Below are 144,179 nucleotides of genomic sequence, written 5' to 3'. Positions count from 1 at the left end.
GATCGGACTTTTTGGGGTTTACGCCGTTGCTTCTCGCACATTTAGACAGCTTGCTGAACGCCACCTAAACGAGGTCCGTAATTGTAGAAAGGAAACGGGCACTCACCATGATGACGGTGTTATCCGCGTAGGCAAAATTGTTTGTTTCTCTTTCGAGACGAGTTCAATGATCGGAGATTTTCTTTGCAAATGGAAAGGAAAGCTAGAGATCGCAACACACCAACCACTATGAGACGCGTTTCGTCTTCGGTTTAAAGGCTTTTGAACCATATTAGGTGCGATGGCTTCAAGGGTCGTGCGTTGGTATGTTGTATTTGAATCGTATTTATTGCGAAAACGCCTCTATGATACAAATACCACATTAATCACGCTCGACAACCCTGACTATTAGCTATACTTTTCTCTATGCATGAGTTTTCGTGTAATGACAGATTTTTTTCTGCGACAATTACACATCTTTCATGGTACACATGATTCTGCGCATCTGTTGGAAGTTGGATTGATGGCCTCGAACGCTAGACAACGGCAATGACTCTCGTCACAACAAATTATCAAATTATTGTTTAAAATGAGTTTAATAAATATTTTCTCGATTTTATAGACTGCAAAAATATTTGGAACAGTAAACAAATCAAAGCTGTTTAACTTTGTCCGTCAGATGTATGCTAGCCTTTGTGATGTAACTCCCACAATAAGAGTGTACTGGAATTCTTTTGCGTGCTTTATTTGCCAGTAGAAGAGACCTAGAAAGTGCTCTGACGAACAAAAAGTTGAGAGTTTGGTAATTAAGAACTTGTAAATTTCTTCTCTAGGTTTTTACCCCTGCAGCAATTTGTAGCATCGAATAAATGTTTTTTGAAAACCAGATGTTTTATTCAAATAAATAGCTTAAGTGATTAAAAGCTGTTCTCCCTGGCCAAAATACGTCATAAGGTCCTGTTGACCCGTTCAAACCAATTCACCGGCCAGACTATCATCTTCCCCTCCGTTATTATATTCTCGACCTCAGGCAATGACTCGGCACTTTCTTGTTAGAGATGGCAAACTATCGATAATCGCAACATTCGATATTTTAAATAATAATTATCGAGAGTATCGATACATAATTAATCACCGGGCCGAATCTTATGTACCATGGATTGCATTTGTCAAGTTCTTTGCCCGGTATCTCTTTATAGGCAAACAAAAGATAATGGTTAAGAATTTATATGCTATTCGGGCCATACTTGGCATGGATGTTAAAGACAATAGCAGATCCCATTGTGCAAAATTTTAAAGGATAAGAATTGCGCCCTAGAGGCACTTCAGCTGTAAAATGGGGAGATTGGTTTGCATGGGAGCTATATCAGGTTATGGACCGATTCAGACCACATTTGGCACGTATATTAAAGGGCATAGAAGAAGTCACTGTGCAAAATTTCGGCTTAGTCAGATTACACCCTCTAGAGAATCAAGAAGTAAAATCGGAAGATAAGTTTATATGGCAGCTATATCAGGTTATAAACCGATTCAGACCATATTTGGCACGTTTAGTAGAGATCACAGATACAGTGACTGTGCCAAATTTCTGCAAAAAATCGGGAAATCGGTTTATATGGGAGCTTCATCTATTAATTGTTATAGAAGACATCACAGTACAGAATTTTAGTCAAAACCGATAAGAATTGCGCCCTCTAGAGGTTCAAGAACTCAAATCGGGAGGTTGGTTTATATGGGAGATATATAAGGTTTAGGGCCGACTTGAACCATACTTGGCACGAAAGTCGGAGGACATTGGAGAAGTCATTGTGCCAGATTTCAAAATCGGATAACAATTGCGCCCTCTGGAGGTTCAAGATGTATAATCTAGTGATGGGTTTATATGGGACCTATCTCTAAATATGGACCGATTTGACTCACTTACAATCCCAACCGACCTACAGTAATATTGGGTTGTCCAGAAAGTAATTGCGGATTTTTCATATAGTCGGCGTTGACAAATTTTTTCACAGCTTGTGACTCTGTAATTGCATTCTTTCTTCTGTCAGTTATCGGCTGTTACTTTTAGCTTGCTTTAGAAAAAAAGTGAAAAAAAAGTATATTTGATTAAAGTTCATTCTAAGTTTTATTAAAAATGCATTTACTTTCTTTTAAAAAATCCGCAATTACTTTTTGGGCAACCCAAAAGAAAGTATTTTTACAAAATTTCATGTACCTGGCTTTACTCCTCCGAAAGTTAGCGTGCTTTTCACAGACAGACGGACGGAAATGGCTAGATCGATTTAAAATGTTAAGACGATAAAGGATAAGATTAATATTTTGAGGTGTTACAAACGGAATAGCGAAGTTAATATACCTCCATTCTGTGGTGTAGGGTATAAAAATCATGAGATCGATTTATATAAATAGAATGAATATCAATGCACAAACCGAATGCAAAAGTCATGAGAGAAATTATTGTACAAAATTTTAGCCTAACCGGATCAAAATAGCGCCCTGTATTTGCCGATAGTATCGAAAGGGAAAATATCAATCGATACTAAGACAAAAAATAAAATATCGATAGTGTCATCGATATTTTGCCAACTCTATGTGTTGTATCAGTGAGATATCGATACCATCCGAGTATATCAGCCAGCCGGCAACGTTCGAGCATCTAGACTAGCGGGTTGCTTCTGGGAACTCGAGTGTCTCAGAGCCAATCTGCTTAAGGGATCCGTAGAATGTTCCCAAGGGAATCTTAGAGAGTACCCGGCGGAACCTTGAGGACTCATTCACTCCCTCTATAAAGTCGCATAAACTGACCCATGAGGCCCTTGAGGTCCTCTTGGATGATTTCGCCTTGCTCCTGTACTTGTTTAGGCATCCCTATCCGCACGCATCTCCCAGTAGTATCATCCAGTCCCCTTTCCAACAAGCAGTCAGCAATTTCTTACCAGGGGAGTTCAGCAATTTCTTACCAGGGGAGTTCTGTTTTGACCTTTACTACAAAACATCATCCGCATAGTGAAATTCTTGCGTAAATGGATACCTATTACGAGGTGTAGATGTCCCCTCTACAACGGTTCAACAAGTGAGTATTTAAGTAAGTAAGTAATTAGGTGAGTTAGTAGGTTGGTAAATAGGTAAGTTAGCAGACCATATGCTAAGGAACAGGTGGATGAATTGTGTGTCCCATAGCATAAACATAGGGAGAAAGTGGCGCAAGTCACGCCACAGGGGGCATTCTATCGACACTCCTATGGGTGACCACCATAAATGACCTATTACGGATGCTGACTAAGGAGGGATTTGAACCCGTCGATTTGAACCCGTCGTTATATTCTTCCTAAGGGGTAAGCATCCGAACGAGCTATGCAGAAGGGCCGACAGAGTCTTCCATATGGCATATGACTGGGCTAGAACCAGAGGTCTCAATGTTAACCCAGAGAAGATTGAAATATGCCTGTTCACGAGGAAGACGAAGATGGGCCAATTTAACGCACCACGTTTCCTCAATAAGACGATTTCGATATCTCAAATACTTAGGTGTTATCTTGGACAGGAAACTGAATTGAAAGTGTCACATTCAGGAGCGTACTGAGAAGGCTCACAGATGTTGGATACTATGTAGACGGGCCGTAGGCTCGAAATGGGACCTGAATCCGAGGATAGTCCACTGGCTCTACAGGAGTATGATTAAACCAATATTTACTTACGCCTCAGTAGTTTGGTGGACTGCTATGGAGAAAAAGTGCAACGTAAGGACCATACAACAAGTTCAAATAACATGTTGTCTTAGCATAGGAGACTATTCTAGGTATCCGACCCATTGACAGACAGATTAAGTGTGAGTCAACCACTGCGGATATGAGACCTAAGGCGATCGAAGAATGGATTGAAGATGGGAGCAGCTCATACCATCGCGGTAACCCAAAGCTTTTTGGTTCGACGCAGTCCAAGTTAAGGGAGTGGGCGACGAATGCGCATGAAACATTGTGGAACAGCGAAACGGTCGGTAGGATGGCGAAAATCCTATGGGAGGATCCAGTTCGTGAGAAGACAAGGCTATTACTGAAAGAAAGTAAGAAGGAGGTCAGTTTAGCTATTGGTATCTTGACGGGATACATAGGACTACGAGCTCACTTATGTAAAATCGGTGCAGCAAGTGATAGCATATGTAGGCTTTCGCGTCTAACAGATACCGGCACTTAGGTTGAGATACAATACCAAACTTGATCCAACTTAGGGGAGTGGTATTGAAAACAATTAAAGATTTTCTAAGTAGCACGAAATCCCTAACTTCCAATTTTCTTTTTAAATCAAACCTCAGAACTTGATTGTTAAGCAGATGTATATGTGGCCCATCAATTGGTTGACCAACTTTTTCCTTATTCACCTCATGTATTAATTTGAGGCTGGGATAGGAAGTTCGAAAAGGAGGTACGTACACCTTTTGTACTCTCTTGCACGTGATTTCATACAATTTCTGACTACTGATTTCCTATCTATTAATAAATATATTTCTTATAATTACCAAATAAAGGCAAAAAATTGGGTTATTCCCATCTTAAATAACCGCAGATGTTTTGTAATTTAATTACCTTGCCGAACAACAACAACTGGATTACTTATTAATTTATACGCAGCTACTTGGAGGCAAAAGTTTCCACGGCCATGCAATGACCGTAATGGGCATTGAAAATGTAGTGAAAGTTCACAAAATTGAGTTAATTCGATTGACATCCTTTCTGCCACACTTCACTTAGGACGTGCACAAATGAGTGCTTAAACACTGCTTATCTGTTTATGTGTTTGTTTGTGTGTGTGTGAGTGTGTTTAAGTACAAAATATGATGCGCTATGCATATGTACGTGCCCCCAGTCAATCGGCCATAATGAAGTTGCGAACAGGTATTTAACGCTTACAGCTACAAATCAACAACATCATCGTCCTCATCATAGTGAGGCTCATCAAAACAATCATATCCGTGGCAACGGCACTATTGGCTGCCTTCGAAAATATATGCCCATACCACTTAACCCCATGCCACCCATCATTTTTGCTTGTGAAAAGCGAAAAGCATTGTCATTATCAAAATCCTAAAATATCTTGTGCGAACATGTACGTTCAAAGTTCCAATCCAAATTCTAGCTCACATATGCTAAATTGAGTTGACCAATTAGTTCACATGAATAAATGTTATGAGTAGCTCCACCTTATGCCATACACTCAACAATTTTTGAAATTTATCAAAATCCACATAAAAGATAATCGAAGGGATCTTTTGCAGGGAAAAGGTGAGAAGCTCATAAGATGATTCAGCCAAATTGGATTATTTCCCCACACAACAAATTGGAAAATATTTTTTTATACCCTGCACCATAGGATGGAGGTATACTAATTTCGTCATTCTGTTTGTAACACCTCGAAATATACGTCTGAGACCCAATAAAGTATATATATTCTTGATCGTCATGTCATTTTAAGTCCATTTAGCCATGTCCGTCCGTCCGTCTGTCTGTCGAAAGAACGCTAATATTCGAAAGAGTAAAGCAAGCCGCTTGAAATTTTGCCCAAATACTGTTTATAAGTGTAGGTCGGTTGGTATTGAAAATGGGCCAAATCGGTCCATGTTTTGGTATAGCTGCCATATAAACCGATCTTGGATCTCGACTTCTTCAGCGTGTAGAGGGCGCAATTCTCATCCGATTTGACTGAAATTTTGCACGTGGTGTTTTGGTATCACTTCCAACAACTGTGCTTAGTATGGTTCAAATCGGTTCATAATCTGGTATAGCTGTCATATAAACCGATCTTGGATCTTGACTTTTTCAGCTTTTAGAGGGCGCAATTCTTAGCCGATTTGGCTGAAATTTTGCATAAGGTGTTTTGTTAAGACTTCCAACGACTTTGCTTAGTATTGCGCGAATCAGTACACAACCTGATATAGCTGCTATATAAATCAATCTAGGATCTTGACTTCTTGAGACGTTGGAGGGCGCAATTCTCAACCGATTTGGCTGAAATTTTGTATGAGGTGTTTTATTATGACTTTCAATGACTTTGCTTAGTATTGCGCAAATCGGTTCATAACCTGCAATATAAACCGATCTGGGCTCTTGACTTCTTGAGCCTTTAGAGGGCGCAATTCTCATGAGATTGGGTAGACATTTTGTACAACGACTTCTCCTATGACCTTCCACATACTTGTCCAATACGGTCTGAATCGATCTATAGCTTGATACAGCTCCCATATAAACCGATCTCCCGATTTTGCTTCTTGAGCCCCTACAAGGCGCAATTCTTAAGCGAATGAACTGAAATATTACATAATGACTTCTACAAAGTTCAACATTCAATTCATTTATGATCCGAATCAGACTATAACTTGATATAGCTCCAATAGCATAACAGTTCTTATGCATTATTCTTTGTTTGCCTAGAAAGAGATACCGCGCAAAGAACTCGACAAATGCTATCCATGTGGAGGGTATATAAGATTCGGCCCGGCCGAACTTAGCACGCTCTTACTTGTTAGTTTTTAGAGCTCACTGCAAGCCAATTACTGGCTTAAGTGTATGTCCATGTGGTATGGGGCGGATTAATATCAGGACCTCTCTTTTCAACCTTACCTAAAATATCATGTACCACAGTAGGGGTGTAGGGTTTGACTAGAATGAAATTTTGACAGAGGCTAGAAGTTTGACGGCCAAGTGCGAATTTGCGCCATCATCCCCTCACGGTTATATCGTTGATTTTTATTTTTTTCTGGGCAAGTGATTAAGGATGATTAGCATCCTTAATCGCTTTAGAACTTATAGAAGGATCATTTTAAATCAAATTTCTTCAAAACGCACCCTACTTCAGTTTCTAAGGATTCTTATAAGATACTTCTATTGTAGATTTTCTCGGGTGTAACCATTATCGCGTATATTGCCGGCTGAGACATGTGTGACCCTTGCAATATGTATAATTGATTTTAATTAATGACAATTGGGCAAGTTGATGCACTTTGCATTTTCAAACCATAGTTTAAGATACTCGAAGTCACATGCATGTGTATATGTTAATCCGCACGAAAATCACAAGAGTATCAAGGCTACTTAAAAGCCAATTATATTGCGGCCTGGTTGGAGTTGTGTCCATCATCGACAACATCATCACTATCATCGCCATTTGGACGCATTAGCATAACAATAACTATATTCGTAGTAATTTCGCCCTTCCAAGGATTGCTTATAATTGCCTTGCTCCATGACATTCTTTAGGGATACATATGCAGATTGGCAAGTATTCGCTGCATTTTCATTCGCTCTTATATGCGTTCATATTGAATTTTTTACCAAATTTATAGACAAAAATGTGAAAATACATGGACTTATATCACTGAAGACGAAGGTTAACTTAGAAGATTGGCTACAATTAAACGTAGTTTTACTTATTAGAAAATCCCAATCTCTTACAAAATAAAAGTAGTCATTAGGTATCATATCAGGTCCTTACAGCATATGACCCATCAATTCGACATCTTGAGTACTCGAATAAGCCATTGTTTCAGCTGATGCGTAAGAGGTCAGAATTTCCTACCCCCAGATTTAATGTTGTTCAGCGTTTTCATTATTTCAACTAGGGTCTTTCTGGAAAACGTGTGTCAGCTAGCATTATTCAGCAAAATCGTATCAACTTTATGGGGATACCAAACATAGGAATGGCATAAAATACCTTTAACTGTGAAGGGCTGTTGAAACAGCCTTATATCTGACGAAAGTATGCTAATTGTCCATGTTTCTCACTTTAGTCTTATCAAAGATTAGCTAATTTGGAATATTTGGTCTATGGTGGATTTACAAGGTCAAAAGCTGCATAGTTTGCTCGTAGTATGCGATGCGAATGAGGTTTATTTCTCTGAAGTTAGCACATACGGCAGAGAACTGCCGTCAACAGACTTGGTTAACCCGAAGCCTTTCGGGTCAACGCAGTCCGAGTTAATAGCGTGGGCTACGAACGCGCATGTAACACTGTGGAATAGTGAAACGGTAGTTAGGACAGCGAAAATCCTATAGGGAGAACCGGATCGTGAGAAGACGAGGCTATTACTGAGAGGAAGAGAGCAGGCGATCAGTAAATTTTTCGGTATCATAACAGGACACATAGGACTACGAGCTACGAGTGATAGCATGTGTAGGTCATACGGGGAAGATGATTAAACGTTGGAGCATTTCCTATGTCATTGCCCGGCTTTCGCGGCTAACAGACACCGGCACTAAGGTGGGGACACAATGCCAGACATAAACCTACTAGGGGGCATGGTATGAAAAAGAGTTAGGGATTTTGTAAGTAGCACGGTATTCCTGACTTAAATTCTTTATCGAGGTTATTTTTTAGTTTTTGGAGCGCACAATAAGCCGATTACTGGCTTAGGTGTATGTCCATAGTGGCATGGGGCGGATTTATATCCCCACCCTCTTTTCAATCAACATACGGGACAAACGAGGGCTACTATATAAGTTACTAGCGCAAACAACACCAAGTGTTGCCTGGTGAAATTTAACATTTCCATTGTAAAGTTTGACATTTTCTAGCATTATCGTACACAGAATGTTTTGACATATGACCATGATTTGTGTTGTTTACAGTGATTTGAACAAAAATTAATTTGACAACAAGTAAAAGCGTGCTAAGTTCGGCCGGGCCGAATCTTGGGAACCCACCATCAAGAATTCTGTTATACAAAATAAATTTAGTTTATTTAGTTTATCATCTCACGATCCGGATCACCCCATAGGGTTTTCGCCGTCCTACCGACTGTTTCGCTGTTCGACAGTGTTACAAAACTCCATACTGGAGCCCAACCCGTGGAGCGTTACCTACTACGGATAAAGATGCCAATAAACACATTCTATCACAACATGAACAACGAAGACTACAGCTGGTCATGATCAGAACTTGACTTTCGTTGGAATCCCAACGGTCCTGACGTTTGCAGCCCAGACTTAGTATGCGGCAAAGATAATGGCGCACAACTTCCAGGCAGACACAAGCTGATGGTGGAGCCTAGCAATAGCACTATTTTATAGAGAAGGTTTGGGGTAAATCCCTATAGACCAGGTGCAGGGCTAAGGCACCGCTTTCGGTACAGAGGACGGCTGCTTTAAGAGTTATGTCATCTTACCGAACAGTGTCTGAAACTGCAGTTGTCAGCATTGCCGGAATGATGCTAATAGACCGTGCCTTGGAGCGAATAAAAATATATAACGCCAAACTGAATCCCAACAAGAGTCCATATTGGCAAATATTCGATAAGACACTCTGCGTATTTAGCGGTCGAGTTGCAATAATGACACGCGAGGCGGATGGATCTTCAAGCTCATCCCTGACATAGAGAGAGCTTGGCATATGGCGGGTGACGACGGTCATCTTTAAATGCGTTATGCATTTTGCCCACTTTTGCAAAAAAACAGTAAAAGCGTGCTAAGTCTGGCCGGGCCGAATCTTGGAAACCCACCATCATGGATTCTGCAAAAAAATTGATACATAATAAATATAGTCGAAGGGCCTAATTTTATTCTACATACCAAACTTCTATCAAACTAGCAAAAAATAAAGTTTCTAGGATCGAACAAGGATGAACGAGAGACCGGTTTACATGGGAGCTATATCAGATTATAGACTGATTTTGGCCCTATTTCGCACAGTTGTTGGAAGTCATAAGAAAACACAACATGCAAAATTCCAGGCAAATCGGACAAAAATTGTGGCTTGTAAGGGCTCAAGAAGTCTAATCGGGAGATCGGTTTATATGGAAGCTATATCAGGTTGTAGACCGATTCGAAGCGTACTTGGCATAGTTATTGAAAGTCTTAACAGAACACCACATGCTATATTTCAGCCAAATCGGACAAAAATTGCGGCTCATAATAACTCAAGATGTCAAATTGGGAGATCGGTTTATATTGGAGCTATATCTTAATCTGAACCGATATGGCCCAATTCCAATCCCCAACGACATACTGTAGTAGTAAGTATTTGTACAAAATTTCAAGCGGCTAGCTTTACGCGTTCGACCTCTATCGCGATTTCGACAGACTGACGGATGGACGGACATAGCTAGATGGACTCAGAACGACGAGACGATCATATATACTTTATGGGGTCTTACGCTTGCAGTGGCTCTTGCAGTGACAATCGGGCGATATATATATGACAGCTATATCTAAATCAGGTATTGTAATAGTTGTCGAGGAAAGCGTTGTGCAAAATTTTGATTGGGCAATAAATGCGCTTGCAGTGGCTCTTGGAGTGAAAATCTGTCGAGTGCTATGAAATTCACCATTAATGTCAACAAAAAGTTATAAGAAACAAGTAAGAGCGTGCTAAGTTCGGCCGGGCCGATTCTTATATACCCTCCACCATGGATCGCATTTGTCGAGTTCTATGCGCGGTATCTCTTGTTAGGCAAACAAAGAATATTGAATATGAACTGTTATGCTATTGGAGCTATATCAAGTTATAGTCCGATTCGGACCATAAATGAATGCTGAACATTGTAGAAGTCATTGTGTAATATTTCAGTTCATTCGGATAAGAGCCCCTTATAGGGGCTCAAGAAGCAAAATCGGGAGATAGGTTTATGTAGGAGCTGTATCAAGCTATTGATCGATTCAGACTATATTAGACACGTATGTTGAAAGTCATGAGAGAAGCCGTTGTACAAAATTTCTGCCAAGTAGGATGAGAATTGCGCCCTCTAGAGGCTCAAGAAGTCAAGATCCCAGATCGGTTTATATGGCAGCTATATCAGGTTATGTACCTATTTGCGCCATACTTTGTACAGTTATTGGAAGTCATAACAAAACATCTCGTGCAAAATTTCAGCCAAATCGGATGAGAATTGCGTGGTCTATTAGCTCAAGAAGTAAAGATCCAATATCGGTTTATATGACAGCTATACCAGATTATGAACCGATTTGAATCATGCCTAACACAGTTGGTGGAAGTAATACCAAAACACTATGTGCAAAATTTCAGGCAAGTCGGACGAAAATTGAGCTCTTTAGAGGCTCCAGAAGCCAAGACCCAAGACCGGTTTATATGGCAGCTATATCAAAACATGGACCTATTTGAACCATACTTAGCGCAGTTGTTGAAAGTGATACCAAAACACCACGTGCAAAGTTTCAGTCAAATCGGATAAGAATTGCGCCCTCTAGAGGCTCAAGAAACCGAGACCCAAGATCGGTTTATATGACAGCTATACCACACTATGAACCGATTTGAATCATGCCTAACACAGTTTGTGGAAGTGATACCAAAACACTACGTGCAAAATTTCAGCCAAAGTGGATGAGAATTACGCCCTCTAGAGGATCAAGAAGCCAAGACCCAAGATCGGTTTATATGACAGCTATGTCAAAACATGAACTTATTTCAACCATACTTAGCACAGTTGTTGGAAGTGATACCAAAACACTGCGTGCAAAATTTTAGTCAAATCGGACGAGAAGTGCGCCCTCTAGAGTCTCAAGAAGCCAAGACCCAAGATCGGTTTAACTGGCAGCTATAATAGGTTACGAACCCATATGATCCATACTTTACACAGTTGTTGGAAATGATACCAAAACACTACGTGCAAAATTTCAGTCAAATCGGACGAGAAGTGCGCCCTCTAGGGGCTGAAGAAGTCAGGAACCAAGACCGGTTTATATGGCAGCTATATCAAAACATGGACCTATTTAAACCATACTTAGCGCAGTTGTTAAAAGTGATACCAAAACACCACGTGCAAAATTTCAGCCAAATCGGATGAGAATTACGCCCTCTAGAGGCTCATGAAGTAAAGATCCAAGATGGGTTTATATGACAGCTATACCAGATTATGAACCGATTTGAATCATGCCTAACACAGTTGGTGGAAGTGATACCAAAACACTACGTGCAAAGTTTCAGTCAAATCGGATAAGAATTGCGCCCTCTGACCAACACAAACAAGAAGTATTTGTGCAAAAATTTCAAGCACCTAGCTTTTCTCCGTCGAAAGTTAGCGTGCTTTCGACAGAGAGACGGACGGACGGACAGACAGACGGCCGGACATAGCTAGATCGACTTAAAATCTCATGACGATCAAGAATATATATACTTTATGGGGTCTTAGACGCATATTTCGAGGTGTTAGAAACAGAATGACGAAATTAATATACCCCCATCCTATGGTGGAGGGTTTAAAACGGATGATTATTATATCCTTGGTGGTGGGTATCAAAAGTTCAGCACGGCCGAACTTAACACTTTTTTAATTGTTTTTTTTTTTAATAAACTTTCCTATTGCTCTTAACAACTCACCCTTTACTGTACGAGGTCTTAGTCCAATATTTTGATGCTTTACAAACGGAATGACAAAGTTGGGAAACCCACCATCTTATGGTAGAGGATATAAAAACATGGATTTCTCGGGACATGTTGACTACCTGCCTTTAGCGGGTGTTAAAAAGAGCTACCCCGGGTGGTACCAAGTGAAGGTCATGGTCTTTTTCATGTTAAACCCAATCAAAACCTTTACTTCGTATTAAATATCCCCTGCGTCAACCCTTACCACTTTCCTTGCCATGAAAGTTCAACCCACAAATGTATATCTGACTATAATCCCAACATTTCGCTGTCAATTTCATAATGATTTTGAGGTTAATCCTGGACCAAATCGAAATCGTCTATTAAACGTTGATAACAATTTGTTGCTCATTCAATTCCAATTTAACGCCAAACTATGATGTTGTAAGTACAAAATCCCATAAAATTAGCTCACTTCAAAATGTGTCTTGCACTAAATAAACTATTGTCAGGGTGACTAATCCGAAGAGGGGCATCTTCTAACGGACCCAAATCGTACCGAAGAAATAAAACATGCCACAAAACAACAAGAACAACAACAATAAGAAGAAGAAGAATAAGAACAACAGTAACATCAGAATGTTAAAGTAACAATAAATTATCCAAGGGCAATTTATCAGACAGATTATTCCTTGGCAATTACAACTAAATAAGAGCAACAAAGTCGGTCTTTTACACTTAGAGAAATTATTGCCCACCATGTTAAGAATGCGAGACAAAATAATAAGTGAAAATTTTTGAATATATTTTAAATTTGTTCCTTAAAGAAAGGAGATTATATACCAAGTATCTTGGTGATGTGATGTTCCGGTGGCATCCAAATCAGACATCACCTAAGCTACCATCCTAATACCCTGCCAGCTTTTCTTTAAGTGTGCAGGATATCAGCCTACATTACTGTGATAATCAATGGCCACAGCAACACGTTTTTCCTACCAATTCCAATTGAGGCATTATGCCACTCCTCCTCCTTATGTTGAGAGTTAGGGGAAGGGGGGGGCCGTATTGTAAATGCCGGGGCTAGCTAGCAAAAGGCACAAAGAAATGCCAACATCGCAAATCATGGTCAAACTGATACATTATTTATGGATGACATCTGTGGGTGGGACGAGCAACATTGTTATTCCTTCGCTACAAAAGGACGACATCACACAGCCAATGGTAGACAAATACATATGTACATAAATAAATAAATAATTGTCCATGTATAGAACAGTCACAGTCACAGGAAGTGGAAATTGTTTATTCGCATTTAAATTATGGTGGAAATGTTTTCATTGAAAAACCTCAAACGAAAAGATCGACAGCATCACTGAATGGGTGATGGGTGATAGGCAAGAGGTGGGCCGGAATGCTTTGTCTTGGCCACAAAAATAAATATGGAACGAACTTCCATAAATTGTGTTTTTATAACACACATACACACACACACACACACTAACGCAAAAAGAAGACAACCTTTGATTTTTATAGCTTTAAATCGAAAAAAGAAGGAAAATGGAAAAAAAATGAAATCCGGATATAAATTTAAGAAGTCAATTGCCACTAAAATGACAATTTTTGTATATCCAACGTCATTGATATGCAAACCTTAGGTTAATGGCAAATATGAAGAAGGATTTATATAAAAATAAGAAGAAAAATAGAGAGATCGATTTATATGGGAGCTGTATCGGGCCATAGACCGATTCAGACCATAATAAATACGTATGTTGATGGTCGTGGGAGGATCCGTCTCACAAAATTTCAGGCAAATCAGATAATATTAGGTTGCCCAAAAAGTAATTGTGGATTTTTCATATAGTCGGCGTTGACAAATTTTTTCAGAGCTTGTGACTCTGTAATTGCATTCTTTCTTCTGTCAGTTATCATCTGTTCCTTTTAGCTTGCTTTAGAAAAAATGTGTAAAAAAAGTATATTTGATTAAAGTTCATTCTAAGTTTTATTAAAAATGGATTTACTTTCTTTTAAAAAATCCGCAATTACTTTTTGGGCAACCAATAATTGCGACCTCTAGAGGCTCAAGAAGTCAAGATCACAGATCGGTTTATATGGCAGCTATATCAGGTTATGAACCGATTTGAACCTTATTTGACACAGTTGTTGAAAAAAAATTTCAGCCAAATCGGATAGGAATTGCGCCCTCTAGAAGCTCAAGAAGTAAAGACTCCAGATCTGTTTATATGACAGCTATATCAGGTTATGAACCGATTTGAACCATACTTGGCACAGTTGTTGGATATCATAATAAAATACTTCGTGCAAAAATTCATTCAAATCGGATAAGAATTGCGCACTCTAGAGTCTCAAGAAGTCAAGACCCAAGATCGGTTTATATGACAGCTATATCAGGTTATGGACCGATTTAAACCATGCTTGGCACAGTTGTTAGATATCATAACAAAGCATGTCGTGCAAAATTTCAGTCCAATCCGATAAGAATTGCGCCCTCTAGAAGCTCAAGAAGTCAAGACCCAAGATCGGTTTATATGACAGCTATATCAGGTTATGGACCGATTTTAATCATACTCTACACATTTGTTGAATATTATAACAAAACACGTCGTGCAAAATTTCATTCCAATCGGATAAGAATTGCGCACTGTAGAGGCTCAATAAGTCAAGACCCAAGATCGGTTTATATGGCAGCTATATCAAAACATGAACCGATATAGCCCATTTACAATACCAACCGACCTACACTTATAAGAAGTATTTGTGCAAAATTTCAAGCGGCTAGCTTTACTCCTTCGGAAGTTAGCTTGCTTTCGACAGACAGACGGACGGACGGACAGACGGACGGACATGGCTAGATCGCGATCAAGAATATATATACTTTATGGGGTCTCAGACGAATATTTCGAGTAGTTACAAACAGAATGACGAAATTAGTATACCCCCCATCCTATGGTGGAGGGTATAATCAAATGGAAAATCTTTTTGGGTTCTATGTCGAAAAGTATACCCCAATATGCTATTCCTAACAAGTAAAAGCGTGCTTAGTTTTGCCGGGCCGAATCTTGGAAACCCACGAATTGAACAACATTTATCCAAACTGAACTTTGGCTTATAAGGACTCAAGAAGTCAAATCGGGAGATCGGTTTATATAGGAGCTACTAGCTGATCCGGGCCCGCTCCGTGCACCTTCTTTTACTTTATATGGAACAAAAGTTTTCTTGGAATATTTATTTTCGACAATAAAAGATCTTTTAGTATAATACCATGCTACGAAAATAGTATATCGCTTGACTAACAGTTTAACAATATAAGTGCCTTTATGTAAATCCCATATGATCTTAATTGGTCTACGAATTTAAGTTTGGATGTAAGGTGATGTCTGATTTAGAGGTGTTTTCGGGAGAGAGGTGGTCCCCCAGATACTTGGCCCTGAAAATATATCAGCATCGTGCTCTTGTCTCAAATACCATTTATTTAAACCCCATATTGCCATTGGCTGAAGAGGAGTTTACAGGATGAGGCTTCTCCAAACACATGGCCCCAAAATAGGTTATCAAATTCGTTTTCTAATCTCAAATACCTTTCATTTGAGCCACATATTGGCATGGTCGAAAAAATATTTCCCTTTGGGGGTGTTTTGGGAAAGGGGTGATGCCCTAAATATTGGGTTGCCCAAAAAGTAATTGCGGATTTTTCATATAGTTGGCGTTGACAAATTTTTTCACAGCTTGTGACTCTGTAATTGCATTCTTTCTTCTGTCAGTTATCAGCTGTTACTTTTAGCTTGCTTTAGAAAAAAAGTGTAAAAAAAGTATATCTGATTAAAGTTCTTTCTAAGTTTTATTAAAAATGCATTTACTTTCTTTTAAAAGATCCGCAATTACTTTTTGGGCATCCCAATACATGGTCCTACATTTGGATATCAAATTCGTATTCTACTTCCAAATACCTTTATTTGAGCCCCATATTGCGACGGTCAGTAAAAAATTGCTGATTGTGGGGTATTTTGGGAAAGGGGTAGACCCACAGAAAATTGGTCCCGAAAGTGGGTATAAATTCTTGCCTTCCATTTAAGCCCCACATTGTCATGGCCGGTAAATACACCCAATTTAGGGTTTGGGGTGGTCCCCCAAACACTAAGCCCTGAAAATATATCAGCAACGTGCTCTATTCTCTACATCTATATATCATTTATTAGAACCCTATATTGCCATTGCCCTCAAAATTGGATATCAAATTCGTTTTCTAATCTCATTTAAACTCCTTATTGCAAAAGTCAGCAAATATGTCCGGTTTGGGGTATTGGCCCTAAAAAGTATGAATATTTAGTTCCACTCTCTTTAAGACCCAAATTGTCTTGGTGAGCAAGTACGTCCTATGTGGGGGTGTTTATGGTGGTGGGACGTCCGCTAGACAGTTGACACCTAATGTTGGTTTCAGATACGTTGGCTACGCCCACGTACCTTTAATTTGTGCCCCATATTTCCATAGACGGTAAACATGACCGGCTTGGGGGGTGTTTCCAGGGATAGGCGGCCACTCAGTGAGTTGGCCTGGCAAATTTATATCGAATTCGTGTTCTACTCTAAAAACCCTCTTATTTGAGCCTCATATTGCAATAGTCAGCAAATACTTCCCAGTTGCGTGGTGTTGGGGGGGGTGTGGTGGCCCCATAAACACTTTTCCCGAAAATTGATATCAGATTCGTGCTTTACTTCCAAAGACCTTTCATTTGAGCCCCACATTGCTATGGTCGTAAATTTGTCCCCATTGGGGGAGGTTTTTGGGGAGAACCCCCCCCCCCCCCCAAACACTTGGTCCCATATTTGGATATCAGATTCGAATTCTACACTGAAATACCTTTTATGTAAGCCCCATATTACCATGGTCAGTAAATAAGTCCTGTTTGGGGGTGTTTTGGAGAAGGGGTGGACCCCTAGAAACGTGGTCCCACATTTGGATATCAGATTCGTATTCTACTCGTTAATACCTTCAATTTAAGTCCCATATTGCTATGATCGGTAAATACGTCCGATTTAGGGGTGTTTTGGGGTGGTCCCCCTAGCACCAGATACGTTGTCTTATCCTAAATACCATTTATTTGAGTCTCATATTGTCGTGATTGGTGGAAATATATGTTTGGAAGGTTTTAGGGTGGGGCGGCCCCCCTAGGTACCCCATCCGAAATTTGGATACCAAATTTTTATTTTTAGGGTACTACATGAGGGTACAAAATTTCGCTTAAATCGCACCATCCATCTCCGAGATCTGGCATTTCTGAAAATTAGGATTAGGGGGAGTGTCCGCCCCCCTTCAGATATCAAAAAATGTAGTACCCTATTTTCACCACGGGGTTAATATGTACCATCTGTGAACATTTCAAGAAAATCGGTTCAGCCGTTTCTGAGTCTATAAGGAACACACAAACATACAAACAAACAAATCTACAAACAAACACAAATTGATTTTTATATATAAGAAGATATCCAAATTTGAACCGATATGACCCATTTGCAATCCCCTACGACCTACCTCAATATTCAGTATCTGATTTCGACAGACGGACGGGCATGACTAGATCGAATCAGAATGTCGAGAGGATCCAGAATATATATTGTATTTCGAGTTGTTACAAACGGAATGACCAGATTAGCATACCCCGATCCTATGGTGGTGGCTATAAAAATAATCTATATGGAAAAGTGAGACTGTGCATGTGACTTGGCAAGCACCTTTCGGGTGCTCTATTCGTTCCGGTGAATAGAACTGATCGCTGAGAGTACAGATGTAAACAAGGCTAATGTAGCTCACCATTTTTATACCCTCCCCCATAGGATGGGTATATACTAATATTGTCATTCCATTTGTAACACCTGGAAATATGCATTATGGGTTGCCCAAAAAGTAATTGCGGATTTTTTAAAAGAAAGTAAATGCATTTTTAATAAAACTTAGAATGAACTTTAATCAAATATACTTTTTTTACACTTTTTTTCTAAAGCAAGCTAAAAGTAGCAGCTGATAACTGACAGAAGAAAGAATGCAATTACAGAGTCACAAGCTGTGAAAAAATTTGTCAACGCCGACTATATGAAAAATCCGCAATTACTTTTTGGGCAACCAATAAGACCCCATAAAGTATTCACAATCTGGATCGTCATAAGATTTTAAGTCGATCTACCCATATCCGTCCGACTGTCCTTTCGAAGGAGTAAAGCAAGGCGCTTGAAAATTTGCCCAAATACTTCTTGTTAGTACAGATAGATTGAGATTGCAAATGCTGTCGTATAAGCCGATATCGAATCTTGACTTCTTGAGCCTTTAGAGTGGGCAACTAGTAAAAAGGCGTTAAGTTCGGCCGGACCGAGCTTTGGATACCCACCACCTAGGGTATATATGTAAACCAGCTTTCATTAAAATCAGGTGATAATTGCATACCTTATATCCCATTGCAGTTATATCGAAATAAGTTCCGATTTGTGCCAAATACTAACAAAATATTGCTCTTTTTAGTAGCTATATCAGTAACACGGTGGGTGCCACCGTGGTGCATAGGTTAGCATGCCCGCCTATAGTGCCAAACGGCCGGGTGCAAATCCTGCCGGCGAGAACACCTTAAAAAATTTTTCAGCGGTGGTTGAAGCCCTCACCAAATGCTGGCGACATTTGTGAGTATTTCAGCCATGTACAACTTCTCAACCAAGAGGTGCCACTTTTCAGTGACACGCCGTTCGGACTCGGCATAAAACAGGAGGTCCCCTTATCATTGAGCTTACATTTGAAACGGGTAGCACTCAATTGATATTGTGAGAAGTTAATTTCCTCCTAATTTGTTCCGCAATGGGATGTTTGGGAAACACTAAACGTATATCTAAAAATAAACCGATCTAACCACATACGACGCGGATGTCGAAAAGCCTAACATAAGTCACTGTGTCAAATTTCAGTGAAATCGGATTATAAATGCGCCTTTTCTGGGGCCAAGACTTTAAATCGAGATATCGGTCTATATGGCAGCGATATGCAAATCTTGATCGATCTAGACCAAATTGCAGAAATATGTGGAGGGACATAACTTACCTCTCTGTCTTAAATTTCGGCAACATCGGACAATAAATACGCCTTTTATGGGCCCAAAACTTTAAATCGAGAGATCGGTCTATATGGCAACTATAACCAAATTGCAGAAGTATGTCGAGAGGCTTAACTCAACTCACTGTCCTAAATTTCGGCGATATCGGTCAATAAATGCGCTTTTTATTGGCCCAAAACCTTAAATCGAGAGATCGGTCTATATGGCAGCTATATCCAAATCTGGACCGATCTGGGCCAAATTGAAGACAGATGTCGAAGGGGCTAACACAACTCACTATCCAACATTTCAGCAAAATCGGATAATAAGTGTGGCTTTTATAGGCCTAAGGCCCTAAATCGTCGGATCGGTCTATATGGCAGCTATATCCAAATCTGGACCGATCTATGCCATATTGCAGAAGTATGTCGAGAGGCTTAACTCAACTGACTGTCCCAAATTTCGCCGATATCGGTCAATAAATGCGCCTTTTATTGGCCCAAAACCTTAAATCGAGAGATCGGTCTATATGGCAGCTATATCCAAATCTCGACCGATCTCAGCCAAATTGAAGAAGGATGTCGAAGGGGCTAACACAACTCACTGTCCCAAATATCACCAAATTCGGATAATAAATGTGTCTTTTATTGCCCTAAGACCCTAAATCGGCGGATCGGTCTATATGGCAGCTACATCCAAACCTGGACCGATCTTTGCCATATTGCAGAAGTATATCGAGGGGCTTAATTCAACTCACTGTCCCAAATTCCGTCGATATCGGTCAATAAATGCGTTTTTTATTGGCCCAAAATCTTAAATCGAAAGATCGGTCTATATGGCAGCTATATCCAAATCTGGACCGATCTGGGCCAAATTGAAGAAAGATGTCGAAGGGGCTAACACAACTCACTGTCCCAAATATCACCAAATTCGGATAATAAATGTGGCTTTTATTGCTCTAGCTCCCTAAATTCGCGGATCGGTCTATATGGCAACTATATCCAAATCTGCACCGATCTATGCCATATTGCAGAAGTATGTCGAGAGGCTTTACACAACTCACTGTCCTAAATTTCGGCGATATCGGTCAATAAATGCGCCTTTTATTGGCCCAAAACCTTAAATCGAGAGATCGGTCTATATGGCAGCTATATCCAAATCTGGACCGATCTGGGCCAAATTGAAGAAACATGTCGAAGGGGCTAACACAACTCACTGTCCCAAATATCACCAAATTCGGATAATAAATGTGGCTTTTATTGCTCTAGGACCCTAAATCGGCGGATCGGTCTATATGGCAACTATATCCAAATCTGGACCGATCTATGCCATATTGCAGAAGTATGTCGAGGGGCTTAACTTAACTCACTGTCCCAAATTTTAGCGATATCGGATAATAAATGCGCCCAAAATATGGACCCAAAACCTTAAATCGAGAGATCGGTCTATATGGCAGCTATATCGAAATCTGGACCGATCTGGGACAAATTGAAGAAAGATGTCGAAGGGCCTAACACAACTCACTGTCCCAAATATCGGCAAAATCGGATAATAAATGTGTCTTTTATTGCCCTAAGACCCTAAATCGGCGGATCGGTCTATATAGCAGCTATATCCATATTGCAGAAATATGTCGAGAGGCTTAACTCACCTCACTGTCCCAAATTTCGCCGATTTCGGTCAATAAATGCGCCTTTTATTGGCCCAAAACCTTAAATCGAGAGATCGGTCTATATGGCAGCTATATCCAAATCTGGACCGATCTGGGACAAATTGAAGAAAGATGTCGAAGGGCCTAACACGACTCACTGTCCCAAATATCGGCAAAATCGGATAATAAATCTGTCTTTTATTGCCCTAAGACCCTAAATCGGCGGATCGGTCTATATGGCAGCTACATCCAAACCTGGACCGATCTTTGCCATATTGCAGAAGTATATCGAGGGGCTTAATTCAACTCACTGTCCCAAATTCCGTCGATATCGGTCAATAAATGCGTTTTTTATTGGCCCAAAATCTTAAATCGAAAGATCGGTCTATATGGCAGCTATATCCAAATCTGGACCGATCTGGGCCAAATTGAAGAAGGATGTCGAAGGGGCTAACACAACTCACTGTCCCAAATATCACCAAATTCGGATAATAAATGTGGCTTTTATTGCTCTAGCTCCCTAAATTCGCGGATCGGTCTATATGGCAACTATATCCAAATCTGCACCGATCTATGCCATATTGCAGAAGTATGTCGAGAGGCTTTACACAACTCACTGTCCTAAATTTCGGCGATATCGGTCAATAAATGCGCCTTTTATTGGCCCAAAACCTTAAATCGAGAGATCGGTCTATATGGCAGCTATATCCAAATCTGGACCGATCTGGGCCAAATTGAAGAAACATGTCGAAGGGGCTAACACAACTCACTGTCCCAAATATCACCAAATTCGGATAATAAATGTGGCTTTTATTGCTCTAGGACCCTAAATCGGCGGATCGGTCTATATGGCAACTATATCCAAATCTGGACCGATCTATGCCATATTGCAGAAGTATGTCGAGGGGCTTAACTTAACTCACTGTCCCAAATTTTAGCGATATCGGATAATAAATGCGCCCAAAATATGGACCCAAAACCTTAAATCGAGAGATCGGTCTATATGGCAGCTATATCCAAATCTGGACCGATCTGGGACAAATTGAAGAAAGATGTCGAAGGGCCTAACACAACTCACTGTCCCAAATATCGGCAAAATCGGATAATAAATCTGTCTTTTATTGCCCTAAGACCCTAAATCGGCGGATCGGTCTATATAGCAGCTATATCCATATTGCAGAAATATGTCGAGAGGCTTAACTCACCTCACTGTCCCAAATTTCGCCGATTTCGGTCAATAAATGCGCCTTTTATTGGCCCAAAACCTTAAATCGAGAGATCGGTCTATATGGCAGCTATATCCAAATCTGGACCGATCTGGGACAAATTGAAGAAATATGTCGAAGGGCCTAACACGACTCACTGTCCCAAATATCGGCAAAATCGGATAATAAATGTGTCTTTTATTGCCCTAAGACCCTAAATCGGCGGATCGGTCTATATAGCAGCTATATCCATATTGCAGAAATATGTCGAGAGGCTTAACTCACCTCACTGTCCCAAATTTCGCCGATATCGGTCAATAAATGCGTCTTTTATTGGCCCAAAACCTTAAATCGAGAGATCGGTCTATATGGCAGCTATATCCAAATCTGGACCGATCTGGGCCAAATTGAAGAAGGATGTCGAAGGGCCTAACACAACTCACTGTCCCAAATATCGGCAAAATCGGATAATAAATGTGGCTTTTATTGCCCTAAGACCCTAAATCGGCGGATCGGTCTATATGGCAGCTATATCCAAATCTGGACCGATCTATGCCATATTGCAGAAGTATGTCGAGAGGCTTAACTTAATTCACTGTCCCGAATTTTAGCGATATCGGATAATAAATGCGCCTTTTATGGGCCCAAAACCTTAAATCGAGAGATCGGTCTATATGCCAGCTATATCCAAATCTCGACCGTTCTCGGCCAAAACTCACTGTCCCAAATTTTAGCATAATCGGATAATAAATGTGGCTTTTATGGGCCTAAGACCCTAAATCGGAGGATCGGTCTATATGGCAGCTATATAAAAATCTGGACTGATCTGAGTCAAATTAACGAAGTATGTCGAAGGGCCAAACACAACTCACTGTCCCAAATTTCAGCAAAATCTGATAATAAATGTGGCTTTTATGGGCCTAAGACCCTAAATCGTCGGATCGGTCTATATGGGGGGCTATATTAAGATATATTCCTATATAGCCCATCTTCGAACTTAACCTGCCTTTGGACAAAAAAAGAATCTGTGCAAAGTTTCAGCTAAATTTCTCTATTTTTAAAGACCGTAGCGTGATTTCAACAGACAGACGGACGGACATGACTAGATCGTCTTAGATTTTTACGCTGATCAAGCATTATAGGGTCGGAAATGGATATTTCGATGTGTTACAAACGAAATGACAAAATGAATTTACCCCCATCCTTCGATGGTTTTAAAAATGTTGGCATATTTCGACAACGACCATTATTTGATGTTTTTCCTTAAAATTAATTTTCGTGCAAATGTGTGTCCTTGTATGAAAGTGAGTATGAGTGTGTGAACGCTTGTTGCGTTCACCAATCTCTCGATTTGACTTCTAAAGCCCCTAGAAACCGCAATTTTTGGCAAAGGACCTGATATAGCTTCCATATAAACCGACCTCTCCATTAAACTTCCTCAACCCTTACAAGCCACAGCTTTTCTCCGATTTGGCTGAAATTTTGAATGTAGTGTTCTGTTATGACTTCCAACAATTGTGCTAAGTACGATCTGAATCGGCCTATAACCTGATATAGCTCCCATATAAACCAATTGAAATGGGTCAAAGACCTGATATAGCTCCCATATAAACCGATCTCCCGACTTGACTTGAGTTTTACAAGCCGCAATTTTTTTTCAATGGCTGAAATTTTGCATGCGGTGTTCAGTTACGACTACCAACCACTGTGCCAAAAACGGTCCAAATCAGTCTATAACCTGATAAAGCTCCCATGTACCGATCTCTCGATCATCGATGTTCGCTTCCTAGAAGCTTTAATTTCTGCTGGTTTGACAGAAGTTTGGTATGTAGAATGAAATTATGCCCTTTAACTAAATTTATTTTGTATAAATTTTTAGCAGAATCCATGTTGGTGGGTTCCCATGATTCGGCCCGGCCGAACTTGGCACGTTTTTACTTGTTTTTATGCATTTTATGCACCTGAGTTGGGAAAAAAACAAAGGGATGGTTAGGTTGAAAAGAGGGTGCCAATATTAATCAGTCCATGCCACTATGGACATACACCTAAGCCAGTAAACGGCTTGTTGTGCTCTCTAAATACTAAAAAAGTAACCGCGAAAAAGAAAATCTAAGTTAGGAATTCGGTGCTGCTTACAAAATCCTTTATTGTTCTCCATGCCACGCCCCTAAGTTGGTTGATGTCTGGTATTGTGTCCCCACCTAAGGACCGGTGTCTTTTAGACGCGAAAGCCGGGCAAAGACATAGGAAAAGTTCCAACGTATCATCATCTTCCCCATATGCCCTACACATGCTAGCACCTCCAGCATTGATTTTGCATAAGTGAGATCGTAGTCCTATGTGTCCCGTTATGATACCAAAAGCTATACTCGCCTCCTTCTTACTTCCTTTCAGTAATAGCCTCTTCCTGTCACGACCCGGATTACCCCATAGGATTTTCTCCGTCCTACCGACTATTTCGCAGTTCCACAGTATTGTATGCGTGTTCGATGCCCACACCCTTAACTCGGACTGTGTTGACACGATAGGCCTCTGGTTAACCAAGTTTACTGACGGCAGTGCTCTGTCCTTCACCGCCAAATCGCCTGACCATTCCTTCACCCTTACTCCGTTATGGCCCGGCTCCCAAGCGATGCGGATTGTGCCATCTTCAGAGAAGGCGTTAATCTCCTTCTTACATTCCAAGATTGTTCGTGATCTTAACGTCTTGGTTGCTATTGCCCTTAAGGCCAAATTACTGCCCGTAAAGAAGCTCATACTCGACGTCCTCGCGCTGGCACCACACCACCTCAATTATTTCATGATCGCCCGAATCTCCGCCTGCTGGACCGTATTATGATCAGGCAGTCTAAAACAGATCTCAGTTCCTGGTTTCTCAATGTAGACCCCCAGGCCCTTTCTGTCCTATAGCTTTGATCCATACGTGTAACATGATCTTCCAGATGGCAATACTAGGGTTCCGTCAATCCAAGACTGTGCCGATGGCAGCAGTGCCTCGCACTCGACTTCAAGGTTCATCTCAGGTATCCGATTCTCTTCCCTTCCTTCCAGGTTTCCTATCGTCGCCTCGATTATACTCAATGTAGATCCCCAGGCCCATTCTGTCCTCTGGCTTTGATCCATGCGTGTAACATGATCTTCCAGATGGCAATACTAGGGTTCCGTCAATCCAAGACTGTGCCGATGGCAGCAGTGCCTCGCACTCGACTTCAAGGTTCAACTCAGGTATCCGATCCTCTTCTCTTCCTTCCAGGTTTCCTATCGTTGCCTCGATTATACTGCCATGGTATGAGCTGCTCTCATCCTCAATCCATTCTCCCATCGCCTTAAGTCTCATAGCCGCAGTGGCTGTCTAACACTTAATCTGATGCACTAGGGGCGTGGTCCTCATCGCTCTGCCTATGCCAAGGCAACATGTTCCTTGAACCTGTTGTATGGTCCTTATGTTGCACTTTTTTCTCTATAGCAGTCCACCAAACTACTGAGGCGTAAGTAAGTATTGGTCTAATCATGCTCCTGTAGAGCCAGTGGACTATCCTAGGATTCAGGCCCCATTTCGAGCCCGTCTACATAGTGCCCAACATCTGTGAGCCTTCTCAGTAAGCTCCTTAATGTTACACTTCCAATTAAGTTGCCTGTCCAAGATCACACCTAAGTATTTGACCTTGTCAGAAATCGAAATCGTCTTAATGAGGAAACGTGGTGCGCTAAATTGGCCCACCTTCGTCTTCCTCGTGAACAGATATATTTCAGTCCTCTCGTCGGGTTAACATTGAGACCTCTGGGTCTAGCCCTGTCATATGCCATATGCAATACCCTTTCGGCACTTCTGCATAGCTCGTTCGGATCCTTACCCCTTAGAAGTATTATAACATCGTCTGCGTACCAGAAGGGTTCAAATCCCTCCCCAGTCAGCATCCGTAATAGGTCATTTATGGTGGTCACCCATATGAGTGGCAATAAAATGCCCCCTTGTGGCGTGCCCTGTGCCACTTTTTCCCATATATTTACGCCATGGGACACACAATTTATCCACCTGTTCCTTAGCATATGGTTTGTCCAGTCTCTAAGGACCGGGTCCACCCTGTATTGGTCTAAGGATTGGATCAGTGTGTCGCTCCGCAAGTGTGTACGTTTTGACATCGAAGAATTCTTCTGTTTAATGCACAACCTCGTGCAGGGCAGTCTCCACCGATCTTCCCTTGGCATAGGCATGCTGTTTGTGTTTGAGCAATTCGCTGGATGTCATACTCTTTATCATGGTGTCCACAATACGTTTCATGGTTTTGAGTAGAAAGGATGTAAGGCTTGTGGGTCTGTAGGCCTTTGGTGTCGCATAACTTGCCTTGCCGGGCTAGAGTATAATCACCACCCTTGCCTCCTGCCAGGCAAGGCACGCTGTGAAAATTTTGGCCAGACTAGGCGCCAGATAGTATGCCTCTTTCTGCAGTAACGCCAGAAAATTCCATCAGGTTCGGGTGACTTAAATGGTTTTAAGCTCCTCAAGGCTTCCTTGACCATAAATTCCGTTATGATAAACCTTCGATGAACATCATTATTCCAAGATTCCGGTGTCTCCCTGAGTCTCGTCGTATGCTATGGAAAATGGGTTTTCATCAAAAGCCTCAACATGTCGTCCGTTGTCTCTACTCTCACCGCCATGTCGTCTACTAATGTCGTAGTTAGGATATGGGTTTTTGAGAGAAACTTTTTCATCTTGGCGGCGTCAGTAACGTCATCGACCTGTTCGCAGAAAAGATACCAGGAGGCACATTTTCCCGTGTGTAGTACACATCCCATTAAATTTCTTCATTTTTACTACGAGCTTTGCTATAAATTCTGGGGACCTCTTTCCCAATGTTGCGAATCTTCCCGGTCATCCAGGGTTAGGCTGATTTCATTTCTCGGAGAGGACAACAAAGAGAAAGTAAACACTTTTATCACCTCGGCGCCGCCATAACGAAACGAATGAAACCAGGTACAAAAATAATTGATTTTGGGTATACGAACAGATTAGAAAACACATATCGGATTCTAATGTGAAAAATTTAGAGCACCTAAATAATAGACGACCTCTTGCGGGGGCAAAAGCAATTTACAGATACTATAATCTTTTGGTTGAAGTCGGCGATGATAAGTTCTTGAGGCGACGCCTGTTGCCCACATCTTGCGTTTTACCATAATTGAATATAGCTACGCCAACAACCATCATTGACCATCAACCAATCTTACATATATCAAAGAATGCAGGGTACGGATTTAACATCAACTGAGTTCTTGAAAGTGCTGACATCATAACTAGACCAGAGACAAAGGATATAGACTACGGAAGTCAAAATTTCAAAAATCATAACTCAAAAGTTCTTCGACTTATGTCGCTGCGGTACTTGAACACTCAGATCATAGACAAAGAAAATGAATAGAATATATTATATAGCCCTAACGGGTGGTGGAGATGTCGAATTCTCATTTATTTATATATGTGTGCGCAAAGAACCCAGGCGACATGGAACGGAAAACAGTTGAGTTTAAAAGACTATGCTCACATATAAACGGCTGAAATTTTGAAATTTCTTCCATCTGTTAGAGCTTTTTTAAACAACTTTTAAGGAGTCGATACATTTCTATCAACCGTATTCACAAAAAGTTATGAAAGCATTATAGACTTTTTATACAAAGCATAAAAAGCCTATTAAAGGCCGAAACAGAATGAGCGCGTTAGGCTTTGTTTATGAGCGTCGCGTAGCAAAAAATGCAACTCTGCACACAAATTCCACAAAATCAAAGCAAGAAAGTTAAAAAATTTTCAACTTTGGCGCTTGAAAGCGAGCCTTATTCTGTGCTGCCACACGTGAAGTAATGTTTTTATTCGTCAAAGTTAAAAATAGTTTAGATTTGCTTTTTGACATTTGTTTGCGCAGTTGACATTTGTTTTCAACGCGACGCTCCTCAATGCGCTCATTCTGTCTAGGCCTTAATGGTGGAGTTACATACCATGCGCCCGCATTAAAAATGCAACTCTTCAAACAAAAGTTAAACAATTTTTACCTTTTCGATAAAAATCTTTTAGAAAAACAATACGAGTTTTTGCGAAACTTTAGAAAATAGTCTAGTTACGGTATCTAGATAAATATATTTAATATTAAGGCTGCGTGTCGAATGGTAGCAAAGATGTAGGGTTAGTAAAAATATGACATTAAGTGTAGTGAATAATTTTTGAGTAGGCCAGGGGCTAGTAATATTTTTGACAGCACAGCAAATTTTGACGTTTCATTAAGCCCAAGTCCAATGTCAGTAATTGTAAATTCATTTACGTTTCGGAAACCAACGCGCGGCATAACTTAGCGGCCTACATTGTGTACAGACTTCAGTAAATTTAAACGACCTTTTTGGCACAAAATAAGAAAAATTATTGTTTATTATCATTGGCAACGGGATTCTTAAATTTAACAATAATGGGCAAAAATACAGTTTGGTTTATGTAGTTTATTGAAATGATGGCGCCGCCGTTTCGTTCATAATTTTTATATAAACATCTCCATGTCCATATCTCCATATTGCAACGTTCGCAATTGCAGTATTACTGGTAGCAGTAATGGAAAATATTTTTGAAAAAATATTCATTACGCAAATAATTATAATGTACTGGATTTTTTCCTGTATTATTATGTGGCGCTTTTGATTTTTGACAAACGTCAAAATTTGTCAGTGTTAGAAAACTGGTCGATTGGCACAGTAAAATGAAATTTTTTTCTCACCAGTGTAAAAAACAACCCCCTACGTCGTTTTTACATCTCACCATAGGAGATTCCTATCATTCGACACACGCTCTTACAAAAAAAAAAAAAAAAAAACAAGTAAAAAGGCATTAAGTTCGGCCGGGCTCAACTTTGGATACCCACCTCCTCGGGTATATATGTAAATCACCTTTTGTCATAATCCGGTGAAAAATTCATAATTTATGCCCCCATAGCAGCTTCATCGAAATATGGTCCGATTTGGATCAAATTCGACACTGATATTGAGAGGTCTAATAAGTACAAGTCACTGTTTAATTTTGTAGAACAAAATATTGGTCGTTTTGGTAGCCATATCCTAATATAGACCGATCTGAACCATCTACGACACGGATGTCTAAAAGCCTAACATAGGTCACTGTGTCAAATTTGAGCGAAAACGGATTATAAATGTGCCTTTTATGGGCCAAAAACCTTATATCGAAAGATTGGTCTATATCCAAATCTGAAATAGACCAATCAGAAAGTTGTCAAAGAGCCTAACGCAACTTACTGGCAAAAATTTCGGCGAAAGCGGACAATAAATGCGCCTTTTATGGGCCCAAAACCTCATATCGAGAGATCGATTTATATGGCAGCTATATCCAAATCTGCACCGATCTACGCCAAATTGAAAAAGGACGTCGAAGGGCCTAACATAACTCATGGTCTCAAATTTCGGCGAGATCGGATAATAAATGCGTCTTTTATGGATCTAAAACCTTACATCAAGAGATCGGTCTATATGGCAGCTATATTCAAATCTGGATCGATCTAGGCCAAATTAAAAAACGATGTCGAAGAGACTAACGCAAGTCGCTGGCCCAAATTTCAGCGAAAGCGGGCAATAAATGCGCCTTTTATGGGCCAAAAACCTTATGTCGAGAGATCGGTCCATATGGCAGCTATATCCAAATCTGGATCGATCTGGGCCAAATTTAAGAGGGATATCGAAGGACCTAACATAACCCACTGTCCCAAAATTCGGCGAAATAGACCAATAAATGCACCTTTTATGGGCCCAAAACCTTAAATTGAGAGATCGGTCTATATAGCAGCTATATTCAAATCTGGATCGATCTAGGCCAAATTAAAGAAAGTTGTCAAAGAGCCTAACGCAACTCACTGGCCCAAATTTCGGCGTAAGCGGACAATAAATGCGGCTTTTATGGGTCAAAATCCTTATATCGGGAGATCGGTCTATATGGCAGCTACATCCAAATCCGGACCGATCTGGGTCAAATTGAAGGGAGATGTCGAAGGGCATAACACAACTTACTGTCCCAATTTTTTGTAAAATCGGACAATAAGTGCGCCTTTTATGGGCGCAAGACCTGAAATAGAGATATCGGTCTATATGGCAGCTATATCCAAATCTGGACCGATCTGAGCAAAATTGAAGGAGGATGTCGGAGGGCCTAACGCAACTCACTGTCCCAAATTTTGGCAAAATCGGACTATAAATACGCCTTTTGTTGGCCCAAGACCTTAAAACGGCGGATCGGACTATATGACTGCTATATCTAAATCTGGAACGATCTGGGCCAAATTAAAAATGACATCGACTGGCCTAACGCAACTCACTGTCCCAAATTTCAGTAAAATCGGATAATAAATGTGGCTTTTATGTGCCTTAGCCCCTAAATCGGCGGATCGGTCTATATGGGGGTTATTTCAAAATGTAATAAATAGTCCATCTTCTAACTTAACCTGCTTATGGTCAAAAAAAATCTGTGCAAAGTTTCAGCTCAATATCTCCATTTTTAAAGACTGTAGCGTGATTTCACCAGACAGACGGACGGACATGGCTAGATCGCCTTAGAATTTTAAGCTGATCAAGAATATATATACTTTATAGGGTCGGAAATGGATATTTCGATATGTTGCAAACAGAATGACAAAATAAATATACCCCCATCCTTCCGTGGTGGCTATATAAAAAACATTTTATTGTCTACGACCATGGCGAAAAAAATAAAGGTGATCTCATTTGTACAACAACCACAAATCATATAGTGCAATCCTCCACCTTGCCATCAAGCTGATCGTCGTTCTGCCAACACAAGCAAGCAAATGTGTGTGCGTGTGTACACATGTGGATGCATGAGTGGAGAATATGTGTGAAAGAAGATAACAGCAAAGAGAATGCAAACAAAAATCTGACATCTTAATACCGTCAAACCCTGCCGGCTGTTAACAGCTGTTCGCGAGAGACCACCTTTTTAAATTTTTATGCCAAATTGTTTGTTTAGATTTTAAAGTTTTTTCAATATTTTGTTTATTTTCTCATATTTTTTATGTTTTAATTTATACGTTTGTAACCACAAATCTTTAAATTTTTTTGGCTGCTGCACGTGACAATGCAAAGAAAGAAACTCAATTTGACCGTGTACAGAAGTTTGACGGATGAGTTGGACTTTTACCCTCATCCCCACAGGGTTGTATAGTCGATTTCGTTGTTGTTGGTCTAGTGTCCCTATCTTCTGTAGATCAGAAGATAGGGACACTAGCGGTCCCCTATGACCTCATCGCATATATATAACAACCAAAATGTTCATGTATCGAAATATTTAAAAAAAAAAATTTTGATTAAAACTACCCATGACATAATTACCAGGTAGTGTACTGTAAACAGCTGAGTATAATTTTTTCTCGCGAAGTCCAATATCTGTCAACAAGTTTTATTTGTGTGTGTGTGTATTATAGTTAGGTACCATAACTCACGCAAGCAACGAAAAATGGCGCAAACTAGTAACACACTCAAAATCGAGTTGCACTAATCGCTGATTTTGACAGATAGTGCACTCAATATTTTATTGTTGGGCAACTGCCACTGCCTGTAAATCTTCTACTTTAATCTTCTTTTATTTGAAGAAAACTAAAATTAAAATATTTTAAATATTTTTATTTTCATTTTATTTTGTATTTCTTACATAAATATTCATTTTATTTATTTCATCTTTAAACTTTTAAATCTAAAGCCATAAGTATTTTATTAAAAAAAAAGAAAAGAAAAAACAAATCAAATTATTTCATAAATATTTCGTATATTTTTATATTCGTGTGTTTTTTTTTTTTTGGTTATTTATTCTCATATGTTTGTAAGTTTTTATGGCCTGCTGCATCATGTGTTTAATTAAAAATGCTACAAATATATTTTAGTTAATTTTTTTGTATGTTGTGTTTTTATTTTTGTATAAAAAGAGAATAGTAAATGAAAGTCTTTTTGAAACATTTTTTTTTTAATTTTTTCCTTTCTTTTAGAAAACTCTTCGGGGTGAAATTCTTTCTTTTAATTTGTATTTATTGTGTGAGAAGACAGTACATATCACTCTGATAAAAACATGTCCCAACTATGTAATGCCAACTCTCAGAAACAGTGTTTGTTGAATATTATTCGCGAGTGTTTTTAATTTTTTCACATTTTTTGTTTTTTTTTTGTTTTTCTTTTTATTTTTGTCGAACCTTTAAAATAGTTGCATAAATTCTTTTGTTTATCCATGAATGTAAAGAATATTTTTTGAATTTTTTTCTAAATATTTTATCATTGAATGTAATTGCAAATTTGTCTTTTAAAACTCCATTAAGGAACAGGGGGCAACTGAACATGGCATGCTTAAAAATTCGAAGACAAATTAAAACAAAATGTCTGTACCAATAAAAATCCACATAAACTTATAAACAAAATAATGAACATACCTCTTTACTTTGCAAAATAAAAATTTAGACCTTCCTCCTCCTCAACATTCCTGCATTCACTAAATAAAGTTTTTTTTTCACGCGAACAGCTGTTAACAGCCGACCAAGTTTGACGGTATTGTGATGTCAGATTTTTGTATGCATTCTCTTTGTTGTCATCTTCTTTCTCGCATACTCTCTGCTCATGTAAGCACACACGCACACAAATTTCTTCATGTGTGTTGGCAAACCGTCGATCAGCTTGATGGCAAAACAGCGGATTGCACCATATGATTTGTGGTTGTTGTATAAATTAGACCACCTTTAATTGCTTTGTCATTAGGAGTTACGAAATGTATTCAATATATTGGCCTGTTTATAAGAGAAACAACAGAGAGGATTATCGTAGACGTAGATTATCGGCAAGTCACATCTACATTAGATAATGCCACAGCGGACTTTCAGAGCGATTTTCCAAGGTAGCCTGTTCTATGCCCCGGATTGACCCGATGGAAACCTCATCGACCAGGGGCTGCCGTATTGTGGAAGAAGCACATCCCGGCCTAGTCCATACCTTACCGCGATTGAAGAGAACTTCGGACTCTGGTTCTGTTATTTGCCGGATAGGGTTCCGGCGGATCGGTAAGGTGTAATCAGTGCCTGAAGTGGTTGCATTTCCACACATGCTCTAGCTGGATGAGCATTTGGCAGAGTAGTCATACTGAATACTTTGCTGAATCAACGTAGTCAGTGAAGTCCCAAGCGCAGACAGTATATATCTCCCCTACGATTTCTCCCGTACATACAACAGGTAGCAACATTCTCCGAATATTGCCATACCAGTACAGTACATCATCACCCTTTTAATGTAGTTGCTACGATCTGCGAGGAGAAGGAGGATGCCCCATTACAATTATGGGTAATTGCAGCAGTTCATCAGACATCTCCATTACATCACCAGGAGTTCTAAATGACGTATACTGGCAACCCGTTATTTGGTTGCGATTAAACCACCTCCCTATAAATCTATCCAGTGACTGACCATCCGACTTTATAACCTGCAATCCCACCCGGCACGGAATAACTATGAGCACCGCATGGGCAGGAAACTTGCGCTCCTCGTGTTATCACGAGAAGCTTAGCTGGTAGTTGATGGACGTCCACAGGTTGCAGATAGTGGAATGCTTTATATGGAGTAGCTACAACTGCAGTCGCGGATAATCAGTTCCAGTGAGAGAACGGATGGCACCAGTTCTTGCTTAAATACTGAGTGCCTATGATGCTCGATACGACAAGGCGAGTTATTGGCGCCTTTAAATAAAGATCCCGCTGAGATAGGTCCCATGGACCGGAACGAGCTTGCTCATCTTTGCGATTTTGACGAAGATCACTACCTCCACATGCAAATAAGGCTACAACAACAACATGTAATCCCATGGCAGCCTATTGTACGTACCGGATTGACCCGATGGAGTCTTTCATTGGCAAGGGGTGCCGCAACAACAACAACACCACCTCCGCATGTTGCTGACAAGAAATTTCGAGTCACCATTAACGCAACAGCCGCTCGCTTTATACCAACCAGTCGAATACCGCAGGTAAGGCCCCATTTTCCGACGCAGTACACTCTTATAGTTCCATATTCATATGTATGGAAAATGTGCAACTTGATGCGTTTAATGAAGCCAGCAAAAGGATTTAAGCATAAGAGTATAGTACAGACCTATTTCCCTTCTCCCGCGAATAGCTAAGACGTTCGAGGCACTACTCCTCCTGAGCCAAGTTGAAAAATGTCCATGTGCTGAGCCTCAACATCATTTCGTAAATAGCATAGCATGACGACTACTTTGCAAGCCATCACTGCACACATTAGCCGAAGTATTAACCAGATCCAGATATGCCATCGTGGATCTTGACGTGCAGCCATGTCATGCTTTTTAGGAGATCGCCAACACGTCCCTACAGATAGGCCTAAAATATATCACCGGCGCGGTTTAATCTCTACCATTCCTCTATTTCACTTCCCCGGCATCGAGATCGTATCTTATGCAGACGATTGTATGATCATGACCCGCGCCCCTCTAATTTAAACGTCTACCTCACCGATCTTGCCACTTATTTCGTTGTAAGAAAGTTGAAGAGTGCGTCACCATATCTTTAGCCACTTTGTTCTGTATGACGTTGAGTTTTTGTAGTAGCAGTGTGTTGTACACTGAGGCGGCAGCCCTTGCCGATGACGGACTTCATCGGGTCAATCCGGTACGTACAACCAGCTGTCTTGGGTTTGGGATAATAGTGTTCATACAGGCTGAGGACAGTTGTAAGCTGCTCAGCTCCAGGCAGATCCAGATTCTTCAGCATCAGTGTAGTGATTCCGTCTGGGACCAGCACCTTTGTGATGGCTGTCCAGCTGCACAGAGATCACGGATATGACATATGGATCTTCTAGCCTTGTCTAAGGGAAATACCTCACAAGCATCGCCAGCATGTTTTATTTAAAACAACCTATAGTACGATTCGGACCATAAATGAATGCTGAACATTGTGGAAGTCATTGTGTAATATTTCAGTTCATTCGGATAAAAATTGCGCCTTTAGGGGCTCAATAAGCAAAATCGGGAGATAGGTTTATATGGGGGCTGTATCAAGCTATAGATCGATTCAGACCATATGAAACACGTATGTTGAAGGTCATGAGAGAAGCCGTTGAACAAAATTTCTGCCAAATCGGGTGACAAGGCTCAAGAAGTCAAGATCCCAAATCGGTTTATATGGCAGCTATATCAGGTTATGTACCGATTTGCTCCATACTTAGCACAGTTATTGGAAGTCATAACAAAACACCTCACGCAAAATTTCAGCCAAATCGGATGAGAATTGCGCGCTTTATCGACTAAAGAAATCAAGATCCAAGATCGGTTTATAAGACAGCTAAACCAGATTATGAACCGATTTGAAGCATACCTAACACGGTTGTTGGAAGTGATACCAAAACACTACGTGCAAAATTTCAGTTAAATCGGACGAGAATTGCGCCCTCTAGAGGCTCAAGAAATCAAGATCCAAGATCGGTTTATATGACAGCTATATCAGGTTATGGACCGATTTGAACCATACTTATCGCTGTTTTTGGAAGTAATACCAAAAAGACCACGTGCAAAATTTCAGTAAAATGGGATGAGAATTGCGCCCTCTAGAGGCTCAAGAAGCCAAGACCCAAGATCGGTTTATATGGCAGCTATTTCAAAACATTGACCGGTTTGGCATATTTACACTCCCAACTGACCTACACTAATGAAAAGTATTTGTGCAAAATTTCAAGCGGCAGCTTTACTCCTTCGAAAGTTAGCGTGCTTTCAACAAACGAACGGACGGACATGGCTAGATCGACTTAAAATAACATAAAGATCAAGAATATATATGCTTTATGGGACGTATATTTCGAGGTGTTACAAACAGAATGACGAAATTAGTATACCCCCAATTAAAAAACCAACCAAAACAAAGATCAGCTGTTTTTCTGCAAATTTTCACTGGAAGTCGTTCGCGTATTTTTGCTTGCACATTTTTTAAAGAGAGTAAAGTAGCTCTTACTCTCCTGCAAAATTTTACTAGAAAAGTACGCGAACAGACCTAATGTCGAACATGTTGAACAGCTGTTTAATTCAAATAAATAGTAAATAGAGAGTAACTAACGACTGCTCTTACTCTCCTGCAAATTCTTACTGGAAAAGTACGCGAACAGACCTGTATTAAACGACTTGCATACGTTTCATCAATGAAACGAATTATTGAGTAGTCATCATAACTGGACATGAGTTCAAACTGAAATTTTCCGTATAATGTAAAGAAAGGTTGAAAGTCCAAGAAAGATCAAGAAATAGGTTACAACAATATAAAATTGCTAGCGAATGCTATAAATTCATTATAGGAAAGGAAAGCCATAACAAAACGTAAGAAAAACAAAACATTAAACAATAAAAAAAAAACTGATAACGGCATGTTGTCTGGTTTTTAAATCGGAATGAACATTGTTCCGATAATTGATAGTTTTTATTATATAATATATATTTTTTTTTTGTTTGTTTATTTTTATTTTTTTTTTTTTAAGTTATAACTTAATGCACTAATAATAATAACAAAAATTCAAATAAACTTCAAATGGTTCTTAGTATTTTTTTGTATGATTTTCATTTTTCTTCTTTTTTTTTGTTTAGTTTAAAATAAAGTTACGTTTTCTCTTAGTTTCATTTCATAATGATTTTCATTTGAAAAAATATATGTAAGGGGTGTGTTTTTTTTTAACTAAAAATAAAGTATTTACAAAAAAATTCATTAGAAAAGAAAAAAAATATTCTTTACATTCGGTTCAGGATTTGTTTAGTATTATTATTTCTTCTGTCACTTTGTCTCTTGTCAAGAAAATTATATTCGTCTATCGAAGCTTGGCACTGGGGCAGCAATTTTATTCATTTTTTTTCAAATTATTTTTGTTTCGTTTTGTTTTTTATGAATGGTTAAGAATTTGTGTGTTTTGGGGGGGGGGGGGGCTATTTTCTTCTTCATCTCATGTTTAAGTCTATATATAGTTCATATTTTTCTTATTTGTATTAATGTTATACATATTTATAGTGTACCATATAGAGTAGTAGGTAGTGTTGTTAGTGTACTATTTTTTGTAATTTTCTTTTTTTTTTGTGTTTATTTTTTGTTTTGCAAAAACCTCTTTTCCTCAGATTTTATTTTCTTTTATTCATATATGACCATAGTATTTTTTTGTGGTATTTTGTTTGCTTAAACTTGTGGTTTCTTTCTCTTCAATTATAGCGTATATATATTTTTTAAAACAATATTTTAATTGCTATAGTTAATTAAAAAAAAAAACAATAATATAAATTTTTATATAATAATAAAAAATAATAGGAAATTTGATAAACAAAAAACAAATACAACGCTTTTCAGGCAACCCACTAAGGGACTAATTTTTGTAATAGCATAACAGCAAAGTTCTTTTAAAACATTTTTAATTATTTAAGCAGTTGCTTCGGCCCAAAGTCCTTAATTTACTTTATTTAATCTCATGACATATTTCGACTGGCATCGCCAACCATCTTCAGAAGATATTAAAAAATATTGAACTTATGAACATAATACGTTTTTCTACTGAAAACTGTTTGGTCTACTATTTCTCTGTTAAAGAGCTTTAACAAGTTTTAACAATTCGACTTTTTCAAAATTTGTTAGTTTCTCCTGAGGATGATTAACGATGTCAATTGAAACTTTAAAAAATTAATTGACTTTCTTTTGTAAACCCTCTTTGTCTACTAACAGAGAAAGAAAAGAAAAAGGGCATAAACAAGAATAAGGCTATTTTTTTTATTCGTTTCGATTGACATCGTCAATCATCCTCATGACCATTAAAAAAAAATTTAAATTATGAAAATAAGTCCGTTTCTGGAAAAAGCTCTTGGTCTTTAAAAGTAGACAAGAAAGTTTTTTTCAGAAAATTGTCCTATTTTCATAAGTTCCATATTTTTTAATATCTCATGATGATGGTTGGCAATGTTAATCGAAATAATGATAATTGTTATTATGAAAGAGTTTATATTTTCACTACTAGCAGACTAAGAGTCTGTAAAAAGAAATGTCGTTAGGTTTATTATTTTCAATTAGCATCGTCGTTTATCCTCAGGAGTTATATAAAAACGTTGAACTTATGAAATAATAAGTGGACCTTTTCTTGTATAGAATCTTTGTCTACTAGAAGTGAAAGTGTATGCAACGAAATTTTACAAGTGAAATTCGTCTTACTGCCTTAAATTCCAAATTTTTCAAATTTCCCCTGAGGAGAATTGAATATGTCAATCGAAATATCGAAAAATAATTCATAAAATTCAAATTGAAAGCATTTTGTGTCTCAAGCCAAACCAACTGGAAATTAAAATTTTAAGGTCAATAGACCACATAATTATATTTATTTTATTTTTTTTATTATTATAACTCTCTCAAAAGATTTTCTTGCTATTTTTCAAAACTTTCTCAAAACGAGATCAACGTTTGTTGGGTTGTTGTTGTTGTAGCAGTGTGTTATACACTGAGGCGGCAGCCGTTGCCGATGAAGAACTCCATTGGGTCATTCCGCTAAGTACAACCGGCTACCATGGGCTGAATGTTGGGTTCTTCAGCTTAGTAAAACCACTCTACCGAGTTGAACGGGGTGTACAAGAGCGACACCTCTTGGTAGAGAAGTTTTACAAACCTAAAACCTATAAAAATTGCTTGCATTTAGTCTTTGGTCGACCTTATTAGCTGCAGCAGCTTTGATAATTTTCTCTATCAAAAGATGTCGCTCTGGTACACACTGTCCCATTCGGCTATAACAAGGCATACGATGTGATGCCGCTATTGATTAATGGAATATTTGTGGGAAAATTTGTGTTTGGCAATGTCACTACAGTTGGCAAAGATTTATAAAAAAAAAGGAAAGAGTAGTAGAGAGTGGTTTTTTTGGGCCATCAGTTGCATGAAGTGTCTACTTAGTTCATAAGAGTAGATAGCAAATAAATTTGGCTTTAAATCGAATATATGAACTTTTTGGCTTTTTAAACATTACAAATTAAGCGACCTATTCTAGGGTACTTTTCATAAACTTTACTTTTTTTATATAAAAAAAATACAAAGAATTAAAAAAACAACTTTTTTCTAAAAATTTTATAATTTCTAATATTTTAGGCTTTGATTTGCTTATTTGTTTGATTCAAGTTCCCAGATAGCCAAAACTCCAGCATATGGGCATCAAAGAGTTATATAAGTTGCGTTGCCAATTTACAACTTCTAATCATATATATTATTCAAATTTTTTTTCTTTTAAGGCTTTTAAAGTAGTTTAGTTGCATTGCCAATTTTTACTATTAGATTTAGGTTTGTTTATTACCAAGATTTTTCATGTTAAGCCTTTATTTGTTGTTTGGTTGCGTTGCCAACCGAAACTTGGTTGCCCTACCATAATCTAGACATTATTTTTCCTTTGCGATTTGGTTGTTTCTTTTCATTTTTAACCTTTATTTGTTGTTTGGTTGCGTTGCCAACCGAAACTTGGTTGCCCTACCATAATCTAGACATTATTTTTCCTTTGTGTGTTTTTTGTTTCTTTTCATTTTTAATCTTTATTTGTTGTTTGGTTGCGTTGCCAACTGAAATTTGGTTGCACTACCATAATCTAGACATTATTTTTCCTTTGTGTTTTTTTTTTGTTTCTTTTCGGTCCCTGGGGTTGCCACCATGACGCCGTATAATTTTATTTATATTAAATAATTAAAATTTATACAAAAATTATTTAATTATATGTATATATAAAAAAAATATATTTTAGCAAATATGTTTTATGAAAAAAAAAAACAAAAATATTTTTAGAAAATCTTTTAAGGTTTTTGTGTTTTTTTTTTCAAGAAATAGTTTCCATAACATCATCAATCAAATACAAGAGGGGAAAGTTATTTTAAAAATATAAAGGAAAAAAATCAACAATTTATTTTTTTAATGATCTGTTTTTGAGCATTTCAAATTTTCATTTGGGGGGGGACTATAGCATTATATTTTTAAGAAAGAAAAAAAAAATAAAACAACAAAATAAATAATAATAGAAAAGGACTCAAATATACGAAAAGTAAAAAGATTTGGGGTTTTTTCCACAAAAAAAAAAAAAATACAAAAATTTCGTTAGTCGTTAAAGCAAAACTTCGTTTTATAATTTTTTAGGATTCTTCTTGTTTTTGTTTTCAATGATTCTATAGAGCAATACAAGCCTAAGTCTAATAAAAATTATTCATTATGTTTATAGTTTATCTTTTTTTTTGCAAAATTTTTAATTTTTGTTTAATTTTTTTTTTGTTTGATTTTTTCTTCGTTTCTCTTCGGATAACCCAAATTAGAAAAAAAATAACTTTGTGTAATGTTGTATATATGAAGAAGAAAATGTAAAAAGAGAAAAAACATAATATTTAAGAGTATATAAACACTAAGTTATAGAAAATAGCACTTAAATTTATATGTATATAAAGGAAAAAAATTAAAAGAAAAAAAAATAAAAATAAAAAATAATAATAGAAAAGCAGAAGTAAACAAATGAATTTTATTTTTCCGCCGCTACTACAGACGCTGTCGTTGTTGTGTTTGATTTTTTATTATTACATTGTTGCTGTTCCAAGGATGATGTTGTCTGTTGTTTGTTATTGGTACTATCCTTTGTTTGATTTTGGTTCTGTTGTTGTTGTTGTTGCTGTTGCTGTTTGTTTTGTTTATGCTGCTGCTGATACTGTTGCTGCTGTTGTTGACGTTGCTGATTACGATTTAGGCCAGTATTACTGCCACTGCCACCACCACTGCGTCTCAGTTCATTCGGTGAACCATAGTGATAATTACGATTGGCCACTTGAGGCTTATTGCCCAGTGAGCCGCTGCGCACACGTACTGTACTGCTACCAAATGATCCGGTACGTCTACGATTGTTTCCTTGGTATTGTTGCTGTTGTTGATGATATTGTTGCTGCTGTTGTTGTTGTTGTTGCTGTTGTTGTACTCGATTGCCCACATAATCACTACGATTGGTGATTGTGGTATTTGGTCTGCGATTATTAGCACCCGCTATAATAACTTTGGTACCATCACTCTCCGAGACACTGCGGTGACGTTGGAAATTGCGCCCACGATTGAGACTACCAACACCCTGTAGCATTTCATTGATTTCCGGTTCAACAACACGAAAATCTTCAATAGTTTTAAAGTCTTTCAAGTAATTCTTCAATTTTGGTTGAACTTCAAGTTTTTCGCCATTTTTGTAATATTTGAGGAAAGCCCAGAATTTCTCGAGACCATAAAGTTGACCTGGAAAAATGAAAAAAAAAAAAACAAAAAAAAATTAATAAGTACCACAAACATGCCACAAAAAAAACATTAAAAATTGCAAAACAGGTAAATAATGGGAGCTTAAACGAATGTCTTGTCCCCACCCACGTTGCGTTCAAATTTAGAAGGGGAGAAGGAGGGAAGTGGCCTCAGGGCTCTGAGAGTAAGCAGGGGATAATCCAACAACGCATGACTTTGTAAAAATTTACAAGAGAAAAGAAGTGAAGGAGAGGAGAAGCACCAGGGCTCTAAGTGGATAATCATCCAAGCCAACAACGCATGATTTTGTAAACGAGACTATTTGAATCCTCGAAATTTGCTCTAGACAGAAAGTTATTTTTGGTGCATGGACTCTATCGCTGGAAGAATGCCTATTTTGTCATATGCGTTGGCTGTCCCTATTCGGCGCTATTCACTCCCCGTAATATGGTGGATCTATATCTGCATTATTTGCCTTCCTTATTATTTTCCTATCTCTTCTAGGGCTAACACGATCTCAAGGCAACCGGTTATACGTACCGGATTGGCCCGATGAAGTCCTTCATCTATGATCTTAAGTCGAGTCGAATGTCCAAAATTAATAGCTTTTCTACCTGGTCCTTGTGACATGCAACTGCCCACTAGACCCCAATTTCATTACCCATTCTTCTCTATATAAAATTTACAACAAAAAATGCTCAATTTGTTTCCAACTTACCACTTTCGTAATCTTTCATTGTCTCTTCTTGGAAATCATCATAGATGTGTGGACGGAATTTCTTTTCCAAACCATAGGAGAAGAAACGGAATAGACATTCCAATCCATAACGGAAACCATTGCTAGCATCTTCCAGGGCCAATGTTCGGAATTCATTGTACATGGTCTTGTTGAAGTTCTCACGCAAAAAGAATGACCAGAAACGATACAAGGTATTCATTTCCTGGGATTGACCAAAGCCCAGACGACGTCTCTCTTTAAGGCAACGCGAATGATACTTGTGATATGCTTGCTGTGTGAAATTATTCTCCTTTAAGAGCGCATGCGATGGATGTTGGAAGACGGGCAACGATTGAGGTACTGATGAGCCATATGAGGAGGTGGTGGGCGATGTGCCAGCCGAGGAACCCATAGATGTCGTACGTGGTCGGTGTTCAACCGTGTCGAGCAGCCAACCCACGTGGGCTTCGACGGGAGGATTGGATGAATGGCGGGTTTTGCGTTTACGCGGTGTACGCAGGTCAAGGGTGTGATTATTGGGGGCAGCATAGAAACGGGCTCTTCGAGATTTAATGGTGGAATTCAGTGTGGAGTTCATGGTGGCATTTAGTGTGGAGTCTTCATCATCATAGGCGGGTGGAGGTGGTGGAGGCGGTTGTTGATTGCGTTGAGATGCCGATTGTGGTCTAGCATTGCCGGCCAGTTTCACGAAATCTTCCTGGGAAATCACATTCACGGTACGATAATCGTTAGCCGTATTTGAGGTAATCCAGAGATCTTCTTCGTAGTTAACCAAGCCATCGTTGATGACATTCTCCAAGTCCTGAGTAATTTTTGTTCGTGAAGTGTAGTCGGCAGTGCGATCATAGCCCTCGTGTTTCGGTGCCCTATGCACTTGGGAGACAATCAACAGTTTGTTTATATCACGATCGGCAAATTCATAATCGGATTCATCATCATCGGAATAGTGTTCGGTGAAGTTATTGACGCGTCCAGAGGCAGGTATAGGATCCATAAGCTCTTCATCAAATTGGAAGTCTAGTTCTTCCTTCTCGACGACTGGCTGGTGGTGGCCGGCGGTGGTTGTTGAGAACACAGCTGTTTTGGAGGAGGCAGAGGAGGATTTGATGGTCGTGGTGGTGGTGGTGGTGGAGGGATTGGTGGGTGTGTTGTTGTTTTTGACATTTTCGGAAGAGGAAGCATTGGATGGGGTGGCATTTATGGCATTGGATGATTTATTGTTGGGGATCATGGAGGTTGTAGGAGTGGCAGAGGTGTTGGTTGTGGTAGAGGTCAAGGTGGTGGAGGATTGATTGGACAAAGATGTGGATGCAGAAGAGGTGTTGGCGAGTGGCAATTGTGATGATGACATTTGTGTCGAATTTGTAGCTGATTTAGTATCTTTATAAGCATTTGATTTTGAGCGTCTCTTTACCTCTTTCCACATGCCGTCGGCAGGTTCAGCGGTCGTTGAGTCTGCGCTATCCGAAGTCGCAACAGCTTTGCCATCTCTCGTGCTATGCAAGGCAGTTTTCTTTTCGGGCGTCGATGTCGAGTTTGGTTTTGCCACCGCTGTTGTTACGCTCTCAGCCAATCCACTCAAATGATCCGCCAACTGAGCCACCGCTCCACCCGTTGTCTGTTGTTCTGCCGCAGCGGCAGCTTCCACCTTCTTAGTGAGAGCACTAATGGCATTCAATGCAGGGGCAGGTGTCTGTCTCTCTTGTTGCAACAGCATGGTGGGCAGCAAGTTTTGCGAATTACGTGGCACCGGTGGTGGTGGTATACAACTTAGGGGTTTTGTAGCCATGGGAGAGGTTAAAATCGGTGGCAGAGGCACTTCGGGTACATAAATCAAGTTGGGTGAGGTGTTGTTGTTGCTGACGACATTAGCGGAAGCTGTAACAGCTCCTTCTGTCGCCGTTGCCGCTGCCGCAACTTCAGTTGCAGCTGCAGCTGCTTTAGAAGCAGGAGTTTCATTGGCAATAGTAGCATCTTTGCTCTGTACAACATTTTGAGTAGGAGTAGTGGTCGTATTTGCTGTGGCTGTAGCTGTGCTAACAGTACCATTTTCTAAGGGATTGGGTTTTGTTGCTGCAGCAGCAGCAGCAGTCGTACTGCTGCCGGTTGCTGCGCTGGTGCCAGCTGCTGCGCTGGTGCCAGCTGCTATCGAAGACAGGGGGTTACCAGCTGTATCCACAACTTCTTTAATGGGCCAAATTGTTGGGTTCGTCTTTGTGCGCACCTTATAGCCTTCGAGCAGTTCAATTTTATCCGATTCCTTTATGGCTGTTATGATTAAAGCCACATCTGTGGATAAAGCTAGAACCCGATGGAACGAAGCGATCAATGTGACAGGGATGCAACCTTCGTCATCCATTTTACGGCGTAAAAAGAAATCGCCGGTAAGGTTCTCTTCGCTAAAATAATATTCACTGAAAACAAAAGGGGAGCAACAAATAAAACGTTAGTCATACCAATAAAACTTAGACATCCTTAAACAACCACACAAAAACACACACACATAACGTTTATCGAGGACAATGCGTGATACTTACACTTGTTTTTTAATAGCTTCTTTGACGCTTTGTGCATCCATTTCAATATATGCAGCAGGCATGGGACCATAATAATGGGTACCCATAAGAACAAATGAGGGATCTGCACCGGCGGCATCCGCCGATAAGTAATTTGCGTACTCGCCATTGGCTAACAGATGGCGTGGTATGCGATTTGACGTACGACCTGGTCCCGGTCTTGAGAATCCGCCACCGCCGCGCCCTTGCCGCCCGCCCCTGTAGGACGTGCGGAAGCGCCGTTGGGTGCGGGCTGGTCGTTCGTATTCCCGATCGTGGCGATCGGTGCCGCTGCCGCTACGCCAGGAATCAATGCGTTCACCAACATTGCCAGATTTTGTTTTGTTGTTGACAACATTTTGGCGCTCACCGCCGCGTGGTTGACCCTCAGCAATGCTGGCGCCGCTGCTGCTGGCAGCATTGGTGTTGCTGTTGATTGCACGTCTTTCATTGTTAGACTCGCCGCCACGATTGTTGCTGTTGCGGTCGTGATAGCGTGACTGTGAGCCAATACCTCGTCTTGTGGGACGACCAATTGATTTGGAACGACTAGATTTGGCCAAATCGATTTGCAATGGTCTCCACTTTTGTTTGGGTATTTTCTTATTGATTCCATTGCCACTTGCATTTGAGGGATTATTTCCGTTGCCGCTAGTAGATGCTTCATTGATATTTTGTCCGACGGCTGTTTGACTTCCAGCAGCTGTATTTGTTGCTTTAGGATCTTGATTTTCCTTGGCAGCGCTAGACGATGTGGTCGAAGACGATGAAGATGTGGGTGCAGCAACACTGGTCGATGAAGAAACCTTTTCGTTGGTTGATTCTTGAGTGCTGTTTACGTTTGTAACTTCTTCAGCGTTTGAGTTTTTAACCGTGGTGCGGTTATCTTCTTTTTGAGCGTTCGAGCGATGTTTTCTTGATGATCGTTTTGTTTCAGTGCCGCCAAATTTACCACCAATTAGCATTGGCCAATCACCAACGTTGCTAAAATCACTTGCCTGTGTTTAAGCGAATGGGAAGGTAAAATGGTTGTTTTTTTTTAGTGTTTAAATAAAATAAAGATTCTAAGGTCGCTTGAGAGAGGGAAGGGAGGGGGGAGACACTTACCTTTTGGTTGACTTTCTTTTTGTCCTTTACCACAGCTGCATTTGCTTCACTTTTGGAGACGACTGAAATGAGAAAAGGCGAGAAAAGGTTAGATGACATTTTAATTAAAGGGGCCTTTACATTAACAGATTACAAAATGTTGCACATTTTGTGAAGTTAAGACGCATAATAGCTTAATCACTGATTATTATCGTGGGTTTCCACAAAATGATACCCCCATAATCAATTAGCAATCAAAAAGTAGATTGATAGCTTCCCTTATTTCAAAAGTATCCTTCTCTGAACACGCAGTTTTATTTTTTGTTCATTAGACTTTCCCAACCCTGCTTAACGGGACCTTAATATCCTCCGGTTATTAAGACAAATTTGTTGAAATATTAAAGTAAAATGAATTAGAGTGGGTAAAATTTGCTTAAATTGTTAAAAACCTTATATCTTTACGATGCCGAGTACATTAATGATACAGTTTTCGACCTAGACAATAATAAAAATATACGTCTTTCCAGTGTCCCCTCTGACATCTCACTCTCTCTCTGCCTTATAGTAATAATAATCTCCCATTTAGTTGACATAAATTACAGTGTTGCCATTTTAAGCACATGGATTGTTGATATGGGTTCGTTGCCATTTACAAAATTATCAACTTTTCCTAACAAGAGATTACAGAGCATGAGCATGTTTATAGATAGAAGCAATTATTTAACATTCAAGTTGGAGGGGGATTGAAAAAAAAAACAATTGCAAAAATGAAATCTTTGTGAATTCAATTTCGTCTTCTTTATTTTTTTAGCTACAAAACTACAATAGATAGTAGCTTCACATAGGCTTGCTTATCGGCGGATGTAGCTCTCTGTGTTGTTCAAACATACAATACGGTTGTGTTGGCACTTAGTAGGTGATCTTTTGTTACTACAATCTACATTCACGCATATCAAAAAAGATCAGGCCATACATTCATCCATCTATCCACTCATTTTTTACTTTAATTATCACATAATAAACAAAACAGAAATGTTTATTTTTGAAATGCCTCTACGATACATATTTGTATGCATACATACAAATTTATGGCATACTCCAGGCGGCACGCGGCTCATGTGTGATTCTTTCTTCGCTGTGTGAAAACAAAATCATGTCAGTAAAATTAAATATGTAGCCTTCAACAGCTACAAAAAGCAATAATGGCTGACTGGAGAAATAAACACCTGTATTGGATTTTATATAGATTCTGGAATTTCTTAGTTTTGTTTTTTATTTTCTACAAAATAAAAAAGCCATTTCACACACCTTGGCGAATTTCATAAACTACGCAGTTTGAAATTTTAAATCCATAGGCGGCATGAGGTTGATGGAACAGTCAAACAGAATAACCGCAAAAATATTGAGTGAGATATGGCAAAAGCTGAACAAAGTCAGTCGTTGTATGGCATTAAAAAATTTAAAGGCAACATAAAAAACGACATCAACATTGTGATTCCTTCTCTCTCAACAAAGAAAAAAGAGATTACTTTGTACAATGAGAAACTCCAACAAAAAGTCCGCATTGTTATTCTCACTATTCTCCTGGCACAATGCCTTTCCCAAAAAAAAAGGTTTTTAGCTCTGGTTCTCTTGCTCACCAAACACACACATAACACATAGCTACTTTTCATTAAATGTACATACATACATAAATTATCTGCATATATGTAGGTACATGTGGTATGTATGTATTATAGTAAGAAAAGCATGTATGCTCTTTGTAAAAGAAAAGATTCTACATTTTACGATATTTTACTCAAAGGCAAGGAATATTATTGGTTTTATTTTGTTGTTATATATGTGTGTGCCGTTGTGTATATTTACCTACGGTTGTGGACTCTACTTTATTTGGGGCGGTGGTTTGTGTCTTATTTTGATTCTGTGCGTTTGTATTGGAGTTGCTGTTGTTCCCGCCGCTGCTGATATCAGTTGCCGGTTGCTTTTCGCTTTGATTCTGTGCTGGGAGCTGGGATTTTTGTTGTTGTTGCTGCTGCTTGGGTTGTTTGGGCTGCAAGACACGTTTATCCAATGGCGACGAACTTGCTTTGGGACTTGAAGCTTGTTGTTTAGAAATCTGTAAAAACGAAAAAAAAACATTTGAAATTTTTATTATGATCACACTTTTGTGTTTATTTATTACAATATATAGGTAGGTAGGTATGTAATTATGGTATTTTCATTATTTTTAGCTGAAAACAAGCAAGTACTTAAGTCTCAATTGTATTGAAGCCAATACTACAGAACTTGACTACTTGAAAACTGCCAAAATACAAGTCACGTTTGAGAGAAAATGTTCTAAAGCGCAAATATTGTTTTCAAACATTTAAACTTATTGGCCATGGCAAATAACATTTGTGAAACTTATCGAATATAAGCAATTTGGCAATGGAAATATTTTTAAAGTTAAACCGGTTAAAGATAGAAATACTAACGATTATTTAAAAAAAAACTTGCTAAACGATTCATTAAGGCAAATGTTAAATTGATCCTTTACATTAAGAGATTGTATTGGCATTTAAAAAAAAAGATATATAATTTGTGATGGAAAAGAATTTTTTGAAAAAGGCCGGATTCATTATTTTAATTAGCACATTTTGCTTTTGACTGACCCATCTTTTATGAAACCCAAGAAATTTTTTTTGCCTGTTACGGCGAAGATTATAAAATTGTACAATTTTTGTTTGTTCAATGATCGAAGATTTTCTTTGCAAATGGAAAAGGAAAGCCAGAGATAGCAACACACACCCACCACTATGGGACGCGTTTCGTCTTTGGTTAGAAGACTTTTCAACCATATTAGGTGCGATGGCTTCAAGGGCCGTGTGTTGGTATATTGTATTTGAAAAATTACTATAATTTTAAATTATCCTAATACCTATTCGTTTCATTGAGTATCATTTTACAATAAGGTCACTGCAAATTATACCTATATCCACCTTTAAATTTCATCAGAATTTTAAGCTTTCCAAATGAGTCATGGGAAAAGTCACGCATACTACATTTGTATATACTGCGTGTCGAAGCGTGTTATAGTATAAATGCCTATAGGTATATTTTTGTAACCATACGCACGCAAATCTCTTGCTCTCCAATGAGCAAGTCCCTTGTCCTGGATTTTTGTACCCTTTCCATCGTCAAATTCAATGCATGGAAATTTTTATTGGCCAAAAGAAAATCATAACAAACGCAATATGCAACAAACAATGACCTTCAGTCAAAACAAAGAGAAATACTCTCCTGTTATGTTTTTTAACGGGAGTTTTCTCTCTCACCCTCTCTCTCTCTCTCTAGCACTTGCTCTCTATTCAACTTTGATATAACTCTCCAAGTTTAGGGCGAAGGACATGTCAAACAAGACAAAAGAAAAACAAATTGAAGAATACAATAAAATTTACTAATCCAACCGAAAGGAATTTATATTACAAAATAAATAAACTTTTAATATACATGAATGTTATTAATACATATATAACCATATATAAGAAAAATAAAATAAAAAACAACAATAAAACTATTATATGAAAGCAAAAAAAATAATGTTTCTATATATTTATAATAAAATAAATATAAAAATAAAAATACAAAAACAATAATAAATATAAAGCTAAAAATATAAAAATTTACACAACAGAAAAATATTATAAAAAATAAAAAAGCTAATATAAAAAAATAAAAAAAACTAATATAAAAAAAAATAAAAAAAACTAATATAAAAAAATAAAAAAAACTAATATAAAAAAATAAAAAAAAAACTAATATAAAAAAATAAAAAAAATCCTAATAAAAAAAAACTAATATAAAAAAATAAAAAAAATTACTAATAAAAAACTAATATAAACAATGGCAATCTAATATAAACAAAATAAAAAAACTAATATAAAAACACTAATATAAAAAAATAAAAAGCTAATATAAAGTCTTTTACAAATATTATAAAAAAAATTGTCATCAAATCATAAATATATCATATAAAACATAAGCCTATAGTAACGGAAACTATATAAACAAATAAAATAATTATCGGAAAAATATAAATAAATATAGAAAAAATTATATAACAAAATACGATATTATTAAAACTATAAAGAAATAAAATTATAGCAAACTAAATTGTAAAAAAATTAAATTGTAAAAAAGAAATATACAAACAAAAAAAACATTTATAAAAAAATAAAATTAAAAAAAAAAATAATATAAAAAATCAAATGAAAAAATATAAAATAAAAATCTTTAAAACATATTAAAAAAAACAAGAAGAATTATCATCAAATAATAAATATGTGGACAAAATAAAAATATTTGTATACATATAAAAAACATATACAAAATAAAACAATATAAGAAATAAAAAAAATATAAAAACAAAACAAAAAAAAATATTGCTATAAAAAAATTAAACAAAATTAAAATTATAAAAAATTAACTAGAAAAACTTGAATTGAAGAAAATTAATTATCAAAAACAAAATTGTAAAATTGTTTTTTTTCTGTTTTTACCTACAAATGATCGTGCTAGACAAGACAGTTGAAGGAACAAAAATTTTTTATGGTATGATCTGATTAGGGCGCCCCGGTAGCCGAGTTGGTAGCGTGTTTGAATTACTAGAGCAGGGGTCGTGGGGTCGATTTCCGCAATAGGCCCTGGTCTGTCGCTACTGTGGTACCACAATGGACTCAAAATTGTCTAAGTGAGTCTGTAAAGGACTGCCACTCTTACCCAACCTATGGTCTGATTAAAGAAATTATAGTAGGCAAGTAAAATGGATCCATTTTCTATAAACCTCCACCCAACCAAAATTTTACTCATTTCCACTGTTTAACAAAATGTTTCCATGTGTTCCATGTTTTTCTTCTTTGGCACATGTTTAATGATAAATCCATAAAATCTATGTTAGTTAAAACAAAAAAAAATCGATTTTAAATAGAAACAGAAATTTGTATTCTTTATCTGCAGCTAAAATGTTTGTCCAAGAACTAGAAGCCCTATAAGAAACGGGGCAACATTTGGATGTGGTCTAAAGTCCATGTGTTTTTTTTATATTCAATTTGGATACACTTTGTGGAATTCACGAAATCACCTCATGCTCCTCACACTATTTTACATCTCTATAGATATAAAAAAAACATAGATTTAGAACAACAACATTGCTGGGGGTCGTACAATATGGTTGACGTGCATGTCCAAAGTACCCACATACATATATACCACAACGCATGGAAGAGAAGAGTGTTGAGAGGCAAATGACATGTTTTTGTCATTGGACGAGACATAAGGCAAAAGAAAATAAAGAGCCTCTAGAAATATAGGATTAATCATCCTTTGTTACTTTTGGCAAATTGAAGGACATTTATTATAAATTATAATACCATATATACAATAATTATATGTATGTACCTTTTCTTCTTAAAAAGCTGAAGTATGGATCATTGAGGATTTAATGGCTGTCTGGAATGGTGGTGCTGATTCAGGCTTTTGCTTTTGATCTCGGTTATTGTTTTTCTTATCACAAAGCAAATAAAATAAAATGTTCAACCAAAGTTTAAAATAACTCAAAAGTAATTAAAGAAAAAAATTATATATTTCTTTATATTTTAATCTTAAAAAACACATTGATGGTGTTTTTTTTTTTTTTGGTTTTCTTTTGAGCGCTTCACTTAAATTTGCTGCTTTTTAAACTAAATCGTGTCCAAATATTGTCTTATCTTCACTTTATGAAACTTGGTATTGTTGTACTTGTAGTAGATATCTGATTTGTTAATCTTATCATTTAATGAAATGATAATGTTTTTATATTTCATTTATACACAGTAGTTCTTTTTTAAGTAAAAAAAAGATCTTTTTGTGAAGTCAGAAAATGTGTACACACACTCAATCGCTTAATGATTTTAAAAGCGACCTATTTTTTTTTTCTTTTGGTTTGTATTGTTCACAGATTATACTGAGTTATAGATTTTTCTTTTCTTCTTCACTTTTAGAATAGAATACTTCTTTGGGGGTAAGCGTTTCGCCGTTGCTTTTGTAAAACTTGCGACCGTCTTGTATGACCGTTCAAGATATTCTGATTTCATGTGGCTTCGCGCAGTGCATGAAAACGACTTTTTACAATGCTGTCGCCGGTTGCTGCTTAAATAAAGAGGCATGAAAGTGAGAGAGCAGAAGAAATGTATACGTGACATGGGCATACTACGCGGATGTGTAGTAGCTGAGTGATAGATAGATAGAGAAAGACAGGGAGAAAGAGGGAGAGAGAGCAAATGCATGAGTGAGAGCCCAGCGAATACTACCAGTAGTGGTTATTGCTGGTGATAAAATATACACCAACACTCACGTATGCTTGTTGTTTGAGCCACCCCACAAGGTAATAACAACAATGTCGATATTTATCAGTTCAATGAATAAAAACAAAAAACGCCAAAACGCAGTATGTAGTACAATATGTGTTTGCTTGAGACATCCAACAATAGTAGGTACCTATGTACCTGTCGTTTATTTTCTCACCATGGGAATATAAAGATAATGCTTTGGAGATAATCAATCCTTTTATTTACGCATAAGATATACATATATGGGCTACTTTAAATTAAAGGGATACTCTAATTGCACCTAAATTACATTGTTATCAAGTTTCATAGAGATTTTTTGAGAAACAAAACTAATTAATTCTTCACAAGTCATAAAATGAAATATCTCACATTGGGGAAAACTTTCTAAAGCGGAGAAAACATAAGAAAATGTTGCAACAAGCAATAAAAAATATCAATTGCCAAAAAAAGTTTAAGGTTTGCACAAAAACTTCAGTGTTTAACTTTAAATCACTTCGATGGCCAAATTGGCATAGGTTTAGTTCTGGTACAATGAAAATATTTTCGGTTGACTAAGAAAAAGTTTTAGTATTATTCAAACTATATATATATTGCACGAGAATTTTGGGAACTGCAAATTTTGGCCATGAACATTCGACTAAGGAACTGGGGCAAACTTCACACAAATCAAAGAGTGCTGTCCGATTCAATTTTAAGCTCAATGATACTATTTATAGCCGAATCTGAACGGCGTGCCGCAGAGTGACATCTTTTTGGGTAGAAGTTCCTCCCAAATGTCGCCAGCATTAGGTGGGGATAACCACAGGTGAATAATTTTCTGATGTTCCTGCTAGGATTCGAACCCATGCGTTCAGCGCCATAGGCGGACATGCTAACCTCTGCGCTACGGTGGGCTATGTTGAACTAAAATTCCAAATGCCTTTGAGTAGATCATTTAGGAATAAATTTCAGAAGTGGTATCGTCGACGAGAATATACCTTTACCCATGCTTGGTAAAGTGCTTGCTTATTCCAAAGAAATACGTTTAAGTAAAATTATTAACACCACCCGAGTTTTTAAATATTTCACCCTTACTCATGAAAAGTTAGTTTTGTTTGTACAAAGTTAATTTTCTAACCCCTTACGAATTTTTAATTAATTTAAATTAAACGTGAGTAAAGATCATGAACTAACACGTATTATTTTACCTTTCAGTTTCAATGCTCGTTAGTTCATATTTAACCAGTGGGAAGTAAAAAGTGAATTAATAGTATAAAAAACCATTTCTTAACTGTTATGAAATTATTGAACTCGTAGCGAGTACATAATTCTTAAGCGCCATAGGAAGTTCAATATTTCCCAAAGTTAGTTCATTTTAACTAGTATTGAGTTTCAATATTTTTGAAGTGTATGTATGCATATACCTAATCTATTTTAGTACTATATAGTTCAGCGCAACGAAAATTGTATGGAAATGACATTTATCCAGTACAACGAAGTTGTGGATAAATTACCAGTTCAGGCTTATGTAGAACATATGTCTAGAGGATTGCAATATGTTTTTCACCAATAAGTTTGACCTCTATTATGAATGGCAAAATTAAACCGCTACAAACATACATTTTTATTGGATTTCTATGCTCGCATATTTTGCAAATTTTATTTATAAATTTTACAAATAGATATTTTTAATTCCTCGTCTTTTTTTTCATGTTGCCGGTTGGTATTACAGTCTTATCTGAAACAAAGAGATATACACTGCATACATGTTTGCCTCTTTTGTCCCTCGCGGCTTATGTATCCAGTATTAAAATAAAACACCTCAATTATGAATCCAAAATACGTCCGTTGTGGTTCAGAGTATTAAAGCCAACTATGTGTTAAAGCAGCCGGAGACAGTTGATAAGATATAGGAGAGTACTTGGGCCGAATTGCTTCCAGAATTTCTTTAAACTTTAATGTTATTAAGGTATTGCGCTATGATTACTTATTTTGAACGAATATTTATTTATTTTTCTTACTCTTTTATTTTGTTTGAAGTTCGATGCGCCATAACACTTTCAATTAGCATTATAGAGTTTTTTAAACGCTAAAATGGCCACATTCAATGTAAAAGCAGCTAGTCGTCGCCAACAAATACAAAACAATCCCCAAAACAAGTGAGAGCAAACAACAAACATGCATATCTCAGAGAATGCAAAATTTCAACTGCGCTTAATTTATTTATTTGGTTACAAAAACCAAAACAATGATGGCCGAATAAAAGTATATTTAGTGACGCATACATGCAGCTACCACCTACGTATGTAAATAACACAAACAAATCAAAACAAAAAAAATTAGTTTTAAAGCGTCGGTCGCCATAACCTTCTATATAGTATAGCTAGCTATATACCTACTACGTCTCTCACTATTACTCATTAAACTATTTTCTACGCATACCCCCTGCTGCATCGTATGTTACGGTGAGGCTCATTAATCAATTGACATTAATACCCTTTTGCGAGACATGCATTAATTTGGTTTATTTTTCGTCACTTCTCACAAAATTAGTTGCTGTGAAAATACGACATAATTGGAATATGGTATATATTGGGTTGCCCAAAAAGTAATTGCGGATTTTTTAAAAGAAAGTAAATACATTTTAAATAAAACTTAGAATGAACTTTAATCAAATATATTTTTTTTACACTTTTTTTCTAAAGCAAGCTAAAAGTAACAGCTGATACAGAAGAAAGAATGCAACTACAGAGTCACAAGCTGTGAAAAAACTTGTCAACGCCGACTATATGAAAAATCCACAATTACTTTTTGGGCAACCCAATAATACATGCATCCACATGAAAGATATAAATTAATGTATCTCAATTGAATAAAAGGTTTGTGTCATTTAGAAACTCTCTCACGCAACTGTGTCATGTGGCCAGACTGCCGTAATATTCGTAAATGTTTATACTCTTTAAAAAGGTTATTGTAAAACTTTATAAAACGTATCATGTGTTTTAAATTTATCTGCCTATAATAGCTCATCAGTTCGTCTACATAACTTCCAATACTATTCATACTATCCTTCGAACGAATCTTGACAAAATGAAGAATGTAGCGCCTCTTGATGAAAAGGAAAGGTGGACAGGTGCCAATGCAATTTTTTCTTGTCTAAATATCAGGATTCACTGAATAAGGCTAAGCCAAGCGATCAGCCGGCATAAAATTTTTTTAGTTTTTGGCAGTACTTGGCATTGTTCTCTTTTACAATCATTCTTTGTTTACATTTTCTTCTATTTGGTGACATTTTCAATCGCCAGATTTGACATCCTTAATGATATTTATGGGGCCTATCCACTTTATGTTTTCGCAAGTGACCTAACCTTCTGTTAGTGAATTCTGTCTAAATAAGTGTTAGCTCCAATTTTTTGTTGGACTTACTCTCAAATATTCTTTGAAATTTCCCATTTAATATTGTAAATTTGTTTTTTTTTGAGCTGGAATGAAATCCAGTGTCAAAAAAAAAAAACTCATCTCCTTCAACCAGAATAACAGAAAAACAAATGGAAAAAACAAATTTACAAAAAATTTGTGAGTCATTCGATCGCTTTCCGCTACCTTAGCTATTTCTGAACATTTTGCACGTGTAGTTCACATACGCCATTCATTCCAGACTCTAGCTTTTAAAAATCTTTATGGAATAAAAATGCTTAAACATTGATTCTGCCTTTATGATTGAAGTTCGTTCTCATCACACTTTGCTAGAGTATATTTTATGGCAAATTGAAAACCTACAATTTTTGTTTCCCAAGGACCCATTGTTTTATTTATCTGCAAAAATAAATCAAATTTAAACAATAACAAGGTCATTATTCAGTCGTAGTACCTTTATGACACACTTTTATTTATCAAAATACTGCAAATTTCAACCGCCAATTAATCAGCAAAGCAATATGTCATTTATATGGGCTTTGTCAAGAAGCATTGAGGAAAGAAGCATTATTTCTTAATTAATCATTTGTATCATTTTACTTATTTTCTTTACAATTGTATTATATTCTTTGGAAAATAATGCTTTAAAACCTCCCATTAGCACTAGAAAGACCAACCAGTCATTTTAACCGGATTTTGAAATTCATTCAAAATTTTGTTGGAAGAAAAATTTTTTTGTTCGAAAATTTATGTAGCATTTTTTTCAATTAGTGTACATTTTACGTTTAAAACCTAGTATTGACTTCGATTGTGCGGAAAATTTTGCCAAACATCAATTAAATTTTATGAAACCTCACAATGTTGCTCATTGTTTAATTGTAATTAAACTTTTTTATTTGGCGTGTAAAGCGTTGTTTTTGTTAGAAAACATTTTTATGTTCACATCATTGTTATCAAATGACTGTCAACCAAGCTAAAAACAATTTTTTTTCTACAAACTGGTAGTTTTAAGTACAAAGCCATTCGTGTAGAAGTCTATGCTACTTTTATTACCAGGGATATTGTAGTTCCAATAGATTCTATCAGGAATATAATAGAGTACTTTTTTTCAATAAGCGGCAGTGTGCAATCCATAATGCCTGGGAAATCGGGCTTTGTATCAAGAATAACACAGTGTCCGTAGGCGCTGCATAACACAGGGAAACCTACCTTAGCTTTACAGAAGAGGTTGCAGCAATTTGTCTAGCCACGATGTCCAAAGGCATTAAAGCGTCCAACAGACCATAACACCATATAACATTACAGGTCTGACAACTGCAGTATATACTCAGTGCATGACACGCGGTTTAAACCCTCAATTTTTGCCAATAGCCCTCTTGCAGGTGTATAGGGCAAGAGTTGACTTTCTTGCCTTTTCCAAAATGTTGGATTTGAAGTTAAATTTCCTGTCTAGCTAAACACTCAGGTATTTTGAGCTTTCAGTAAATGGAACACTCCCTCCTCCCAAGGAAAAAGATGACAATGTAAGTAACTTGTATGTCCTTCTGAAAAGACCCACATCTGTCTTGTACGGATTTACGCCTACACCACTTTTGATAGCCGATTTCGCTGTCCCACGTAGAGCTTCCTGAAGTATATCTCTAAGAGTACTGGGATACTTCCCCTAATTTTGCGTGGCGATTTTATAGTAGAGGGGAGGGTCCGCTCCCCTTTCGATATGAAACAATTATATAGCTTATTTCTCCTTCTGGACCAACCTACACAATCTGCGAAAATTTTAAGAAAATCTGTTCCGTTTTTGAGTCTACGAAACAAACAAATTTATAAACCCACAAACAAACACAAATTCATTTTTATGTATAGCAAATCTTTATATTTTTCTGTGAATATATACGTTCATATTTTTTTATCCGAAATATATTTAGTTTTGATAAAGGTGCATAATTAAAAAAAATGTGTTCCAATCTTGAAATTTTCCAGCTAAAAATCAACCCGGTCATTTGTAACTAGGTTTGCTAACTATTTATGTAAGAAATCTTGGCCTTTCTAGTCTTAACAGGATTCACTGAATAAGGTTAAGCCAAGCGATCAGCCGACATAAAACTTTTTTAAATGTTTAACAGTACTTGGCATTGAGGGTGTCAACTTGATCTCTTTTTACATTCATTCTTGCTTACGTTTTCTCCCATTTGATGACATTTTCAATCGACCGATTTGACATACCTAATGATGTTCATGGGGCCTATCCACTTTGTTTTAGTGTGTGTTTTTTGTGAATCCTGTAGTGTTAAATTACTAATTAATTTGCTGTTACTTTATCACATCAATTTTATATACTACCAACTACTTTGTGCTTTATTGCTGCATATGACAGTACCGACAACGAATCGTGGTTTAGTTGATAAAGACTACAGAGCAGTTGTCTCTAAGTGATTTATTGCCAATCTAACCGTGAATATACCCTTTAACATTTAGAGCGAAAGATCTTCTCTAACAATGGTACTCAAACTTTCTCATAATGCCGTTAGCCAAACTCTCTGAATATTAAAATAAAGTACTGTCTATCATTTGACAGACAAAGTGTTATCGGGTCTAATTGACTGATTATGTATTAAAAAAAAAAAAACAAAAGTCCGAGAAAAAGTGAGGAGAGTAAGTTAAATAAAAAAAACTACAAATAGTTAAGCAAGTGTATAAAGTTTGCATTTGAAAGGTATTTGGTTTTCTTAAAAAATGTTTTCGTCAAAACAAATATCAAAAGTTAATTGACATCGAAAATTTAGTTGAAGTGAGTTTGCTGCGAAGGCCCGTTTGGCTCATTTTGGTACTCTAGCGCAGTGATGAGCAACTACGCACACACTATTGCATATTTGTATGTATATACATGTACAAGAACATAAGCCAATGGGCTTAGAAGTTATATGCTTACAAGCACATGCGCTTATCAGTGATCTAGCGAGAAAAGAAGTGTAGGTGGGAAAGTAAAGAAAAAGTGTGAGTCCCTAGATAAGATCGCACCTAGAAACTAGAAAGGGGGACTTCTAGATATATGGAGAAATTAGGAAGCAAGCACCTTCAATCACAGGCCCATTGACCATTTTTTGTAGCTCATCTCTACAGTCTCCTTCAGCGATATTTCCATGATCACGCTGACCATCGACTGAAACTTGCCTCGGATTGGTAGCACGACCAAGGCCAGAAACAGTTTGGTACGAATCTTCTTCTCAATGGCTGTGTACATCCAGGAAATTATTTTCGGTTAACTTTCCTCCTTTTATTGAACATTCCCCTGGAAGAATACAGTACTTTTTGGACTTTTTTTCTTCCGTACTCCTTTTTTAGAACAAGTGTCGAATGGAGAACTAGGCCTAGGAATATCGTCTCCTTCAACAAAAGCATTGCAGAGTGGTCTCGTTCAAAGACGGGAATCTTTAATCCGGTTACTCATATCTCCGAGTGTAGAGTACCAGCTCTATGGCCCCTGGACCATTTTTTGTAGCTCATCTCTACAGTCCCCTTCCGCGATATTTTCATGACCGCGCTGATCATCGACTGAAACTTCACTCGGATTGCTTGGTACGAGTTTTCTTTTCAAGCAGAAACTGCTTGGAACGAGTCTTCTTCTTACTGGCGGTGTACATCCAGGAAACTATTTTCGGTTAACTTTCCTCTTTTTATCGAAGATTCCCCTGCAGGAGTACAGTGCTTTTTGAGCATTGTTTCTTCCGTATTCCCTTTTTGGAGCAAGTCTCGAATGGAGAACTAGGCCTAGCCATATCGTCTCCTTCAACAAAAGCATTGCAGAGTGATCTCGTTCAAAGACGGGAGTCTTTAATACTGCAACTCATATCTCCTAGTACTGAGTACCAGCTCTGTGGTCCTCGGACCATTTTTTGTAGCTCATCTCTACAGCTATCTCTAGCGATGTTTCTATGATTGCGCTGATCATCGACAGAAACTTGTCTCGGATTGGTAGCACAACATCATCCGCATATGCGATTAATTTCTTGGCTTCCCTGTTGAGATCCAATAAGACTTCATTTATCACGAGGGTCTAGAGAATCTGCGATAACACTATGTCTCTCTTGAGGCGTACCCTCAATAGAAAATTACGTTGAAATTTGATTTCTATTTTTTTAAATTTTCATAAAAATTTCGCCAAAATTTTATAAAATACACATTTAAATGTATTCAAACGCGTAATGCCTACATACAAATACAAACATTAGCAACATGACATCAAACCTGCTGTGCCGGCGTTGAGATGAAAAGTTGTTTTTCTTGTTTATGGATTTTTATATCAGAATTGTATCTCAAATGCGAGTTTAGAAACTGCGCCACAAATAAAGTTATGTGCATCCACCAATGCAACATGATAAACATGGTTGATAAGATGTAAAAATAAGAACATAAGTTTGTTTGGAACAAACTTATTTTATGCATAGATACATGTCTATCTACATATTTACATATGGTACTGTGAAGAAAATGTATTTCAATAAAAACAGCTACAGATATATATTGTATGTACATATATGCTTTTGTATATCGACGAGTACACACACATACCAACACAATCAAAATAAATATTAAAACCAAAACAGAAATCAGACAAAAACAAAGTACAAAACTCACGACGAAAACAAAATACCAAAAACAATGAAATAAAACAGCAGTCAGTCTTACAGTTGTTATTGGAGCAGCATAACGTCATTATGACCATCTGGTACACCTTAATTATCATCATCAACTTCACCTCACCCTACCGTTATAACAACATCATAGTGCTCAGTACATACTACATAATTACAATGTAAAAAAGGAGAGAGTACAGCGAGAGATATAGAGAGAGAAAAAGAGAGTTGGTGGGTGATGGTAACAAAACCCAAACAAACATGTCCAATGGCACGTAGGCCAGGCCATCTGAGCAGCATATGATTTGATTAATCCCCTTTATTATTGGTTGTTTTTGTTGCTCAAGGGAAATTCATGTAGCAGAGTACGGAAAATTTACGCACAGACGCAATTTTAAATTTTGGGGAGAATATAAAATAAAAGAAAATGTGTACATTTTTTAATATGTTTTCAACCCACCTAATGTGTATTTTATCTCTCTTGTATCTCTCTTTGTAATGTGTATAAATGTTTTTACTGTTTTTTTTTTGATATTATTGCAGAACCTTGTTTTAGTCTAGACGTTCTACAGGTACAAACATTGATGTACATATATATGTTTGCATGTATTGTTGAGCAACAATGGAGTCATTATTTGAAATGTTGTAGCAAGACCCTGAAATTTTTAGCAACTGCGTAATTTGTGCAATAAGAGAATGTTCTCTGCATATTTATTTTTTAAACTCCCACCTATCTGCTCAATTTTTTGTATACAGCATTGTTAAAACACATTGCGGCGAAGTATCAATATGTTTGTGGTGTGGTACTATAATTATGAGAAAAAAAGTGCAACGAAAACGGGCATGAAAAAAGAATATGAAAATTGGCCTGCAAGGCAAACTTTCTGCTGGATGACAATTAAACGGCGGCATAAATTACTCCTATGATGGGTATGTCTATTGGGAGCAATTAAGTGTTATGAATTACAGTTACTCCAGCTGACAAATTTTAAAATTGTCCCCACTTTTCATAATGTGCGTGCGTGAACTCAACCAACAAATATTAACATTCAATTTTATTTTATTGTTATTAATCGATTGAGGCCTACAAAATTGTAATCTTATCAATATATAGTTTCATTGCGATTATTTGTGGAAAAATTGTTTTAATGTTTTCGAGAAACTTCCAAGTAGACGGCTGGCCTTGTAAAAACGGTCAAACATATAAATTTAATTTTATTTACAACAAACCAACCACACGAATGACCGAACACATACATACGTTTTGTGTAATACAAAATGTTTGTACATGTGTTTGAATGTTTTTCGAGCGTTACTTTATTAATGAAATGCAAAAGCATAGGCTAAAAATAACTACAACTTAAATAATAATCGTTTTGATGTTGATAGTGAGATTTACAACAAGTAAACACATGTAGATAATGTTAAATACACAAAGAGGTGTTTTTGATTAGCTGAATATACAAGTACGATATAAGATTTTGACTGACTTTTGACCCGGACTTAAATTATAAATAGGATTTTTATTTCGGTACGCGGGAATATCTCTCCAGCTCCTATAAGATATTTATGTTTATTTAACATGGATAGTTTACAACCACTCGGGTTACTTGCTTAGAGGCAAGCTTTTTGTAATCCGGCTGAGAAACAATAAGGCAGCAGGAGCTGATGGGTTGCCGACTGAACTGTTAAAGACCGGAGGCGGCACGCTGATAAGGCGCATGCATCAGGACGTTTGCTAGACGAACGCATAGCCGATGACTAGAAGAATGCATACCCGATGATTGGAACCTCAGCATACTATGTCCCATAGGGGACAAGCACTATGTGAAAACTACAGAGGAACCATTGTATGCAATATACTATCGAGCTTACTGTGTGTGTTAAAATCTTAAGTCAATTAAATGATTGGGCCCTATCAGTGTGGCTTTAGCCCTGGTAAATCCACCATATACCAGATATGGTATATGGTGCGCCAAATCCTGGCAGAGATCCGAGAAGGACAAATCACCACCTACCTCCTTTTCGTCCTATACGTTCAAAGGTATTTCAAGCCCTATCTGAGTTTGGTATCCCTGCAAAACTGATACGGCTTTGCAGGATGACGCTTGCTAATGCACGATCCTTAGTTAAAATAGGAAAAAACCTCTCCCAACTGTTCAATACCAAGCCAGGTTTCAGACGAGGAGACAACCTATCGGGTGATCTCTTTATAATTCTGATGGAGAACATTAGCTTCTCGCCTATGCCGACGACATAGATATTATGGTTCGGTCACCGGGAGAAGTAATTGCAGCCTTGGAAAATATCGAAAGAGAATCAATGAAAATGGGTTTGGCAGTAAATGGAGATAAGACAACTCCCACAAACCCCTGTAAACTCAAGCAGAAAAAGAAAATGGAAAAAGTTTGGAACTACAAATTTGAGATAGACAGCAACTTTATCTACAGCTGAAAGAAGGCATTTGGCAAAAGTTTGAGATTAAACTAAAAAGTTTTTAATCCGAGCCCTTTCGAGGTCACGTCCTGCCGTTCAGCAGGACATGTATTGGGTTGCCTAAAAAGTAATTGTGGATTTTTTAAAAGAAAGTAAATGCATTTTTAATAAAACTTAGGATGAACTTTAATCAAATATATAATTGCCATTTTGTTCGATAACGATTTGCCATCTTCCTGGCAAATTTAGTATTCCACGCTCATAGAACTTCTGGCCTTTATCTGCAAAACACTGAACCAAGTGCGATTTTATAGCCTCATTATTGCCGAAAGTTTTACCATTTAAGGAGTTCTGCAAAGATCGAAATAAATGGTAGTCTGATGGTGCAAGGTCAGGGCTATATGGTGGATGCATCAAAAGTTCCCAGCCAAGCTCACTCAGTTTTTGGCGAGTGACCAAAGATGTGTGCGGTCTAGCGTTGTCCTGGTGGAATATCACACCTTTACGATTGACCAATTCTGGTCGCTTCTCCTTGATGGCTGTATTTAATTTGTCCAATTGTTGACAGTAAACATCCGAATTAATCGTTTGGTTCCTTGGAAGCAGCTCAAAATATACCACACCCTTCCAATCCCACCAAACAGACAGCATAACCTTCTTTTGGTGGATATCAGCCTTTGAAGTGGTTTGAGCTGGTTCACCATGCTTGTTTTCGACTAACATTGTTGTAAACAATCCATTTTTCATCTCCAGTTATGATTCGTTTTAAAAACGGATCGAATTCATTGCGTTTAAGGTGCATATCACAAGCGTTGATTCGGTTTGTTAAATGAATTTCTTTCAATACATGTGGTACCCATATTAAAATTGACACCAAACAAACAAATATAAACAAAATTTCGCGCGCTTTTTTTCTAAAGCAAGCTAAAAGTAACAGCTGATAACTGACAGAAGAAAGAATGCAATTACAGAGTCACAAGCCGTTGAAAAAATTTGTCAACGCCGACTATATTACCGACAATTACTTTTTGGGCAACCCAATATATAGCGACAATAAAGGGCTCAAATAAATTGTCTTTTGGGTCAAACTGTCATTTAGGACGACCAAGAATATATTGTACTCAAATGAAAGGATGTGTCAGAGTGCAATCCCCCTCGACCTATCCCACCCAAAAAAAAGAGGAATTGAAAATAATATATGAAGGCCGATCAGGATAGAATAGGAAAGCAATAAAAGGTCTTTAGTAGTAGAGTACACTTTTTACCCTCAACTTGGGATAGACCTATGGATCTTCAAAAATGTGGTATTCCAAGTGGTAACTTTGAAATATGATTTTGAACGTAGATAACTAAAACTAAAAAAAATAATTAATTAGTGTGTATCTGAACAAGATCCGTTGCCCTGAACATATTGATAGTCACTTTCAAAATGCTTGACATTATAAAGCCAAATAAAATTGTGCTCTTGCATGGTGCCGATATTATTTCAGGGTCCCTCCCTTCACCCCGGCCATGTTTTTCTACTATGGCAATTAATAATAGGTGTTTGATAGTAGAAAACGAATTTTCTATCCAATTTTGAGGCCAAGAGTTTGGGGGTCGTCTCACCCCATAAACTTTCCCAAAATCAATGGCTATTGGGGGTCAAATAAAATAAATTTGAGAGTAGAGCACGATGCCGATATTTTTTCAGGGCTAAGTGCGTGGGTGGCCTTCACACCCTACATATCTCTTAAAGTGGACATATTTACGGAAAATGACAATAAGGGGCTCAAACTCAACTAAACTCCCACAAAACAACACACATATACCGACTGTAGCAATATTTAGCTCAAGTGTGATTTTTGGGAGTAGAGTATGAATTTGATATCCACTTCCGGGGCAAAGGGTTTGGTTACTTCAATCCACCAACAAACCCAAGACAATAAAGTAGATCTAACATCCAAACTATAAAGGGCGGACTCCCCCCTTACCTTATTTTCAAAAACTCCGAGGTGAGTGGGTCAATTTAAAATTTAGTTTGGTTATAATAACTCAAAAAAACAGAAATTTGATATACTCATTTAGGTTGAGATACCTAGGGGGGCCGCACCACATCCAAAGCCCGCTTAATGGAAATACAAACAAATAATCAATCCCATGGCAGCCGGTTGTATGTACCGGATTGACCCGATGAATTCCTTCATCGGCAAGGGCTGCCGCCTCAGTGTACCACACACTGCTACTACAACAACAACAACAAACCAATAATGACAATATGGGACTCAAAATAAAGGTATGTGAGACTAGTGAACGAATCTGAGATATGACGATCCACCTCACCCCTAAATATAGGGGTGAGGTCTTATTTACCAATCATAGCAATATAAGGCTCAAATGAAGGGTATTTGGGAGTAGAGCACCAATATGATATCCACATTGGGGCGAAATATGTGAAAGGCCGTGCCAATACCCCCAAACCCCCAATCAGATAAAATAAGAGAGTGAGAGAAGGCGCAGCCCGCTCCCCGTCCAGCTGGTAATTTAATAAAGTATTCACTAAAGGTCATTTTCTTTTTAGAAAACATAAAAATTCAATAAATATATGCGCAAAAAGACTTTCGAAAGTTTTTAACTTTTTTTCATTTCTACTGCTCAGAAACCCACACATAAATAGATACATAAATCTATCAAAAAAAATATTCACCACAAACAGCATACAAACGAAAACATTCAAAACAAATGCCACAACAAAAAAAACAACATTGGAAAAAGAAAATAAAAAACATCGAAATTAACATTTGTTTTGGTGGTGCTACTGGCAGAGGTTTTGTAACATAAAAACGAGACTATTACACAAATGTCACGTAGCCACCAGAGCGGCCAGTCAGTCAGGAGGTTTGTACACGAGATTATTATTGTTCAAAAATGTACCTGAACGCTAAAAGTTCTCATTGCCACCACCAAACTGCGTTGTGCGGCAAAACATCAGAATGTTCTTGTGATTAACAATTACAACATTTGCAGACATTACGAAAACATACAAAAACAAACAAATACATATGTATGTGTGTATGCCAGCAAATTGTCTTTCTATACATCTATACTCCATTCTAACTATCATGAAGATAACTTGGTAAGCTGCTTGCATAAGATAGTAGAGCAATATGTTCTCTTCTATAAAACATTTAAATGTAGGCAGATAGGGCAAGCGTTTTATATCACCGACGCGTCTAAATGTGACATTCTCTAAGGTCATTGCGAAATTTCAATGGCTAAAGGATGTTTGAAGGTTTAATACTAAATAATGTTGAAATCATTTGAAATGGAGGCTTATACCTATTAAAAAAATGTATTAAGTTAATGACAATTCAGATTTACTTAAAAAGGGTCACAAGTGATGACGAATCGTGGTGCATAGTTAAAAAAGTAGGTTAAAAAATTAAAACTAAATAAAAACAATAAAAGAATTTTACAAATATATAGGAGCTATATCAAGTAATAGACCCCACCTTTATATTGGGTTGCCTAAAAAGTAATTGCGGATTTTTTCAAAGAAAGTAAATGCATTTTTAATAAAACTTAGAATGAACTTTAATCCAATATATATAAGTGCCATTTTGTTCGATAACCTTTTGCCATCTTCCTGGCAAATTTAGTATTCCACGCTCATAGAACTTCTGGCCTTTATCTGCAAAAAACTGAACCAAGTGCGATTTTATAGTCTCATCATTGCCGAAAGTTTTACCATTTAAGGAGTTCTGCAAAGATCAAAATAAATGGTAGTCTGATGGTGGATGCATCAAAAGTTCCCAGCCAAGCTCACTCAGTTTTTGGCGAGTGACCAAAGATGTGTGCGGTCTAGCGTTGTCCTTTTGGAATATGACACCTTTACGATTGACCAATTCTGTTTGCTTCGCTCCTTGATGGCTGTATTCAATTCGTCCAATTGTTGACAGTAAACATCCGAATTAATCGTTTGGTTCCTTGGAAGCAGCTCAAAATATACCACACCCTTCCAATCCCACCAAACAGACAGCATAACCTTCTTTTGGTGGATATCAGCCTTTGAAGTGGTTTGAGCTGGTTCACCATGCTTGGACCATGATCGTTTTCGACTAACGTTGTTGTAAACAATCCATTTTTCATTTCCAGTTATGATTCGTTTTAAAAACGGATCGAATTCATTGCGTTTAAGGTGCATATCACAAGCGTTGATTCGGTTTGTTTCTTTCAATACATGTGGTACCCAAATATCAAGCTTTTTCACCAGTACAAGACTTTTTATGTGATAATGAACGGTTGATTTTGGTATATTTAACTTCTCTCCTATGTCACGCTCAGTAACATGGCGATCCAATTCGATTAATGCTTAAAATTTGCTTAAAATTTGTCAACGCCGACTATATTAGGCAACCCAATAATTTCAGCCAAATCGCATAACAATTGCGCCCTCTAGAGGTCAAGAAAGCAAATCCGGCGATCAGTTTATGTTGAAGATATTGGCCGATTTGAACCATATTTGGCACGGCCGTAATATGCGTTATTGTACAGTAATATAAGTCACTGTTCAATTTTGTAGAACAAAATATAAACCGATCTGAAACATATTAAGGTCGGATATCGGGAGGTCCAAAACAACTCACTGTTTCAAATTTCGAAATCGGGTAATAAATAAAGCTTTAATGGACTTCAGACCCCTTATTGCCAGATCGGTCTAAAAGGCAGCTATATCTAAATATAGTCCGATCAGAACCAGATTTAGGTCGGATGTTGGGAGGCCTCAACCTACTCACTGTTTCTACTCACGAAATCGGATAAAAGTAAAGTTTTTATGGTCTTCAGACCCTTTAACGGAAGATCGGTCTATCTGATAGTCCGATCTAATCCATATTGAGGTCAGATGTCGGCAGGCTTAAAATAATCCACTGTTTCAAATTTCAGCGAAATCGGGTAGTCCGATCAGAACCATATTTAGGTCGGATGTTGGGAGGCCTTAACTTCCTCACTGTTTCTGATAACCTACTCAAGAAATCGGATAAAAGTAAAGCTTTTATGGGGTTCAGAACCTTTAACGGAAGATCGGTCTATCTGATAGTCCGATCTAATCCATATTTAGGTCAGATGTCGGCAGGCTTAAAATAATCCACTGTTTCAAATTTCACCGAAATCGGGTATTAAATAAAGCTTTTATGGGCTTCAGACCTTTATCGCAAGATCGGTCTATAGGACAGCTATATCTAAATACAGTCGGATTTGAACCATATTTGGGTCTATATTGGGAGTCTTCAAACTACTCACTGTTTCAAATTTCGTAAAAAATCAGGTATTAAATAAAGCTTTCATGGCCTTCAGACCCTTTTATTGGCATATAGGTCTATATGGCAGCTATATCTAAATATAGTTCGATCTGAACCATATTTGGGTCTATATTGAGAGGGCTAAAACTACTAACTATTTCAAATTTCAGCGAAATAAGGTATTAAATAAAGCTTTTATGGGCTTCAGACCCTTTAATCGGGAAATCGGTCTATATGGCAGCTATATCTAAATATTGTCCGATCTGAACCATATTTAAGTCAGATATCGGGAGGCTTAAAATAACCCACTGTTTCAAATTTCAGCGAAATCGGGTATTAAATTAAGCTTTTATGGGCTTCAGACCTTTTATCGGCAGATCGGTCTATATGACAGCTATCTCTAAATACAGTGGGATCTGATCCATATTTGGGTCTATATTGGGAGGCTTCAAACTACTCACTGTATCAAACTTCATAGAAATCAGGTATTAAATAAAGCTTTCATGGCCTTCAGACCCTTTAACGGGAGATCGGTCTATATGGCAGTTATATCTAAATATAGTTCGATCTGAACCATATTTGGGTCTACATTGAGAGGGCTAAAACTACTAACTATTTAAAATTTCAGCGAAATAGGCTATTAAATAAAGCTTTTATGGACTTCAGGCCCTTTAATCGGGAAATCGGTCTATATGGCAGCTATATCTAAATATTGTCCGATCTGAACCATATTTAAGTCAGATATCGGGAGGCTTAAAATAACCCACTGTTTCAAATTTCAGCGAAATCGAGTATTAGATAAAGCTTTTATGGGCTTCAGATATTTATCGGCAGACCGGTCTATATGACAGCTATATCTAAATACAATCCGATCTGAACCATATTTGGGTTTATATTAAGAGCCCTTAAACATCCCACTGCTTCAAATTTCATCGAAATCAAGTATTAAATAAAGCTTTTATGGGTTTCAGACCCTTTAACGGGAGATCGGTCTATATGGTAGCTATATCTAAATATAGACCGATCTAATCAATATTTAGGTCAGATGTCGGGAGGTTTAAAATAACCCACTGATTCAAGTTTCAGCGAAATCGGTTAAAAAATAAAGCTTTTGTGGGTTTCAGACCCTTTATCGGCAGATCGGTCTATATGGCAGCTATATATAAATATGGTCTCATTTGGCCCGTTCAAGAACTTAACCAGCGTGCATCAAAAAGACATATCTGTGGCAATTTTCAGCTCAATATCTCAATTTTTGAAGGCTGTAGTGTGTGATTACAACAGACGGACGGACAGACACACGGACATCGTTAACTTTTCTTAGAATTTTACGACGATCCGAAATATATATGCTTTGTAGGGTCGGAAATTGATATTTCAATGTGTTGCAAACGGAATGACTAAATGAATATACCCCCTATCCTTCGGTGATGGGTATAACAAAAAAGAGTGTGGTAGGTTCGGCCTGGCCGAATCTTATACACACTCCACCATGGATCGCATTTGTCGAGTTCTTTGCGTTGTATCTTTTTCTAGGCAAACAATGAATAAGAATTGTTATGCTATTGAAACTATATCAAGTTGAAGTTCGATTCGGACCATAAATGAATTGAATGCTGATCGTTGTAGAAGTCGTTGTGTAATATTTCAGTTCATTCGGATAAGAATTGCGCCTTGTAGGGACTCAAGAAGCAAAATCGGGAGATCGGTTTATATGGGAGCTGTATCAAGCTATAGATCGATTGAGACCATATTGGACGCGAATGTTGAAGATCATAAGAGAAACCATTGCACAAAATTTCTGTCAAATCGGATGAGAATTGCACCAGGTTATGTACCGATTTGCGCCATACTTAGCACAGTTGTTGGAAGTCATAACAAAACACCTCATGCGAAATTTCAGCCAAATCGGATGAGAATTGCGCCCTCCACCGGCTCAAGAAGTCAAGATCCAAGACCGGTTTATATGGCAGCTATACCAGGTTATGAACCGATTTGAATCATACTTAGCACAATTGTTGGAAGTGATACCGAAACACCACGTGCAAAATTTCAATCAAATAGGACGAGAATTGCGCCCTCCAGAGGCTCAAAAAGTCAAGATACCAGATCGGTCTATATGGCAGCTATATCAGGTTATGAACCGATTTGAACCATACTCAGCACAGTTGTTGGAAGTGGTACCAAAACATCATGTGCAAAATTTCAGTCAAATAGGACGAGAATTGCGCCCTCTAGGGGCTCAAGAAGTCAAGACCCAAGATCGGTTTATATGGCAGCTATATCAAAACATGAACCCATTCGGTTCATTTACAATCCCAACCGACCTACACTAATAAAAAGGATTTGTGCAAAATTTCAAGCGCCTAGCTTTACTCCTTCGAAAGTCAGACAGACGGACGGACATGGCTAGATCGACTTAAAATGTCATGACGATCAAGAATAAATATACGCATATTTCGAGGTGTTACAAACAGAATGACGAAATTAGTATACCCCCATCTTATGGTGGATATAAAAAAGGGTATAAAAAACACAAACAAAATAACAAAAAACTAAAGTATAAAAAGTAGAACAATCACTAATGTAATAAAAATTTTATAAATAAAAAACAATTTTAAGATATTTAAAATTCATATAATCGGACATTGCCCGGCTGCAGACCTAACCCTACGGTCTGTTTCTATTACAAATAGAAGAACGAAAATCCCTTTTTAAAGTTAAGAAATTTGTTTTTGCTTTGTAATAGCATTTGACTGATTTCCTAGATCGCGATTTCGTTTGGTACCACCAAACTCATCAGTAGGATTTGTCAAAAAGATATGTCTTTTATATTGCAGCGCTAAATAAGAGCATAGTTTCAATCTATAAACATTTTTGGAGTTTTAGAACAACTTTAATTTTTTTTTTTACTGAAATCAATGCATTCACTTCTAGAGCTACCATTAGGCATTCATTTATTTTGATTTTTTTTAATGAACAGGCGGTCAAACAGGAAGTGTCTGCAGCTCGACAGGTAGTGATTCCTAGCGAATCAGGGGCTAAACAATGAGACTTATCTTTCTTGGCGTTGCAAACGGATGCATAAAATTATAAAATTCTGTACCACAGTCGTGGTGAAGGCTATAAAAATTACAGGAAAAATTTCCATCTTAATATCAAAATCCACATTCAATAAACTAGCAACTAAACTTTTATTATGCTTAGACACGAACGTTGACTTCTAAAAATTAACCATGCAATCAGGAAGAATTCACTTCCCTAGCAAATTATAGCTCTCCGTAAGAGTAATTAATTATAACACAGTTATTAGATTACAATTTAGTTTCTTGACATTTTTACAGCGTATAAAACAGGAACCTGCTTTTGATTATGTAGAAAAAGTGCAACAACGAATATGAACATCAATAAAAAAATATATAAAAGTTCATATCAGACTATTTTTAGCTTAGTAAGCAAATATTACCTTATCATTAGACAGAAAAACCTTGCAAACTGTAATTGTATTGAGCAAGCAGTAGCAAATGTAAATCGTCAAAAAAAAAGCTTTTTATAGAATGGTGCTATCAATGGAAGATAGTGAAATATAAGACGCAAATAGCACTTCCATCATTCTACATAACTGCTCGTAAAGTACGTCAAGAAGGCATTTACAAAATGTTCTTAAAAGAAAATCATTCAATTATCGATCGAATAATGAAAGACCGGCCGGCCACTTAAAAATTGTGGTAAAAGGCAAATCCAATTGAAAAAAATTGCAATGTACTTCATTCGTTTGAAGCGAATAGCTACACCGGAAAAAAATTAAAGGCATTCTTCGAGTGTGTTAGATATACATACCGTATGTACGATCGGTTTGAGAAGCGAACACCGATACAGAAATTTATCTTGTGTACTAGCGCAACGGTTGGTAGGACGACAAAAATCTTATTGAAAGATACTTTCGGTATCATAACAAGACACATGGCTTACTTATGCAAAAACAATGCGGCTTTCGCGGCCAACAGACTCCATCACTTAGGTGGGGACACAATACTAGACATCAACCAACTTAGGAGCGTGCGTTCTTCATATTGCATTGGACACGAAGCCCCAGGGGCGACTAAATCACCAAACACAGACTACTTCTTTGGGCGGGATTTGAAGAGCAATTAATACAAATTTTGCAAATTTGCAAATTTTGCCCATGAACATTGCACTAAGGAACAGGGGCAAACTTCTCACATACCAATGAGTACAGTCCGATTCAAGTTTAAGGTCAATGATAAGGGGCTCCTTTTTATAGCCGAGTCCAAAAAGCGAGCCGCAGTGTCTGTGGACCTCTTTACTTTACCTTAATTGGCTATGACAGAATATTTGTTCCACTAGCCGAATGTAGAATAGCGTTCCAAGCGCCTCGATCTTCTGCGCTCATTCTAAAATCTCTGACACCAAATTTCGAGGTGTCTCCCACCACTTGATCTTTCCATCGGGCTTTTGGTCTTCCCGGTTTGCGTGTACCACTGTGTTTGCCTTTAAAAGACTTCTTTGCTGGAGCTTCTTCATACATTCTGACAACATGACCTAGCCAACGCAGCCACTGTATTTTGATGTGTGTAACTATGCTGTCGTCGTCATACAGCTCGTGGTTCATACGTCGTCCATATTCTCTATTATCGCAAACTAGTCCATATATTTTACGAAGAATCTTTCTCTCAAATACTCCAAGCACTGCCTCATCTGCTTTCACGACACCTCTTTGGAGAGAAGTTTTACATGACATATGTTGCCAGCATTTGGAGGGGAAAACAACCGCAGATGGTCTCGCCAGGATTCGAACCCAGGTGTTCAGCTTCATAGACGGACATGCTAACCTCTGCGCCAATAACCAATTAGCAATGGTAAAACTGAGATTAAGGAAACAAGGGACTGTAGACACTACATAAACTTTCTCTTCCATCTCTCTTGTGTCTTCCGTCACTTCACTGAGAGAAAAGGAGTGAGATTCTGTAAAGTTTAAGCAGTTCCCAAATACACGCTGGAACACTCGTGTCATTCTAGCGCTTCCTGCATTTATTCTGATGCCTGAAAATCGCCACAGATTGCGCAAAGTCTATTCAATAAATCCATACTCATGGGCTGATCATTGGTTGAGTAGTCATTAGTTCCACACAAAAGATTTTGAAGTACTATCTCTAGCTCTGAATGACTACCCAAAAGTTCTCAAATGCTTGAAGACCTACTGGACAATAGATGATTTCCAATCAACATTGCCCTAAACAAACAGTGCTGTGATAAATTTACCATATAACAGATATTCACAATGCGTAAGTATATGCTGGAAAAGATCTAAGACAAATAGATCTGCACTAATCTTTTTTTCATCGACTACAAAGCCGCTGCGGAAAGGTGTTCCCCGCCAAATTCATAAAGTTTTGTAAGAAGACGATTACATCCGAAGTCATTTGAGAAAGAGGTAAACGTAGAAGGGGAAGATAAAAAACATTCATTGGAAGGCCAATTGGACAATGACATTTCGAATCAAGGTATCAGAAATAGAGAAGGAGCGTTAAGTATCGAGGCGTTTGGAAGTTTGTTCTGAGTTTGGCTAAGTAATTAAGTAAGTAGATAAGTAAGTGAAAAAGTAAGTAAGTGAGTAAGTAAGAAAGAAAGTAATTAAATAATTGAACAAGTACGTAAGTAAGTGAAAAAGTAAGTGGATAAGTAAGTAGGTAAGTATGTAGGTAAGTAAGTAGGTAAGTAAGAAAGAATGTTAGTAAGGAAGTAGATAAGTAAGTGAAAAAGTACTTAAGTGAAAAGAATGTAAGTAAGTGAAGAAGTACTTACGTCAAAAATAATGTAATTAAGTGAAAAAGTAATTAAAAAGGTAGGTAAGTAAGAAGGTAAGCATCATTCGTAGTATATAAAAATTACAGGAAAATCTTAACATCAAAATCAACCTATAATAAACTAACAACTAAGTCTTTACTATGCTTAAACACGAACGTTGAATTCTAAAAATTAACCATGCAATCAGGAAGAATTCACTTCCCCAGTAAATTATAGCTCTCCATAAAAGTAATTATAATACAGGTAGTTATTAGATTACAATTTAGTTTCTTGACATTTTTGCAGCGTATAAAACAGGAACCTGCTTTTGAACATCAATAAACAAAAAATATAAAAGTTTATATTAGACTATTTTTAGGTAAGTAAAGTAAGTATGATAAGGTAAGATAAGGTAAAGTAAGGCAAGGTAAGGTAAGGTAGGGTAATGTAAGGTAAGTAAGTATCTAGGTAAGGTAAGAAAGTAAGTAACTAAGTAAGAAATAAAGAAAGTAAATAAGTAAGAAAGTACGTTAGTAAGTAAGTCAAAAGGTAAGTAAATAGTTAAGTAAGTTGGTAAGGTAAGGTAATGTAAGGTAAGTAAGTAAAGTGAGTAAATAAAGTAAGATAAGGTAAGGTAAGGTAAGGCAATATAAGATAAGGTAAGGTTAGGTAAGTATGTAAGTAATGTAAGGTAAGATAATGTAAGTAAGATACGTAAGTAAGTAACTGAGTAAGAAAGTAAATAAACATGAAAGTAAGTAAGTAATTAAGTAAGAAAGTGAAAAAATAAGTAAATAGGTAAGCTAGTGAGAAAGTTAAAATGTAAGTTAATAAGGTAAGTAAGGCAAGTAAGTGAGTAAGTAAGTAAGTACAAGTAAGTAAATAAATAAGAAAGTAAGTAAATAACTAAGAAAGTAAGTAAGTAAATAAGAAGAAAGTAAGTAAGTGAATAAATAAGAAAGTATGTAAGTAAATAAATAAGAAAGTAAGTAAATAAGTAAGTAACCATTCTTCCTAGCCAAGAAACTTAGATTTCATGGACTCACCCACAACATTGTGTTGCTTCTGCTTTGCAATACAAATGTTCCGAGCCAGAAGCCTGCACCAGCAAAATTATGTTAAAATGGCAAATAACTTTTATTGAAATATCCATTTCCGACCCTATAAAGTATATATATTCTTGATCGTCGTAAAAATCTAAGACGATCTAGCTATGTTCGTCCGTCTGTCTGTTGAAATCACGCTGCAGTCTTTAAAAATTGAGATATTGAGCTGAAACTTTGCACAGATTCTTTTTTTTTGTCCATAAGCAGGTTAAGTTCGAAGTTGGACTATATCGGACTATATCTTGATATAGCCCCCATATAGACTGATTCGCGGATTAAAGGTTTTATGACCATAAAAACCACATATATTATCCGATTTTGCTGAAATCAGTTTATATGGCAGCTATACCAGGTTATCAACCGATTTAGACCATATTTGAAACATTTGTTGAAAGACATACCGACAAGCGACATATGCAAAATTTCAAACAAATTGGATAATTGGATAACAATTGAGCCCTCTAAAGACTCAAGAAATATAACGGGAAATCGGTTTATGGCAGCTATATCAGGATATGGACTGAATTAGATCATACTTGGCATACTTATTGGAAGTTATACTAAAACGATATGTGCAAAATTTCAGCCAAATCGGATGAGATTTACGCTCTCTAGAAGCTCAAGAAGTCAAGACCCAAGATCGGTTAACATTCCAGCTATATCAAACCATGGACCGATTTTGCCCATTTACAATCCTAAACGAGTAATAAGAAGTATTTTTTGCAAAATTTTCTATAGCCTAGCTTTACTCCTTCGAAAGTTAACGTGCTTTCGACAGACAGACAGAGGGACTGACATGGCTAGATCGACTTAAAATGTCATGGCGATCAAGAATATATATATATATTTTAGGGGTTCTTAGACGAATATTTCGAGGTGTTACAAACGGAAAGACGAAATTAGTACACCCCCATAGTATACCCCCACATAAAACAAATCCAACGACAAAACTAAACAACCAAAATAAAAAGAAGCGCAATAACAGAATACAAATTTTCTTCAAAGTTCATTCAGTTATAAATTTCAGTGAAGGCATCGCCGAGTTCTATGTGTTTTACTGATGTTAAATAAAGTGCTAACTTATTTCAAAGAAATCAAATAAGGTAAAATACCCAACTCCACCAGAGTTATAAACAATTTCATCTTTACTTGTGATAAGTAAGATTTATTTCTTAAGAGTTAATCTTCACACCCTTTAAGAAGTGTCAAATAAACGTTGAACTAATCTGTATTATTTAATTAACTCATATTTACGATAAACATTTTTCCGAGTTCATGATTTAAGGTTTGGAGGCCACCGCCTTCTAGAATGTCGGGATTTGAATACCGGCGAGAACATCATAGAAAATTTCAGCGGTGTTTATAACCTCACCAATGGCGGGAAAATTTATGAGGTATTCGGCCGTGTAAAACTGTTCCATGTAGATACTAGACCAACACTTATTAATATGACAGAATTACACCTAAAATATAATTGTTAAGGTAAATAATTTTTCCAAATGTACGAACATTGGCAATTCGATTTGAATTATTGACTATCGGATCGACTATCCGTCTGTCTGTCAGTTGCTCTGACTGCTGATTTGATGCGCTGATAGCTAGCTGGCAAACTAGAAATCTCTAGCATGCATCTCATCATCTCGTGCACAAAACAACTTTTCTTCTACGACCGATCAATCAATGCATTTATGTACAGACGTAGAGGTCATTTGTGTTTGAAATGCAATCCAATGAGAATAGTATTTTTAGCATTCGAAAAACAAAAAATTATCGCGCCATGTCTTAGTGGTTATTGTGCTGTTTTACATTTGAAGTAAAATGGTTATTGTGCGGATTTACATTTGATTTGTAGTGTTTTATTTGTTAAAATTTTTCATTACACATCTTTGCTATTGAGCAGCGATGCCAAACAAATTGCGTTCAATCACACAATTGCGGCATTTGGCATTTAATTTAATTAACATAGTTTTCAAATATTGATTAGGTAGTTATTTTTAGACATAAAATGTTTTTTCCCAATCTCATTTTCTGGGTGATCTGTTAGGAGAAATAATTATGAAGGTTTTGCTAATAATGAACTGTTTCTTTTTTTAATGGAACTGGCTTTCTTCTTCTTCGGCATTGCAATAATGATCGACCCAATCCAGGTGTGCAGCTGAATGTTTATATTGTTAGTAAGCAAGGGTATGCTAATGGAAAATTTATACATATGGCTTGTACACAAAATTGCTTATACACTCAGAAAAATACGTAGATAGCAAGCAGAAATCTTATCTCATACAGAGATTATGGTAAATTTCAGTCAGAAACTCTAAGAAGATTGATGCATGCATTTTTCAGGACGAAACTTAGGATCAAGTACATAATCGACATCAGCAATGATGAAATTAAAACCTCTGGGTCTTAATATTTTGATAAATCAATCAATGGTAGGAATCGCCAAAATTGTGTGAGTGAGCCTGGATTGCAGAATGCTACTAAAACTTAACGCTATCCCAGAGAAAGGCGAAATGATACAAAGTTAAATCGCCTAAAACAAAAGTTTTTCTTTCATTTATACCCCGGGGTTAACTTTTACTAGACTCGAAATTGAACTTTAAATGCAACATTTTCGACAGGACTCAAGAGGTAACTTTGCTCTTTACAGTGACAAAGGGATTGTTGGTAATCATTAGAAGCTGAGAACGCATGTCTTAGTTGTTAGATCAATAATACCATATGGTGTTGTGGTTTGATGGATAGTACTTCCAAAATCCTTCTTTTCTTGACAACTCGATCAGATGCGAAATAAGGAAAGTCAATGCACCACAGTCGCGCTTTGTGGTTAGGAGGAAGTTTCGACACGCACAAAAATGTGTGAGTGAGCTTGATTGCAGAATGCCACTAAATCCTAACCATTTACTAGACTCGAAATTGAACTTCAAATACAACATTTTCGACAGGACTCAAGAGGTAACTTTGCTCTTTACAGTGACGAAGGGATTGTTGACAATCGTTAGAAGCTGAGAACGCATGTCTTAGTTGTTAGATCAATAATACCATATGGTGTTGTGGTTTGATGGATAGCACTTCCAAAATCCTTCTTTTGTTGACAACTCGATCTGATGCGAACTAAGGAAAGTCCTCCCAACCACAGTCGCGCTTTGTGGTTAGGAGGAAGCTTCCACATTCTTAGAGACATGCTTTTGGAACTTGGAAAGTATGCTATGACGACTAAAACGATATAACACTTCATTCAATTCAAAAAAGGTACTTAATGGTTTATGCGAATTACAACAGGTGTTGGTATTTTCAGTAAAAATACAAGGCCCAATAAAAAAAATAATCGTTATTTTCAAATTTCGTATGTATACCCTACACCACCACTGTGGTACAGTGTATTAAACGTTTGTGCATTTGTTTGCAACACTAAGAAGGAGAAGAGCTAGACCCATTGATAAGTATACCGATCGGCTTAGAATCACTTCCTGATTCGATTTAGCTATGTCCATCTGTCTGTCCATGTATTCTTGTGATCAAGGTACAAGTCGTATTTATTGTTCGATTGTCTTGAAATTTTGCACATGTCACTTCTTTGGTCCAAGGACGAATGCTATTAATTATGGTAAAAATCGGTTCAGATATAGATTTAGCTCCCATATATATCTTTCATCCGATATGGCTTTTTAAGGGCTGTAGAAGCCACAATTTAGGTCCGATCTTTAACAGACTTTGCTCCAGGTGTTTTATTTCATGTCCTTATATGTGTGGATAATTTCATGAAAATCAGTTCAGATTTAGATATAGCTCCCATATATATCTTTTATCCGATACGGCCGTTAACTGCCGTAGAAGCCACAGTTTTGGTCCAATCTTTACAAAATTTGGCATGGGGTGTTTTACTTGATGTCTACATATGTGTGCAAAATTTCGTAAAAATTGGCCCAAATTTAGATATAGCTCCCATATATATCTTTCATCTTATATGGACTTTTAAGGCTGTGGAAGCCTCATTTTTGTTCAATCTTAACAAAATTATGCATGAGGTGTTTTATTGAACGTCTTAATATGTGTGCTAAATTTCGTACAAATCGGCCCAATTTTTGGTAGCCATATCCAAATATAGACCGATTTGAACCATATAGAAGGATTGAAGAAGGATGTTGGAGGGCCTAACACAACTCACTGTCCCAAATTTTGGTAAAATCGGACAATAAATGCGCTTCTACTGGACCCAAGACCTTCAATCGTGAGATCGGTCTATATGGCAGCTATATACAAATCTGGACCGATCTGGTCCAATTTGAAGAAGGATGTCGACTGGCCAAACATAACTCACTGTCCGAAATTTCAGCAAAATCGGACAAAAAATGCGTCTTTTATGGGCCTAAAATCTTAAATCGAGAGATCGGTCTATATGGCAGCTATATTCAAATCTGGACCAAATTGAAGAAGGATGTCGACTGGCCTAACATAATTCACTGTCCCAAATTTCAGCAAAATCGGATTATAAATGTGGCTTTTATGGGCCCAAAACCTTAAATAGAGAGATCGGTCTATATGGCAGCTATATCGATATCTGGACCGATCTAGGCCATATTGCAGAAATATGTTGAGGGGCCTAACACAACTCACTTTCCCAAATTTCGCCGAAATCGGACAATAAATGCGCCATTTATGGGCCCAAAACCTCAAATAGTGAGATGGGTCTATATGGCAGCTATATACAAATCTGGACCGATCTGGGCCGAATTGAAGAAGAATGTCGACTGGCCTAACACAACTCACTGTTCTAAATTTCAGCAAAATCAGATTATACATGTGGCTTTTATGGGCCTAAGACCCAAAATCGGCGGATCGGTCTATATGGGGGCTATATCAAGATATAGTCCGATATAGCCCGTCTTCGAAGTTAACCTGCTTATGAAAAAAGAATCTGTGCAAAGTTTCAGTTCAATATCTCTATTTTTAAAGACTGTAGATTGATTTCAACAGACAGGCGGACGGACATGTCTAGATCGTCTTAGATTTTTACGCTGATCAAGGATATATGAATATATATGACAAAATGAATATACCCCCATCCTTCGGTGGTGGGTATAAAGATATAAAATTCTATACAATAGAATAATGTCCGAGGATTATGCTGCACAACAAATTGAACTTGAAATTTTACCAGGAAGGAAAGCAAATGGCATCTTACATCTATCCATCCAGCAGTTTTCAGATCTGTAATGCTATATGGTGTTATGGCTCGTTGGACAGCACTTTAAAAGTTTACCTACTGTGCAGGAAGTTTTTTTTATACCCACCACTATAGTAAAACCCATACTAATCTAGTCATTCCGTTTCGCACACCTCGAAATATTAATCTAGGACCCCATAAAATATATTTATTCTTGATCGTCTCGACATCCTGAGTCGATCTAGTCATGTCCGTCCGTCCGTCAGTCCGTCTGTCGAAATCACGATAGCGGTCTAACGCGTAAAGCTAGTCCCTTGAAATTTTGCACAGATACTTAATATTGATGTATGTCGTTGGTTATTGCAAATGGGCCATATCGGTTCAGATTTGGATATAGCTTCCATATAAACCCATCTCCCAATTTGACTTCTTGAGCCCCTGAAAGCAGCAATTTTTGTACGATTTGGCTGAAATTTTGCAAGTGGTACGGTCCAAATCGGTCAAGAACTTTATATAGCTCCCATATAAACCGATATCCCGATTTGAGCTCTTCAGCCCTTACAAGCGGAAATTTTTGTATGATTTGGCTGAAATTTTGCATGAAGTGTTCTGTTATGACTTCCAATAACCGTGCCAAGTACGGTCCGAATGGGTTTATAACCAGATATAGCTCCCATATAAACCAATCTCCTGATTTGGCTTAGATTTTTCACATAGTGTTCTGTTATGACTCTCAACAACTGTGCCAAATACGGTTTAAATCGGTCAAGTGCCTGATATAGCTCCCATATAAACCGAAATCTCGATATGATTTCTTGAGCCCCTAGAAGCCTCAATTTTCATCCGATTTGGTTGAAATTTTGAACGCGGTGTTTCTTATGACTTCCAACAACTGTACTAATTACGGCCTAAATCTGTATATAACCTGATATAGCTCCCATATATACCGATATCCTGATTTGATTTCATGAGCCCCTGGAAGCCGCAGTTTTTGTCCGATTTGGCTGAAATTTTGTCCATAGTTTTCTGTTGTGAGTCTCAACAACTGTGCTATGTACGTTCCCAAATGGGTTATAATAAGATATAGCTCCCATATTTTGGCAGAATCCATGGTGGTGGTTTCCCAACATTCGGCCCGACCGAACTAAGCACGCTTCTATTTACTTGTTTTCATGCAGTGGCTGTATAATGCTTTTGTAAACCCTCCACTTTAATATTGATATACAACCCTATAAAGTACATGTAATGTTGATCACAACAACATTTTAAGTCGGTCTTTTGTCCGGACAACCCTGTCGAGCCTGTCATTACACAAAAAAAAATACATGCATTGGGAAAAAGTACTGCTAATAGACAGGGTTGTCGAGCGTGCTTAATGTGGTAACTGTAGCATAGAGGCGTTTCCGCAATGAATACCCACCACCATAGGAAGGGGGTATACTAATCTAGTCATTCCGTTTCTAACACCTCGAAATATTGATCTAGTAACCGATGAAGTATATATATTCTTGATCGTCTCGACATTCTGAGTCGATCCGTCCGTCTGTCGAAATCACGATAGCGGTCTAACGCTTAAAGCTAGCCCCTTGAAATTCTGCACAGATACTTTACATTGATGTATGTCGTTGGGGATTGCAAATGGCTCAGATTTGGATAGAGCTCCCATATAAACCGATCTCCCGATTTGACTTCTTGAGCCCCTGGAAGCCGAAATGTTTGTCCGATTTGGCTGAAATTTTGCCCATAGTATTCTGTTATGAGTCTCAACAACATAGTGTTTTGTTATGATCTTCAACAATTGTGTCGAGTACCGTCCAAATCGGCCGAGAACCTAAATAGCTCTCTTATAAACCGATCTCCCGATTTGAAATTTTTTTTTGCCCCTCGAAACCGCAAGTTTCATCCGGTTTTGCTGAAATTTTACACAAAGTGTTCTGTTATGACTCTCAACAACTGTGCCAAGTACGGTTCAAATCGGTTAGGTGCCTGATATAGCTCCCATATAAACCGATATCCCGATATGATTTCTTGAGCCACTGGAAGCCTCAATTTTCATCCGATTTGGTTGAAATTTTGAACGCAGTGTTCTCTTATGACTTCCAACAACTGTGCTTTGTACGGTCTAAATCTGTATATAACCTGATATAGCTCCCATATATACCGATATCCTGATTTGATTTCATGAGCCCCTGGAAGCCGCAGTTATTGTCCGATTTGGCTGAAATTTTGCCCATAGTTTTCTGTTGTGAGTCTCAACAACTGTGCTATGTACGTTCCCAAATGGGTTATAATAAGATATAGCTCCCATATTTTGGCAGAATCCATGGTGGTGGTTTCCCAACATTCGGCCCGACCGAACTAAGCACGCTTCTATTTACTTGTTTTCATGCAGTGGCTGTATAATGCTTTTGTAAACCCTCCACTTTAATATTGATATACAACCCTATAAAGTACATGTAATGTTGATCACAACAACATTTTAAGTCGGTCTTTTATCCGGACAACCCTGTCGAGCCTGTCATTACACAAAAAAAAAATACATGCATTGGGAAAAAGTACTGCTAATAGACAGGGTTGTCGAGCGTGCTTAATGTGGTAACTGTAGCATAGAGGCGTTTCCGCAATGAATACCATCCTGGCTATTGAACTCAAGGTCAATACTTACTTTCTTTTGAGCTATAAACCGTGGTAGTTGGTATATTGGTTGACCATGTTTTTTATTTAAATTCCTAAATATCTGTATAGCTAAGCGGGTACCACAACAGTGTTGAACTTCAATCAATTAGAATATTTCACTTAATAAAAAAATGTCCACGAACTGTTAACGTGATTTGCGTCTACATTCCACTTTTATTGCCGTACAAATTATTGAGCTGTGAAGTGAATCTATTTTTGTATTGAATTTCACACGTATTATAACAACGATGATTGGATACGGCAAATGTGTGATTTTGTAACTCACCACAATTGACATCAATAAAAAACATTCAACTCTATGCACAATTTATTTCAATAATTTAAGATTTTTTTATGAAGAATTTCTAAGGTTAACCTGTTGTATAAACACTGTTTACTTTCAAACTGATTTGAAAATGATTTGTAGCATTAGTTAGAACAATTATTGCAAAATTAGTCTCTCATTAATACCCTACAAGATGGGATGGTTGCTAAAGTCTGATAAGTTGTTTGAACACAAAGTTGAAAAAACAATAAAAAAGATTAAATTTTCCCCAAAAAATATCTCTAAAGAAAAAAATTGCCTTGAACACCCAAAATTGCTTTGAACTTTAACACTCAGAAAAATTAGTCTGCTGATTAAAGCAAACACTGTTGACATGAAATTAAACAAGTAAAAGCGTTCTAGGTTCGGCCGGGATGAATCTTAGGCTGTTAGAAGTCATCGAAAAATACCACCTCCAAAACTTCAGGCAAATCAAATAAAAATTGCGCCCTACAGTGTTTATATGGCAGCTATATAAGGTTAACAACCGATTAAGATTTAGACTATACTTGGCACATTTGTTGAAAGTCCTACCAAAACGACATATGCAACATTTCAACTAAATTGGATACGAATTGCACCCTCTAGAAGATCAAGAAGTCTATTCGGAAGATCGGTTAATACGGCGGCTGTATCAGGTTATGGACTGATTTAGACAATACTAGGCATAGTTGTTGGATGTCATTCCTCATCGAAGCGTGCAAGATTTCAGCCAAATCGGATAAGAATTGCGCCCTCTAGAAGCTCAAAAAGTCTAATCGGGAGATCGGTTTATATGGCGACTTTACCAGATTATGGACTGATTTAGACAATTCTTTGCACAGTTGCTGGAAGTCATTCCTCAACGAAACGTGCAAAATTTCAGCCAAATCGGATAAGAACTGCGCCCTCTAAAAACTCAAGCAGTCTAATCGGAAGATCGGTTTATATGGCGGCTATATCAGGTTATGGACTGATTTAGACCATACTTGGCATAGTTATAGATATCCGACCCATTTACATACAGATTAAGTTTGAGGCAGCCACTGCGACTATGAGACTTAAGGCGAGAATGGATTGAGGATGGGAGCAGCTCATACCATCGCGGTATAATCGAGGCGACGATAGGAAACCTGGAAGGAAGGGAAGAGGTTTCCGATCGTATACCTGAGACGACACTTAAGGTCGAGTGCGAGGCAGTGCTGTCAACGGCACAGTCTTGGACTTACGGAATCCTAGTATTGCCGTCTGAAAGATCATGTTACACGGATAGCTCAAAGCTGGAGGACAGAGTGGGCCTGGAGGTCTACATTGAGAACCCAGGGACTGAGATCTGTTTTAGAATGCCTGACCATAATTAGGTTCTGCCGGCGGAGATCCGGGCGATAAAGGAATGCCTGAAGTGGTGCATGCTAAAGCGAGGACGTCAAGTGTGAACATCTTTACCAACAGTAAAATTGTCATAAGGGCAATAACAACCAGGACGGTAAGGTCACGAACAGTGTTGCAGCGTAAGAAGAAGATTAACGCCTTCTCTGAGGATGGTAAAATCTGCATCGTTTGGGTGCTGGGCCATAACGGAGTAAGAGGGAATGAAAGGACAGACGATTTGGTTAATCCGAAGCCTTTCGAATCGACGCAGTCCAATTTAAGGGCGTGGGCGACAAACGCGGATGTAAAACTGTGAAACAGCGAAACAGTAGGTAGAACGCCGAAAATCCTATGGGGTGATCTGGAACGTGAGAAGACGAGGCTAATACTGAAAGGAAGTAAGAGGGAGGTCAGTATAGCTTTTGGTGTCATAACGGGACACGTAGGACAACGAGCTCACTTATGCAAAATCGGTGCGGCAAGTGATGGCATGTGTAGAGCATGTGGGGAAGATAATGAGACGTTGGAGCATTTTCTATGTCATTGCCTGGCTTTCGTGGTCAATAAACACCGGTACTTAATTGGGGACGCGATACCAGACATGAACCAACTTAGGGGAGTGGTATGGAAAGCCAATAAGAAATTTGTGAGTAGCACGGAATTCTCAACTTTTTTCTTTCTTTTTCGAGATTACTTTTTAGTTTTTAGAGTGTACAACAGGCCGATTACTGGCTCAGGTGTATGTCTATGGTGGCATGGGGCAGATTAATATATGCACCCTCTTTTCAACCTAACCTAATATAAAAATTAAAAAAAAAAAAATTATATTATGTGCTTGTAAAATTGAGAGATATGATAGAATATAAAATTTTTTGAAATATTTAAGAAAAATTTTGAGCGTTTTATAACTTTTTAAAATTTGAAAACAGCAGGTAATGTTGGCTGTTTTAGCAACAAATTACTGCTGTCCCTATTTTCAGCAGACTTTCTGCTGTTACAGCAAACATTTTTGCTGTTTTTACTAACAAAATTTCCCTGAATGTAACAAAAAAATTTCGAATGGATGTTGTCCGCTTCAAGTTTAGGCTAAGGACCTTCTTCTTGTCAAGTCCGCATAACGCAGAGTGACACCATTTAGTGAAGAAGTTTTACATGGCTGAATACTTCACAAATTTTGTTAGCATTAGTGAGGGCATAGCTAAGTCTTAACTTTTGTCTAATGGTCCCGCCAGCATTCGAGGCTACGCTAGCATATTAACCTCTGCGCCATCGTAAGACCAACATAAGAAAAGTAGAGAATGAACTAGATGCATGACATAATTGTAAAATGAAAATTCCATGAAACAAAAACGCTAATCGCTGCAAACTGGCCTTGGTATCGGGTTACTGAAATTGGGTGCAAATAGATCGATTGAATACCTAAATGAAAATATTGCCCAAATTACTCCAAAAAAGGGCAGTTCTAATCCAATTGAATAAAATTAAGCATTTAATAAAAAATTTAAACTTATATCAAATTAAGGTGATTTCCATTTCGACCAAGCTTAGCCAAGGAAGTCTCGGTAATGAAAGTGATGACATATTTTTATAAATATTAAACAAAAGACTATTTACAAAAGGCGGAAGACACACGAAGAAAGCAAGCATCCACCAAGAATTCTTTGTATACCCAGTAAAACAAAAAAAAAAATAAATAAGAAATAATAATAAATAAATGGACTGGCTGACAAAGAGAAGAAACATTTCAATGTTTCTCTAAATGAAAAGAATAACAATAAACATCTCATTGTATGCATTTAGTGTTTACACTCTATTTGTTTTTGTTTTCTTTTGTCAATTTGTTAAATTAAGGTCAGGGCTATTTGTTGAAAATATTGTCCGAAAAAAGTTTGTTGACGTTACAATAATGAACGACGTGATGTGGGGGTGCCAAATCGTCATTTTTAGTTAGATGCCAAGAAAAATTACACCTTGAATTAAATTGCAATTAGTTTTAAAAATAGATATCTGAATTCAAATTAAATAATTGCTAAACAACAAAAACAAGGGATAAACAAACAAATTAAATAAGGGGGAATTTCACTCAAGTGCACAACAAAATGATGGTTGTCAGGTGATAGACCCAGATAAATAAACAGAAATTTGTCTAATAAAATTTTTAAATAATACGAATAATAAGGCAGCGGGAGCCGATGGTTTGACAGCATTTACATTGAACAGCGAAAGCAAAGTTTTCATTTATTTTTATACCCTCCACCATAGGACGGTGGTGGGTCATTCTATTTGTAACACCTCGAAATATGCGTCTGAGACCTCATAAAGTATATATATATTCGTGATCGTCATATCATTTTAAGTCGATCTATTCCGTTTGTCCATCCGTCCGTCTGTCGAAAGCACGCTAACTTTCGAAGGAGTAAAGCTAGCCGCTTGAAATTTTGCACAAATACTTTTTATTAGTGTAGGATCTTGGGTCTTGACATCTTGAGCATCTAGAGGGCGCAATTCTCGTCCGATTTGACTGAAATTTTACACGTATGGTTCAAATCGGTTCATAACCTGATATAGCTGCCATATCAAAACACCTGCATGCCATTTTGCATGAGGTGTTTTGTTATGATTGCCAATAAATTGATCTGGAAATTTGTTTTTCCTACTCCCTTTTCCCCTACTCTGAATAACAATTTTTCACTACTCCCGCTTCGCTTATTCTAAACAAACTTCGAAAAAGAGGAATATCTCCCAGGGAAAAAGTAGGTATTCTGAATCGAAATAAAGGGAGAATGAGACGATAAAACTGGGGAAAATTCCCCCAAACAAATGAAATGGAGATTAAAAATAGGATTATAGGAAAACAAATTATGAATTTAATTGGTTTTATAAAAAATTATACCACTTCTTACTATTTACGAATACTTTTTTTAAGTACGGAAAATATTTTTTACTTTTTCATCAAAAAACAAGAACAAATTTTCTCAAGTTTTTTTTGCCTGTTAGGGCGAAAGTCATTTATTTTACAATTTTTGGTTGTTTTCTCTTTCTAGACGAGCTCAATGATTGGAGATTTTCTTTGCAAATGGAAAATCCAAGCCAGAGATCACAACACAAACTAGCCACTATGGGACGAGTTTCGTAATTTGGTTAGTATTACTCATCAGCCATATTAGGTGTGAAGGCTTCAGGGGCCGTAAGTTGGTATGTTGTACTTATGCCGAATTTATTGCGAAAACGCCTTAATGATATAAAAATTACATTAACCACGCTCAACAACCCTGTCTATTAGCTGTAGTTTTCGCAATGTATGTGTTTTTTGTTAGGTCCTCACACTTTAAACTTCTCATATTTCTTGAACACATCGCAATATTAATTTCCGATACAAATTTTGCTACTACTTGATGGTCTCCATCAAACTATACGATACACCAGTAAAGAAGAGCAAAAGTCGGGCGGTGCGGTCCACCTATGACGCCAATCGCCTGGGTTCAAATCCCGGAGTGAACATCAGACCAATTTTCAGCTATGGTTATCCTCTTACTAAGGCTGGCTACATTTGTGAGGTATCCTGCCATGCGTGAGCTTCTCTACTTAGTTACCAGCAAGGAAGGGCAAAAGTCGGGCGGTGCCGACTGTATAATACCCTACACCTGCCCTATAAGTACAATGTGGGAAACAATTTTGATGGACCTTGGCGGATGTTTTAAGATGGGTTATTAAACAATCCTTATCAAATTTGGAGCAAATAACTACGGTTGACAAGTGACATATGTATGGGAGCTATATTTAGATCTGAACCGACGTCGAGCAAACTCAGATATTAGGGTAGTCGTCGAGGAAAGCGTTGTACAAAATTTTGGCAAGATTGGCCAATAAATGCGATAGCAGTGACTCTAGGAGTGAAAATCGGGCGATATATTGGGTTGCCCAAAAAGTAATTGCGGATTTTTTAAAAGAAAGTAAATGCATTTTTAATAAAAATTAGAATGAACTTTAATCAAATATACTTTTTTTACACTTTTTTCTAAAGCAAGCTAAAAGTAACAGCTGATAACTGACAGAAGAAAGAATGCAATTACAGAGTCACAAGCTGCAATTACTTTTTGGGCAACCCAATATATATATTGTATATGGCAGCTATATCTAAATCTTGACCGATTTCTATTAAATTCACCAGTAGTGTCGAAAGTCTTAAGCAAATCCTCTCTGCTAAATTTCGAACCGATTTCTATGAAATTCACTAGCATTATCGAAAGTCAAGAGAAAATCCTTCCTACCAAATTTCAAGAGAATCGATTAACAAATGACCATTTTATTGCATTATTACTGCAAATCGGACAAACATTTATATGGAAGCTTTATCTAAATCTTGACCGATTTCGACCAAACTTTATAGATATTGTTAAATTCATCAAGGAAAACGTTGTACAAAGTTTTGGAAAGATTGGTCACTAAATGCGCTTGCAGTGACCATAGAAGTAAAAATTGGGCGATATATATATATGGTAGCTATATTTAATCTGGACCGATTTCTATGAAATTCACCAGTAATATCGAGAGTCATAAGAAAATCCTTCCTGCCAAATTTCGAGAGCTAACAAATGACCATTTTATTGCATTATTACTGCATATCGGACATTATTACTGCATATGGGAGCTATATCTAAATCTGAACCGATTTTTTCCAATTTCAATAGGCTTCGTCTCTAGGCCGAAAAACATGCCTATACCAAATTTGAAGACGATCGGATGAAATCTGCGACCTGTAGTTTGTACACAAATTAACATGGACAGACGGACAGACAGACAGACGGACATAGCTAAATTGAAAGTGATTCTGAGTCGACCGGAATACTTATCAATGGGTCTACGTCTCTTCCAACTGGATCTTACAAACTAATTCACTAAGTTATAATAAGTTATAATATAGTCTTATCCAGGTTTTACCTACTGAAATCATTATTATATACCCATATGGAACACTGAATTGCATTGAACCTTTTTCTTTTACAGTTTAAACTTCTTGAGCTCATTAAAGGAGTGATTGGATCTGCCTATTGCACGCCAAGTTGAAATGGGGAGTTTTGTTGTACCTCCTGATTGAAGCTTTTGATCCAATAAATGGAATCCATACGTTGATAAAGTCAAAATGGGCTTTGATAGTTCATAGATATTCAAAATCGGACTCAGCTGAACTTATCTCGTTACCTTTAGTGGAATGAAGAAGATATAGTTAAAATGGATTTTGATAATTTGTAGATATTCAAAATCGAGCCCGGCTGAACTTATCTCGATACCTTTAGCGGAATGAAGAAAGTAAAGTTGAAATGGATTTTTATAGATTTTCAAAAAAGGGGCCTGCTCAAATCATTTATATGCCTTTAGCGCCTTAAGTGAAACGAAGAAGATGCATTTTCAGTGGTTTGAGACATGTTTGCCAAAAGTGTGAGATATAGCAAAGAGAAGATGGACCAGTTTATTCAATTTTATTTGTTAAAATTACAAATAATCATTTATTATGTATTTCTGATTATTTTGTTTTGTTGATACATGTATTTGCGATTGCTTTATAATCTCTCACTTAGGAATGTTTGCACGTGTCGATGCCTGTTGACCGCACGTTCACAATATTGACACTCGATTTGAGAAGTGTGTATGCTTTCTTTGCACGCACTAAAACTTTCCATTACTATTTCAATGTGTACACATGTCTATAGATTATTTCCACAAACTCGTCTATGTAAATAGGTCAGTTTAATTTCCACCCATTGAAATATTGTTGTTTTTAGATAAAAGTATTTACAAAGACTAACTAACTCATACATATATATACGTACAGCGGTCAAAAAAAGTATTCATCATTCAATGTTTTTTTTTTAATAAGTCTACAAAAGACAATTGGAATAAAAACATATTAAACTAATGATGCAGTAGTGCTTGTGTGATATATATGTACACAATTTCATTGTTTTTAAAGAAAAAAAATAGTATTTATTGGAACAAAAAGGGCCATTTTACAGCTGAACACAAAAAATTAAACAAAAAAAGTATTCATCATTGCAAAAAAACAAAAAAATAAATAACATAATTTAAAAAAATTAATACTTTGTTATTCGACCACCGCGTCTTATAACTTCTTTTAAACGGTTTGACATCGATTGGACTAATTTAGCGGTTATATTTTGGTCTATATTAGTCCATTCCTCCATTATCACCTGTTGCATTTGACTCTTGCTCGAAAAATTGCGCGTTCTCAATTTGCGTTCGAGATGTTCCCAAAGATGTTCAATTGGGTTCAAGTCGGGACTTTGAGGAGGAGTTTTAATGACTTTGGGGCAGTTATACAGCATCCACATCTTGGTATTTAAAGCAGAATGTTTGGGGTCATTATCTTGATAATATTGAAAGTTATTACCAAGCCCAAGTTTTACAGCACTATCTTTTAAATTCCTCTTTAAAATGTCAATGTAATACTTATGATCCATTACTCCATTTATTATTTTCATGATTTCCCGCTCCTGAAGCCGCCATACACCCCCAAACCATTAAACCACCTCCACCATGTTTTACAGTAGCAACTGTGTTTCGTTCTTCAAGCTCTGTATTTGGTTTTCTGTACACTATGACCTTTCCATCGCACCCAAAAAGATTAAACTTGCTCTCGTCTGCAAAAATGACTGTTTTCCAAAATGATTCGGGCTGTTTTACATACATTTTTGCGAAGTTTAGCCTTTTCACTCGGTTTATTTTATTTATAAAGGGCTTCTTACGTGCAGTTCTTCCTCTGTAACTATGCCTTTTGAGTGTATTTCGAATTGTTTGTGTAGTAACTTCCTTCCCTAAATATTCCATAGTGTTTTTACGAAGAATGGTCGCATTTGTCTTCGGAGTTTTCTGAACTTGCCGCACTAGCCAACGCACATCTCCAACTGAAAGTGCTTTTGGTCGACCAGATCTTGGTTTATTGTCAACAGTTTTCGTTTCTGTCCACTTTCTGATGATGGATTGTATAGTAGATCGTGGTCTATTTAATATTTCACTGATAGTTTTTTGAGTTAAACCATTCCTGTGGTGTTTTATTATCAAAACTTTTACCTCATCAGAAACCTCGTTTTGCTTACGACCCATTTTGACAAAAACTATATTTTCAATGAAATTAAATATTTGCTGTCAAGGGCAAAGCCTCCTTTACTAAATAAAACAGAAAAGGGGGATTCCCAAATAATATTTGAATTTGACTTTGATGATAGCACATCAATGATGAATACTTTTTTTGTTCTGTTTTTGGTATTATTATATAAAACTGCATTTTTTGCGCTAATTAAATTTATTTTTTGAATTTATTTTAAAACATATTACGAAAAATAAACTATTGCATAAAACTGCATTATTTGTTTACTTTAAATTTTCTTCAATTACCCAAAATAAGTGAATTTATTATCAATTTTGCTAATGATGAATACTTTTTTTGACCGCTGTATATATGTACTCTATGAGTTGTAATAAATTCATTTTATTTATAAAGTGGTAAATAATTATTTATTGCATGTCAATACAACAGTTGACTGATAAGCTTGAGATTGTTATGCTATATAAATATATGTACATACATACAATGAAATAAAGGTTGTACTCTGAAACTTTAATCACAATTGATGAACTTTTCTTTAACAATAAAAGTAATATTATTTAAATATACATACAATAATTGCCAAGACTAGGCAGTACACAGTGGATTTTACATTTGTATTAGTTACCAGCGTAAGGTTGGATAGGTTTTGATTATCTTCATTTTATTTTATTCTTATATTTTTGTGACTTGCCTGGGGTATTTTAATGTCATTAAATTTTGGCATACTTTTAGGCGTTAAAGAAGTAAGTAAAAAAGACAAAAGTCGGTCAGAGCCCCTATATAATACACCATAACCTACCTTCTTTAAAGCATATGCGAAAGCATAATAAATTGACGCTATTTATAGAAGCTATGTATGTTCAGTTTGGAAAGATTTCGATTTTGCATATGTGTTGGGATATGGAATATAACTTCTTGCTAGATTTTTTTAAAATCGTGCCTAAACTGTGGCTACATAAGTCATAAAACGCACAGGTAGCACAGTGAAAAAGTAGGTAGGAAGACGAAAATCCTTTGGAGAGATCTCCAAATCCTCGAGGCGAAAGGAAATAAGAAGGAAATCGGTATGGCTTGCCGTATCCTTATGGGACGCATAGGACTACGGACGTACTTAACCACAATAGGTACGGCAATTGATAACGAGTGTAGGGCATGCGGGAAAGATGATGAGACTTGTAGCGTTTCCTATGTCATTGCTCGGCTAACAGACTCCGGCACTCAGTCTTAAGGAGATGATTACGGACTCGATTCAACGTAGAGGCGTGGAGAGAAGAACAATTTGGGTTTTTTTTTTGAGTAGCACAGAGTTCCTGAGATTTTTTCGAGGTTACTGGGCCATAACGGAGTAAGGGGGAATGAAAGGGCAGACGATTTGGCAGTAAAGGCCAGATAACTGCCGTCAATAAACTTGGTTAACCCGAAGCCTTTCAAGTAGACGCAGTCCGATTTAAGGGCGTGGGCGACAAGTAGGACGGCGAAAATCCTATCGTGAGGTCGAGGCTATTACTGAAAGGAAGTAAGAAGGTCAGTGTAGCTTTTGGTGTCATAACGGGACACATAGGACTACGAGCTCACTTATGCGTAATCGGTGCGGCAAGTGATAGCATGTGTAGGACATGTGAGGAAGATGATGAGACGTTGGAGAATTTCCTGTCATTGCCCGCGGCTAACAGACACCGGTAGTTAGGTGGGGACACCTAAGAAGGACAGCGCTTCAAAAATTCACCTACTGCTCAATACTTAAGCGGATCCAAAGGATGGCTTGTTTGTGCATCACAGCCGCACTGAGGACGACACCATCTGATGCACTGAATTTAATGATACATCTTATGCCTCTGGACATTGTGGTTATTCAAATTGCGGCGACCACTGTCGTGAGTTTAAGGGAGCTTTCTCATTGGTCATGTGGCGGCTACGGACACTATGTTATCCTTGATACAATATCTGATGTTCCAGGCAGTGTAGATTATACCCTACCTTTGCCGTGTTTTGATAAAAAGTACTTTACGACTATTCCTGATAGAACCGATTGGAACTACGATATCCCTGGTAACAGAAGTTACATAGACTTTTATACGGATGGATCCAGACTAAACGACCAGGTGGGCTTTAGGATGTACTCTAAAGATCTAGAATTGGTCATATCGATAAGGTTAGCCGACCAGTAGTATGTATCAAGCGGATATCCTTGCAATAAAGAAAGTGGTGGAATGCCTAAGATATAATGTCATTACGACGATTGGCATAAATATCTTCTTAGATAGCCAAGCAGCCATCCAATCCCTGGCGAACGTATTTCTGAACACAAATACCGCCCTCGACTGTCGCACATCTCTCAACGAGATGGCTGAACAGTTCAAAATTCACCTGTTCTGGTTGCCGGATCACAGAGATATCCCAGAAAAATTTCAAGCGGACGAGCTTGAGAGACTGGGAACTACCCTACACATTTCAGTGATACTGGAATCTGTGAGTATGCCTCTAGCGACATGTAAGCTCAGTTTTCAGGACCAGGCCCGAAGGACAACGAATGATAGATGGTCAAAAAGAGGGGGCTGTGAGCATTCCAAAATTCTTTCTTCTTCCTTCTTCTGTCCTGTGGACGGAAACGTCTAAGTGAGTCTGATGGCAGACTACCACTAAAACCTATCCAAACCTGACCTAAACTTGGTTAGAGTGGCATTTTATTTTTTAAACTGACTCACTTAAAACTATTTTAGTCCACTGTGATACCACAGTAGCCACAGACTAGGCCTTTAGTGGGAATTGAACCCACGACAGTGGGTAATTCCGCACTGGTAATTCGAGCACGCTAACAACTCGGCTACTGGGGCGATATTTGATGGTAATCGGACGACAAAAGCACCTTTATTACAAAATTACATGGACAAACAGATGGACATGGCTAAATTGAATCAGGAAGTGATTTTTAGCCGATCGGTATACACAACAATGGGTCTAGCTCTTCGCATTCTAAACGTAGCATCAAATGCAAAAATGTATAATGCCCTGTAGAGTACATACACTTATTTTCATTTTTCAATTTCAACATTTTGAGTTACTACACTTTTTCATAACAGATTCAATGTGCTCTTATAAGCTATCCATTAACCTGCTTGTGATGCAAAAAAAACTTTACAAACAATACACTGTATCATTTATTTGCGAAAATCTTAAGTTACTTTGCACTACAGCTAGTCTTGTATGCGTTGCGTATGTTCGAGCATGGGAAAGACAGATAACCGAGGCTGTGTGTGGGTGTACAAATAAATGCATTTACATTTAAACATGTGCGAACTGAGACCAATTATCTCAGCAGAATAAACCTACTGCGTGTGTGTGTGTGTGTGCGTATATATGTTACATCATTTCACATGGAAAATAGCCACAGGGTGCAATGAACGCTGAATGCATTGTTCTACATCAGATAGTGATTTTTATATTTATTTATGTAGATGTACACATGTAAACATATGAAATGTGTGTTATTTACATATGCCTAAGTATCATTAAAAATATAACTGCCAGTTTGGGGAGCATTACAAAAAAAAAGCATAAACCCATGCGTTTTACGATATGAAGAGTCGTTTTTTAGATTTAACAACCAAAAGCACACGTGTTCGAACCTTATATTGGGGGTGTTGTCTTTCTTAATGCTTAACACGAATAAAGCGGTTGTGTATTATTTGTCATGATAAAATAATTTTTAATTTATTATATAGCAATTGAGAGACTTCATCATTTAAAGCACACAATACTTGAGGTATTATTGAATAATGAGTAGAAAATTTGCCTTTGTTCCTTAGCGGAATGTTCATGGGCAAAATTTGCAAACTGCATTTGTAGAAATGTGGTGGATCTTTTAATTGATATTCTCATTAATTGTTTGAAGCGATAAATAACCAAAAGCATGTGTGAATGTGGGCTCAAGTAACAGGGAAAGATGCTCCACCCAAAAGCCACACCGAGCAGATATACATACAGAACGACCAAGACATTATGAGACTCAAATGAAAGGTTATTACGGAGTACGAATCTGACATTCAGATATTGACTTACACCGGAATTCACAAAACTTAATGTAGATTTGAAATAGGTTTATTTGACAGATTTCCTTTATAGATCTGTCAAATAAACCTATTTTAAGGCTTCATTAAGCTTTGTGAATAAGGCCGTTAGTATCTTTTTCCTATCAGCCAACACGCAGGGGATGTCCCCTATGAATGCAGTGCATTGCGTTGCCGAGAGGAAATTAGGAATTGGAGGGGGAAAAGGATATAATGCTTATTGACATTTGTCTTAAATCTTTGGATGTCAAAGTGGGTGGGAAAAACATTAGCCGGAAGTCGGTTCCACATATGAACGGTTCGTGCGAAATAAGAATTCTCTCTATAATCCATTGTGCGGTCCGCTGGCCAATCAATTACAAACGGGTGTGAGTTCCTCGAATGTCTAGTATCCCTGACATACATCCTTATATCAGGAATAAGAAGACGAATATCAGACGAACACACATCATGAAAGTACCGATAGAACAGCGCCAAACAACCCACATTGCGACGATGATGAAGGAGGGAGGCAATAGAGTTGGATACTCCACTGTCCCCAATCAACGCCATCGCTCTTCTCTGTACACGGTCCAGTAGCTCCAGGGATGGTTTTGAAGCTCCAGCCCATACATGTGAGTTGTACTCCATCTTCGGCCTTATGGAAGTGATGTAGATATTAAGAAGATCAGACGGAGTGAAGTAATTCTTACCCCGTTTAAGGAAGCCTAAACACTTGAATGCTTCTTTCGACACTTCAAATAGATGTTTAGCCCAACGGATATCACTTTGTATTTTCATGCCCAGAACATCAAGGGCTTCTGATTGCTCAACATTTATGCCGTTGATAGACAAAGATGATCATAATTGGTCAGCGAATCGTTTGTATGGCATCAAGCAGCTCTGAGTCTTCCGTGCATTAAAATCTACTCGATTCATTCGACCCATCTCAGATATGGCCAGCAAATAAACTCGGCCTATGGTCGAATGAGTACGAATGACAGAGATTACTGTCATCCGCAAATGTGTAGATCGGATTCGATGTCTGACCCAACAAATCGTTGATGAAAAAAGGGAAAAGAGAAAGAACAGAGCCCTGGGGTACACCTGCGGTCAATTTATGCTCTTTGAATGAGAACCCATCTATAACGACTCGAATAGTGCAATCTCTGAGAAAGCTCGAAATAAATCGAACGAAGCCATTAACGACAACAAACGCGACAAGCTTTGAAAGTAGTGCACCGTGTCAGACCTTGGAAAGAATGCCTTGGAGATATACAGAGCCACAACCTTACTCTCACCAAACTGGTGGATTGACGCCAAATACCTTCCTCACTTCATTTCGTCCATACTCTGGCTGTCCAATTCGTCCACACAGCAGCTGCCCAAAATACCGGCAGATTACATTCACGCAGCTAGCAACTCGTTTTGGATCAACTCAGAGCAATAGTCAAGGCAAAAGGAGGTTTATATCGAGCAAAAGCAAACGGAATCTAAAATAATGATTGCTTTCAACATTTTTGTAATTTGAATCAATAAAAAATATTTTTCATTCGAATTGGTAACACTTTGAGTCAGCTACTCTGAATATGTATGTAGATCGACCAGTCCGCAATGGGACTTAAATTAAATTAAAGTTTGTATCTCACATCCAAGTTTGGCCTTAGTATCTTAGGAATAAGAATTCAAATAAAATTTTCATATTTGGAGCAAAGTATCTGGAAGGGGGCTCTCCCCTAAAACCGATTAGGACAATACGCAATTCAAATAAAAGGTATGTGGAGTGGATCAATTTTTTATGGCCAAAACACTACAAAATTGACCCACACACACTAGGGTGGTAAATTCCCCTAGAAACCATGGGCCTTAAATCAAAATCGAGCTTCCGGTTTTTAACGGCAAAGTTCTGTTTTGGATCTAAAAATAAACAAACTTCCGATTTTGTTATAAAAAAACAGAAGCTCAATTTTGATTTCAGATCCATGATTTCTTGGGTAAAAACTCTCAGAATTTGTCGTAGATTAAGATTTTGACAGCCGCTAAAAATTGACCCACCCTAATGTGGAGTAAACAAGTAAGAGCGTGTGTAAGTTCGACCGGGCCGAATCTTATATCCCTTTCAACATGGATAGCATTTATCGAGTTCTTTGCGCGGTATCTCTTTTAAGGCAAAAAAAGAATAATAAATAAGAACTGTCATGCTATTGGAGCTATATCAAGTTATAGTCCGATTCGAACCATAAATGAATTGAATGCTGAACATTGTAGAAGTCATTGTATAATATTTCAGTCTATTCGGATAAATATTGCGCCTTGTAGGGGCTCAAGAAGCAAAATCGGGAGATCGGTTTATGAGAGCTGTATCAGTCTATAGATCGATTCAGACTATATTGGATACGTATGTTGAAGGTCATGGGAGAAGCCGTTGCACAAAATTTGAGAATTGCGTCCTCTACAGGTTTAAGAAGTCAAGGTCCCAGAACGCTTTATATGGCAGCTATAACAGGTTAGGAACCCATTTGCGCCATACTAAACACAGTTGTTGAAAGTCATAACAAAACACCTCATGCAAAATTTCAGCCAAATCGGTTGAGAATTGCGCCCTCTAGCGGCTCAAGACGCCAAGATCGGTTTATATGGCAGCTATATCAAAACATGGACCGATTTGGCCCATTTACAATCCCAATCGACCTACACCAAAAAAAGGAATTGGTGCAAAATTTCAAGCGCCTAGCTTTACTCCTTTGAAAGTTAGCGTGCTTTCGAAAGACAGACGGACGGACGGACAGACAGGCGGACATGGCTAGATCGACTTAAAATGTCACGGCGATCAAAAATATATTTATATATATATACTTTACGGGGTCTTAGGTTCTCATTTCTATGAGAACTTGTCTGATTTAGCAGATGATTCAACCGTAGGAACATTTCATTTCCTACGGTTGAATCCGATTCCCAATCGGATTGATTCGTTTGAAAGCCAATAATATTTTCTACAATTCCAGCCTTATTTTGCCTGCCTAACACTCACAGTTTCCGAGATATAGAATAATTTTATGTTGTGTCATTCTGGAAGAGTCTTGTGCGGATGGAATATGTAATTTTCGTGTTTCTCGGAAACGATTTAACCGATTCGCAATTGGATTGCATCGTTTGAAAGCCAATAATAATATCTACAATTCCAGCCTTATTTTGCCTACCTAACACTCACAGTTTCCGAGATATATTGGGTTGCCCAAAAAGTAATTGCGGATTTTTTAAAAGAAAGTAAATGCATTTTTAATAAAACTTAGAATGAACTTTAATCAAATATACTTTTTTTACACTTTTTTTCTAAAGCAAGCTAAAAGTAACAGCTAATAACTGACAGAAGAAAGAATGCAACTACAGAGTCACAAGCAGTGAAAAAATTTGTCAACGCCGACTATATGAAAAATCCGCAATTACTTTTTGGGCAACCCAATAGAATAATTTTATTTTATGTAATATAAGACTGCCATTTAAGCCTAACTATTAGGATCACGAATACCACCGCCTGAAAGATTTCCTAATTCTAAGGAAGTCAATGAGAACTCCTCCAGTGCCCCTGTCCAAACAGCATGACAAAATTAGTATACACCCATCCTATGGTGGAGGCTATAAAAAAGCGCACTGGGTTGAGCTATCTTGTATATTTTCTCATGATACCCATATTGTATCAAAAGGTCTTACAAAGTCAGACAAAGAGTAATCCAATGTGAAATTTGTACAACAGACAGAACAAATTCTTTGCAATTGGGCTTAAAGCTTTTATATTAGTTTTTATCATATTTTTAGGTTTGAGAAAAAAATGCTTAAGGGCTAGTATGAGGTCAACTTTTAAAGTAAGAGTTCTTTTTTTGTTTAATCAACTCAACACCATAGTATGGGGCCATATTCATTTGAAATACCTCGAAATACCCATTTCCGAACCTTAAAAATATAAATCGGTCTTCCCAATAAGGACTTGACAAGTTGGAATTTAATTTGTGAAAGCACTTTTACACTAATCTTCGACATGTCACTGTTAATTTATTCAGCAAACTCAATATTGTCATCATGGTAAAGTACGCGAACGAACAACGTCTGCATAACATACAAATTTACTACTCAAATTCGAAGTCGGTAAACGCTACTTAAGAACGTTAATCATCTTCAGTGATGGCTTAATGGGTTCCTCAATATGCCAATTATGCGCTATTGCAAATTTTGCCCATGAACACACGTACATACAAACTGCCATCTGACGCGACCATGACAATATGGGTGTCATATGAAAGGTCTTTGGAGTACGAAGTACGAATCTCATATTTAAATTTGGAGCCAAGTAACTGAGGGCCGCCCCACCCTAATAAAAATCAAACGTTCATGTGGGTCAATCGAGACAATATGGGAGTCAAATGAAAGTTCTTTGGGAGTAGACTACCAGACTGATGGTAGCATGTGGGACAAAGTGTCTGAGCAACAGCCCACCCACAAAAAACCCCAAAATGGACAGGTCAAACGAAAGGTAATTAGAATTGGAGCACAAATTCAGATCAATATAATTAATCGGTGTTGCCCATGTTGTATTCCCAATTATGAGAAAGAAAAAGTCTGGTTTTATTGTGTATACCATTTTTTTTATATCAATGCAGCCAAAGATATCATGTTCCCATACTTGTTAATACACATGTTGTGTATGCTAGGGGATTAATGTAATGTATTTAAGTTTTAGTTTAAGACGTTCTTTGGAAATTATACACATTTTTTTATTTTATATTTGAAATACGCCGATATTTAGACAACAAATAGCGTACGGTAAAAAGTTTAGCTTATCTTAACAAAAAACGCGAAAAATAAATATACAATCATAGATTTTGGAAATGCACAGAGGAGGGCTCTTTAATAATAATAGTAACAACCTCAAAAATGTAAAACCATTGGTAAATACCGGGCAGTTCCCGATTTCACTTTCAGAGTTTCATCATTATTTGTCATCAAAGTAATTTGCCATTTCGTTTGCTTGATAACGTACGGCATTTTCTGAAGGTGAAAGGGAAAGTGAAACTTAGCACAGACCCGATAAGATAGGTAGGTGGTGATGGGGTGTAGTAGTTCACTCAACAGTCACTGATTTGGCCAAGTTTCGAGGACAATCAACATCACATCCACGCAAAACAGCAATGTGATATGACAGCAATTGCATGGGAATGACAGTTAAAATACCTTGCAGGCAATCGACCGTGCGGGGAATTTCCAGGCTGCGGGAGGAAAAGGCTTTGGTTTCTTCATCACCTTCCTCACAGATTATAATGGGACGTCCTTGGCGCGAAGTGACTTGCTGCAAGGCATTCATGCATTTTGTATAGACAGGATCGCGTAGAACAATCATGAGAACAGGCATCTTATCGTCGACTAAAGCGAGGGGACCGTGTTTTAGTTCTCCCGCCAGTATACCTTCACTATGCATGTATGCCAATTCCTTGATTTTTAAGGCACCTTCAAGGCATGTGGCATAGTTATAACCACGTCCCATTATCAACAGTGATTTGTGCAAGTACAGTTCCTTGGCTAAATCATGAATTTTCGCATCCAATTCCAATACCTTCTTAATTTGATCGCCCAATTTGCACAGGCCTTTAATGATCTCTTGACGTCTAGATTGAATTGATAAACTATCATCGGACATTACCAGGGCGAACATAACCAAAGAAATGAATTGTGAGGTATATGCCTTGGTAGAAGCAACGCCTATCTCAGGGCCGGCATTAATATGAATGCCACAGTGGGTTTCGCGACTAATACTACTGCCCACAGTGTTCGTAATGCCCACAACTAAAGCTCCTCTTTGCTTGCAGTACCTCATGGCGAGTAGAGTATCAGCAGTTTCTCCAGATTGCGAGATAAAGAAACACACGTCATCACGAAAGATGGGCGTAGCACGATCCAGAAAATCCGAAGCCAATTCCACAATCACAGCAATTTCCGTTAGCTCCTCCAAGAGTTGTCTAGTAGCCACCGCGCTATGGTACGAGGTGCCACATCCGATCAGCATTATGCGCCTGCACCTTTTTATATCCGGTATATATTGCTTGATGCCTCCTAACAGCACGTCTTGTGATTCGAACTTCACACGACCTCTCATGGTGTTTACCACGGACTCGGGTTGTTCGAAGATTTCCTTCAACATAAAGTAGTCATAGTTGCCCTTCATGATCTGTTGGATTTCGGTTTTCAATGTGGTGATTTCTCGAGCATGGGCATCATTCAATGACCTTTTCAAACGATGGATGCTCAAGGCACCTGCCTTAACGGCGGCCACATCATCGTCTTCCAAATAGACAACACGATTGGTGTGCTCTATAATTGCCGAAGCATCCGAGGAAAAAAAATATTCCACTTCAGTATCGTCCAAAGGCATGAATTCGGCAAGGGATTCGGTGCTAGTAACAGACAACATTGATTGCTGCTTACTATGGCCATGAGGACGATGTTCTTTGGCATACAAAATGGGAATATGATCTGTGGCCAGACATGTTTTGGTCTTGATGCCTACCAGCAGGGGAGAGCCGCGGCGTGAAGCAACACATTCGCCAGGAAATTCCTTGGATTTGAAGGCCACCGCAAAGGCTCCCTCCAACTGTTGAATTGTTTGTTCCACCAATTCGCGGAAGGTATACGATGGATTTTGCGTCCACAAGTGATGAACGAGCTTCGCAATTACTTCTGTGTCAGTGTCCGACTCAAAAACATAGCCCCTTTTCTCCAGCAGGGTCTTTACATCCTTATAATTGGTTATAATACCATTATGGACTACCACAAAACTATTGTCCAAATCAGAACGCTGAGGATGTGAATTCAATTCGGAGGGCACACCATGGGTTGCCCATCTGGTATGAGCAATACCGACATGTGTGTTCAATGCAGCGGAGAAGTCCTCGCTGGAGCACAGCTCCTGTATGGCATCCTCCAACACCTTGACTTTGCCAATTCGTTTGACCAGCATAATGTCATTGTAGTCACCCGGACCATCAATGGCTACACCTGTGGAATCATATCCACGATATTCCAGACGTTTCAAACCGTTTACCAATAATTCCAAAACCTCATGACGTGTTCTTGGGGTCAAGTAATTCAAGTAAGCAAATATTCCGCACATTTTAGTAAGAACTTCTTCCAAACTCAGCTGCAGCGTAACTTGTGCACTGGTGGTATTATAAGTAAAAAAATTGATTATGCGCTCTCACCCTCTTCTCCTCTACATGTGCTATCTAGGAGTACCATTCCATGAATTTTGATATTGTTCCACAAAGTGACACCTCAGTAGTTGTATATAGATAAAGGGGGATAGGCAAAGGATGGAGGGGGAGATAAATTAATTTTTTTGATTTGTTATTGATAAAGGAGCCTAAGAAAGAATGAGAGGGGTGAAATTTTAATTCTTTGATTTGTTATCGATAACAGCAAAATGAAAAGTAAAAGCGATATAAATTTGGGCAATCAATAGTGGAGGTACTATTGATTGCATTTGACAAGTTCTTTGAAAGACCTTTTCGAAGAAGATCGGTTTATATAGAAGCAATAACAAGTTATGGAACGATTTGGATCTTACTAAGCATGGATGTTTGAATTCGTTACAAAACCAACTGCGAAATAATGGATAATAATTGCATTAGAAATTCAAGAAGTCAAATCGGAAGATTGGTTTATATGGGATTGGTTTATATGTCACAATCTTTAGCATACCTTCGCACATGCCACTGCAATTTGTGACAAAGTCAGAAATAAAAACAAGGCATCTCAAGTCACTTGCCGACCGGACTTGAAGTGTTGACTACATCTAAGACAGTGGTCCGTCTTTGATGTAGCTGTAGAATAGCTGATCCTCTCAGAACTAATGCACAAAAATGGATATCCCTAAAAAAAAAATTATGCAGAAGTTAGGTTAGATCTGAGGACCTCAAAGTTCTTTTCAGCAGGAGCATTTTTGGGTTTCAGAGAATTGTTGACCAAACGAGCTTGCAACACTATGGTTTACTTAACTTACACATTGCAGGGCAACTGGAATCTGTAGGTATAATTCTACCGACATATAAGCGTATTCTTCGAGATAAGGCCAAAAGGGCAATATATGACATATGGTCACGATCGATTTTGGGGCTTTGAATGCTTCAAGATTGTGTATTCTAATCTAAACCTGAAGAGTTATATCGCTTTTACTAGTAATGAAGTCTCAATCATCGTATACGTGGCGGCAGGTCTCTGTCTTATTGGAAAATATGCTGACTAAAGCAGTGGCGAGCAAACACGCACATATTATTGCCCATTATTGTGCATCTTCACAAACTCAAGGGTATATGTAGTGTACCCATCACTGGACTAAAAGTTGCAATTGCTGTAAGGATGTTGATTTACAGGAATCAATATAACAAATGTCCTGCACTGACAATAAGAATAACTTGTACTTTAGGTTATTATTTTTTTAGATTTTCCTTTTTCAAGGTTTTTTCTAGTATTTAGGGCGCAAAACAAGCTGATTGCTGGCTTATGCGTATGTCCACAGCGTCAGGGGCGGATAAATATTAGCACCCTCTTTTCGGTCTAACCTCACCTTAGGTTTATATTTATATGAGGACTTGTCTGAATTAGCGGAGTAATTAAACATTCGCAAGATATAAGGCAATCTGGCTTGTTCAGCGATAGGAACTAGAAGACATCTACTTTCTTCTGTTCTTGTGGTATCAAAATAGACTAAAATAATTTAATCCTAACCCTATCCTATAACAACGTGAAAGCTCAAAGTAGTCGCCACAGTCGGGTCTTCGCATCGGATTCGAACCACGATCATTCCTGGACTGTCCTCTTCTGAGACTAAAACAGCAAGCAGAAATTACCAAATACCTATTCTTCCACTGGCAATCAGAACATCAGCGTCAACAGACACACAGATAAGAAATGTCCGCGTGAGTGATTTTCCAATCACGCTCACGCACTCTCACGAGAAAAAATTTTACTCACGCACAACTTTTTTATGTCGACTCGCGTTCACGCACGAGACGAAAATTTTATTCACGAACGACTCACGACCCACTAGGCACTCATGAAAAATCACGACTCACGAAAAAATCTACTAAAATATAACGAGTTATCAACAGAAATACCAACTGTGTTTCCGGTAGTACAAATGTCATTACATACAACATTCGATGAAGCTCAAAAATAAGCACTTATTTGTAATAATAGAAAAAAATCACTATAACCTTGGTATTGATAAAAATGCCATTAAGAAACTGCGGGCTAAATTATCTCATACCAATGAGTGCTGTCCGTTACAACGTTAAGCTTAATAATATGGAACCTCCATTTTATTGGCGTGTCCGTATGGCTTAGTAGCACTAGGAGGGAAATATTTTTTAAAATATATTTAATTAAATATATAAAAAATATTTTTAATTTCTTCTACCTCCCCCTAAATCCGTTGATTGTTCCACATGCTGTGGGCGTAATTTTAAAGAATTAAAAAAATTAAAAATCATTTTGTTCGCCCGAGATTCGTACTCGGGACCATTTGTATTATAAATCTTCTGATGAAGAACAAATACACAATTTACGGCGGTACAATGCCAGATATTAGAAAGAAGAAGATAAGGAGCCAACATGCATTACAATAATGGGGGCTAGGCGGTCTAAAGAAGTTTCCTCCAATCTGCCATATCAAGCACCTATCGCATTTGAAAATGGCGAAAGAACTATGTACCTGAATATAATTTAGACAGAAATAAAAGTGTTCATTCAGTTATCATGCTGAACCAATTCAGGCAGTGCTACAATAGGTGCACAACCGTCAACCAGGGTGATTCAAAGTCCTGACATTGCAATTGCTTATGAGAAGCCCTATCAGTAGTGAGAGCGATTGCTCCACCCCATCTAGGAGAGGTCCCCTGCCTTAAACACACCAAATTACTTCATATTGGTGCACTAACTTTATTTTTAGGGAGTTTACGTCAAGCCCCTTGGCCAGTCTTGGCAGCATTCTATATACTCTTTGAACGGCCACACACCACGATGAAAACGTCATCCACGTATCCAACAAACTCAATTCAGAAGGAATCCTCATGTACGCAAGAGAGTCATACGTTTCACACTTGTGATGTGTGAGACAAACGTCTATGATGTTAGAATCAATCCCAGCCCCATTGGAATTAAGTTATAACTACCCTGGTCTACCGTGGAAGGTTAAATGAATTATTAGTGAATTTACAATAATTTTGCACGGATATGCATGAAAATCGATATGGAATGTTGTATCACCAATCTGAAAGGCACTGCCAATTTTTATTAAAATCGGTTCGGATTTAGATTTGATATATGCAAATTTTCGGATAAAAGATGCGATCTTTAATTTAATAAAAAAATAGACAGACTATCAGCACAAGGTTTACCTCGCACGTTTTTAGGGACATTAGCCTCATTATTTCGAACTCAGTACTACTTACGTTCTTAGTTAGGGAACATTAAATGTTCCCTTTTATTTGATGTATGACACGTTCAAATAGCTTTAGCCGTTTCAGAGCTATGGGTCACCGAAGTCCCCAAAGTCACCACTATCACTTACTTTCGAGAGAATCGGTTAACGCATGACCATTTTATTGCATTACTACTGCAAATCGGACGAACACATATATGGGAGCTATATCCAAATCTGAACTGATTTTTTCCAATTTCAATAAGCTTCGTCTCTAGACCGAACAAGTAAAAGCGTGCTAAGTTCGGCCGGGCCGAATCTTATATACTCGCATTTGTCGAGTTCTTTTCCCGGCATCTCTTCTTAGGCAATTTGAACCATACTTGGCACAGTTGTTAAAAGTCATGGCGAAACACGTCGTGCAAAATTTCATTCCAATCGGATAAGAATTGCGCCCTCTACATGTTAAAGAAGTCAAGACCCAAGATCGATTTACATGGAAGCTATATCAGGTTATGGACCGATTTAAACCATACTTGGCACAGTTGTTGGATATCATGACAAAACACGTCGTGCAAAATTTCATTCCAATCGATTAAGAATTGCGCACTCTAAAGGCTCAAGAAGTCAAGACCCAAGTTCGGTTTATATGGCAGCTATATCAAAACATGGACCGATATGGCCCATTTACAATACCAACCGACCTACACTAATAAGAAGTATTTGTGCAAAATTTCAAGCGGCTAGCTTTACTCCTTCGGAAGTTAGCGTGCTTTCGACAGACAGACGGACGGACATTGCTAGATCGACATAAAATGTCACGACGATCAAGAATATATATACTTTATGGGGTCTCAGACGAATATTTCGAGTAGTTACAAACAGATTGACAAAATTAGTATTCCCCCATCCTATGGTGGAGGGTATAAAAACATGCTCATACCAAATTTGAAGACGACCGGATGAAAATTGCGACTTGTATTGGGTTGCCCAAAAAGTAATTGTCGGTAATATAGTCGGCGTTGACAAATTTTTTCAACGGCTTGTGACTCTGTTACTGCATTCTTTCTTCTGTCAGTTATCAGCTGTTACTTTTAGCTTGCTTTAGAAAAAAACTGCACGAAATTTTGTTTACATTTGTTTGTTTGGCGTCAATTTTAATATGGGTACCACATGTATTGAAAGAAATTCATTTAACAAACCGAATCAACGCTTGTCATATGCACTTTAAACGCAATGAATTCGATCCGTTTTTAAAACGGATCATAACTGGAGATGAAAAATGGTTTGTTTACAACAACGTTAGTCGAAAACGATTATGGTCCAAGCATGGTGAACCAGCTCAAACCACTTCAAAGGCTGATATCCACCAAAAGAAGGTTATGCTGTCTGTTTGGTGGGATTGGAAGGGTGTGGTATATTTTGAGCTGCTTCCAAGGAACCAAACGATTAATTCGGATGTTTACTGTCAACAATTGGACAAATTGAATGCAGCCATCAAGGAGAAGCGACCAGAATTGGTCAATCGTAAAGGTGTCATATTCCACCGGGACAACGCTCGACCGCACACATCTTTGGTCACTCGCCAAAAACTGAGTGAGCTTGGCTGGGAACTTTTGATGCATCCACCATATAGCCCTGACCTTGCACCATCAGACTACCATTTATTTCGATCTTTGCAGAACTCCTTAAATGGTAAAACTTTCGGCAATGATGAGGCTATAAAATCGCACTTGGTTCAGTTTTTTTGCAGATAAAGGCCAGAAGTTTTATGAGCGTGGAATACTAAATTTGCCAGGAAGATGGCAAAAGGTTATCGAACAAAATGACAATTATACATTTGATTAAAGTTCATTCTAAGATTTATTAAAAATGCATTTACTTTCTTTTAAAAAATCAGCAATTACTTTTTAGGCAACCCATTGTTTGTACACAAACCATTGTTTGTAACTAAATCAAATCAGAAAGCGATCGGTATACTTATCAAGGGGTCTATCTATCTCTCTTCCTTTGGAGTCTGATGTGATACAATTTCACACCATGAACCATGAGAAAATCAAATAGAATTGTTTGCTTATGCGCGAAAGAGTTTTAAAGCGTCATAAGCTAATTGTTAACTTAAACCTTTCGATTGCAAATAAAATTCTCAAAATTGCCTGCCAACCAACAAAACTCACTAGTTTTCTGTAGAAAAAATAGGTATGCATATACATAAATATGAAAAAGTTAATTAAACTTCTGAATATTTAGATTTCATTTGAAATGCCACATAAACGGTTCTTATCTATAGACATAAAGTCATTTGGTTTTTTATTTCTGAAATAACAAGAGGCGGTAGTTAGGTAGGTACAGTCAACTTATTCGTCTGGTTCTTTTAATGTTTTAAATTAAATACACAAAAATACTGTTTTTTTACCATCATCACAGTATTTACTTTCGTTTTCATTTTGTTATTCTTCGTTTGTCGGCAGATTTCGATTCAGCACAAATAATTACGACGACTTTACACAAATTGCGTGTTATTTATTCAAAGTTTAGCATAATTTAACTGCACCTTCAGCAGCGCACACAAGAAAAGGCAGTTTTGGCAATTTTAACTGAAATTCTGCGATTCAATTTCTGTTTTAGTATTTTTTGTCTAGGTGTTTCTTTTGAAACAAAATGTCAACAAACAAACTTTTATTGCAACAGCAAATGACACAGTGTTTACGTTGACTTGTTTGACGTTATTCAATTCCTTAAGTAACGTTTTAGCCGCGATCACAAACATGAACTATCAGTAAACAGATATTTTTTTGTCTAAATACCGAAAAATAAAAAAACAAAACGCAAGAAAAACAGAAACAGAAGACCAAGGCAAGTTTAAAATAAAATAAAAAAAAATATGTGAAAAAATTACGAATTCTGTTGACGTCCTATTTTGTATTGGGTACTTAGTATAGACAAGAGGAGAGGGGCAATGATAAAAGTTTAGAATAAACAAATCTAGATATATGCATGTGTGAGTATGATATACTAAATATGTATATACAAATATTTTCATAGCATCATTTCTCCACAGCAATGTGGATTGTGAGAGGTGATGATGGGCATCAGCTAGAAACAAACACTTTTATCCAAACTGATGTATGCGGATGGAAATATAAAAATTAAAAAATGATATAATATGCCAGTGAATAATTATTTGTAGCCAATAAGGGTATGCTTAAAAAAATATGCGTACACCATTTTTATAAACGCCATACAGTGGGCAAAATATTGGGTTGCCCAAAAAGTAATTGCGAATTTTTTAAAAGAAAGTAAATGCATTTTTAATAAAACTTAGAATGAACTTTAATCAAATATACTTTTTTTTACACTTTTTTCAAAAGCAAGCTAAAATTAACAGCTGATAACTGACAGAAGAAAGAATGCAATTACAGAGTCACAAGCTGTGAAAAAATTTGTCAACGCCGACTATATGAAAAATCCGCAATTACTTTTTGGGCAAACCAATATTAACCATTAAAAGAAAAGTGTGTTAAGTTCGGATGGGCCGAATTTTACATATTCATATACAACACCCCCCCCCCCCCCCCCCCACCATGAATTGCATTTGACAAGTTCTTAACACGGCTTCCTTTTATCAAATGATAAAGGAAGGTCAAGGCAAAAAATATAATGCTTTTTTATACCCACCACCGTAGGATGGGAGTATATTCATTTTGTCATTCCGTTTGCAACACATCGAAATATCCATTTCCGTCCCTATAAGGTATATATATTCTTGATCAGCGTAAAAATCTAAGACGATCTAGACATGTCCGTCCGTCTGTCTGAAGAAATCACGCTACAGTCTTTAAAAATAGAGATATTGGGCTGAAATTTTGCACAGATTCTTTTTTTGTCCATAGGCAGATTAAGTTTGAAGATGGGCTATATCGGACTATATCTTGATATAGCCCCCATATAGACCGATCCTCCGATTTAGGGTCTTAGGCCCGTAAAAGTAACATTTATTATTCGATTATGGTGAAATTTAAGACAGTGAGTTGTATTAGGCCCTTCGACATCCTTTGTCAATTTGGCTCAGATCGGTCCGGATTTGGATATAGCTGCCATATAGACCAATCATCCGATTTAGGGTCTTAAGCCCATAAAATCCACATTTATTATCCGATTTTGCTGAAATTTGGGACAGTGAGTTAAGTTAAGCCCCTCGACATAGTTTTGCAATTAGGCCCTGATCGGTTCAGATTTGGATATAGATACCATATAGACCGATCTCTCGATTTAAGGTTTTGGGCCCATAAAAAGCGCATGTCGTCGAAATTTAGGACAGTGAGTTAAGTTAAGCCCCTTGATATCCCTCTGCAATATGGCACAGATCTGTTTGGATATAGCTGCCATATAGACCGATCTCTCGGTTTTAGGTTTTGGGGCCATAAAGGGAGCATTTATTGTCCGATGTCGCTGAAATTTGGGACAGTGAGTTGTGTTAGACATTTCGTCGTCCTTCTTCAATTTGGCCCAGATCGGTCCAGATTTGAATATAGCTGCCATATAGACCGATCTCTCGATTTAAAGTATTGGGCCCATAAAAGGCGCATTTATCTTCCGATTCCGCCGAAATTTGGGACAGTGCGTTGTGTTAGGCTCTTCGACATTTTTCTTCAAACTTGGCCCAAATTGGTCCAGATTTAGATATAGCTGCCATGTAGACAGATATTTCGATTTCAAGTCTTGGCCCCATAAAAGGCGCATTTATAATCCGATTTCACGAAAATTTGACACTTTGACTTATGTAAGGCTTTTCGACATCCATGTCGTATATGGTTCAGATAGGTTTATTTTTAGATATAGCTACTAAAAAGACCAATATTTTGTTATACACAATTGAACAATGACCTGTACTTATTAGTATTTGGTTCAAATCGGAATATATTTCGATATAACTGCTATGGGACATAAGGTATACAATTTTCACCGGATTTTGATGGAAGGTGGTTTACATATATATCCAATGTGGAGGGGTTTCCAAATTTCGGCCGGGGCGAACTTAACGCCTTTTTACTTGTTTCCATATTCAGGGAAAGAAATTGCTCCAACTTCTCGTGGCTGTCACGAGAAATTTAGCTGCGAGCTAGCGGGCGCGTCCACAGGTTGCGGATAGTGGAATGCTCTATACGGAGTAGCTGCAATTGCGGTCGCGGACAATCAGCGGTATCGAGGGTAGAGTCTCAGTGAGAGGCTGGGCGGCACCGGCTCTTGCATAAATACTGAGTGCCTATGAGGCTTGATAAGACAAGGTGAGTTATCGGCGCCTTTAAATAATGAAAGGCCTGCAGTGATCGGTCCTTTGGACTCGAACGAGTTTGCTGACCCATAAGAGTTAGACGAGGATCGCCACCCCCACCCACATACAGACATGTGGCTACAACAACAACGGCAAGGGTTTCATGCAATATGGAATGTATGCTGATGGAATAATGCTCATTGGTACAATGACCGTTTTTTGGGCTATCTTCACGAAATTCGATTTTGAGTGAGCCACAACTGAACCAGTTTTCACAGTGCCATAGGATGGTAGGATGGTGCTTCATCGCCAGATTTAAGTTAATCAATCCAATCATGATTCACGTGGACACCACTACTCTGAATACCTGACATATGCCAGGTGAGTAATTGAGAAAGAAGCAAACAAAATCTTGTCACCCCTAAAAAATACGATGCAATAAACCTATGGCAGCCGTTGAGGTACAACCGGTGCATGAATTGAGTACATTTCCGGACGTGCTGTGGAGCCACGTTCTCTTGTCGAAAACACTTGCCCGTCGTTGTTGTTGTTGTTGTAGCAGTGTGTTGTACACTGAGACGGCAGCCCTTGCTGATTAAGGACTTCATCGGGTCAATCCGGTACGTACAACCGGCTGCCATGTACAACCGGCTGTACAGTAGTAACACCTAAGCCCGAATATTGTCGTTCGAGTGTCTGGAACCCGGCACGGCATAGCTGTGAGCACCACACAGGCTGGAACATTGAGGCTCGATCTGTGTGGTGTTTGTTCCTGTCACGATAAGCTTAGCTGCGTCCACATATTGCGGATAGTGGAATGCTCCATACGGAGTAGCTGCGGAGTAGCAATCAGCGGTATCGAACGGAGAGTCTCAGTGGGAAATCGGGCGGCACCGGCTCTTGTACAAATACTGAGTGCCTATGATGCTCGATATGACAAGGCGAGTTATTAGCGCCTTTAAATAAATAATGCTCCCGTGGCGATCTGTCCTTTGGACCGGAAAGAGCTTACTCACCTACAGGAGCTTGACGAGGATCGCCACCTCCACAAGCAAATCTCTATGATCCAGAAAACGAAACTGATCGACACCAGCAGCTTGCTTAATTGTAGAGATGAAAACCTGGCTTTTTTGATGTACCTCTCCGTGCAGTGAGAAGTCGGGCGGCACCGGCTCTTGTACAAATACTGAGTGCCTATGATGCTCGATATAACAAGGCGAATTATTGGGGCCTTAAATAACCAATGGCTGTTCCCGCGGCGATCGGACCTTTGGACCGGAAAGAGCTTACTCACCTACAGGAGCTTGACGACCTCCACATGAAAATGTGGCTACAACAACAACAGTGTCTGGAAATGCATCGTATTTGCAATTTAATCCCTATGATCCAGAAAACGAAAGTGATCGACACCACCAGCTTGCTTAATTGTAGAGGTGAAGACCTGGCTTTCTTGATGTACCTCGCCGTGCAGTGTAGACCTATCCTGACTGCGCTTGACGCCAAATGTGGGGTATTAATTAAGTCGGCAACTAAGGTAAGGTTTAAGTAGCATTCTGCCCTCAGACTCACTTAGACGTTTTCGTCTATTTTGATACCACAGGAACGGAAGAAGGAAGATGCCTTCTAGTTGCTATCATTGAACCATCCAGATCACTTTAAAAAGCCCAACAACTTGCGAATGTTCACATGCGCTAAATCAGACAGGTTCTCAAAGAAATGAGAACCGAAAGTGGAACTCCTTCTGACTGCTAGTGCGGGACACACACGCACAAGGTTTTCAATAGTCTCTTCTTCTTTGACGTCTTCACAGCTTCTGCAAAAGTCGTTGCTGGCAACCTTCAGTCTGTCAGCATGTTTTCCGATTAGATAGTGACCTGTCATGACGGACAAAATGTCTGAGTAGCCGGTTCTAGCCACTGACAGCAAAGCGGTGATCTGTTCAAGTCTAGATAAGGCCCCCTCTTTGTGATCATCTATCATTCGTTGCCCTTGGGGACTGACCCTGAAAACTAGGCTTACATGTCACTAAAGGCATACCCACAGATACCAGTTTCCCTGGAATGTGTAGGGTAGTTCCTAGTCTCGCAAGCTCGTCGGAGTTTACAATTCCCTGGGATATCTCTGAGGACCGGTACACAGAACAGGAGAATTTTGAACTAATCTACCATCTCGTTGAGAGATCTGCGACAGTCGAGGGCGGTTTTTGTGTTCAGAAATACGTTCTTTAGGGATTTAATGGCTGCCTGGCTGTCTGAGATGGTCAGGCTGGGCAGTTAAACAGTTGATGTGTATCGTGCGGTCGCTCAATACAATCCGGACATACATCTTGCACGTTGGCAACAATCCTTGCTCTGTAGGAGTTGAGGCGGCTGCATCTGCCAGAACGTAATTGAGCCAGAACTACTCTGGTTTGCCGGGGGAGGTCAATTTCTTCAGGTGCAATGTAGTCTCAAAGGACTACATTCACCCGGTATCCATTTACCACATCTGCTACCGTGTCTGCATTAATTTTGTCTAGACCTGCTTGATATGCCGCTTGATCTAGAGGTTCTCTCTTGTAGCGCTGAACCTCACGCTCTATATCATGTAGATATACCTTAAGGATTCTGAGCGGTGAATATCGATCCACAAGATGATGATTTGGATGGTCTCTGGATTAACAACCCAAAAAGTATTGCTTAGACAGCATGTAGTTATGTCTTCGCACTGGTAGGATCTTTGTCTCCTGATGGAGGTGGTCCACATGAGAACTGTGGAGACAGCCCGTCGCAGTTTGGAAGGCAGCATTCTGACAGATATGAATATTATTCCACTGCGTGTCACAAAGCTGACGGGACCACACTGGCGCTGCATAACTTACCACAGACCGGCCAATTGCTTTGTACGTGGTCAACAAGGTTTCTTTGTCTGCACCCCAAGTGTAGCCAGCAAGTGACTTGAGGACTTTGTTTCTACTTTTGACTTTAACGCAAATTGCCGTGACATGTGGGGAGAATGTTTAAGAGCTGTCAAATGTGACGCCAAGTATTTTGGGACACTTGATGGTCGGAATCATTTCTCCATCGACCATCACAGTCAACTCAGTATTCACCTCACGCGTATTTGTAGTGAACAAATACTCGTGAGGTGAAGAACTCCATCGGATCAATCCGGTACGTACGTATCGTAGTTCTAGTCGGTTCTAGCGGTACAGTTCTTTTTATCAAAAAGCGGCTTAGGCAAGGCAATGTGTAATCCACACTGCCTGGAACATATGGCATTGTATCAAGAATAACACAGTGTCCGTAGGCACCACATGACCAAAGGGAAAGCTTCCTTAGCCTCACAGCAGTAGTCGCAGCAATTTGTCTAGCCACAATGTCCAGAGGCATTATGTGTAGCATTAAATCAAGTGCATCAGATGGAGGCCACCGTAGCGCAGAGGTTAGCATGTCCGCCTATGACACCGAACGCCTGGGTTCGAATCCTGGCAAGACCATCAGAAAAAAACATTTGTGAGGTACAATGCCATGTAAAACTTCTCTCCAAAGAGCTGTCGCACTGCGGCACGCCGTTCGGACTCGGCTATAAAAAGGAGGCCCCTTATCATTGAGCTTAAATTTGAATCGGACTGCACTCATTGATATGTGAGAAGTTTGCCCCTGTTCCTTAGTGGAATGTTCATGGGCAAAATTTGCAATTTGCATCAGATGGTGCCGTATTGTGTGGCTTGTATGAGCGACGATGAGCACAAATAAGCTATACTTTGGATCCGGCTGAGTATTGAGCAGTAGACTATTCTTGTTTTGTGATGTACACTGAGGCGGCAGTGTAATGTAAACTGAGGCGGAAGCCCTTGTCGATGAAGGTCTTCATCGGGTCAATCCGTTACGTACAATCGGCTTTTGAAACGCCGTCCACCAGACTACAATACCATATAGCATTATAGGTCTGGCAACTGCAGTATATACCCACAGTATATATCGCACAGGCTGAAACTTTGAGCTCCAATCTGAAGTGGAGAGTCCAAGAGAGAAGCCGGGTTGCACCAGCTCGTGCTTAAATACTGAGTGCCTATGATGATCGATACGACAAGGCGAGATATTGGCGCCTTTAAATAGCCAATGGCCATGACGTTCCCGCGATGATCGGTCGTATAGACCCGAACGAGCTTGCTCACCAATAAGAGCTTGACGATGACAACACAATGACAGGAGGTTTGAACCCCCAACTTTTTCCAATGGCTCTCTTGCAGGTGTATAGGGCACGACTTGCGTTTCTTGCGCTTTCCCAAATGTTGGATTTGAAATTCAATTTCCTGTCCAGCAAAACGCCTAGGTATTCTGCACCTTCAGTAAATGGAAAATTCTCTCCAAGTGCCACCGCAGGAAACTTGTATCTCCTGCTGAAAAGAATTACTTCTGTCTTGCACGGATTTACGCCTAGACCACTTTCGGTAGCCCACTTCGCTGTTTCACGTAGAGCTTCCTAACGTGATCAGCATATGCGATCACTTTTACACCTTTTTCTTCCAGAGACAATAATATATTGTTAATGGCGATATTATATTATATAAGGATTTTGTAAGTAGCACGGAATTCCTAACTTAAAATTGTCTTTTTAGAGGTTACTTGCGATTACTGGCTTAGGTGTATGTCCATAGTGGCATGGGACGGATTAATATCTGCACCCTCTTTTCGACCTAACCTAACCTAATGGCTATATTTCAAAGTAGAGGAGATAGTACACCTCCTTGAGGTGTTCCTCTGCTCACCCATCTTTTTAGATTCACAGATCTCAAGCCTGCCGTAATGCATCTTTTAGAAAGAAAGCTATTTACAAACTTTCTTACGGTGGAGTTGATGCCTAGAAACTCCAACTCTGCCGAGTTAAAGCTATACAAATTGTACACACCGCCAAGCGTTAGTTGTGTCCCAGTTTATATGCCTGATATCAGTCCAGCTATAATCACTTGATACGAGGTAATTTTAATTTAATCCAATATATCGGCCTTTGGGATAACATAAAACACTACAAGGGTTATAAATGCGTCGTTTATACCTTAAATTGTAAGATCTATCTATAAGACAGCTACATTCAAATATGGTCCAAATGGATCCGAACTTGGGTGTTGAATGGTCCAATTCAACTCACTATTCCAAATTGTTGCGAAACGGAGTAAAAAATAAGAGTTTACCTATAATATTAAATCAGGAGATCGGTCTATATTGGAGCTTTATACAAATCTGCCACATATTGAGATGTTTTTAAGTGCGAAATATTAACGTTAAAATATAAATACGATTCAAACTCAGAATACATTCGTAGATATTTTCTTGTAATACTGTGTAAACGTTATCACAAGTAAAATCGATGGCGTATCTATTGCATTAGACGGCTAATCTATTGCAGCAGCAATTTTTGCAAAACCAAGCGAAATATTTTAAAATAATTCAAATAAATTTCAGTTTTTGTTTTCACTTATAAAGCCAATGAGTTGAGTTCATTCCTTTGTAATTCGTTTAATTTAATTCATAAAATTTAAAACTAAATTGAGGAATCAGCCGATTAGTTTTACGTTTTAAATTTGTTCTCTCTTTTTCAAACCGACGCAAGCCATCAAAGTGTTACACATCCAATTGAAAAAAAAAAAAACAAAAAATCATCAGGCCACCATGTGAATGACTTTCGTTCAAAGCTCTCTGTGTATGAAGTCATTTCCGTGCAATGGCATGTTAATGTTAAACTCAATTATTTGTTTCCTAATTGCAGCGTAGCTTTGTACAGCCTATGGTATGCACCTATTTGTCCATGAAACAATTTATTGCGCAAGAATCGATGATACAAATTTCTGTTTATCTCCCAAATGTTCGATTCGCTATAAATCGTATAACACTCCACATTTCTTCTTTCATTTAAGTGGTCATCTTAATGTCCATACATTTTCAGAGGGTTTCAGAGCAATTCATAATTTTGTGCGTGTATTAACCGACAATCAGATTTCATTGACTCTGAATAACGAATGGTCCTTTGGTTCAGGAAAAAGCTTACCAGGGATGGAAAAATCACCACTATAGTCCTTTTTTCGGTACTGTCCGCAATGGATTTTTAACTTTTAATGCCAAAAGCGCAGAGGTTGCCATGTCCGCCTATAACGCTGAACGCCTAGGTTCGAATCCTGGAAAGAACATCAGAAAAAAGTGGTGGGTTTCCCCTCCTAATGTTGGCAACATTTGAGAGGTACAATGCCATGTAAAAAACTTCTCTCCAAAGAGGTGTCGCACTGCGGCACGCCATTGGGACTCGGCTATAAAAAGGAGGCTCCTTGTTATTGACCTTATACCTGAAACGGCATGCACTCACGCCTGAGAAGTATGCCCCTGTTCCTAAGTGTAATGTTCATGGGCAAGATTTGCAATGACTAATCGGTCCCATTCAAACTAATCTCCCAATTTATCTTTCTGATCCGCAATTATTATCCGATTGAGTAGTGCAAGTGTTGTTTTAATCTGACTTCAAACTTTGTGGAAAACATGGCCCAAATCGGTCCCATAAAAACCGACCTCCGGAATTGATTTCTTGAGCACATATGGGGCACATTCATGTATGTTTTTATATGCCTTCAACAATTCAAGGAAATTATGGTTCTACCTTTGAAAATATCGACCGGGCAACCAGCTGCGATATTCTGTAGTACACGAAGAGAATTTTTATATTAAAAGAAAATTTCCTTAAAATTTTCATCGGTATCCCCAAAATTTAGTAATCATTCCAAAGCAACTAAAACATTTTAAAATTGTTATACGAAATATAAACGCACTCTTCTGACCCAAAAAGTACCTTTTTAGAACTATTTTAAAGTTTTTATTTTCCATCCCTGAAACCTACTAGAATACATTTAGAGAGTATGCCAATATTCACATTAATAAATTAACTGCTGCCATCTCAGATGTACGTGTTGATGACAGGAAATTCGAAGACATCATTACACAGCGAGACTTGCTAATGAGATGCCTTCTAGTTTCTGCCTGTGAACCATCCAGATCGCTTTATAAAGCCCAACAGTTCGCAAATGTTCACCTCCGCAAATTCAGACAAGTCCACATTAAAATCTGGAAACTGATTCTAGAAATCAGCCGTTTCAGTCAGCCTACCACAATAAGCGGAAAAGCATTAGTAAGTTTTAGATCGCTGCTAAATCTCCACAGAATCACATTCAAAGCAATCATAGGGCATCAGTTGTGGTTGTTACACACTTGCATGTGGATTGACCCGATGAAGTCCTTCATCGGCAAGGGCTTCCGCCTTAGTATACAACACACTGCTACAACAACAAGAATAGCCTACTGTTCAATACTTAGCCGAATTCAAAGGATGGCTTGTTTGTGCATCGCCGTCACTCAAACAGGCCTCACAGGACGGCACCGTCTGATGCACTGGATTTAATGCTACACCTAATGCTTCTGGACATTGTGGCTAGACAAATTGCTGCGACCACTGCTGTGAGGCTAAGGGAGCTTTCTCTTTGGTCATTCGACGCCCACGGACACTTTTTTATCTTTAATACAATGCCAAATGTTCCAGGCAGTGTGGATTACACATTGCCTTGCCGTAGCCGCTTTTTGATAAAAAGTACTGTACCACTATTCCTGAAAGAACTTGCTACAAGGGGTATACCGCTTTGCTGTCGCTGGCTAGAACAGAGTCATTGTGTCCGCCATGACAGGTCACTGTCTGATCGGAAAACATGCTGACAGTCTGACGGTTGCCAGTAATAACTTTTGCCGAAGCTGTGAGGACGTCGAGGAGGAAGGGACTATAGAACATCTGCTATGTGTGTGTCCCGCACAAGCAGAAGAAGTTCCACTTTAGTTTCGAATTTCTTTGAGAACTTGTCTGATTTGGCGGATGTGAACCTTCGCAGGATACCGCAGAACAAATTAATGATGATGGTGTAGAATGTTTACCTCCTAGTCAGAATGAGGTCCAGGTAGCTGTGACCCCACTATAGAACAACAAGGCTGACGGGTTACCCGCTGAACTATTTAAGACCGGGGGCAACACGCTGATTAAGCGTATGCATCAGTTTCTTTGCGCAATCTGGCTAGGAGAACGCATACCCGATGAATGTTTACCCCCTAGTCAGAATGAGATCCATGTAGCAGTGACCCGACTAAAGAACAACAAGGCAGCAGGAGCCGGCGGGTTATCCGCTGAACTATTTAAGACCGGAGGCAACACGCTGATTCGGCGTATGCATCAGTTTCTCTGCGCAATCTGGCTAGAAGAACGCATACCCGATGATTGGAACCTCAGCATACGATGTCCCATACACAAGAAAAGAGACAAGACGTAATGTGCCAATTACAGAGGAATAAGTCTCCTCCCCATCGCATACAAGATACTCTCGAGCGTACTGTGTGAAAGATTAAACCAAAAGTCAATGAGATAATTGAGCCCTATCAATGCGGCTTTAGACCTGGTAAATCCACCCTAGACCAGATATTCACACTGCGCCAATTCCTGGAAAAGTCACGAGAAGGACAAATTAACTCCTACCATCTCTTTGTTGACTACAAAGCCGCCTTCGATACTCCTTTACGTTCAAAGGTATTTCAAGCCATGTCTGAGTTTGGTATCCCTGCAAAATTAATAAGACTTTGCAGGATGACACTTGCTGATACGCGTTCCTCAGTAAGAATATGAAAGAATCTCTCCGAATCATTTAATACCAAACAAGATTTCAGACAAGGAGACAGCCGTATGATCTCTTTAATATCCTGCTGGAGAAGATTATGCGAGATGCAGATGTGAATAGATATGGCACACTAATCACAAGAGAACACATGCTACTCGCCTATGCTGAAGATATCAACATCATCGGTCGGTCATCGGAAGTAGTAACTGCAGTCTTTGAAAGAATCGAAAGAGAGTCAGTGAAAATGGGTCTGGATGTAAATAGAGATAAAACGAAATGGATGGTTTCAACTCCCAAAAAGCCTTGTACAACCGATCAGATAAAGAAAATGGAGAAAGTTGGGAATAGTCAGTAACTATCTACCTTGGCACCACCGATTGACACCAGTTTTGATATAAAGCGAAGAATAATACTGGCAAACAGATGCAGACAAAAAATACACTATACAAGGCACTCATACTACCCGTGTTGTTATATGGTTCTGAAGCATGAGTACTTGTGAAAGCAGATGAGGCAGTGATTGGAGTATTTGAGAGAAAAATTCTTCGTAAAATATATGGACCAGTTTGCGTTAATGGAGAAAATAGGCGACGTATGAACCACGAGCTGTATGACGACGATAGCATAGTTACATGCATCGAAATACAACGGCTGCGTTGGCTAGATCATGTTGTCAGAATGGATGAAGAAGCTCCAGCAAAGAAGTCTTTTGAAGGCAAACAAGGTGGTACACGCAAACCGGGAAAACCAAAAGCCTGATGGAAAGATCAAGTGGTGGGAGACACCTCGAAACTTGGTGTTAGAGATTTTAGAATGAGCGCAGAAGATCGAGGCGCTAGGAACGCTATTCTACGTTCCGCTAGTGGAACAAATGTTCTGTCATAGCCAATTAAAGTAAGTAAGAACATTCGCAAGTTGTTGAGCTTTTTAAAGCGATCTGGAAGGTTCAACGGTAGGAACTAGAAACCATTTTCCTTTCTCCTGTTCCCGTGGTAGAGAGTGAGATAAGTTTCTGATCTAAGTGGGCAAGCCAAAAACTGGATGGATGCTTTAGAGTATAACATAACACACCAGAATGATTTCTAAATAGAAATCATTTTCCTTTCTCCTGTTCCCGTGGTAGAGAGTGAGATAAGTTTCCAATCTAAGTGGGCAAGCCAAAAACAATTGATGCTTTAGAGTATAACATAACACTTGTTTAGAGTATAACATAACACATCAAAATGCTCGAAAAAGTAGTGCAAAATTGGACCTTACGAATGGACCGTTTGAGCCGCGTAGCTGCGAGCAACATTTCCATCAAGTGGCAAAGGCCAATTTATCGATTCTAATATATGAGGCAAATTTCAGTGTTTTCTTAGATAAAAAAGACACAAACTACACAAAAAAAATCACCCGTTACATGATGAAAAATATCAACCAACCCAAATATTAAGGCAAACTGGTTTAGTTCTAATAACTTTTGATTAGATTTTACTTTGGGCCAAACATTTTTTATAGCAGGCAATTATCATACACTTAAACAATTAGAATCCCTTAACCTCGTTTTGAATGGCTTAAAAACGGAGAACTGGTTTCTTAAAAATATTTTTTTGTTTTTGTAAAATAGAACGGAAATCTATTTTTGGAAGTAGCCGGATGAATCGATAATGGATCATCTGCGATAAGCAAATATGGCAAATGTTTTTCAATTCATTTGGATTATTATGTATTTGGAAATGTCAATACCAATACCAAATATAAGCTGTCCGTAACTTTAAACTACGTTTTAAAAAATGTGTTGACTCCCAAAATATTAAAAAGTAAAGGAAAAACAAAGTACGGAAAAAACAAACACCAAAGTAAAGAGGAATAGAAAAGATAAAAACTTCAGCAAATCGTATTACAATGAGCTCAAAACTGTTTCCCAAACGCTTTTTGAAGCGTTTCAAGTTTTAATGGATTATGGGGTACAGAAAAAACAAAAAAGCAAAGCGATTGTTGTTGTTATCATTGTTTTGTTTATTTACATTTTTTGTTTATACGAAAAAAACACGTGTTTGTTGCTGGCTTTTTTTTTGCCTCACATAAAAGATCAGATACCCTAACCACAAGCCAAAAAAAAAAACAAACAAACAACTCGATTCTCAAGCAGCCCAAAACAAAAACAAACCACTGGATTCTCAATTGGCTACAAAAATGATGGACAAGGTATTTTCTTATGAAAAAGAGGTTTACAATGAAAAGGTTATCATTTACATTGAACAGCATATCCATTACATTATGCCTTATTGTAAATAAATAATCTTTCCACGATCAGCGGGCAGACTTTTCTCATGCCGATGGGTGCTGGTCGATTCAATTTCAGCTTAACGGTAGGATTCGAACCTAGGTGTTCAGCCAAAAAAAAACTAATCCCCCTAAAGTTAACGACTCCTCCCAATGTTTCCCATTTGGCATATAAAGAGTCTAATTGAGAGAAGATATAATCTAAACACCGTTCGCCCAGCAAAAGGTTTTATGCAACGGAACGACCTTTGTCCTTAAAGAGAGCTTGTAAGGAATCGGTACCCTCACTAGAAAAGTACATGGCAAGTGTTAAACTCCTGCCTTTCAACAAAAACTTTATTTGACTCTACAAATTCATGCAGTAAAATGTTTATCCCGTAAAGTTTAAATTTTGTTGCTTGCACGCTTTTGGCGGTATTCGAACGATATGGCAACCTCTGGTAAACGACTACAATTCGAGGATAGAAAATATGCATTTTGAAATGGTACTAAAAATGTACTTTTTGTCCGAAAGTGTACTTTTTGTTTCAAATCTCAATTTTTGAATGCGCATTGGGATCATTTTTCACTTCTCTTTCGATACAAGCTTAATGATCGAAAATTTCTATGGAATGGAAAATTAAAGCCATTACAGAAATCAAAAATATTTCTCTGGAAAACTTTTGCGTTATAGATTACACAAAGCTACAGATAACCCAAGACAAAAAAAATGCAAATTTTGCCCATGAACATTCCACTAAGGAACAGGGGCAAACTTCTCACATATCAATGAGTGCAGTCCGATTCAAGTTTTAAGCTTCATTAAAAAGGGGCCTCCTTTCTATAGCCGAGTGCCGCGAACGGCGTGCCGCAGTGCGACACCTCTTCCGAGAGAAGTTTTACATGGCATAGTACCTCACAAATGTTGCCAGCATTAGGAGGGGAAAATCACCGTTGAAAATTGTTTCTGATGGTCTTGCCAGGATTCGAACCCAGGCGTTCAGCGTCATAGGCGGACATGCTAACCTCTGCGCTACGGTGACCAAGACAAGGGTGGTGTTTACACCCAAGCCCGGCAAGGCAAGTTATGCAACACCAAAGGCCTACAGACCCATAAGCCTTACGTCCTTTCTGCTTAAAACCATGCAACGTATTGTGGACACCATGATAAAAAGTAGGACATCCAGCGAACTGCTCAAATACAAACAGCATGCCTATGTCAAGGGAAGGTCGGTGGAGACTGCCCTATGCACGAGGTTGTGCATAAAATAGAAGAATCCTTCGATGCCAAAACGTACACACTGGTGGTATGCATTGACATCGAGGGGGACCGACAATGTGCGGACCGACACACTGATCCAATTCTTAGGCCAGTACCGGGTGGACCCGGTCCTTAGAGACTGGATAAACCATATGCTAAGGAACAGGTGGATAAATTGTGTGTCCCATGGCATAAATATAAGGAAGAAAGTGGTAAAGGGCACGCCACAGGGGGGAATTTTATCGCCACTCCTATGGGTGACCACCATAAATGACCTATTACGAATGCTGACTGAGGAGCTATTTGTACCCGTCTGCTAAGCAGACGATGTTATATTGTAATACCTCTAATGGGAATAAGGATCCGAGCGAGCTATGCAGAAGTGCCGAAAGGGTCTTGCATATGACTGGGTTAGACCTAGTGGTCTGAATGTTCACCCATAGAAGTCTGAAATATGCCTGTTCACAAGCAAGACGAAGGTGGGCCAAGTTAACGCATCACGTTTCCTCAAAACGACGATTTCGATATCTGACAAGGTCAAATACTTAGGTGTGATCTTGGACAGAAAACTGAATTGGAAGTGTCACATTCAGGAGCGTATTGAGAAGGCGCACAAATGTTGGGCACTAGGCTCAAAATGGGGCCTGAATCCGAGGATAGTCCACTGGCTTTACAGGAGCGTGATTAGACCAATACTTTCTTACGCCTCAGTAGTTTGGTGGACTGCTATGGAGAAATAGTGCAACATAAGGATCATATAACAGGTTCAGAGAGCATGTTGTCTTGGCGTAGGCGGGGCGATAAGGACCACGCCCACTAGGCTACTGGAGACTATTCTAGATATCTGACCCATTGACATACAGATTAAGTGTGAAGCAGCCACTGCGGCTATGAGACTTAAGGCGATGGGAGAATGGATTAAGGATGGGAGCAGCTCATACCATTGCTTTATAATCGCGGCAACAATAGGAAACCTAGAAGGAAGTGAAGAGGTTTCCGATCGGATACCTTAGATGAACCTTAAAGTCGAATTCGAGGCACTGCTGCAATCGGCACAGTCTTGGATTGACAGAACCCTAGTATTGCCATCTGGAAGATCATGTTACACGTATGGATCAAAGCTAGAGGACAGAGTGGGCCTGGGGGTTTCCATTGAGAACCCAGGGATTGAAATCTGTTTTAGACGGCCTGACCATAATACCGTCCTGTAGACGGAAATCCGGGCGATCACGGAATGTGTGAAGTGGTGTGGTGCTATCGCGAGGACATCGACATCGAGTGAACATCTTTACTTACAGTAATATTGCCATAAGGGCAATAACAACCAGGACGGTAAGTGCAAGAACAGTCTTGCAGTGTAAAAAGGACGCCTTCTCTGAGGGTGGCAAAATCCACATCGTTTGGATGCCGGGCCATAACGGAGTAAGGGGAAATGAAAGGGCAGACGATTTGGCAGTGAAGGCCAGAGAACTGCCGTCAATAAATTTGGTTAACCCGAAGCCTTTCGGGTCGACGCAGTCTGAGTTAAGAGAGTAGACGACGAATGCGCATGTAACATTGTGGAACAGCGAAACGGTCGGTAGGACGGCGATAATCCTATGCGGGGATCCAGATCGTGAGAAGACGAGGCTACTACAGAAAGGAAGAAAGAAGGAGGTCAGTATAGCTATTGGTATCATAACGGGACACCTAGGACTCTGAGCTCACTTATGTAAAATCGGTGCGGCAAGTGATACCATGTGTGGGGCATGCGGAGAAGATGATGAGACGTTGGAGCATTTCCTTTGTCATTGCCCGGCTTTCGCGTCTAACAGATACCGGCACTTAGGTGGAGACACAATACCAAACATAAACCAACTTAGGGGAGTGGTATTGAAAACAATTAAGGATTTTGTAAGTAGCACGGAATTCCTAACTGATATTTTTTTTTTTAGAGGTTACATTTTTGTTTTTAGAACGCACAACAAGCCGATTACTGGCTTAGGTGTATGTCCATAGTGGCATAGGGCGGATTAATATCTGCACCCTCTTTTCAACCTAACCTTACCTAACCGAAGACATAGCATCCCCATATTTTACGATATATCCTCGATTACATCGGCGATAAAATATATAACTGCATATAGGTAATAAAAACAAATCACACTGCGGCAGGCCATTCGAACTGGGCTATAAAAAGGAGCCTTATCATTTAGCATAAACTTGAATCGGACAGCACTCATTTTCCCCCTGTTCCTTAATGGAATGTTCATGGACAAACTTGATAGGAACCTAAACCCATAAATTTTTACCCTGGCACGGGACGACTATGAGCATCACACAGGCTGGAACTTTTAACTCCACAGGTTGCGAATAGTGGGAGTAGCTGCAGCTGCAGTCGCCGACAATCGGCCGTATCGAGAAGAGGCCGGGCGGCACCGGCTCTTGCTTAAATATTGATTGCCCCGGCACGGGACAACTATGAGCATCACACAGGCTGGAACTTTAAACTCCACAGGTTGCGGATAGTGGGATGCTTCGTATACGGAATAGCAGCAACTGCTATTCCTACCAATCTACCAAGAGAATAAAAACCTACCAATTTTGGTGGAACCTACCAAAAACGGTCACTGGTCACCACACTCAAAAACGCCTGAACCGATTTTCTTGAAATTTTCACACATTGTATAGGTTGATCTGGAAGGGGTAAGAGATTATAAAATTTTTGATATCGGAAATGGCCCGGACCCTCCCCTTAACTCAAAAGCAACACCCAAAAATAAAAGTGGGCCAATCTATATGGCACCCAAATGAAAGGGATTTGGGAGTAGAGTACGATTTTTCTATTAAAAATTGGATCCAAGTACCAAGGAAGTCGCCCCGACCACAAAACCCCCTTCCCCCTTAAATAGGCATATTGGACGATCATGACAATATGGTACTCAAGTGAAAGTATTCGAGAATAGATTACGAATACAGTCTGGAAGGAGCAATAGGCTATATAATTTGTTGATTTCGAAAGCGGAAATCAAATTGGACCGATCGGGACAGTATGGGACTCAAATGATAGATATTTGGGAGTAGAGTACGAATTTGAAGTTAAAAACTGGGTCCAAGTATTTAGGCAGCCGTCCCCACGCTTAACCTCCCTTTAAACATCCACATTGGCCGATAATGGCAAAATGGGATTCAAATGAAAATTATTGGTGAGTATCGTATATGGTACTAAAATTTTTATCAATTTGTCTGGGGCCGCTATTCTCCGAATATCCGTTAAAAACAGGCATACAAAGACGCGGGCATACAATATGGGACTCAAACGAAAGGTATTTGAAAATAGAGCACGAAACTGATATCTATTTTCAAGGTCAAGTGTCTGGTTGGCCGCAGGACATATTTATCGATCTTGGCAATATGGGGCTCAAAAGAAGGGTATTTGGAAGTAGAATACGGATTTGGAATGCAATTCCAGTGCAAAGAGGATGGGAGCCCGTCCCACCCCATATTTCCATGTTCTGTAAGCTTGTCCTGTTCGGTAGTGTGTCGGTCACCTAGGCCCCCATTTGGCCCCGGAAGCGGACACCAAATTCGTGTTCTGCTTCTAATTTTTTTTCTTTTGAACCCCTTACTACCATGGTCAAAAATTTTTGGGACAAATTTTAGGGGAAGGTCCGCTCCCTTCCTATATTAACAAATTATATAGTCTATTGCTCCTTCCAGACTAACCTACACAAACTGTGAACGTTTCAGATTTTGTAGGTTTGTATGTTAGGATTGCACTCTACGTAAAATAGGTATCACTTGATTTTTGTCATGATTGGTCAGTTAACCTATTTGTTATGGTTTCAGGGGTTAGAGCGCCACATAGATAAATTTTAGTTTCATATTCGTATGCCTTTCATTTGACCCCATATTGTCATGATCAACTAATATTACGATTTGGGGACTTGGGTTTAGGGGGTTGGGGTCGACCCCCCATATCTTGGATCCCATTTTTAATGTCACATTCCAAGTCTACTCGTAAATACCTCTCATTTGAGCCCCATATCTGCATTATCGTCCAAAATGGCTCTTTGGGGCGGTTTGAGTTTTGGCGCAGTTTCGGGCTTGAGCCGGCCCCCTAGATACTTGGACCCATCGCCCATCCTCCTAACAATCCCAACTCGATTCGCATAGTGCCATTTCGACAGTCGGACAGATATAATTCGAGCGACTATTGTTTCATCTAGCGAGAACTTTCCTTCTTTAAGGATGAAAAAGGCTCGAAAACAACGGAACTGTTCGAAAAATTTCTAGTGGTTAGGTCGGGTAGAAAAAGTACTGAAAAAATTACTAAAGTCCCGACTTTCCCATCCTTGCTACAATTACAACAATAAAAACCTAAATTGATCAAATTACATTTGATGGTAAGGATTCCACGTGCAGTGAGTAAGATCAATCTGTGGTTCCAACATTGATTACGGCAGCAAAAGTTTTCATTCGTCTGAAACCTGGAAAGCACCTGATCAAGGGAGTCGTACAATCGATCTCTTTTCAAATATTTCGTAGATAGCATTGGACGACGGCTGCTTTGCATGCCATCACTACAAATAATAATCGTGGTCTCGACCAGGTCAGGCCATGCGGCTGGACGGTCCTCGTGGCTCTAGACCTCTCGATGGTTTTTACAGTCATGTCACGATCCTATGGACCGGAAAGAGCTTGCTCACCCATAGGAGCTTGTAGAGTATCTTTACTTACATACTTTACTTTCCCTTTAATTGGCTATGACAGAACATTTGTCCTATTAGCCGAATGTAGAATAGCGTTCCAAGCACCTCGATCCTACCTTAGCCTTACTTCCTTTTGCAAATATGTGACTACTACAACAACCACATCTGGAAGCGATATAGAGACTTATGTCCTGAACTGTATACTTAAAACTTTAACTAAAGCTGCCCAATTTAACGAGTTCTCCCCACAGTTAAAGTGACGAGGGTCAACTTAAGGTGAGCAAAGATTTCGCCGCAGACAAGAGTGGAACAGGGAGACTATTCCCTACATATGGGACCACCTCAAGAATCTCCCCGCTAGAAGTGGTACTTATCGACATTCCAAGATTTGTGGTCAGGGATATCCGACCGTATTCGAACGCAGCCAAATCGGAGAACAGAGGGTTTCAGGAGTTCCATACGTCAAATCGTGAGAAAAGTTTATATGTTAGCCACCTCAGGTTAAATATCGCTTGAACCGTTCTTAGCAGGGTTGTTTGAGGTCGTTAACAGAGCATTACGTGCAAAATCTCTGCCCTATCGGAAAATAATTGCTGCTTCGAGGAGCTCAAGACCTCTTTCTATGGAAGCTATATCCTGAACCGATATGGCACATTTGCAATCTCCAACGTTCTACGTCAATAAGAAGTATCTGTGCAAATTTCGCGTCAGAGCGCCGTGATTTTTATCGATGTAAAAACGGATGGACGGCCATTGCTTGACTTGAATGTCAAGATGATCAAGAATATGTGTACTATACCTTATCGGGTTATATATCAGATATTTCGAGTTGCTACAAACGAAATGACTAGATTAGTATGCACCCTTGGTGGCATATTGCCTCCTTTGGTGGAGGCAATAAAAACAAAATCTCAAAGATAACCAAAATCTCTACCATTGATGAGAAAGCACGCAATGCTGGTGAGATCACTGGCGTAGTGTCAACTAGTCAATCTGAAAATAAGATTCCTACCCCATAGCCAGACCGCTTGTAAGAGAAAGCCCGGGTCCTCTTGATTTCACAATAAGTAAATCACTAAGAACGGATTTATCTGTCCTCCAGCCAACTGTCCTTCTATCAACAGCAGCGCAATACAAAGTTTTAGAAAATCATATACTAGGACGATAAGTCATGCATTGGACTTTGCAAACAGAGCGTCCCAAACGGCATGATAAAGGATCTGGCTTCTGCAGATCGCAAACTACAACAGGCAAAGAGACGCGTCATAACATGACTATGAGCTCCACACGGGTTGGAACTCAAAGCTCCCATTTGCGTGGCTTTCATTGTCATCACGAGAAGCTCAGATGAGAGCTACCGGGCGCGTCTCCTAGAGTTTGACGAGGATCGCTACCTCCACATATAGACATGCGGCTACAACAACAATGCAAAATTGCCCATGAACATCCCATTAAGGAACAGGGGCAATCTCCCACTATCAATGAGTGCTATCCGATTGAAGTTTAAGCCCAATGATATGGGGCCTCCTTTTTATAGCCGGTTCCTAACGGCGTGCCGCAGTGCGACATCTCTTTGGTGAGAAGTTTTAACATGGCAAAGTTCATCACAAATGTCGCCGGCATTCGGAGCGGATAACCACAGCTGAAATTTTTGTAATGTTCTAAAGTTTTCTAAAGTTATTGCAAGGATTTGTGCCCAGGCTTTCAGCGTGCTACGATGGCCCCCGCGGTCGCTACAACAACAATGCAAATCAAAAAACCTCCACATCTGTGAATATGCATGACACCGCCTTGGCGACAGGAAAACTGGCAAACCAGAGTGCACGGCCAAGAACTCGAGACGGTCTTGCTCTTACCTACGAAGGTTTGTTGGTAACAGCTAGGACGAGTTTACACAGAGGGAGAAGGGACTAATCTAATCCCACTGGAGTCGATTTCGACACGAGAGGACATAACCTGACGTCTAGCAGAAATCAAGAATCCTTAATATATTCTCACTCTGAGTACAATCAGATGCCAGCAATACTTCGCCGGTGGTGGAGTTGAAGATCCCGGCTAAAAAATCGCAGTTTCTCCCTCATTGATGGAATCAAGGTAACGGCGCCGTACTATGGTGCATCTCTATCTGTCTCCCTGTCGTTTTTTTTTCTCATCCTCTCTTTGGTGGGCGAAGACAATGGAGTGGCGACTCGCAATGGAAATTGCCCTTGAACCTTACCTAACAACAAGTAGCCGAATGGTAAGACATATATGAGCAAAGGAAAGAGTAGAAGCGTATAAAGTTCTTAAGAATCGTAATGTAGTTCCATCATTTTACCAAACAGTAAACAACATTGGACATACCCTTCTGTACAGATGAAGATAGTAATCTGGCAACAGATACAATGGCTAGATGAAAAGGATATGGAGGAAACAATCCTTGAATATAGCAACTAGGTACTGGTAATCAGAAAAAAATAAAGTAAGTCAACGTTCAAGACGTCAAATAGTAAAAATTAGGGGCGTGAAACACAGGTCAGAAATATATTGCTCTGTGGTGCTTCAAAAAGTCACCAACACTTCAATTGTCAGTGGCATCCAAAGGATCGTTTTTTTGTCCGATATTTTTAAAATCAAAATTCGCCATTTGACTGTCGCAAACAAAGGAACTGAAATCTTTGAAATGCCTCTAGCAACCTGAAAATTCTTCGAGAAGCGGCCAAAGGGCAGCGGATTACAGATGGTCACAAAGATTATGTGGCAAAATCTAAACTTGAAGTTGTCTATCGCTTTGCTATCGTCAGCTTGAAGTTGTCTACGGACAAACGGTACGGAAACGTACGTGGTTCCTTGATAAGTTTCAAACAGTTCTCTGCTAATTTATTTTAGAAATATGCATAGTCATGGTATATGTATTGTGCCTATTGTCACATCCATGTAGAAAATAGCAATACTATTTATTCCAAGAAAGCAACTCTTGGCTTGAGGAAAGACATTTTATATTCTGTTACTAACCAAGTGTTTATTTTCTGGAAACAACATGGTACGGTCCCTCATTTTTTATGGTATAATGAAGAGTGGTTAGAGACTATACATCAAAGATGCCTCCCTGACTGTAAAACTTAAACTTCATTTGTAGTATCAATTGTCAATGTTCACTGAAAATCTGCACTTACCTTCCAAGCGTTGACCTTCGGTGGGGGAGCAGCAACAAACTTTTTGGGCTGCGAAGTATTGGCTGTTACAGCATTAGTACCTGCAGCAGATGTTTGAGCATGTGTTTCACCATCGCCTGATTTGGCTTCATTGCCGCTGCTAGCATTTTCTGCATTAGCACTGGGTGAAGCATCCTTTCGTTGTTCCTTGGGCAGTGGTTTATGATTTCCGGACTTGCGTGGACTGCCATTTCGTTGACGTTGTCGTGGGGGATATTTCTTTTCGCCTTCGCTTTTTTCACCCGTGGAGGCAGTGGCCCCAGGCCCACCATTGCCGCTGGCATTTCCACGTTGTCTTTGCCCTCCTGATTTTTGACCTCCGCCGCCTTGGCCACCATTGCCACCGCCATTGCCACGTCCATCTCTAGGCACTTTATCTTTGCGAGCCTTTTTGCGATCGCGACGAGAATTCGAGACAACGGGCACAAAATCACCATTGTCATCGACCTCAGATGAGTTTTCGGCGGCAGTATCCGTATTGGCAGCTGCACGCTTTTCTCCCGCTACTGTTGTGGCAGAACTCATGGCTTCCAGATCGACCTCATCACTCCATAATTTAGTAGCCTTAGCATCCGGTTGGTTTTCCTTTTCATCTCGATTGCTGGCAACTGTGGCACCATCAGTTGGAGCTTCGGTTGCTGCTGCTGCTGCTGCGGCTGCTGGAGTAGCAGCAGCAGCTTTCTTTGCATCTAAATTTTGCAAAACATTTGCATACGAGCAACCAGTAGCGGCGTTATTAGCTCCACCACCAGCGGCACCACTGGCGGCAGTTGCTGCAGCGGGTGTAGCAGTAACAGTGGCTGCTGCAGCTACAGCCCCTGTTGAAGTTTCTTCCTTGGATGACATAATAGGTCGGGGGGTTTGTTCTTCTCAAACGGCTTCCAGAGTACAATAACGTCTCAAGCGTTATTTACTCCAGAATTCGAGTCAAGCAGACGCTGGAAACTCTTGGGTGCTTCCTTGCCTACTCAAGCTACTACAGCAAAACACCAAACTCTGGGGACCTTCTTGTATGGGATGGCCAAGCTCCTAGAGATTAGAATTTAAATCCAGTCTGTGGGGGATGAAAATACAAAGTAAATGGGAGAAATAAAATTATTTTAATTAACATCAATTAATACATACAATAACAGCAACAACTATTCACAACCACCACCTGACTGAATCAAGAATGAACGGCAACAAATAAGGATGATGACTTGACAAACAAATGTCGTGGTCAATTCCTGGGGTTTTCCCTGTCTAAATGAATTGCATCATCTTTTCGCTGCTACTGATACTCAGTCCTTTCGGCTCTTGTCAAGAATGGCAAGATATTTCAACTTTTTGTGTAATTTCCCAATAAGCGAATTTTAATTAGTAATAAAATATATAGTTGCAGCGAAGTTGTGGGCTTGTGGGCTGGTTGGTGTGGTCGTATGTGGTTGTTGACTGGATATACTATATAATATGTTGTTCTGCTGCCTTGGTTTTTTCACACGATTCTAATAGGGCATATTAGGCAGGCATCTTAGTTTTAAATTTATCACAATACTTTTCAAATCACTGGAGAAAATTTTAATAAATTTGTCGAAATTCAATGAACAACACTTTTCGAAATTTCTGCAAAGAAATTTTCCATTTGAAGGAGCTTTTTCTTTTGACAAAGTAGTTGTTTAACGTAATATTATGTACGCACGATATGAAAAAATGTACTCTGCTGCTGCTTGGTTGGTTTGATGAGTTCCTCTTCCCATTCGGAGAGTTAAGTGTGCGAAGAAGAACAAGAGTGAGGTTAGAATTTGAGGTTTTTCTTTCAATGTTGTTCTCTGTGGCCGCTGTTGATGGCTGGCTGTTTTGTGCTGTGTGCGAGAGTGAGAGCGGCGACGGGGCGAATAGGAAAAGCAAAGAGAAATAAAGGAAAAACAAACATATGTCACGGATATCAGCTGTGAAAATAGGGGAATAGAAGTTGATGGCAAAATGTCAGGGTTGTATTTTCATAACGGGGTTAAGGGAGAAAAACATTAACCCTTGCACCGTTTATTTCGTTTACGTATCTCAATAAGAATGTTGTTTTATGTTTTGCATAAGCGACTTCCCTATGTTAAAACTTTCATGTCAGTTGTAAACTTTATCATATGGAGCCGATTACAAGAGTTATAAACGGACACTGCATGATAGGCCAAATGGTTCCACGCATGGTAGGCCCTCTCATCGACTCCCGTGGACGCTGTTTTGATGAGCATGAGAAGGTCGAACAATTGCTCTACTCATGCCCGGGTTTACAGGGGCAGTATCTGGAGAGTCTTCTCAGATACGTGGATAAGATGGGTTTGTATCAACAAGGTGCACGATAAAATCCTGAATACAATTACCAATGCTTCGCACTTGATGAGAGGATACTTGAGTGAGCACGGCCGACGTCGCTTGGAAACATATGCCTTGTAGTGTGATGGATATGCGCTTTATATTCTTTTCTATTCGGAGACCGTACTGGCCTCAGATTGAACTCACCTTTTTATGGTTGGCTACCCATTCTATTTAACCTAACATAATATAGGGAGCTTTATACAAATCTGAAGTGGTTTTGACTATCGGTTCAAAATGATGGTTATTAGTCCATTTCAAGATATAAATCGGTTGGCACATATGGATACGAGCAATATCTAAACCTGCAACGATTAACTTCAATTTTTCAGAGTTGTTTAAATGGGTAAGAAGCAATCCGAAACTAATTTAGAGATCGTATGAATTTTGCTTTTTTATATTTTTAATTATTTCCATTATGTAATTCGAGCCTCATGAAAAATTAAATTGTACTACTCTTGTGTTTGAAAAATAATTTTTTTTTTTAAATTTAGAAATAAAATATAAATTAAAAAGAAGAAACTAAAAATCAATACACTGAAGGATTCCACCTATGAAGTTATAAAATAATCATCGAGAAACTAATCAGAAACTATAAATCGGGAGATCAGTTTATATGGGAGCTATATCAGTTTATAGACCGATTTGGACCTTACTTCGCACAGTTGTAAAGTCATAACAAAACAATACATGCAATACTTCAACCAAATCGGACAAAAATTGCCGCTTGTTAGGGCTCAAGAAATTAAATCGGGAGATCGGTTTATATGGAAACTATATCAGGTTATAGACCGATTCGGACCGTACTTGACACAGTTGTTGAAAGTCATAACACAACACTACATGCAATATTTCAGACAAATCAGACAAAAATTGCGGCATGTAAGGGCTCAAGAAGTCAAATCGGAATATCGGTTTTTATGGGATCCATATCGCGTTATAGACCGATTTAGATCGTATCTGGAACAGTCGTTGGAAGTCATAACAGAACACTACAGACAAAATTTCAGCCAAATCGGGAAAACATTAGAGCTTCCAGGGGCTTAAGAAGTCAAATCGTGAGATCGGTCCATATGAAAGCTATATCTAAATCTGAACCAATATGGTCCATTTGCAATCCCCAACGACCTACATCAATATTTAGTATCTGTGCAAATTTTCAAGCGGCTTATTTCTACAGACGGACGGATGTGCGGACATGGATAGATCGACACAGAACGTCGAGACGATCAAAAATATATATACTTTATGGTGTTACAAACGGAATGACTAGATTATTATACCGCCATCCTATGGTAATGGATATAATTAGCAACAAAATTTTTTTTTTTCTTTTTAGAAACTTGCTTAATTGAAAAAGTTTTGTTATATCAAATTAACTATAAAAAAAATATTGGCATACCTTAAAAAGGTTTTAGAAATAGCATGTGACTGCTCGAATTTGTAGTTACTACCGCCTTAAAATGCGAATGAAGTTCATAAATATACAGGGGACCTATATATAAATATAATCCGATAGCATCAAAATCAAAAAATATACTAATAGGTTTTCCACAAAGACATCACACAGTTTTACTCCCTGTTCCCATTTTAGAAACAACCTCCAATGTTGGATTACATAAAAGTCCAGAAAGTCCAATCCGGAAAAGAATAATTTTTTGTTCCATCTATTCTAAATCAAAAAACTTGCATTAGAAACGCCAATACCATGCAAATGCTCAATTTCACTGATTTAATGGCTTCAGTCTTCAGAGAAACGGGGTTCGAAAATGTAACTCATTCTGATTGTTTGCGGTATATGCATCATACATCCTATATTTTCCTTTTCCGCGATCTTCGAATAATCAGAATAGTTTGGAATGTGTAATGTTGTTTGTTGCTTGATTTAGAGTTTCTCTCTTATAGCGCTGAACCTCATGCTATAGATATACCTTAAGGCTTCTGGGCGGTGGATATCTATCCACAAGATGATGATTTGGATGAACTCTGCGATAATAGCCCAAAAGGTATTGCTTAGACAGCATGTCGTTATGTCTTCGCACTAGTAGGATCTTTGTCTACTGATGGAGGTGGTCCACATGAGAACTGAGGAGACAGCCCGTCGCAGTTCGGAGGGCGGCATTCTGACAGATCTGAATATTATTCCACTGTGTGTCACAGAGTTGAAGAGACCAAACTGACACGGTATTATGTAATCCACTATCAATAACCTAGGTTTACATTTTTCGTTCAGTGTAGATCAAATATGAACAACCCCTCAATTATATTTCCTACACATTGAGAAGCGCTAATTTTTACAGTTTTTTAACCAACACTTATGTTAGATCAGTCCTATAAAGTGCAATTTGACCGTTAAAATGTTTGATTTCATATACAAACTGCATTATTGGTGGTCTGATAATGGTTAAAAAGTAAATGGTTCCGTTTCCTTGTTAGTTTTGCAAATTTCTCCTCCTACCAGATGCAACCAAGTGCAAGAAAAACAACACTGCAAACAGCTGATAGCAATTCAAAATAGAAGGGGAAAAAATAGTTCGAAAATACAGCAACCATACCAAACAACCAACCTCAAACGTATTGCGAGAAAAAATCAAATCCAAATTAAAAGTTCACTCCGTTCATCAACATGATATAGTGGTAGTGGGTAGCATAAAAATTAGTAACTAACACTATTAAAACCCAACATACTCACAAATAGATAATTCAAATTGAAGTTGAGAATTAAGACGACGTAATTGACAGCAACGGAAGGAAACACTTGGTTTTGTTTTTCTATTCACTTCACTCTTCTTTCTACGTTTTACTATCAGATTTGTTTTTATTTTGTTCTGCACTAGTTTCGCTGCTTCTGTTTCTGTTGTTTTTTATTTTTGTTTAATATCACGTTATTTACGTTTCTCTTATGCGCACACGGATTTTCTCCAAGAAGAAAAACAACAACAAACGGTAAAGTTTACACGAATGAGGGGAAACTCGACCGAAACGTACACGACGAACGAACGTACCAAAACGTATGCCAAATAATACGTAATTTGACAACTCGAAGAATGTCAAGCGAAACACACACACAAACGATATTAAACGAATAACGTATGAAGAGGAAATGTGTGATTTTCTTCTTCTTGTGTTTGTCAGAGGAAAAATCTTTGAAGTGATTTTTAACACTTTCCGTCACAATTTAGCACTGATCCTTTATGGAAATATAACGATGTGTTATTCAATTGTCAATTCTGTACACTTTCACAACTATTTTCACCATATTTCAGTGTAAATTTTTAAAAATTCTCGTGCGACCGAGAAGACATGTGGTTTTTGCGGTGGTAGAAACTTCGAAAAGAACGATGACATTTCGACACTTCTCATTAGAGGGGAAAAGTGTGTGTTAAGGGGGCATATGACAACCTCGTGTAAAAACAACAATGCAAAACATGCTCACGGTATATTCAGACAAAAGTTAGTACTACTAATGGTTTTAAATTGAGATTGCGAAATATTAGGAAATAAGTTTTCCGCAATTTTTGGCATAGATTAACTACCATAAATAAAATACTTGTACATATATATGAGTCGTATAGTTAATAGTTTATATATGTATATATATATTTAAAAATTGTTGTAGATTTATTTGCTAGCTTATGCACACATTGAGCATCTCTGTGTTTTCGAACTTGACAGTAAAATAACAATGCCGTTACTTGGGCGCCTTTATTTCAAAATATACTAAAAATCTATTGTGTTGGGAAGTGAAAACAACTTTCAACAATTTACGAAAAATTTAGCACGATATTTACCCAATGTTTAAGATAAAGTATACTTTTAAACAACTTATGTTTGCCCTGGATTGCTGCACATTTTAGCAGAGGCGGTGCTGAAATCTTTGGCGTCAGAGTAAGACAAGTTAATTAGTAATAAACCTATCTTGCGTAAGACCTTGTGAAGTGGGAACTGTTTGAGAGATGCAAGTGCCTATGATGCTCGATGTGACAAGGCGGGTTATTGGCGCCTTTGACTAACCGATGGCCGTCTTTTTCATGCGGCGATCAGTCTTTTGGACCAGAACGAGCTTGCTCACCTACAGGAGCTTGACTAGGATCTTCACCTACATATGAAAATGTATATATAACAACTTATACATGAATACAGTGGCATAATATCCAGACCTACCAGAATACTCTGCAAACGTAGAATCACAGTCTCCTTAGAGTTCGTGTGGAGCGCCTACATACGAGGTCCTTTTTCTTTTACGTTGGTGCACGTGTCTGTTATATATGCTGGTAATAAAGGGTGATTTTTTTGAGGTTAGGATTTTCATGCATTAGTATTTGACAGATCACGTGGGATTTCAGACATGGTGTCAAAGAGAAAGATGCTCAGTATGCTTTGACATTTCTTCATGAATAGACTTACTAACGAGCAACGCTTGCAAATCATTGAATTTTATTACCAAAATCAGTGTTCGGTTCGAAATGTGTTCATTCACCGTAACGTTGCGTCCAACAGCATCTTTGAAAAAATACGGTCCAATGATTCCACCAGCGTACAAACCACACCAAACAGTGCATTTTTCGGGATGCATGGGCAGTTCTTGAACGGCTTCTGGTTGCTCTTCACTCCAAATGCGGCAATTTTGCTTATTTACGTAGCCATTCAACCAGAAATGAGCCTCATCGCTGAACAAAATTTGTCAAAATTTGAACACATTTCGAACCGAACACTGATTTTGGTAATGAAATTCAATGATTTGCAAGCGTTGCTCGTTAGTAAGTCTATTCATGATGAAATGTCAAAGCATACTGAGCATCTTTCTCTTTGACACAATGTCTGAAATCCCACGTGATCTGTCAAATACCTAACCTCAAAAAAATCACCCTTTAGCAGCCAATTTGGATTACCAGTTGGTTTTTCACAGATAGAAAGTTTAGTTGTTGTTGTTGTAGCAGTGTGTTGTGCACCGAGGCGGCAGTCCTTGCCGGTGAAGGATTCCATAGGGTCAATCCGGTACGTACAACCGGCTGCCATAGGATTGATAAAGGTTAGTCGTATTTTGGTGTGCTCTTCGTAACTCTTGTGTAACCAAAAAGCGCGTTTCAGAAATGTTTTGACGATTGGAAAAAACGAAAAAAACCTAAGGAGGATTATGGGAAGGGGACAAGATAGTTATTGACCAAAAAATAGATACTTTTTTGAAAAAGTTTAAAATAACGGTATTTTTTTTATCAGACCCCATAAATTTTGTTGGGTCTCAGATCATTACTTCGATGAGTTACAAATGGAAGGACGATGTTAGTATTACTTTGAAGGAGACAAGATAGTTATTAATGAATAAGTAAATACTTCTTGAGAAAATTTAAAATAACGGTTATTTTTTGATCCGACCTCATAGGTCAATCCCGAAACTATAATATCTTATATAAGCAGCACATAAAAGACTGTTTCCAGATGATCAACATTGCAATAGAGAGCCGCTAGAGCAAGGTTGCAGTATGACCAATGGCGGGCCGAATTTCTTGGCGAGAAGAACATTACTTATCGAACTTAATCAGCAAGACCTAGGGCTTCTAATTGATACGTTTTTTTTATACGTTTAACTATGCCAAATTTATATACAGCTCGTAGTTCATTCGATGCCATCACGAAGTGAGTTGCCTGCTGTCGCAAGTACCCATGCTTCCGCAACATATCGTCGGCTTAGTGCTATATCTAAGTAAATTTTCGAGATATTGAGTTGCTAGGGTTAAGGTGAGGTAGAAAAGAGGGTGCGGATACTAATCCGCCCCATCCCACAATGTTGTTGTTGTAGCCACATTTTCGTGTGGAGGTGGAGATCCTCGTCAAGCTCCTGTATGTGAGCAAGCTCTTTCCGGTTATTTAAAGGCGCCAATAACTCGCCTTGTCATATCGATCGTCATAGGCACTCTGTATTTGTAGCTACTCCGTATGGAGCATTCCACTATCCGCAATCTGTGCAGGCACCTGGTAGCTCGCAACTAAGCTTCTCGTGACAGCAACGAACACCACACAAATTGGAACTCAATGCTGTAGCCTATGTGGTGCTCACAGCTAACCCGTGTCGGGATTCGTATCATACTCCCAAATATGTATTATACTCCCAAATACTCCTAAATACCTTTCTTTAAGTCCCATATCATTTTAATCGGTCTTCACGTTCGTTTGCGTGGGTTTAAAATGTTGTTTCAATTGTTTCAATATTGCCCAATCATTTCACATGTCTTTTGGGTGGGTTTTCGGCTGATTTTTGTGTCAGAGGTTAGCATGTCTGCCTTTGACGCTAAACGTCAGGTTTCAAATCCCGTCGGGAGCTTCAGAAAAAAAACTATCCTAATTGATTTAGAAAATTAGTTGCGTAATCTCAGACTCGACAATAAAAAAAGTGTGTCCTTATTATTGAGCTTAAACTTTTATCGGACAACACACATTAATATGAGAGAAATATCCCCACAGTTCCTTAATGGAATGTTCATAAGCAAATTTGTAATATAGTATCACCATACAAACTTACCAAACGTTACTTTCTTGGTAAGATACAAAGCGTTTCTTGAATATGATGTTTGGCTTCAAAGTTCCAACTTGGCGACCCTTTCCGGAGTAGACAATGGTTTGCGCATATCATCGGATTTTATATCATGGTTGGCGCCTCTGGGCGTTTATAGAATACATTCTTGATGGTTTACCTACTACAACTCTGTGTAGTAGCATGTAGTATCCATACTAACCCCTCCGCAAATCTGTGTCTACAAAACACCCCGTTTCCTTTAAGTGTTGTTGTTGTAGCCACATTCTAGCATGTGGAGGTAGCGATCCTTTGCAAGCTCGCTTGGGGTAGCAAGGTGGTTCCGGAGCATTGACCCTATCGCTGGGGGAAAGGCATTTTAATGTTGTAAAGCCTTTCTAAAAAAAATCAGACTTCCTGTAAGATGGTAATGCTTCATCGATAGTCCCTTAATCATTTCGAGTGGTTGTCAACATTAGGGATATCGGTTTAACAATGTATTTTTTTCCTTTTCTACAGTCGTGGGTTACTGGCAGCGTCAACCATAGATCACTAATTTTATTGGATGTTTGGTATAATTCCCCAGTTGACACCAAGGCTAGTTCAATGTCCAGGGTTGAGATGGGGCACCAATATTCAGTACCGTTGTTTGGAATCTACATTAACTGCTTTATAAAAACGATTTTTCATATTTGAAATGAACTGCAAACAACTCTGTATTGTTCATTTTACAGTTATCGATAACAAATCAAAAAATTTAATTTATCCCCCATCATCTCTCACCCCCCATTACCCTTTATCTATATACAACTTCTGAGCTGTCACTTTGTAGAACATATACGCACGCATACACCGGCATTGTTTACGTATCACAATATCAAAAGGGAAGGAAGTTGCTGCTAGGGTGTACGTACACCAATAAAGAACACGTAGAGGAGAAAAGGGTGGGCGCATTAGCAATTTTTTAATCTTTCCTTATCATACCATAAGTGCACAAGTTACGCTGCAGCTGAGTTTGGAAGAAGTTTTGCTAGAATGTGCGGAATATTTGCTTATCTAAATTATTTAACTCCAAAAACACGTCATGAGGTTTTGGATTTGTTGGTGAACGGTTTGAAACGTCTGGAATATCGCGGATACGATTCCACAGGCATAGCCATTGATGGTCCGGGTGAGCACAATGACGTTATACTGGTCAAAAGAATTGGCAAAGTCAAGGTATTGGAGGATGCCATACAGGAGCTGTGCTCCAACGAGGACTTCTCGGCTGCATTGAACACACATGTCGGTATTGCTCATACCAGATGGGCAACCCATGGTGTACCCTCCGAAATGAATTCACATCCTCAGCGTTCTGATTTGGACAACAGTTTTGTGGTAGTCCATAATGGTATTATAACCAATTATAAGGATGTAAAGACCCTGCTGGAGAAAAGGGGTTATGTTTTTGAGTCGGACACTGACACAGAAGTAATTGCGAAGCTGGTTCATCACTTGTGGACGCAACATCCATCGTATACCTTTCGCGAATTGGTGGAGCAAACAATTCAACAATTGGAGGGAGCCTTTGCCGTGGCCTTCAAATCTAAAGAATTTCCTGGCGAATGTGTTGCTTCACGCCGCGGCTCTCCCCTGCTGGTAGGCATTAAGACCAAAACACGTTTGGCCACAGACCACATTCCCATTTTGTATGCCAAAGAACATCGTCCCCACGGCCATAGTAATATGCCATCAATGTTGCCTGTTACTCGCACCGAATCCCATTCCGAGTTTATGCCTTTGGACGATACTGAAGTTGAATATTTCTTTGCCTCGGATGCTTCGGCAATTATTGAGCACACCAATCGTGTAATCTATTTGGAAGACGATGATGTGGCCGCCGTTAAGGATGGTGCCTTAAGCATCCATCGGTTGAAAAGGTCATTGGACGATGCCCATGCTCGAGAAATCACCACATTGAAAACCGAAATCCAACAGATCATGAAGGGTAACTATGACTACTTTATGTTGAAGGAAATTTACGAACAACCCGAGTCTGTGGTAAACACCATGAGAGGTCGTGTGAAGTTTGAATCACAAGATGTGGTTTTAGGAGGTATCAAAGAATACATACCGGAGATAAGAAGATGCCGGCGCATAATGCTGATCGGATGTGGCACTTCGTACCATAGTGCGGTGGCTACTAGGCAACTCTTGGAGGAGCTTACAGAAATTCCTGTCATGGTCGAGTTGGCTTCTGATTTTCTGGATCGTAATACTCCCATCTTTCGTGATGACGTGTGCTTTTTCATTTCGCAGTCTGGAGAAACGGCTGACACTCTACTCGCCTTAAGGTACTGCAAGCAAAGAGGAGCTTTAATCGTGGGCATCACAAACACTGTGGGCAGCAGTATTGGCCGTGAATCTCACTGTGGCGTTCACATTAATGCCGGGCCTGAAATAGGCGTAGCTTCCACCAAGGCATATACCTCTCAATTCATTTCGCTGGTCATGTTTGCCTTGGTCATGTCTGATGATCGTTTATCGATTCAACCCAGACGTCAAGAGATCATTAAAGGCCTGTCCAATTTGGCCGATCAAATTAGGAAGGTATTGGAATTGGATACGAAAATTCGCGATTTAGCCAAGGAATTGTATATGCACAAATCTCTGTTGATAATGGGGCGTGGTTATAACTTTGCCACATGCCTTGAAGGTGCCTTAAAAGTCAAGGAATTAACGTACATGCATAGCGAAGGGATACTGGCGGGAGAACTAAAACACGGTCCCCTCGCTTTAGTCGACGATGAGATGCCTGTTCTTATGATTGTTCTACGCGATCCAGTCTACACCAAATGCATGAACGCCTTGCAGCAAGTCACTTCGCGCAAAGGACGTCCCATTATAATCTGTGAAGAAGGTGATGAAGAAACCAAAGCCTTTTCCTCCCGCAGCCTGGAAATTCCCCGCACTGTCGATTGCCTACAAGGTATTTTAACTGTCATTCCTATGCAATTGCTGTCATATCACATTGCTGTTTTGCGTGGATGTGATGTTGATTGTCCCCGAAACTTGGCCAAATCAGTGACCGTTGAGTAAACTATTGACGACCACACCCCACCCAATACCCCTTTTTTTATAGGGGCTCCGCTTGGTTTCACTTTGTTTTTCACCACTGGAAACTGTTTTTACTCTTATGACAAAAGCGGCTATAATTTTGACAAATATTTCTGGGGGCGAAAGGGCAAGTGAAACCAAGAGAGGGTCACTATATAATAATGGTTTTGTAATTGTTAAGTTATAACTTTATACCAGCCCCCTTCCTCTGTGCATTTCCAAAATCTATGATTGTATATTTATTTTGCCTTATTTTGTTAGTTAAGTTCAACGTTTTTTTTTTGTATGCCATTTACTATGGGAGTTTCAGCGTATTTAAACAATTGAAAAATTTTAATAAACGTGTGCAATTTCGCAAATAGTTTAAAACTATTACCCTTCTTATATACAGATATATTTTATCTACAAGCATACATATACATATATTTTAACAACAATAAATATGGGAATATTGTATTTTTAGCTGTATTGATATATAAACAAATTTTCAATGATATTAAAAAATGGTATTTCCAAATATATCCAATCGAAAACGGATCATTTTCTTTCGTTTCCTCAATAAGACGATTTCGATATCTGACAAGGTCAAATACTTAGGTGTGATCTTGGACAGAAAACTGAATTGAAAGTGTCACATTCAGGAGCGTGCTGAGATGGCTCACAGATGTTGGGTAAGCGAGCCGTAGGCTCGAAATGGGGCCTGTATCCGAGGATAATCCACTGCTCATACCATCGCGGTATAATCGAGGCGAC

General features: G+C 38.4%; 3 protein-coding genes across 5 annotated transcripts; 1 reads left to right on the top strand and 2 right to left on the bottom strand.

The window, feature by feature from the left end:
• Positions 1-32,431: 32,431 nt before the first annotated feature.
• LOC106089331 (la-related protein 1) lies at positions 32,432-137,146 on the bottom strand. 2 transcript variants are annotated; one of them, XM_013255151.2, is made up of 7 exons: positions 136,512-137,146; positions 131,432-132,524; positions 47,816-48,065; positions 45,971-46,032; positions 44,846-45,861; positions 42,288-44,722; positions 32,432-41,569 (listed from the first exon to the last, which is right to left on the bottom strand). In XM_013255151.2, the coding sequence occupies exons 2-7, from the start codon at positions 132,314-132,316 to the stop codon at positions 40,818-40,820; spliced, it is 5,400 nt and encodes a 1,799-aa protein (XP_013110605.2). In that variant the 5' UTR covers positions 132,317-132,524; positions 136,512-137,146; the 3' UTR covers positions 32,432-40,817. The 2 variants fall into 2 exon arrangements, with proteins under 2 accessions (XP_013110605.2, XP_013110606.2); XM_013255152.2 differs by lacking the exon at positions 136,512-137,146 and adding an exon at positions 132,596-133,077.
• Positions 100,453-108,985, bottom strand: LOC106089333 (glutamine--fructose-6-phosphate aminotransferase [isomerizing] 2-like). Of its 2 annotated transcripts, XM_059363891.1 has the most exons (3): positions 108,542-108,984; positions 102,908-103,068; positions 100,453-102,778 (listed from the first exon to the last, which is right to left on the bottom strand). In XM_059363891.1, exon 3 carries the CDS (start codon positions 102,664-102,666, stop codon positions 100,777-100,779), a length of 1,890 nt encoding a protein of 629 aa, XP_059219874.1. In that variant the 5' UTR covers positions 102,667-102,778; positions 102,908-103,068; positions 108,542-108,984; the 3' UTR covers positions 100,453-100,776. The 2 variants fall into 2 exon arrangements, with proteins under 2 accessions (XP_059219874.1, XP_059219872.1); XM_059363889.1 differs by having other exon boundaries at positions 100,453-103,068; positions 108,542-108,985.
• Positions 137,147-141,164: 4,018 nt separating the features above from the next.
• Positions 141,165-143,882, top strand: LOC106089336 (glutamine--fructose-6-phosphate aminotransferase [isomerizing] 2). Its single transcript, XM_013255155.2, has one exon. The coding sequence runs from the start codon at positions 141,366-141,368 to the stop codon at positions 143,406-143,408; it is 2,043 nt and encodes a 680-aa protein (XP_013110609.1). The 5' UTR covers positions 141,165-141,365; the 3' UTR covers positions 143,409-143,882.
• Positions 143,883-144,179: the final 297 nt, after the last annotated feature.

The sequence above is a fragment of the Stomoxys calcitrans genome, chromosome 2, assembly GCF_963082655.1.
Source record: "Stomoxys calcitrans chromosome 2, idStoCalc2.1, whole genome shotgun sequence".
Taxonomy (NCBI): Eukaryota; Metazoa; Arthropoda; class Insecta; order Diptera; family Muscidae; genus Stomoxys; species Stomoxys calcitrans.
The sequence above is the reverse complement of the archived record's forward strand: the minus strand, read 5'-3'. Positions and strand labels throughout refer to the sequence as shown.

What these genes read in the sequence shown, in the direction of transcription:
- LOC106089333 (XM_059363889.1), bottom strand. Translation starts at nt 102,819, where the DNA reads ATGTGCGGAATATTTGCTTACTTGAATTACTTGACCCCAAGAACACGT.
- LOC106089331 (XM_013255151.2), bottom strand. Translation starts at nt 132,316, where the DNA reads ATGTCATCCAAGGAAGAAACTTCAACAGGGGCTGTAGCTGCAGCAGCC. An exon ending in AGTAGAGTCCACAACCGTAG is followed by an intron (nt 46,033 to 47,815) that starts GTAAATATACAC and finishes TTCTCATTTCAG; the next exon opens with TCGTCTCCAAAAGTGAAGCA. An exon ending in GAAGCTATTAAAAAACAAGT is followed by an intron (nt 44,723 to 44,845) that starts GTAAGTATCACG and finishes TTTTGTTTTCAG; the next exon opens with TGAATATTATTTTAGCGAAG.
- LOC106089336 (XM_013255155.2), top strand. Translation starts at nt 141,366, where the DNA reads ATGTGCGGAATATTTGCTTATCTAAATTATTTAACTCCAAAAACACGT.